The 112747-nt window shown below is 31.1% G+C and overlaps 6 protein-coding genes, 2 long non-coding RNA genes and 1 pseudogene across 16 annotated transcripts; 5 read left to right on the plus strand and 4 right to left on the minus strand.

Moving 5' to 3' along the window:
* Positions 1-614: 614 nt before the first annotated feature.
* LOC109791138 (uncharacterized) lies at positions 615-1490 on the minus strand (annotated as a pseudogene).
* Positions 1491-5127: 3637 nt separating this feature from the next.
* LOC109791141 (uncharacterized) lies at positions 5128-14872 on the plus strand. The gene is made up of 13 exons (XM_020350406.3): positions 5128-5435; positions 6775-6884; positions 6973-7083; positions 10033-10090; positions 10705-10794; positions 11361-11455; positions 11662-11715; positions 11977-12114; positions 12366-12423; positions 12543-12657; positions 13758-13827; positions 14243-14314; positions 14440-14872. Exons 1-13 carry the CDS (start codon positions 5270-5272, stop codon positions 14554-14556), a joined length of 1254 nt encoding a protein of 417 aa, XP_020205995.1. The 5' UTR covers positions 5128-5269; the 3' UTR covers positions 14557-14872.
* A 3735-nt stretch (positions 14873-18607) lies between these two features.
* LOC145949634 (uncharacterized) lies at positions 18608-21522 on the minus strand. Its single transcript, XR_014428021.1, has 3 exons — positions 21242-21522; positions 20331-21156; positions 18608-18825 (listed from the first exon to the last, which is right to left on the minus strand). It is a non-coding gene; the product is annotated as an uncharacterized LOC145949634 (long non-coding RNA).
* A 5-nt stretch (positions 21523-21527) lies between these two features.
* Positions 21528-30662, plus strand: LOC145949633 (uncharacterized). Of its 2 annotated transcripts, none has more exons than XR_014428019.1 (3): positions 21528-21976; positions 22261-22340; positions 26980-30662. It is a non-coding gene; the product is annotated as an uncharacterized LOC145949633 (long non-coding RNA). The 2 variants fall into 2 exon arrangements; XR_014428020.1 differs by having other exon boundaries at positions 26984-30662.
* A 4235-nt stretch (positions 30663-34897) lies between these two features.
* Positions 34898-39225, plus strand: LOC145949632 (UPF0481 protein At3g47200-like). 2 transcript variants are annotated; one of them, XM_083060219.1, is made up of 2 exons: positions 34898-35048; positions 37533-39225. In XM_083060219.1, the coding sequence occupies exon 2, from the start codon at positions 37597-37599 to the stop codon at positions 38959-38961; it is 1365 nt and encodes a 454-aa protein (XP_082916345.1). In that variant the 5' UTR covers positions 34898-35048; positions 37533-37596; the 3' UTR covers positions 38962-39225. The 2 variants fall into 2 exon arrangements, with proteins under 2 accessions (XP_082916345.1, XP_082916346.1); XM_083060220.1 differs by having other exon boundaries at positions 34919-35048; positions 37537-39225.
* A 2880-nt stretch (positions 39226-42105) lies between these two features.
* LOC145949635 (vacuolar-sorting protein BRO1-like) lies at positions 42106-52259 on the minus strand. 3 transcript variants are annotated; one of them, XM_083060223.1, is made up of 7 exons: positions 52080-52259; positions 51224-51292; positions 44977-45117; positions 44507-44555; positions 44102-44170; positions 43129-43232; positions 42106-42944 (listed from the first exon to the last, which is right to left on the minus strand). In XM_083060223.1, exons 1-7 carry the CDS (start codon positions 52104-52106, stop codon positions 42420-42422), a joined length of 984 nt encoding a protein of 327 aa, XP_082916349.1. In that variant the 5' UTR covers positions 52107-52259; the 3' UTR covers positions 42106-42419. The 3 variants fall into 3 exon arrangements, with proteins under 3 accessions (XP_082916349.1, XP_082916347.1, XP_082916348.1); XM_083060221.1 differs by having other exon boundaries at positions 51847-52241; XM_083060222.1 differs by lacking the exon at positions 44102-44170 and having other exon boundaries at positions 51847-52239.
* Positions 52260-55149: 2890 nt separating this feature from the next.
* LOC145949636 (UPF0481 protein At3g47200-like) lies at positions 55150-64384 on the plus strand. 4 transcript variants are annotated; one of them, XM_083060226.1, is made up of 9 exons: positions 55158-55293; positions 55592-55675; positions 59403-60764; positions 61495-61632; positions 61883-61940; positions 62058-62172; positions 63270-63339; positions 63755-63826; positions 63952-64384. In XM_083060226.1, exons 3-9 carry the CDS (start codon positions 59466-59468, stop codon positions 64066-64068), a joined length of 1869 nt encoding a protein of 622 aa, XP_082916352.1. In that variant the 5' UTR covers positions 55158-55293; positions 55592-55675; positions 59403-59465; the 3' UTR covers positions 64069-64384. The 4 variants fall into 4 exon arrangements, with proteins under 4 accessions (XP_082916350.1, XP_082916351.1, XP_082916352.1 ...); XM_083060227.1 differs by having other exon boundaries at positions 59407-60764; XM_083060224.1 differs by lacking the exon at positions 55592-55675 and having other exon boundaries at positions 55150-55293.
* A 34946-nt stretch (positions 64385-99330) lies between these two features.
* LOC145949637 (UPF0481 protein At3g47200-like) lies at positions 99331-106604 on the plus strand. 2 transcript variants are annotated; one of them, XM_083060229.1, is made up of 2 exons: positions 99331-99511; positions 104916-106604. In XM_083060229.1, the coding sequence occupies exon 2, from the start codon at positions 104976-104978 to the stop codon at positions 106338-106340; it is 1365 nt and encodes a 454-aa protein (XP_082916355.1). In that variant the 5' UTR covers positions 99331-99511; positions 104916-104975; the 3' UTR covers positions 106341-106604. The 2 variants fall into 2 exon arrangements, with proteins under 2 accessions (XP_082916355.1, XP_082916354.1); XM_083060228.1 differs by having other exon boundaries at positions 99332-99511; positions 104912-106604.
* Positions 106605-109484: 2880 nt separating this feature from the next.
* On the minus strand, positions 109485-111565 carry LOC145949638 (vacuolar-sorting protein BRO1-like). Its single transcript, XM_083060230.1, has 3 exons — positions 111481-111565; positions 110508-110611; positions 109485-110323 (listed from the first exon to the last, which is right to left on the minus strand). Exons 1-3 carry the CDS (start codon positions 111548-111550, stop codon positions 109799-109801), a joined length of 699 nt encoding a protein of 232 aa, XP_082916356.1. The 5' UTR covers positions 111551-111565; the 3' UTR covers positions 109485-109798.
* Between the last annotated feature and the right edge of the window lie 1182 nt (positions 111566-112747).

Genomic DNA, 112747 nt, shown 5'->3' on the forward strand with positions numbered 1-112747 from the left:
TATAGTCTCTACTTCCATGTAAGCTAATTTTTTATATATATATTTTTGGTGAATCAAGATATTTCTAACTAATTTCTTGAAGTGCTAAGTCCATTTAAAAGATTGACATCTTTCAAAAAATATTTCTTAATATACTCCGACTAAAGATTAAATTCCTGAACACGAATTTAATGGATAAAGTCATATATCAAAGTCAAACATGTTATAACTTATTCTACGGCTTAAGCTACTAACCCGGCCCATTGTGCTTTAGCCCACCAAAATTGGCTCAAGTCCAACAAACCGACCAATTACAAATGAATCTACATCAAATTCCAGCCATGAGTGGAACCATAGTTTATACTCAGAGTCAGAAACCGTAGTCATTTTGAATTTGGCCACTTTTCAAACAGCCTAACATTAATTCCATTCAATTGTTACGCGCTTCATTCCATTCACAGCCCAACCTGATCACACGTTAGTCAATGTTTAAGTCGATTATCACAGCTCACAACCGGTTGTACGATCCACAGTTTCACACAATATATTTCACTCGTTTAATTTTTTTAAAGAAAAAACAGCATTCAAATAAAGAATTACCAAATATCAGTCCTAATCAAATTAATCTCCACTCATTCTATGTATATCACACGCAAATTTGTTCTTTGTATAAATGAATTTTGTACAAGTTTGATGCTAGGGATCTCCCACCTCAGCTATTTTTTTTATAATTGAAGTGTTGTATTATATAAATCTACCAATTAAATAGTATTCCCTTAACCAAACAAATTTCTTATTCATAAACTAGCTTCACCTAATCTAAATATCTAATCACCTTGACCTAACTCTAACAGGTTCCTCGTTTATGGTCTCCAAAACAGGCTTCCTTGACCTGCAATAATTCAACCTATACTGAAACCCTGACTCCACTCCTTCCAAACTCAACCTCGGAATCTCAAAACCACTTTCACCTCTTGAACTTTGTTCTTCCTGGCATGCTCCGTCGTTACAGCAGTTGTCCGGCAGAACACGTGTATTTCCGCCGGATAACCGCTTAGCGGCAGAGTTAGCTGCCAGAAGAGCACCGCCATGTCAGCGGGGGTGACGAGAGAGTTGACTCTCCTCATGGGAAAGAAGATGTAGACGTTTCCAAACTCCAAGTCTTCATCAGCAGCGAGAGGAGAGAACCTTCGACCGATGTGGAGAGAACGAGAGTTGACCAAGAAGTAATTGGGGTGCTCCAGCATGAGCTCCGCAGCCTTAACGATCTCTCTGAATTGCTTCACTTCGCCGGTGGGGATGATCACCCTCGTGGCCTTGGCGTTCTTCATCAAAGGTGGCGCCAAGGTGCATGAAACGTAGTTACCCATTACGTGGAATTAATCGAAAGTTTTGTTGGAGAGAAGAATGTTGTGTTGTGTTGTGTTGTGTTGTGGTGTGTGTATGAGTTTTGAAGGTGTGTGGTGGGTATATATATAGGTGGGGAGAAAAGTCAATGTGGGAATGTAAGAATTTGATTAGGGAATAATATTATGGAAGGTGCACGTTGTTGTGAATTATATCATGTGCGCGTGTGCCACTGTGAGATGTTTTGACCAGTGTGGCGTTGGCTGGACCAGACTTGAGAATGCGCGTTGGGCTTAAAAGTTGCCACAAATGCAGCGTTTGGTGTTTCAGCAAATTGGCAGATAATTTTAACTTTGTGCCTGTAATATGCAAACGCGCGTGGGACCCACTCATAGCTTCATGTTTCAACTTTCAAGCACCTCCACACATGAACCAAAAAAAAATGCCCATCCTCCAAGTGGAAGTTTTCTTGCAAGTAGCCAATAATCATTTTCCTTTTCTTTTCTGATTTCTATTTTTATTTTCTGAGTGAAACTTCCACTCTCGTAAGTGTTTTTTTTTTCTTCCTTCAAGTAAAATACTTTTATGACGTTTTTCTAGTCAACAAACAACTATGTAAGTATATGAATGGCGTTTATTAAATTTGATATAATGTGAATTAATCAGGTTAATGTATGTATATTATGCATATGATAAAAAGATAAAGAAGTTTTTTTTTCTTTTTGTTAAAATGGTGTATGATAGAAAATAAATGAACTCAAGGGGGAAACAAAATCACAAAATGTGGAATTCAGAGTATCGTTTTCTTCTTTGCCGTTAATGTTTTGTTTTGTACAACTGCGGCAGCTCTATAAGTAGTTAATTAAGTACTATTAGAGGTCACATTGGGTCTTCAAGTTCTTAGGCTCTGGTTGAGGTATATGGGCCTTGATGGGCTTGAACTATGTCAGGTTTGAAACAGCAGTCCCCAAATTGATAGAATGAGGTGTTGATTAGTGTATCCAACTTCAAGTTTGAGTTGACTAGGCTGTAAACACTCTCTTCTCCCTTTTTAATCTTCATTTTGATTTTGTGAAATAGTTTAAGCCATTAAAATTATTGAATAATTGTTCTTTTTTTCTTTTTTTACTTTGTGGATAATGAACTATTGTTTAGTTGACATGATAATTTACTTTTAAATGTTTTTGTTGTAATTATGATTTTGTATTGTATTTAAATTTCATTAGAAATGTCTGAATTTATTTTCATATTTTCTTTTCATTATTGTTTAGTGGGTTAATTCAACTCAATCAATTCATTGTTTTAACTATCTTGGAAATTCACTACTTAACAAGGTGGGTTCAGATTGACAATTCATTTTTATTGTTGTGAATTAACCCATGTCATTTATTTAAAATGGATTAATAATTAAATGGATTAAATTGACCTATTTTGTCTCACTCGCAATAAGGATAATAATAAGTTCAACGACCTGCCAAGAAAAGTCAATAAAAAAATTAACTAAAAGAAATAAACTTTAAGTTTCTTTTTTAAAAAAAAAATTAGACATGATAGATCAACTTGTTTAAATATATAATAGTGTAAAATCCTATTTTGGTCCCTTATAATCTTTTTTTGTTTCAATGTAGTCTCACTTTTATTTTTGGTCTAAATTTGGTCCCAAATTAATTAATTGGTTTCAATTTAGTCCCAAATTAATTAATTGGTTTCAATGTGGGACTTGCGTCTAAATTATTTAAACGGAGTTAACTTTTTGACACGTGGATGCATACGTGGATGCCACGTGGATGACATTTTTTTTAAAACACCTGGACCCAGAACGACCCGTTCTGAAACCAGAACGGGTCGTTCTGGTTGCACTCTTCGTGTGTTAATTTTTCAACTGAAACAGGCCGTTCCAGATGCGAAAATTAACACACCACCAGTGCAACAGAACGGGCTGTTCTAAAAACAGAACGGGACGTTCTGGTTTCAGAATGGGCCGTTTTGCGTTCCAAAACTGAGAATAAAATATTTTTTGCTTAATTGTGTTTTTGATCGCTCAAGTATTATAATTATGCAATTTTGATCCCTAAGATTTTAATTGAGTAATTTCAGTCCTTAAAAAATTTTAGTTGTGTAATTTTAGTCTTTCTCATTAAAAATTTAATATGTTTAAAATTTTAATATATATATATATATATATATATATATATATAATGTTTTAAAACTATATAATTGTTTGCTTATTTAAATTACCGTATATTATAAATTTTTTTAATGTATCAAATGATATGTATTTATTATTAATTTTTAATGGGAGAAACTAAAATCGTACTATTATGATATTCGAGGGACTAAAATTGTTCAATTAAAAATTGAAGGACCAAAATCGCGAATTGCAATTCTTTAATGACTAAAATTACCTAATTAAAATCTTGTGGATCAAAACTGTACAATTGTAATACTTGAGGGATAAAAAATGCAATTAAACCAATATTCTTTATTAATTTTATTAAAAAATATAATAATTTTGAAAAATATTTTTTTATAGTAAAAATTTTAAATTACTTATTTTTGTAAAATACAGTTGTCTTATAAATAGAGTAATAATTTTTCTTTCTCTTTCTGTTTGAAGAAATATTTAAGTATCACTTTATAATTTTTTGTAACTTATTTAAAATTAGAGGAATAAAATGATAAAAATTAATAAGATAAACATAATAAAATAAAATAGAAAAAAATATTAATATATTTATTTTATTAGATATAACAACATAATTAAAATATAATTAATAATATATATTTTATAAAATTATTAACATTTTATATATAAAAAAAATGAAATCGGAACGACCCGTTCTGAAACCGGAACAGGCCGTTCTAGTTGCACTTGTTGTGTTAATTTTGCACCTGGAACGGGCCGTTCCGGATGCAAAATTAACACACCAAAAGTGCAACCAGAACAGCCCGTTCCGGTTTCAGAACGGGCCGTTCTGGGTCCAGGTGTTTTAAAAAAAAGTCATCCATGTGGCATCCACGTATGCATCTACGTGGCATCCACGTGCCCAAAAGTTAACTCCGTTTAAATAATTTGGACGGAAAGTCCCACATTGAAGTCAATTAATTAATTTGGGACTAAATTGAAACCAATTAATTAGTTTGGGACCTTGAGACCAAAAATAAAAGTGGAACTACATTAAAACAAAAAAAAATTATAAGGAACCAAAATAGGTATTTAACCTAATAATATGTATTATATATTGATTTATAATTAATATTTTTATTTAACATATATAATTAATAATATTATTATATATAATATTTAGGCCAACATACGCCCATTGGCCTATATATAAATCTTGTATAAAATAAATTACTTAAACTTTAACGTCAGACAAAGTTAGATTTTTTTTTTATAAAAAAAACTTATAACAACATTTTTTTTAGAGAAACAAACAATGCTCAAATTTCTTAACATATTAGTCACAATGGCTATTTACAATTCAACATTAAAACAATCTTCTATTATTTAAACATTTTTTTTAGATGTTCTCAAAATAAAAATTAGCAAAACCCTATATTTTTTATTTTAAATTATTTTATAAATGATGTTTTTTTTTCCCTTTCAATTAGATGACTTCTTTAGAGGTTACCCAAAGAAAAAGTCAAAAAGATATCATCTTTAGATTTTAAATTCACATTCTATTATGTTTAAAATAATTCGCAATGCACACTAAGTTAATTAAAATCAAAATCTAATAATTACTCAAATTGTTAGGGCAAAGGGGAAGAGAGCCGATGTTTTGTTTTGGAAAATTACATTTTTTTTTTTAAAGTTAGTGAAATTGTTGTGTTAGTTTTGTACTAGTGCACGGGACATGAGTTAGGAATAGTAGTTTTGCAATTGCAATTGCATCCATCACTATCTTCTTCTTCTTCTTCTCCAGTGAGTGTGAGTGAGATGAGCAATCCCAACGAAGAAGAACCATTAACTAAAGCTGCAAGAGCAGCAGAAGATCTTTACCATCTTCGAGACACTTATTTCCCACCCAACCCTGATGACAGAATCGCCAAGTTGCAACACCAATCCGATCTCGCTCTTAAACTCCTCGATTCCATTCCCCCAGGTCACTTTCTCTCCAATCCCCGCATAAAAATACTTTCTTTTACCCCCTTTCAATATAGGCTATCGTTCTCTCATGCTCCTTAAGCAACCTGTTTGTTTTTTATACTTTTTACTGAACTGTTATCGACGCGGGACCTTTTATTATTTTTTTTATTTTTTTTCCTGGGGTTTTGATTGAAGATTTGAAGTTCATGTTTTTTCATGAGGTTTAATTTGCTTTTCTTAGCTGGGGTTTAAATACTTATATTGTGATGCTTTAAAACAACAACCATGTCTTTTCCCTTTTAGTCGGTTGGGTTGGCTGTATGGATCATATAAGACGCCATAAATTTCTGTCTTGTATTATTGCGTAGATAAATTATTTACCTATGAATCCTTCTTAATTGTTTGGCCTATGGTTTCTTTTTGGTCTCCCTCTACCTATAACTGTTGAACTATCTTTAATCTAGTCAAACCACCTTACGGGTAAATTTTACTTTTAGAGTGGTATTTTTCTATCACATATCCCCCTGTGAAGCATTCCTCCGTTTCATCCACCCTGCTTGGATTCTGTGATAGATGTCACTCTCTGTCTCCCCGTCATTGTGTATGATGGACTAAGGTACTTAAAACATGCTACTTGTGTTGTGGTATTGTATGTTCTGCAACATTTACCTCTAAGCTAGAGTTATTGTGTCTCTTGCTAAATTCCTTATACTTTTTCTTACATGTACTTGGGAAAAAGCCATGTGTTTCCATACAATGCTTGTGTCGAATCTTCATATCTCTAACTTTCCATTTTTTCCTTGTCTCAACTCTCCATTAAGACTTTATCATCTTCAATAAGCATGTAATGCTGTGTCGACTCTTGAATATGTTCTGTAAGATTGTCTGAAACCAAGATGAGAATATAAGGGCTCAAAGTATATCCTTGGTGCACAACTATAGTTATAGGGAAATCTTCTGTGTCTCGAGTCTACACCTTATGTTCTTAGTTCTTACACTAGTTGTAATCCCCTCATAGATATCTTTGATTGCTCAAATGTTGGCAATCTTGATGCCTTTCTTTTCTAACACGTTCCGTAGAACCTCTCTAGGTACTCTATCATATATATATAATTTCCAAATCAATGAAAACCATTTGTAGGTCTTTTTTGTTCCTCCCAAATTTTTCCATCAGTCTATGTAATATTGCGGTTGCTTTAGTTTATGAAAAAATATGCTTGCAGAAAAACTGCTATATTATTCACATTGAACTATACTTAGAATGGCATTTTCCACTGTTTTACTTTTGAACAATACTTCTGCTGATTCCCGATAAAGTTCGTTAATAAAATTTTGTTGCTTGTGCGTTGTGCCAGAACAAAGAAAATCACCTATGCAACGTGCAACATTTGAATATCTTAGAGGAAAGATGTTGGATGTATTTCCAGACTATAGGAAAGAAGCTGAAGATCATCTATCAAAAGCTGTAAGCAGATTGGATTGTTAGTTTCTTTGATTATTTATGTCTTTCTATTGAAGTTTAAATTATTGTAATTGGCTCTTCCATGAACCAGGTTAAGTTAAACCCATCTCTTGCAGATGCTTGGCTTTGTTTAGGAAATTGCATTTGGAAGAAAGGAGATTTAACTGCTGCAAAGAACTGCCTCAGTCTTGCATTGGACAAGGTTAGCATCGAGAGTAGATTCAATAACTTATGTTACATGATTTATACTAAAGTATTTTTTTAGAATATTTACAATCAGTTGTAGAGCTAGATATCATTTCATAACCCCTCCCCCTCCCCCCCAAAGTAATGGGTTGGGAACTTGCATTAGACAAGGTTAGTATCAAGAGTATATTTCAATGACTTACATTACATGATTGACACCAAAACCAAAGTAGCCTTTTTAGAATTTTTACAACCAGTTATCAGTTGCAGAGCTACCATTTCATAACCCCTAGCCCCACCCCCCAATAAGTGATGGGTTAGAAACTTGTTCAACAGAACATATAAATTCAAATCATTATGTTTGCATAAGAAAGGAATTCTTATCTGAACTTAGCTTCTTGGATTTTCAAGCATAAATCTTAGCCATTTAAATTTGTTGTAACATAGGATTGTTTTTATGGATTCTCCTTCAAGCTGTCTTTACTCTTTAATGTCTTCTAATTTCAATAAAATTTATTGTTTATAAGAAATTAAAATAATGAAATTCCATCTTTCCTTTCCTTTATTGTGAAATATGGGAAATAAAAAGTGAGGGAAACACTTCTTTTTTACCATTATCAAATTGGTGGCAAAAAAATCACAGGTGAATCCGAGTATTGAGCTATTTCAAGGAATATATTCCAACTCCACTCTTCCTGTCAGAAATGTGCAAAGAATAGTCTTTTCATTTTATTTCTTGATCGATCGTTTCCTATAAAGTTTTGTCGGGGATAGCAAGCATGTATTCATTTGCAGGGGCAGCAATTATACAGAATATAAGTTTTAAACATTATATAAATCTATTGTTGGTTTGAAAAGTTGTATAGAAAAACTGAAGAATAAGCTACTAAGAATTATACTGATGAGGAATTTGGAGGTTGTTTGTGACTAAAGAAACACGATGGCAGATTATTATCTTTCCACTAAATGCTATTTAATTTACTTTTGGGACTGTGCATAATCTGGTCAACTTCCAAGGCAAGTTTATGCATATATTACTAGAATGCTTTACCTAATGCATGCTAATAAAGCTTATGGAATGGAGCAACTAACTGACTAACTGGGTATGCTTGTGTTAAACAGGGTTTCAATTACATGTATCTAGATTGGTTTGTATTTGTTTATCAGAGGTTTCTTTTGCATAATTTGGCAGTTTTTATTAACAGAAATTATGAACGTTTTAACAACGTTACATGATTTCAAATTTTTAATATAGTTGGAGCTTCAGTGATACTAAGTTATATTTGTTTTTTGTCAGAATGATTTGAATAATGGTTTAGTAACATATTGAATTGTTTTCTCTTCCTTTCTTTTTTTAGTAAATTACAATCTTTTTTTTCTTCTAAAAGAGGTGAATATTACAAATTTACAATGCTCTCCCCTCTTATGTTAAAACATACGGTCCTCTCCTTTGAGACTCTAATATATGACACTTTACCCATTTTTAAAATTTTTCGTTACAGTTCCGTTAACTTCTATTACAAAAAAAATTATTATCAAAATATCTTTTATACTAACATCTCATAGATGTAAATATTACATTGTCCTCTCTTGTGTTAAAATAAACAATTTCCGCCCTCAACAAATACAAATTTTACACTTTAACAATTTATCTTTCGGTACAATAAAAAATTATCTCTTGATTTACATATTTAGTTATTATTTTAAAAATTATTATGAATTTTCTAACAATAATTATATATTTAAAATAAATATTTATTTATTAACATATTGTTAAAGTTATTAACATAAAAACTATATATAATATATATAATAAAATTAAACACATGTATTAAGATAGTATTTAATTAATTCAGTTAATGTGATATTTTTATAAATACTTAAATAAAATAATATTTTTATTATATAGTATTAATTATATATATTAAATTAAGGTATTATATAAGTTTTTTAAGATATTATTTAATTGATGTCGTTAATAAAATATTTTAAGAAATATCTAAATAAACGGGTGTTTTTTGATAAAATATTATTCATCATATTTAAAAAAATATAATGTTAAAATATGTATATTAAATATACATGAATATATTTATATTACAAATGTATTATTAAATAAAATATGATTATTACTTATATATATATAAATAAATAAACGAATATATAAAAAATGTGTACATATATAATTTATTTTATAAATTTTGTTTATTTATTAATTTAATAAATTACTTTAAATTTAATTATATATTTTATATTTTTTTTATCAAGTGAATAAATGATAATAAACTAAAAGTGTATTTTAAAATTTTACAATGAATATTTTTTATAGAATGTTAAGTCAAATACATTCAATGGTATATTTTAATATAATAGGAGAGTGACAATATTAATGTTTAAGGGGAGTGTAATTAACTTTAATGGCATTAAGTTAAATGGACTAAATTGTATATTTTAACCTAAGAGGGGAGATTAGTGTAATACTCTTATTTCTCGGGAGAGGGTAGTGTAATACTCTTATTTCTCAAGAGAGGGTAGTGTAATACTCTTATTTCTTAGGAGAAGGTCGTGTAATACTCTTATTTCTTAGGGGAAGGTAATGTAATTTACTATTTTTTTAATGCTTTTTAATCATTTCACATTTGCGCCTAATCTGTTTCTTAAGAGTTCAAGTTATGTTTTCCTTCCAAATGATGGTGATTTCTTGACACATAAGTTTGGTTCTTGATGTCATGGTATCAGGTGTGCAGCTGTAGATGATATGCTTTTTGGGAAAGATATATATATATATATATATATATATATATTTTAACTTTGAATTTGTTCAATATTTGATACACACAAGGGAAATTTACTGGAGACCTATAGGCTGTAGCCATTTTATCCTAAGTTTCATTTTTAATTTTTTCTGGTTGAGATTCCATTCAGTGAAATGATGAGTGACGATAGGTATTTGTTGTTTCTGCAGGGTCCTAACAAAAAGATTCTTTGTCAGTTATCAATGCTTAAAAGAAAAATGTCTCAAGGTAAGGGATCTGTTTGGATTCTTTTTGTTTTTGAAGATCATTTTCAATTGTGATAACTCCTAATTAATTTAGTCATGATAACTAGATTTTGAGCACTTGTGCATATGAAAACAAGAGCCTTATATTTACACATTTATCCTTTCTATGTTGAATTAGTCATTTTTATACTGATCGGTCATTGTTTTCAAGAGTTTTTGATGGAGTCCAATGCATCATGTGATCCATATAGCCAACCTCACTTAATGGGACAAGGCTATTGTTTTTGTGGTAGTGGTGGTCATCCTGTCATGATTTTCAAGAGTTGTTAATTTTTAATGCATTCTTTATGACGTTGTATCTGGAGAAAATATCTCTTACCTAAAATATAGGCTAGTTCACAGCTAGCTTGTGTGGGTGCCTAGACTTCAGAGTAAGGTGGGATGTTAGGATCCAATTGCAAGATATAGAACTTGAGTTGAGTCCCACATTAGAGGTATGAGATTCTAGTGTTGACCTTATAAGGCTTTGGAATTTCCAATTACGATGGCATGCTTTTGTGGTATTGGTTCTCCCAAGGTTCTTATCTGAAAATGCATAAAATTAGATATTTATTATTGTGCTTTCTATGAACTCAGGTGCGGAGAATCAAGCCGAACTGGTTGACGAAAGCATTCAACATGCCAAGGAAGCAATCACTTTGGATGTCAAGGATGGGAACTCTTGGTGTAAGTTCTTAAATAAGCTATTGCTATGACATATTTTTAAAAAATGTCTTGCTTTGCTATTGAAAGTATTTAGTATATCCCCTGGTAGATTTACCGCAAGGCGCAAACATATGGTCAACTTAAATTAGGATGATTGCTGTAAACTAGCTAGTGATTAAGCTTTAAGTTAATTACTGATTAACCCCTTGATTTTTCCTTGATATCTTTTAGGATATTTGCTGTATAGGATAATAGCTTAATCTTTTTCTTATCTTATTTTTCCTTATCTTCAGCCTATCTTATATCTATATATTTGTGTACCCATTTTACAGCATGAATCAATCAGAAAACAGTCTTTCATATATCTTTCTCTGATCTCAAGTATAAGAAACCTATTTTCTTTTTTCTTGTCTGTCCTAAGAATATTATCGATGCTTGTCCTTAAAAATGGTTTGTAATTGAATAGTAGATGAGAAAAACGAAGCAACTTTAAAGTTTTCATTCTCATTTTTTTGTCCTAGTCTTGTTTGTTCTGAACTAAGATGCAATGTCTGTGCTCTTTTAACATCATTTAATCTTCTTGACAGATAATCTTGGAAATGCATGCCTTACAAGTTTTTTTGTCACCGGAGCTTGGGATCATACAAAGCTTTTACATTCTTTAAAAGCATATCAGAATGCTGTGAGTATGAAGAGTATGGATTTATAATATGCATATGATAGAAATGTATAATGTACATATGATAGAAATGTATTTTTCTGTTAGTCACATTCATTGTACTCATTTCTATCTTCATGGGGATTATTATTGTATCTAATATTTATTGGCGAATATGAGGATTATCATTTACAAATTGGAAGACCTAATGTTGGGTTGATATATACCAGGAGAAAGATGAAAGAATGAAGTCCAATCCAGACTTATATTTTAATAGTGCTACTGTAAGTTGCGTTTTTTATCCTTTTATTGTGTTTCAATGTGTTCCGGTATTTGTTAGAGAAGAGTTGGATATTGAATATGCTAACTTACTTTTCTCCTGTATTTTTGCTGGCATATTTATCAGTTCTCACGTTCCTGAATAGAAAAAGAATATTATTTAAACCTCCAAGTCATATGATAGAAATAGTGGCTGCTACACTTAATATGCATAAATATTGTATTGAAGGATGTTTTTGCTTGTTTGTCTAAATAATTTGTTACAGGTTAACAAATATCTAGAGAACTACCAGAGGGCCCTTAGTGGATTTGAGGCTGCTGCTTTAAAGGATCCAGGTCTCAATGCTGCAGAGGAGGTTCAGAAGATAGTCAATTTACTTGACAAGGTGGACAATCTTTTGAAGGTAATGAAATGAAATTTTCCTTTGGCTATGTAGTAGTAATTTAAGCTAGTAATTTGCTGAAGGTCATTCATAGGTTTTTTCTATGGCTTGATATTCTTGCATGGAGGATTCTTTTCATGATAGAAGCTGGTAACTTCAAGAAACATTAAAGTCTATTCTACCCTCTCCCCCAAGTACCAGCAAATTTTTTTTAAAGGGTTGTAATCAACATTTTAGAGGATGCTGGTTTATGTACTGTTTATTATGTACAGGGACATGTAAGAGCTAGGCGAATGGCGTCTTTGGCATCATCACTGGTTTCTGTTGATTGTAAGCACTTTCCCGAGCTATAGGCTTCAATTCATATGCTCTATTTTGAATTCTACCGAGTTAGATCTTTATTTTTTTCTTATATACTGACATGATTCATGCCTAACTTTTGGTGCAAGTGAAATCGTCATACAGAAGAGTTACCATAGACCTTCTGTCAGAGGGTCCGAATAGAACTCTTGCAGTAGAGGGGAAAGTGTTTTTCTTTGTTAGGAGTGAGAGTGTTGCTCCACTGTAAGTCCTCTACTACTGAAAATATTTAACTATATATAATATTTTGCATAAACAGATTCCTTTGCATTTGTAATCCTCATTTTAGAGTTATGAAATTTGATTAGACGTAGTGGAAAGAGTTTATTATGAACTAAAGAAATATTTTATTGAATGAGCAGAAAATAGGAGAAAGAAAAGAGCAAATGATTTGCATTTTAAACCGTAAATGTCAAATATCACTTGTTTATGGATCAAATGTCTTTTTTTTTTTCTTCTTTATTCTTGTTTGCCGTTTACTTTTCTGTGTGCATTTAGTTGGGAGGAGGGAGAGTAGGGGTGGTTTGGAAAGGGAGTTTTTCAATTTTCAGTGGTGGGCAAAAGGGTGCCAGGAATATTGTTTCATGAGACAACAATGAAAAATAAATTTACATAAAAATGATACATATTAATCAAAATAAATCAAAATGCAAACTTGTATTTATAGTTTGTGTTTCATCTAATGCAATAAAATAGAGAAACTATAGTTTTTAAATTACTTTTTTCCTCTTTTGAATAGTTCTGTTCCTTTAACTTCACCAAAGAATGTTTATAATAAAATGTTAAAATTTTAACTGACACTGACAATTCAGTCCCTATTAGATATTTTAGAGTAAAAAAAGCATCTAAATAAACACTGGACATGAAAAGAGAGGTAAGTAGAGAAGCACCTATTGAACAACGAAACAGAGTTAACCATGGAAGTGTTATGGTGGCAGGTATTATTTTGAAAAACATTTGTAAGTATAAGGATTGATTTTAAAAGAGAAAATAGTGTAGGGTCTTAATTGAAAATTAATTGAAATTATGGCACCAAATTATAGTTTGACTAAAATAAACCTTTTCCTTTTTCTTCCTGAAGTTATTTGTTTAAATTTATTTTCCCTAATAATATAGGATTAGTAATATTTATTTGGTCTCGTGATTTAAAAAGAATATAAAATTTCACTGTTGAAGATGTCATGTATACATTGTAGTCTGGAGTGCTGTATTTTTCAGAAAAGAATGGTTTTCCATGCCATTCATGTTAATGTCTTGAGAATTGTTGATCGGAGCTAGATAATCTTGTCCTTGTCGTTATGCAGATACTATTTGCTTTGTGATTCAAATCAATCTTGCTTTGTTCTCTCAGTTTATGGTGTACGTACTGATGTGGTAAGAACTGCTAAAATTTTATGTCATCTTCTATTGTATTTTCCCGATGTGGAAATACATTTCTCTATCTTGCATAAATATCAAGGGTGGCGAACTAGTTGCACGTTTCCTTCTTTCTCAACTCATTAAATGTCATCTTTACATAAAAATTGGCCTATGCTTAAGCATATGGACTTTTGTGCCATTAAGGGATAAAAGAAATGACTAAATGTGATCATTTGCAATAGAATCTGCAGCTTTTCTAGTGCTGATATAGATCTCTTCCAATTATATTAATAACTTCTTTCTTCTCTCTTCTCCATTTGAGTGAGTACCTATTTACTGAAAAAGAGTTTGGTCTAGTTGATTATTTTATTCTTTCCTACTGCTATGGTTCATCAATTGAATAGTTAATTGTCGAGCCTTTATCATCCAGATTAAAGAAGGAGATCAGCTAACACTGCTTGACCCTTATTTTCGTGATGTTGATTTGTCCTGGAATGAGAAGGTACGCTGTCCTCAAAGATATTCTTGATTTAATGCCATGTTTTGCTAATTCCTTAATGACTTTGCAATAGAACTGATCATTCTGATTAAGGGTTTACCTTGTGTTTTATATACATTTAAAAATAGCATTACCAGTTCAAATCTATACGCCTGGATTTCTATGAACAAGTGCTTGTAAATGGAAAAGCTTTGACTCCTCAACAAGCTGTTTGTACGTCAATATATGCACAACATAAACCCTGAAATGAAATGGCCACTGCTGAATTAGATATGAGCTCTACTTGTCGTCTGGCTGTTGGTATTGGATGTTGTATTCTACATTTAGTAAATAGATTAGTTGATACATGATGTACACAGGTGAGTTTCTTGCCCTAGTCATGGGTCGCAATTAGAAAATAGAAAAAGTTTAGATGAAAGTTTTACATTTGGTTTTCTTTTTATTCCATCAAGTTTTGCATTTGTTGATGTGATTGTTTGAAGGTTCTCCTGTTACCTTTTCCATGCTTATGTACAAATCTTGTTTGTTCTTGTACCAAAGAAATTTAGTTTATTTAATCGAGTATCGTGAGTTATTTTACGGGATTTAATGTTGATGGATAAAAAATAAAAAAAAAACACCCTAGTCTTGCTCGTACCTCAATTTTTTAAATTCCTTTATATTCGTGGAGAAAAATAAATGGGCATAAAAAAAAAACATAGTTTTCAAGGGTTGGAAACTTTTGAAGTTTACTCAATATGCGAACAATCTTGTGTGCGTTCATTAGCATACTTCTGATGAGGGGTACCAAATGTTAGTTTCTCATTCTTTAGCAAAATGCTTAAAATAAAATAAACCACCCCATATCCATGAATTTTGGATTGCCGTTATTTCTGTGTATTTTTTAGATGAGATAAATTTCGAACACCAGCTTCTGGAATACCAAGTAAAATAGAGTAAGGATAGTTGAATATGCATTAAGAAAGACACCACAGGATTCTGAAGAAAAAACGAAGAAAAAAAAGCAAAAGTAGCACAGCCTCGGGATTTCTTTGTCTAAATAAGAACCTTAATGCCTCTTGTCGGTATTCACGTTTTGCTTTTACCTTTTAAATACCCATCTTTATTCTTTAAAGACGCTCTTGCTGACTGACTAGCACCGGTCACGTTTAATGTTATTCAGACCCAGATTGCCTGCCTCTACTTTTCCTACACTACAAGAAAAATGATCTATACCTACACACAATTTTACCTACACACGAGTTAACGTAAGTAAAAACTCAAAAATACTTTTACCTACGCATGTTTAATGTATGTAAATCACAAAAACATATACCTATAGTCACTTAATGTAGGTAAAATTTGAAAAATTATTAATAAATATTTTATTGATAGCCAATATTTTATTTAGTTACTAATAATTATTTAAGTAAGTTACTGAGTTTATTAATAATTATTGATTTATAAATATTAAACAATTATGGTGTAAAAAAATATTAAGTAATTATAAATTATTTATAACTACTTTAATCTATTTTATTTCAATTTGACTAGTCACGTGTTTTTTTTCTTAATTTTAGTTAGTGTAATTTGAAAAGAGAGATTTGCGTGGAAATTGAAATCGAAATAGCCACAGTAGTAAGAGTGAGATTCACTTTTACTTTACATAAGGGTTTTTTTATCACTTCTAACATAAAAAATCTAAAGGTATGATTTCAAATTCTTCCTTTCTCTCTATTTCCTACCGTAACCACTAATATTCACAACTCATTAAGCAGCGAAGATCGAAATCATCATAACTTGCATTGGAGATCGAAATCAAAATAGCTCGCAGCGGAGAGAATGAAGATCACTTTTACTTTTCATAGGGTTTGTTCATCGCTTCAAACTTAAACAATCTTAAGGTCTGATTTCATATTCTTCTTTTCATGCCTTTGTTTCACACATTATTTATTCAATCTAAAGGATTGGTTCCAAATTTGTAGATCTCGTAACACTTGTGTTCTTCTAATCTAGGTTTTTTTCTAGAATCCTTTATTTCATTGCGATTTGCTTTTTGAGTTGTTCTTTTGCTCAATCTTCTCTTATATTGAATTTTTGTTGCTTGATTGAGAGATAGTGAAAATGTTCTTCATTGGAAATGATATTTTGTGTGGTGTCTTTGTTCTGATTCTTTTTTTTTGTTAATATTATTTAGAAAGTCCTTTTAAAGCTTGAATTCAGAAGATAAAAGTAACCACAACTCTTAATAGCAATATTATTTTTTATAGTTTTGGACTTTCTTTTTACATAATGTTGTAGATGTAATCTCTGTCTCTGTTTTTCATCAACTTCGCGTTCCCTATGTAGCTGAGTTGTTCTGTTGTGTCGGAATTGGTGTCTCCGTGGTTGCAATTTAGGAACTTTGCATGCAAGTATTAGACGCGTTTTATATTTTCAAGACATTAATGCATTGCATTTTCATTTAATACTTTTTTAATAAGTTCGTAGCAGGATTTGAAGGAAGATATAACCTAGTGATTACTCATATATCGCATAAATCTAAAGTTGGGAATTAGTTTTCTATAGTTGGTTTATGAAGGAAGATATAACCTTAGAAAATTTGTCATGATTTCAGAATGTGCATGGTGAAATACATGATTTAAAACTGAGAATATATAGAGCTTCAAGCCTTCAACCAACCCCAAAAAAATATAGTTACTGTACTTGACAGCGACAAAAATATGAAAAACAGGTTGATTCCCACAAGAATATAAGAAGTTATTGTCATAATACAATAAGTTATGTATTTTAGTACCAATTGATTGAATTTAGCTTTACTTTTTGCTTCTAGAGCTTAATGCTGTTTATTGAAATTTATATTGATTGAATTCATGTACATAGAGAACACATTAATCTTATTAAGAGACGAAATCGTCGACTATCTCCGTATGAAATTGACAAAATTCATAGTCAAACATTTTCATATTGGTTTCGTGAACGAGTAAGTGTTTAGAAACATCCATTAATAATATTGAATTTTAGAATCATTTGAAATTTGTGATTAAATGTTATTAAAATTGTGGTAGGTTGCACGTTTGGAGGAGCAAGGTAGTGTTATTGTCACAGATGATGGCTAGCACGTGGTCCACTAGAAATTGTGAGGAAATATAGTGGTTATATTGTTAATGGAGTTAGATTTCATACAAAGAAACGTGAAAGATGCTTAAAGACTCAAAATAGTGGCATTGTTGTTACTGTTAAGGCAAGAAGTTATGCTAGCACAAGAGATAAGCAACCTAAGGAAGGGGAAATAAACTACTATGGTGCATTGACAGATATAATTCAATTGGATTACTTGGGAAGATATAAGGTTGTACTTTTTAGGTGCGATTGGGTTGACATAAATAGGGGTTGCAAAATTGGCAATTTAGGCATGTCATTAGTAAATTTCAATTATTTGCAACATACTGGGAATGATATTTGTGATGACCCATTTATTTTTGCATCTCAAGCCAAGAAAGTATTCTATGTGGTTTTGAATTCAATAAAATAAAAGAGAAGATTTTAGTATAGAGATAATATTTCTTTTAGAGCAAACTATGAGCTCATTATCGCTATCCAATATATCTGAATGTTTGAAGAATTATAAAGCTACATCCATGAATATATAAATAGAATATTATACATAATTGAATATTGCAAATAAAGTCATGGTTAAGTGTTTATATATTTTTGTCCATGCAAAGTTTGATATAGTACATTTTACAATTGTTTCTAATAATATATCTATAAATTTAATTATATTAAATTTTGTTAAAAATCAAATTTATTAATAATTAATATTGAAAAATTATAAGTAATATTAAAAATAATTAAATTAGTTAAATAATAGTAAATGATAAATAGAGATTGTAGGTATAAAATAATCTTTTAAAATAATAAACAAATTACCTACAACTAGGAATTGTAAGTACATATCAACAACTTTTACCTACAGGCTACAGGCAATGAACCAAATACAATAAATTAAAATTAAGGCTATAGTGACAGCTAAAAATTCTATAGAGACAAACAATAATTGTTGTTATAGGACTCTCATAATGGACAGATAAAATGTCTGTGAGTCAATGTATAAATCAGTTATACCAACACTTTTTTAACTTTTAGTGACAGTTTTTGTCCATCTCTAGAAGTCAAGTTTTTTGTAGTGCTAATTATGTTTTACACAATTTTTGGGTCAAAATTAGTGTTTTATTTTGGTAATTTATGTTAGATGTGTTCAAACTTCAAACAATGTAAGTAATGTTTGAAAATTACTCGTACAATTTTATAAGATTAAATAAAACTTGTAATTCACATTTTTTTATAGAATGGGACAACATCCAATGACCGACTATAGCAAGTTAGAGACAAGTAATGTCTTATTAGTCTTACAAGTTACATCATAAGCCACGTCGCGCGGAAGCTCAAGTTAAGCAAGAAACAGTTAAATAAAAGACACATTATTCTCTCATCCAATACCAGAACACAACTTCAGGGGGCATTTAATTTCTCTGTTCAAAGCAAACATAAAACAAAAGTTAGTTAGTCTGAAATGAATGATGGTAGTTGAAGAAAACGTGAAAACTAACTACTCCCATAAAGCCCTAGCTAGCTACGTGGAAGACTCGTATCCAACCATGCATGCATGAATTGGCTCACTTTCAAATAATCTCGACCGTGGAGAGAAAACACAATCCCAGAGGATCCACCTCATTGGCTGGTATCTGACCCCTTTTTTGTGATTCTCACGATTTTGGACAAGTTTCAGTAACACGACACACTCTCTTATTAATTCAAATTTATTAAAAATCATAAGAGAGAATTATTAAATAGAATGAGATTTAAAAGAGAGTATACTTAATATTTCTTTTCCCTTTATATGTATCCACTTTCGTCGTCTTACTATTTTGCCATGCTTAGATTTCGAAGGTCTTATTATTATATTACTTGCTGCACCCTTCAAAATCTCACTCCTAGAGGAGGTTTTCTCTTACTTTCACTTCCTCAGGTGCGTCACTTTCGTTTATTTCTGCACGTCTATCATATACGTTTTAATTTCCCAAACGAGCAACTAATATCATACTTGGATATTCTAATTTTGAGGAATGCATGTCATGGTTTGTTTTTCTTTAAAATTTAGATCTCAAAGTTACAATGACTACAGCTAGCCTATAAATTAATATATTATATATAAGGAACTAGTGTGCCTCTATTCAAAAACGAAAAATAAAAATAAAAAATGACTAGTAACTTATAGAATTACATATTTGGAAACAGAATGTCACGTTAAGGTGAAAAAAAGAGAATAAATAAATAAAAAAGAAAGTGATTTAAAGACATAGAGATAAATTAGTCGTAGATTTATGTAAAAAAAATTCTTTCTTTCTTAATAGTATAGAACCACAGATGGCATTGCCTGTATTGATGTATCTTTTACGTTTTTTAATTCTTTAAGTCAATCGTATTAGAAAATTGGGATGAAAGAAAAGAAAAAGAGAAGGTAAGCATAACATGGTGAGTATTTTCCATTTTATTTTGTTTTTATGTTTTGCCTCTAATTTTTAACTTCTGTATTCGAATTAGATAGTTCTGGAATAAACAAAAGGAATCCTAGCAAAAATTTTGAAGACTAGCTAACTCTTCAATAATGAGCACGAAATTAGATGTAAGGCTTACCCAACTGAAAAAGGCTAAACAAAGATTTGATAAGAACAAAATTTCAACTCCCAAGATCCAAAGTCTATCTGTTATATTTTGTGACATAATGATAGATTTGTGAAGTATTGTACACCAAAGATGATATCATTTGGTCCCATCCATCATGGTAGAAATTCTAAAGCAAGGAGAGCATTATAAACTTCTATGGACATCAAAATTTGTGGCAAAATACAATGAAAATCAAGATTCTGATGAAACAAGTCAAATTTTGTTTAAAACAATAGAAGATAACATGGAAGAATTGAAAATGGAGTTTGACGATGATGTAATATTGGAAGGGAAGTATGATGATAATTACCTTGCTTAGGTATTGTTTGTGGATGAATGTTCTTTGCTTCATTTTATGGAAAATGTTGATGAGGAGTGTCCAGAAGTACTAAACCTCAAGTTTGACCAACTAATGTACATTTGGAGAGATACACTTTTGTTGGAGAACCAACTTCCAAGGAGATTACTTGAGATGCTAAGCAAAAAGGGAGGACCCAAATTGGAATATTTATTTTCCAATCATCTTGACTTTGGTAAATACAAATGAAACGGAGCAATAAATGTCTTTGTCCAAAATCCTAAACCAATTCATATACTCTACTATCATCGTTCAGCTTGCATGTTACCCCTTAAGTAGATCACCATCGGCACGTACGATCAAGTGGAGATAAATACAGCTCCAAACCAACAAGAAGAACAAGATAATATTCAAATAGATCCGGATGCTTGGCTTACAAGAACGTTCGAGATCTAAAAAGAGCAAGAATTTGAGTGATACCAAATCCCTCATCCAAAAATTCATTTTTATGGAATGACATTAATTTCACCTCTAAGTGGTTTAGTGGGGAATTGAGACTCCCATTATTTTATTACAACGAAGTCACGACCTATTTTTTTGGAAACATTATAGCGTATGAGATGTGTCGAGATGTTCGTTGTGAATATGAATTTTGCTCATACATTTCCTTCATGGATTCATTGATTGACAATGTTAAAGATGTGAAGGAGCTCACATTGAGTGGTGTAGTTCAAAACTTGCTCGGAAGTGACCAAGACTTGGCCAATCTCTTCAATGAATTGGGTGAGGATTTGCCAACTAAAATGTATTCTGGCTTCAGCAGAACTGATTCATTGGGCTTCAACAAGAAATATATTTTGGTTAAGCAGCAAATTGAAAAGCATTACACAACTAAATGGAGGACATGGTTGGCTGAAGCTTACAATACTTATTTCAATACCCCGTGGGCTGTCATAGCCTTTTTGGCTGCATCACTAGTATTAATTCTCACTTTTATCCAAACTTTGTTCACCATACATTCATAATGCAGGAGTAGTCTCAAGTATGCTAGTATATATAACCAGCTCTTCATGTTCCCTGCAAATAATAATCTATATAGGATTGGAACCTATCAAATTGTGTGTTAATATAATTAGTTAATATAATCCCTTTCTTCCTTGGTTACAAATGATTCGTTACTTTTAATTTGAGACAAATTTCATTCCTTCCTAACTTCCTTGGTTAAATATTTGCTTCGAAGCTATCCTGATACTTGAAAACAAAGAGTCACTAACTGATAGCAACCCAAGATATCAGTTAATAACTCTTAACAAATATCTCTAAATATTCCTTGGTTAAATATGATTCTCTTGGGCTGGGCTGGGGTGGCACTAAGGGTCGGGTTAAATATTCTCTTGGTTAAAGAGTCACCTAAGAGGGCAGCCAAATATCTCTAAATATGATTCACTCAAAGTCATTTAGATAAATATCTCTAAACAAATTCCTCTTAGGTGTCACTGTCAGTTACTATTGCAGGAATTTATTAAGAGTGACGTCCACTATCACTACTTTTGCTTTTTGGCTAGTGGATTCCATTTTCCATTGCCGACATTTGCGGAGAGCCAATAATTCACAATTGTAATCATAGTACGGTACAAAGCAGACGCAATAGCTTCTTTGTAAGTTTAATATTTTTTATTTATTTGCTCATGCTTGTGATTTTCAATATCTATTTGAATGATGAAATGGACCAAAATCATAATTTTACTTTACTAGTTTTTTTTTTCTTCTGTCTCTCCGATGAACATGTAACATCCAACTAGAAGATTTTAACAAACAAGAGAGATTATTAGATTATATACATATATATATATATATATATATATATATATATATATATATATATATATATATATATATACTTGTTTACTTTTTTCTTTTGGTGTATGTCGATCATTTTCAGAAGTTCGGGATCTAAGAAAATACAAACGGTGGAGTTTTCATGACTTCAAAGTCTCACTAAATTGAGAACAATTTATGGTGGTGAGTTTAATTTTCTATAGGGTAAAAGTTGGGTTTAATTTCTCTAGAAAAAAAATTAAAATTCGCATTTGGTTTTTAATTTTTTTTATTAAATTAGTTTCTCTAAAAAAAATTATAGTTCCATCAATAATGATGTTATGCATGATAGATAAAAATACATGTGACTAGTGATAAATCTAGAAATTTTAGATAATGAGGGCAATATTTATTCGTATATTTATAGTCAATGATAGATCCAGAAATTTTAGATAGTTGGGACAATATTTATTCATATATTTGTAGTATTAAAAATTTTACATATAATTTTTAAAAATATAAATATATCATAATTATTTTTTACAAGATTTTATATCTACGATTATAATTAAAAATAAAAATAATTAGGTCCGACTAAATTATATTATAATTTATCTACCGTAAATATTTTTTCAAATATTTGGTTAGAATTATAATCCTAAAGACCTACTTTAAAATAATTTAACACTAATAAAAATATAAAAATAGATGTTAAATTTTATAAAAACCAAGTTTAATTTATTTATGATATAAACATGTTTTTAATATCTAATATATATTTTTAGATGATAATTTATTTTAAAATATAATTTATAATAAAAATTCTAAATAGAACATAAATCTTCCGATCTTTCTTATTTTTTTTTTTTTAATCAACATATATAATCTTACTATTTTGATTTTTTTAATTGCCATATATAATAAATAGAAATCGCAATAGGTAAACATACATCTACAAATTTTATTTTATCAAAATTTTTTTTTTTTAACATATTGCATTATATATGTGAGTATTAATATATATATATATATATATATATATATTATAATTAAACTTTTAAAAAAATTATTCGTTATTGAGGAATATTCTTTATTACATAAGAGAATTATTCTTTTTTCAAAAGTTTGACAGACATCAAATAAATGAATATCTCCTCAAAATTTATATTTTATACAAACTATAATTTAAACATTTATGTTTATTTTATTAAAATATAATTTTTTTAAAAATATTTTTTTTAAATAAAAAATATGTGTGTATCAAATGGTAGTAGGGGCAAGTGCCCCCACTATACATAACTTAGATCCGTTCCTGCATGTGACAAATATAAAACATTTTTAGTCTTTCTAAAAAAATTTAAATTCCTTTTTGGTCATCTATTTCTTTTTAAATTAAATTAGTCCCTGTAAATGTAAAAGTAAAACAAAATAAATTTGGTCATTAAGAGGTTCTGTTTTTATTTTATTTAACTTTTTTTCTAAAAGATTGGATAACATATATAATTAGATCATTTTAATACTCTGTCAAAAATAACATTTTCACCAACCAAAAATATGTTCTATTAGTAAACATAACTAAAATTAATAGCTCCATTAGTAAATGGTTTTCACTATAATTATAACACACAAATAGAACTATTACAATAATAAATAAAATTATCTGCTTATATCTATTGTTGGACCTCAACAAGATGGAAGTAATATTTTTCAAGAATTAGAGTCAATTCGTTCTAATTTTATATTGACTAATTTAATATAACAAAAAATTAGATAACAAAAATGAATTTGAAATTTTTTAGTAAATTAAAAGAAAACTTTTCGTTTGTTAGGATTTTTTTTTTTTCCATATAAGACACAATTACTAACAAAGTTAAAAAATGTATATCAAACTTAATATATTATAATTTTAGAGGGACTAATTTAATATAAAAGATTTTGGAGGATAAAAACAAAATTTAAAAAATTTTAGAGGTTACCATTTTTCTATTTTACTTTATAGTAGGGATCTGCCATTAGTATTTTATGTTCTACCTATGTTATGTATGATTTATATAATTTCATACATGAATTAAAAAAACTAAGTTTAGGTTATTAAATTATAATTAAACATATGAGTATTTTTTAATTCCCATGAAGATGATAAATTTTAATTTTAATCTTTCAATTACTTGTATTTTGGTTCATATGAATTTTAAAACTTATTAAAATAATCCTATAATGAATGTGATGTATCTCAATATGTCATATAACATGGCAAAATATATAAATTGTTAATAAGTTGCATCACTAAAAAATGATAGAGGTTATTTAAAAATTAACAATTTTTTAGTCTTTATAAAATTAATAAGTTATGATTTTAGTTCTTATAATTTATTTTTAAAAATTTAAATTATTATTTAATCTTAATTATTGTGTAATCATTGTTAATTACTTATTTGTTTTATTTATTGTAAATACTATTTGTTCATTAAAAGGTTAAGTGATCATATCAAGTACTACCCACAACTATTAATGATACCATGTTAGTGTGTGATTACATTTTAAAAAAAATTATAAATCATTAAAATAAAAATTATTTATATACCTTAAAATTATTCATTGAGACCAAAAATAATTATGTTAGATTTTAGATAGATAAAAATTAAAATAAAAATTACAGAGACTAAAACCAAAATTTACTTATTTTATAAAGATAAAAATATATTTTATAAGGATTGCAAATAATATTTACAAACTTTAGAAGAATATAAACAATAAAAAGTTTTTACAAAATCCAAAATTAAAACTCAACCATTTTATAAGTACTTTAAAATATATTTAAATAAGGGGAGAAAAAAAAGCAACAACACAACTCTTCATTTTTTTTTTAATTTCTCACATTTAAAAACGCCACTCAACTTTTTTTTTTTTCTCTTATCAACTATAAAATATTTTAAAAACGGGTGCTATTTATTCATGTCATGGTTTGTAATTGTATATTGCTTTATAATTTAGAATTGAAAATTACAAAAAAAAAAAAAAAACTTATAAGCTTCTAAATAAAATTGTATATAAGAAATTTCATTACCTTTTATTGATGCATCTTTTATTTTTATTTTTTTGGCTTGAATAAAATTTAATTTCTTGCAAATATTATTTCGTCTTATTTTAATTTTTCTAAAATAATTAGTCATTTTTAGATCTTTGACGTTTCTTTTGTTGCTTTGTAATCCTTATTAATAATTCTAGTTAGTTTTGTGTTAAAAGGAGAATCAAAATTACCACATAAAAATTGAGACAAAATATAAAATATCAATTAAGATAATAACGTTAATAAATAATATTTTAGATTGAAATAATCAAATTACTTTGACATGCATGATCTAATTAATATATTTATTATTTTATAAATTAATATAATTATATATAATTTAATTTTGTAATTAATTTTTAATTTTAATATATTACAAATAATGATATTTATTATATTTAATTTATTCCTTTTTTCATAATTTAATTTTTATTGTATTTAATTTTATTCTTACATTTAATTTTTTTTAATATTTTAGTTTTAAAAAAAAAAATTATAATTTACTCTTAATGTATTTTAATACCTAACTTTTAATGATACTTTAAATATCAATTTATTAATTTTAATTAACTGTAATATAATTATTTATTTTTATATTAACAAGTAGTAATTTTGTCATAAAAGTAATATATTGAAAAAAAATTATTTGCGTTTCATTAAATTATATTTTTAAAATATAGTGTTATAAATAAATTGGTATATTGAATTTAAGAATAATATTAAAAAACATATTTTTCATAATATATTAAAAATAAAATAAAATATAAAATTACATGTAATTTTCTTACTTATATTAAACAATAAATATATTACTTAATTAAATTATGCACAAAAATAATTTAGTTATCTTAATTTAAAATATTATCTGTTATCTAAATTAATATTCTATATTTTTTATTTATTTTAGCAATAAATTAATTAGATTTAATAATACAGACTAAAAGATAACACTAAGAAAATCGTAAGAATCTAAAATTAACAAAAAAATTACAGAGAATAAAAAAAGACAGAATGATATTGATCATAGAGATGAAAACATATTTAAGCTTAAATTTTTTACTTATTATTTTATCCATCATTATGATTTATGATTAATTTGCAACTTTATTATTTTCTTTTTCATGTATTGATGTATATTTTACTTTTTTTTCTTTTGCATTTTTTTATCCCTCATTCTCTGGAATTCTTGAATCATTTTCTTTTACATACGACCATATATTTTTTTTGATGTTAGAATCGAATAACAAGAAGTATAATACGATGAATTTGAGATAGAAAATTATTAAAATGGTTCAAAATGGAGAAAATAAAATAATGATATTTAAAGATTTTGTGAGGTGAAAGATTGAAGTTTTAAAGAAAGAAAAATATAAGTCTAATTTTTATTTTTAGATGAAATGTGTGATATTTTGATTAGTGAGTTTTAAGTAGAAAATGATTTAATATAAGTTCAATTTATAGAGATTTTCAACAACAACCAAAAAATGATATAAAGATTTTGGGATTAAAAAAAATTGAAGGGAGGATTGTAAAAATTGAGAAATTCATGAATTAATTTTGAAAGAAAAAATATCAAGATAATAAAATTACATAGTGATGTTAGTAAAAAACAATCAATAGTAGAATTTATTCTTAGTGAATCATATACAAAAAAATATAAAAAATTGGGAATAAAGAAAGGAAAAAGAGAAGGTAAGACTAATGGTGAGTATTTTCCCTTTTATTTGATTTTTATGTTGTGCCTCTAATTTATAACATTTGTATTTGTATTAGATAGTTCTGGAAAAAACACAAGAAATTTTAGCAAAAATTTTGGAGACCAGCCAACTCTTCAATAATGAGCAGGAAATTAGATGGGAAGCTTGCCCAACTAAGAAAGACTGAACAAAGATTTAATAAGAACATAATTTCAACTCCCAAGATCCAAAGGGTACCTCTTTTGTTACGACGTAATGACAGGTTTGTAAAGTATTGTACGTCAAAGATGATATCTATTGGTCCCATCCATCATGGTAGCGAAATTCTAAAGGAAGGAGAGCATTATAAACTTCTGTGTGTGGATATCAAAGTTTGTTGCAAAATACAATGAAAATGAAGATTCTGATGAAGTGACACACATTTTGCTTAAAAGAGTAGAAAATAACATGGAAGAATTGAAGAAAGAGTTTGCTGATGACGTAATATTTTGAAAGCAGGGAAGTATGATGACAATGTCCTTGCTTGGATGCTGTTTTTGGATGAATGTTCTTTGCTTCATTGAAAATCTTGATGAGCAGCGTCCAGAAGCACTAAACCTTAAGTTTCACCAACTGTAACACCCCAGTTTTCAAAAAAGTTATTATTATTATTATTATTATATGATATTTGGTCATAATTATTTTAATAATTATAGAAGAATATTATTTTGTGCGTTTTAAATAATTATTATTTTGGACAATTATTTTGTACATATTAAATAAGTATTTTTATTAGTATTTTTAAATAAATATTTATATGTTTTAAGAGAATGTTAATTTTATATGATATTTTGGGTCAAAAATATATTATTATTATAGAGGAAAAATATTTTATAATATACATGTATTTATTATATATATATATATTTAGAGGAAAAAGAGAAGTGGGTTAGAAGAGAAGGAAAATGGGTTGGGTTGACCCAGCCCAATGAATTAATTTTAAGAAAGAAGTCAAGTAGCGTTAATCCTATCTGCCTCGTTTGCCTTCTGAAGGGTTAGGAAAAAAAAGAGGAGATACAAAGAGGTCTAAGGAAAAGTACTCAGGAACGATCTTAAATTACACCAAGACCATTCGTCTTCTGCTCATCCAGGTAAGGGAGGAGTGAGAAATGTATGTTGGGTAGTGGGATTGGCCTCCAATCTTGTGTTTGTTGTATGCTCATGTATGAGAGATTTTTTTCAATTGTATCTGTTTCATCTATTGTTCCTCTTGTATGTAATTAATTGTATAAATTGCTTGAATGGATGATTAATTTTAGTTTTAAAATTATAGTTGTATGATTTGAGATTTCTGTGGGTCCCTACGGGAAATCCCGTGAAAAAACGGGCAAAATATGAATGTTTTATGTTTTGCCTTCTAATTGCTTTGTTGTGTTCCTTGTTGGATGTGATGCATGAATATGTGGTTAATTTTGAAAATGAATATGTTTTTATATGAATTAGAGTATTCCGTGGGTTCCTAGTTCCTACGGGAAACCTTATGAGAAAACGGGCAAAATACGAATATTTTCTGTTTTGCTTCTGATTGCTTTATTGTATTCCTTAATGTTTGCAGAGTGTAAATATGTGTTTAATTTCAAAATAGATGAGTTTTAATATAGATTAAAGTGCTCTGTGAGAATTGTGAATATAATGTGATAATGTGAATATGATGATGGAATGAAATGTGATGATGAAATGTGATGCTGAGATGTGATGATAATAATGTGATATGAGAATGCATAGAGTCTTGATTGACATGCATCATGTGCATAAATAATTTTAAGGGTACGATATGAAATATATTGCCAGAAAAGGCCTTCTAGTGTAAAAGTTTTGGGGATTAGTCCTTGGGGATAGCTCGGTTTGGAAGTTCCAGTCTCGCCCATTGTGTGCATGGGATGTATCTTGCGCGACTTAGCTATCCCGACGAGACTCTGGTAGTATGTCCTTCTAGTGAGAGTGCGCAGAGGGTGTGACCCGACATATACTCCTAGACTACTCTTCGTATATTGCTAGCGACAATATGCCATGTAATGTTTTACTAGTGCTACATGCATGATAAAATGTAGTCCATGTCCATCCATGTGAATTTTAATGTTATATGATAAATTGATGTTTTTATGTCTTGAATGAGTGAGATGTGATATTATTACTAATTTATCTGTGTTATATATGTTTTGTTTGTATTTGGCTATCCAGTGTATATTCCTACACTGTGAGCCAGAGTGAGATGTTTCTCACCCCCTTTTCTTATGTTATTTTTTCTTGACTGTTTTACAAGTGATTATCAGCATGAGACTGAGGATATTGGTGATGAAGCTTAGGCTTCTATGTTGAGATTTGCTCTGATAGGACATGTGACATCGGGACGTAGATAAGATTAGATTAGTATGTTGTTTCTTTTAAATTATTTTGAAAATCTTATTCTTATTTCTTTTGTGATTATGTTATTTGTTTAAGTTATGAATGTGGTGCTCTTTATCTGAACATGTTTAATATTTAAAAAAAATGAAAAATTGTGTTATTTAAATTTTATTATTTGTACTATGATATGTGGAGTAGAGAGTGTGTCATACCAACTATTGCAAATTCGGAGAGATACAATTTTGTTGGAAAACCAACTTCCAAGGAGATTACTTGAGATGCTAAGCAAAGAGGAAGGACCCAAGTTGGAATTTTTATTTTCCAATCATGCTGACTTTGGTCAATCCAAATATAGGGACACAATGAATGTCTCTGTCCAAAATCCTAATCCAATTCATTTACTTGATTATTATCGCTCACATTACCTGTCACCCAAAAGAGAGATCAATATTCAAATGGGGATAAATACACTCCAAAACCAGCAAGATGATGGTAATGAAGACAACAATTTTCAAATAGATCCAAAAACGGGCAATTGGTTTACTTATAAGAACGTATGAGATCTAAAAAGAGCAGGGATTTGGATGATACCAAATTCCTCAGCCAAAAGTCCATATGCATGGAATGAGATTCATTTCAAATCTAAGTGGTTTAGTATGTGTTTGGGTATGCGGTTTTGTAAACGTAACCATAGTTTTTCACTTTCTGATGCAAGAATTGAGAAGCAACAAAGTTGTTGCTTTGAGTTGAACGAACGTTTACACAATTTAAACGCCATATCAAACACACTTTTAGTGGGGAATTGAGACTTCCAATATTTAATTTCTATGATAACACTCTCTATTTTTTTCAAAACCTCATAGCGTATGAGATGTGTCCAGATGTTCTTAGCAAATATGAATGTTGCTCGTTCATTTCCTTCATGGATTCATTGATTGAAAATGGTGAAGATGTGAAGGAGTTGAGATTAAGTGGTGTATTTAGAAATTTGCTCGGAAGCGACGAAGACTTGGCCAATCTCTTCAATGAATTAGGTGCTGATCTGCCAACTAAAATATATTCTGACTGCTGGTGTCTCGATAATGTTGTGGCCTTCAGCAAGAAATATGTTGCTGTTAAGCAGCAAATTGAAAAACATTACACAACTAAGTGGAAGACATGGTTGACTGAAGCTTACAATACTCATTTCAGTACCCCGTGGACTATAATTGCCTTTTTGCTGCTACTAATTATAATTCTTACTTTTATCCAAACCTTTTTCATCATAGATCCCAGATGATTCATGATGCATCTCATGTATTTGTTGGTATAATAAGCTTTTCATGTGCCCTGCAAATAATAAATGATTGAAAATGCAGGAGCAAGAATTGTCTCGTACCCGTCTGTGTTTGTTATGTATGTAGTATATAGTAAGCTCCATGTGTGACCCGCAAATAATAATCTTTTTAGTTTGGAGTGAGCTGTAATTTTTCAGAAAAATAATGCGTTTACATGTTCTTTATGATGAATTGTTGATTGGATCCATATAATTTTGTTCTCGTCATCTGCAGATACTATTTGCCTTATGCGTTGGAAAAAGTGGACTGTGTAAATTTAAGATGATAGGTTTAAGACAATAAACAACGACCATGTAAATTTGGTCAACTAAAAAATGGTTATAGATATACTATATTTTTATTACATTAAACATTTAATATATTAAACCTTAAATTAAAAAATAACATGTTTTATTATATTAAAGAAATAATAATAATAATAATAATAATAAATCTAAAATAGATATATTATATTTTTATTTAATTTATTTTTATATTATTGAGTTTTATAAAATATTATACGAATAACTTTAAGGATCAAAAGTAATGTGTCTCCAAATTAAGAAACAAAAATAAATTGAGAATTTAGAACAAAATTTTGAAAAAATTTTAAAAAATCAAAAATATATTTTCCCCTTTTATGAGTATAATGCATAAAAAATTAATAATAAGAATAACAAAACAATGATATTTAAAGATTTTGTTATTCTTAATAATAATAATAATGATGGTCGTATCACTTTCTTTTACATACGACCATCATTTTTTTAATGTTGAATCGAATAATAAGAAGTATAATACGATGAATTTGAGATAGAAAATTATTAAAATGGTTCAAAAGGAGAAAATAAAATAATGATATTTAAAGATTTTGTGAGGTGAAAGATTGAAGTTTTAAACAAGGAAAAATATAAGTCTAATATTTATTTTTAGGTGAAATGTGTGATGTTTTGATTAGTGAGTTTTAAGTAGAAAATGATTCGATATAGGTTCAATTTATAGAGATTTTCAATAACAACCAAAAAATGATATAAAGATTTTGGGATTAAAAAAATTTGAAGGGAGATTGTAATAATTGAGAAATTCATGAATTAATTTTGAAAGAAAATTTATCATTAAGACAATAAAATTACATAGTGACCATAGTAAAAAATAATCAATAGTAGAATTCATTCTTAGTGATTCATATATAAAAAAAAATTGGGAATAAAGAAAGGAAAAAGAGAAGGTAAGACTAATGGTGAGTATTTTCCCTTTTATTTGATTTTTATGTTGTGCCCTAATTTATAACATTTGTATTTGTATTAGATAGTTCTGGAATAAACACAAGGAATCTTAGCAAAAATTTTGGAGGCCAGCCAACTCTTCAATAATGAGCAGGAAATTAGATGAGAAGCTTGCCCAACTAAAAAATGTTAAACAAAGATTTGATAAGAACAGAATTTCAACTTTCAAGATCCAAAGGGTACCACTTTTGTTGCGAGATAATGACAGGTTTGTGAAGTATTGTACATCAAAGATGATATCATTTGGTCTCATCCATCACGGTAGTGAAATTATAAAGGAAGGAGAGCATTATAAACTTCTGTGGACATCAGAGTTTGTTGCAAAATACAATGAAAATCTAGATTCTGATGAAGTGACACAAGTTTTGCTTAAAGGAATAGAAGATAACATGGAAGAATTGAAGAAAGAGTTTGCTGATGACGTGATATTGGAAGGGAAGTATAATGACAATGACCTTGCTTGGATGTTGTTTGTGGATGGATGTTCTTTGCTTCATTTCATGGAAAATCTTGATATAGAGTGTCCAGAAACACTAAACCTTATGCTTCACCAACTATTGCAAATTTTGAGAGATGCAATTTTGTTGGAAAACCAACTTCCAAGGAGATTACTTGAGATGCTAAGCAAAGAGGAAGGACCCAAGTTGGAATTTTTATTTTTCAATCTTTGTGTCTTTGGTCAACTCAAACAAAACGGCATAATAGGAGTCTCTATCCAAAATCCTAAACCAATTCATATACTCGATTTTCATCGCTTATTATTTCTGTCACACATAAAGGTGATCCACAATCAAATGGAGATAAATATAAACCCAAACTAGCAAGATGATGGTGATCAAGATGATGGTGATGAAGACAATAATTTTCAAATAGGCCCAAATGCTAACAATTTTTTTACTTATAAGAATGTACGAGATCTAAAAAAAAAGCAAGCATTCGGATGATACCAAATTTGTTAGGAGGAAGTTCATTGGCATTGAATGAGATTCATTTCAAATCTAAGTGATTTAGCGAGGAATTGACACTTCCAATATTTTATTTCAATGATAACACGCTCTTTATTTTTCGAAACCTCATAGCGTATGAGATGTGTCCAAATGTTCTTAGCAAAAATGAATTTTGCTCGTTCATTTCATTCATGGATTCATTGATTGACAATGCTGAAGATGTGAAGGAGCTGAGATTAAGTGGTGTATTTAGAAACTTGCTCGGAAGCGACGAAAACTTGGCTAATCTCTTCAATGAATTGGGTGTTGATCTGCCAACTAAAGTATTTTCTGACTCTTTGCACCTCGATAATGTTGTGGCCCCCAGCAAGAAATATATTGCTGTTAAGCAGCAAATTCAAAAACATTACACAACTTAGTGGAAGACATGGCTGGCTGAAGCTTACAATACTCATTTCAGTACCCCGTGGACTATAATTGCCTTTTTTGCTGCATTACAAATTTTAATTCTTACTTTTATCCAAACCCTTTTCACCATACATCCCAGATGATTCATGAAGCATCTCATGTATTTGTTGGTATAATAAGCTTCTCATGTGCCCTGCAAATAATAAATGATTGAAAATGCAGAGCAAGAGTTGTCTCGTACCCGTCTGTGTTTATTATGTATGTAGTATAGTAAGCTCCACGTGTGACCCACAAATAATAATCTTTTAGTTTGGAGTGAGCTGTAATTTTTCAGAAAAATCATGTGTTTACATGTTCTTTATGATGAATTGTTGATTGGATCCATATGATTTCGTTCTTGTCATCTGCAGATACTATTTGCGTTATGCATTGAAAAAAGTGGACTGTGTAAATTTCAGACGATAGGTTTAAGACAATAAACAACGACCATGTAAATTTGGTCAACTAAAAAATGGTTATAGATATACTATATTTTTATTACATTGAACATTTAACATATTAAACCTTAAATTAAAAAATAACATGTTTTATTATATTAAAGAAATAATAATAATAATAATAATAATAATAAATCTAAAATAGATATATTATATTTTTATTTAATTTATTTTTATATTATCGAGTTTTGTAAAATATTATATGAATAAATCAAAAGTAACGTATCTCCAAATTAAGAAAACAAAAATAAATTAAAAATTTAGAACAAAATTTTGAAAAATTTTAAAAAAAATCAAAAATATATTTTTCCCTTTTGTAAGTATAATGCATAAAAAAATTAATAATAAGAATAACAAAACATTATAATCGTATCATTTTATATTTAAATAAAAATTTATATAAAAAATGATAATTTTAATTTATTTTTAAAAATAAAATAAAAATGATATTGTATAATTAAAAAAAAAAAATTGACGTGCCTGATTACAGCAAACGACTTTTGAGCCTAGTAAATGTGAAGCTTGACATAACAGAATAAAGATAAAGTTATTATTGACAGTGAAAGGACAACAACCAATGACTGTTCAAACCAGAAAACAAAACCTAATTTAATTAATGATGCTATACCTATGATTAGTTAAATGAATTTATAAGGCTTCAGGTTATAAAGAAAACATCAAAATCAAATTAAATCATCCAGCGAAACCTAAATAAAGCTATAATTACAAGTTACAACTCAATGTTTTCGCATGTTATACAATGAACAAATTTCAAAAACAAGTGTGAAATTAAAATAACTATTTATACAGCAAGAAAAGGAAAACGCATTAATTAGAGGATTATATTTATCTATTTGCCCATGTACTGTAATTGTTACTTGCAAGTTGAATATTTACCTTTGTCCTCGTCTTGCGATTTGCAAGTTTAATATGTGGATGTTTATGTACTTTTGAAAAATGAAGTCAGGATGATAATGTTATCAAAAGCAGATAGTTGCTTCCATGTGCAAGTTTAAAAGTATTTTTGGGTTTACCTATGTATGTGATTGCAACTTGCAAGTTTAATTAATATTTATCTTTGTCTGTGTCTTGCAATTTGCAAGTTCAATATTTTTATTTTTATTAATTTTGACATGTGCAACTTGTAAGTTTAATATTTCCATTGTTCGCGTCTTGATGTTGGCAAAGGTAAACGTTGATCTCCACTTCCAAGGCCTCTTCAAGCTCTTATTATATAATACAGTACTTGGTGTAGCTTTGAATCTCACTCCGATCTTCGCCATAGGCACTGCAGAGTTTTTCTCAGGTGCGTCACTTTGATTCTGTCTATCGTACTTTTTAATTTTCTAAACGATTAATCATACTTGGATATTCTAATTTTGATTTTGAGGTGTAGTGTTGTATAGCTGAAATTCCTTTGCATGCATGTCATGGTTTGTTTTGCTTTAAAGTTTATATTTCAAAATTACCGTAATTGCTGTAAGCTTATGACTATATTATCTATTTATCTATTTATATATATATATATATATATATATATATATATATATATATATAAAAGTAATTTCTTTTCTTGATAGATATATTATTTATTATTATTTTAATTCTTTATAAAAATGTATGAATTCTATGATAATAATTAATAAAAGACAAAAAAAAAATTATAAAAGTTTTGTTCTTAAAATTGTTGGTAATTGCACACTTTCCCTAGGCCAACAAAGTTATAAAGGTTTTTTTTATACTGTGATCTAATTAATCGGTAGTTGTTATGCATTTAGACGACTGCTACAGTTTCTTTATGCTTCAGCAGCATATACGCAGTTATCTCCATTTTTTTTTCTCGGCATTAATAAGGAAATAACTTAACAATATAAATATCATATGTAGAAAAAATGCCCTCTGCAATGTATTTTTTCTATTTTATTAATTAACTATATATTATGTTCATTTAATGTCATAAATAAAATTGTATATAAGAAATGTCATTACCTTTTATTGATGCATCTTTTTTTTCCCGCTTAAATAAAATTTAATTTCTTGCAAATATTATTTTTTCTTATTTTAATTTCTCTAAAATAATTATTCATTTTTAGTTCTTTAACGTTTCTTTGTGTTGCTTTATAATCCTTATTAATAATTCTAGTTAGTTTTGTGCTAAAAGGAGAAAGAAAATTGCCACACAAAAATTGAGACCAAATATAAAATATCAATTAAGATAATAAAGGTAATAAATAATATTTTAGATTGAAATAATTAAATTATATTTACATGCATGATTTAATTAATATATTTATTATTATATAAAATAATACAATTATATATAATTTAATTTTGCAATTAAATTTTAATTTTAATATATTACAAATAATCATATTTATTACATTTAATTTATTCCTTTTATCATAATTTAATTTTTATTGTATTTAATTTTATTCTTACATTTAATTTTGTTAATTTTTTAATATTTTATTTTTTTTAAAAATATATTATAATTTACTTATAATGTATTTTAATACCTAACTTTTAATTCTACTTTTTAATATCAATTTATTAATTTTAATTAATTGTAATATATTTATTTATTTTTATGTGTAACAAGTAGTAATTTTGTCATAAAAGTAATATATTGAACAAAAAAAAATTATGAGCGTTTCATTAAATTATATTTTTAAAATATATAAATAAATTGGTTAACTGAAAAGTAAGAATAATATTAAAAAATATATTTTTCATAATATATTAAAAATAAAATAAAATATAAAATTACATGTAATTTTCCTTACTTATAATAAACAATAAATATATTACTTAATTAAATTATGCACAAAAATAATTTAATTATCTTAATTTAAAATATTATCTGTTATTTTAATTAATATTCTATTTTTTATTTGTTTTAGCAATAAATTAATTAGAGCTAATAATAAAGACTAAAAGATAGCACTAAGAAAATTGCAAGAATCTAAAATTAACAAAAAAATTTACACAGAATAAAAAAAGACAGAATGATATTGATCATAGAGATGTAAACATATTTAAGCTTAATTAAATTTTTTTACTTATTATTTTATCCGTCATTATGATTTATGATTAATTTGCTATACTTTATTATTTTCTTTTTCATGTGTTGTTGTATATTTTACTCTTTTTTTTCTTTTGCATTTTTTATCCCTCATTCTCTGGAATTATTAGTTCGACTTTGGTTTGAGTTCCCCTATCACTTTCTTTTACATACGACCATCATTTTTTTAATGTTGAATCGAATAATAAGAAGTATAATACGATGAATTTGAGATAGAAAATTATTAAAATGGTTCAAAAGGAGAAAATAAAATAATGATATTCAAAGATTTTGTGAGGTGAAAGATTGAAGTTTTAAACAAGGAAAAATATAAGTCTAATATTTATTTTTAGGTGAAATGTGTGATGTTTTGATTAGTTAGTTTTAAGTAGAAAATGATTCAATATAGGTTTAATTTATAGAGATTTTCAACAACAACCAAAAAATGATATAAATATTTTGGGATTAAAAAAATTTGAAGGGAGGATTGTAAAAATTGAGAAATTCATGAATTAATTTTGAAAGAAAATTTATCAAGACAATAAAATTACATAGTGACCGGCCGTAGTGAAAAACAATCAATAGTAGAATTTATTCTTAGTGATTCATATATAAAAAAAAATAGGAATAAAGAAAGGAAAAAGAGAAGGTAAGACTAATGATGAGTGTTTTCTCTTTTATTTGATTTTTATGTTGTGCCCTAATTTATAATATTTGTATTTGTATTAGATAGTTTTGGAATAAACACAAGGAATCTTAGCAAAAATTTTGGAGACCAGCTAACTCTTCAATAATGAGCAAGAAATTAGATGAGAAGCTTGCCCAACTAAAAATAGTAGAACAAAGATTTGAAAAGAACAGAATTTCAACTCCCAAGATCCAAAGGGTACCTTTTATGTTGCGACGTAATGACATGTTTGTGAAGTATTGTACACCAAAGATGATATCATTTGGTCCTATCCATCACGGTTGTGAAATTCTAAAGGAAGGAGAGCATTATAAACTTCTGTGGACATCAAAGTTTATTGCAAAATACAATGAAAATCAAGATTATGGTGAAGTGACACAAGTTTTGCTTAAAAGAATAGAAGATAACATGGAAGAATTGAAGAATGAGTTTGCTGATGACGTGATATTAGAAGGGAAGTATGATGACAATGACCTTGCTTGGATGTTGTTTGTGGATGGATGTTCTTTGCTTCATTTCATGGAAAATATTGATGAGCAGTGTCCAGAAGCATTAAACCTTAAGCTACACCAACTATTGCAAATTCGGAGAGATACAATGTTGTTGGAAAACCAACTTCCAAGGAGATTACTTGAGATGCTAAGCAAAAAGGAAGGTCCCAATTTGGACTTTTTATTTTCCAATCATTCTGACTTTGGTGAATCCAAACATATGGGCACAATACGTGTCTATGTCCAAAATCCTAAACCAATTCATATACTCGATTATAATCACTCAGCATATCTGTCACCCGAAAGGGTGATCCACGCTCAGCAAGATGATGGTGATGAACACAACAATTCTCAAATTGACCCAAATGGTAACAGTTGGTATACTTATAAGAACGTACGAGATCTAAAAAGAGCAGGTATTAGAGTGATACCAAATTCCTTAGCAAGCAATCCATATGCATGGAATGACATTCATTTCAAATCTAAGTGGTTTAGTGGGGAATTGAGACTTCCAATATTTTATTTCTATGATAACACGCTTTATTTTTTTCGAAACCTGATAGCTTATGAGATGTGTCCAGATTCTCGTAGCAAATATGAATTTTGCTCGTTCATTTCCTTCATGGATTCATTGATTGACAATGGTGAAGATGTGAAGGAGCTGAGATTAAGTGGTGTATTTTCAAACTTGCTCGGAAGCGACGAAGACTTGGCCAATCTCTTCAATGAATTGGGTCATGATCTGCCAACTAATAATTATTCTGACTGGTGCCGCAATGATGCTGTGGCCTTCAGCGAGAAATATGTTGCTGTTAAGCAGCAAATTCAAAAGCATTACACAACTAAGTGGAAGACATGGTTGGCTGAAGCTTACAATACTCATTTCAATACCCCCTGGACTATAATTGCCTTTTTTGCTGCATTACTAATTGTAATTCTTACTTTTATCCAAACCTTTTTCACCATAGATCCCAGATGATTCATGATGCATCTCATGTATTTGTTGTATAATAAGCTTCTCATGTGCCCTGCAAATAATAAATGATTGAAAATGCAGAGCAAGAGTTGTCTCGTACCCGTCTGTGTCTCGTACCCGTGTGTGTTTGTTATGTATGTATAGTTTAGTGAGCTCCATGTGTGACCCGCAAATAATAACATTTTAGTTTGGACTGAGCAGTGATTTTTCAGAAAAATAATGCGTTTACATGTCCTTTATGATGAATTGCGGATTGAATCCATATAATTTTGTTCTCGTCGTTTGTAGATACTATTTGTGTTATCCATTGGAAAAAGTGGACTGTGTAAATTTCAGACGAAAGGTTTAGGACAATAAACAACGACCATGTAAATATGGTAAACCAAAAAATGGTTATAGATTTTAAGTTAAATTGAATATAGTTTTTTATCTTTTAAAAAATAGATAAAATAAGTTGATTAAAGCAATTTCACATTTATTTAATCACAAATTAATATTTATGATAAATTATTGATTTTTATAATAAATAAGTAAAATTTTAGTAATGATATTTAATTCGTCGACTGTATGATCATTATACTCTTTAAAAAATTTAATCTTTTATGATTATAATATGATTTAAAGTGATTTTTTTAAAATCTCTAACAATCAACATTAAAAAGATTGAGTTGACCTTATTAGCATGACTTCTCATATAATAATAGATTAAATTGAACCTATTTAAAATTATAAAAGGTTAAATTAAATCTAAATACAATTATTAGCATCAATTTAAATTCATTCGCATGTACTAAGTCAAATACAACTAATTATAATCAAGAAAGAGAGTCAAAATTGACTAATTTCATTTTCACCCTTTAACTCAACAAATATAATCAAATTGTCAAGTTTGTCAACATTATCAAATATATTTATCAATATCATTATATAAATATGATACTTATTTTAATAATTGCTCTAAGTTTCCACTTTAATAGAAATATCTTTACCCCTTAATTAAATCAAATTGTCTGATATTTGATATTTTTTTTTTACTTTTCATAAGGCGTATATAGATGAGAATTTTTACTAATTGGAGGTTGAGAAAATTTCCTGACGGGGGAGAAAAAATCATGAAGCAATTAATAAATAAATGAAGATGTGAAAGACTGGTATGTTGTTTTGCAAGTTGAAAGCATTTATTTAAAAAATAAAAAGAAGAAAAAGAATGAGATTGTTGCAGTAAGACACTGCTGTCAAGACATAATTGTAGCTAGAGCTGACGCATCCAAGTAAGAAACTAATATTTATGTTGAAGTTTACATGCATGCATGACTTCTCTTCTTTGGTATTTGGTTCTACACGAGTGATTTGTTGGGAAGAAGATGTCTGTTTATGATCTTTCTCCAACTCAAGCTTCGGCTTTTCTTCAACTTTATCAAAAAGATTGACCCAAACGGGTATCTTGTCAGTCCCGTCTTCGGATACCACAAACACAAATAACGGAGGTAGCGTGTCTATAGTAAATCCCAATCATATGTCATAAATCAGAGAAATGCTAAATATATAATAAGAGACAAAAACAATAGACCGTCGTGGGACTGCTTCCGAGAAACCACTCGAACGAAAGTAGTATAAAAGACGATAACTTGATCATCAACAACATTCCCCGTCATCTCATGTATCTTTAGTTTCAGTTCTTTAAATGTTTCACCAAAACCCAGTTTAATATTCGTTTTCCCAGCAATTCCCTGGTTCACAGTCACTTCCAAGCCCAAACTAGAGTCATCCGTTGACGTTACTGCATAATTAAAAACCTATGACGTATCAGAATAGTTTCTTGAAAAACTATTATAGAATCATCAAACAAGGCGGTTATTGACAGATTTGGAAATTTTCATGAAAAAACAATATTTTAGAAGCAAAGTATGTGTTACTATTAACGGATCTGAAGAACTTTATTAAGACACATTAAACCTAATCTACAATTATAAAACCAACAACGAAGTTGTTAACGAATTTGACGATTTTAGGAAAACACTCGTTAAACCTAACTAATCTGCAATTATAAAATCAACAATTAATTAAGAGAATACTTGAATTGAGAATTTAAATGGAATAATTTAGTTTTTGAAAAAAAAAATGATTTAAAGTGAAATATTTTATTTAAATGAAAATTTTTCAAAAAAAAATTAATAATAAAATATAATGTAGATCGATTAAACTATTTTTATAAATAGATATTTTAAAATATCTAAATTATATATATATATATTTACATCAACATATAAATTATATAAATAATTCATATTATAGCATAATCTTTTTTTATTTATTAATAATTTAATTTAAAATATTAATATAAAATTTATAAATAATTATGATAAAAAAAAATTAAATTAAATAAGAAATTAAAAAAATTACACACAAAAAAAATTCAACAGTAGAATGAATTTTTTTGTCAATTGTATAAATAAGAACATATGAGATCTAAAAAGAGCGGGGATTCGAGTGATACCGAATTCCTCAACCAAAAATCCATATTCATAGAATAACATTCATTTCGCCTCTAGGTGGTTTAGTGAGGAATTGAGACTCCCAATATTTTGTTTCAACGATATCACGCCCTGGTTTTTCGTAACCTTATAGCGCATGAAATGTGTTCAGATTTTCGTGTGTGTGTTAGTATAATAAGGTCTTCATGTGTCCTGCAAATAACAATTTATAGGATCGGGATCGGGACCTATCAGATTGTGTGTTAATATAACTAGTAATCAACCCATGCTTGGTACGGGATCATAAACATCTGTGAGTAATATTCAGTCAAGTGGTTTACGACGTTATTGAATTTGTTGAAATATCGATCTGTTACAAAAACGTTATTGAATTTGATTCCTGAAATAGTTAACAAAAACAATACGAAGTGAAAGTGTTGTATAGTCCTCACCTACATTAACTTCAAACCTTAAAATAGTTTACAAGAACCATTTTCCTTCCTTGACTATATGCGTCAAGCCAAATTAATGCAACAAAAAATATAATTTGAACCCATCTTCATAAATGTCATTAACTTCAAATTAAGAGAATATCTTTCGTCAAAGTACCAGAATCTGAAAGAGTTTCACACGACCCATTCAAAGGAGAAATGAACATAGAAGGCAACGAAAATTCTGATAATAAATATGATACTATGGATCACGTGAGCTTTATATTTCCTCTAGTAGTGCTCTATATTTCCTTTTCAAATAGAGCTTTATAGGTGGGAGAATCCCCCTCGTAAAGTACGAGTCAAACAATCTATACATACAACGTTTTATAAGCTTAAATATGCACAATCCAATGATAATGCAAACCAACACAAGCCAAAAAGAAAAAACAGAATATTCATTCACGCTATACAAATGCTTTAAGATAAAGGGCTGAATCTCATTTATTGAAGAGAAAGAATATGATCTTTATCCTACAAGATGTATGGATGAACACTATTGCTGCTTATAATAGCCACTTTGGTGAGGCGGAGGGTATGGAGATGGAATGGTATAAGGAGGCCGGGGAACAGAACCAGGTTGCTGTGCTTGCGCGTTGTAGTACGGACCACGCCATCCAGGATATGCTGGTTGGCCATACTCATGGTTTGCCGGTGGTTGCTGATGAACCTGAGGTGGGTATGGAGCAGTTGATGCCGGTGGAATATGGTATGGAGGTGGAGGTGCATGATGTGCAGGACCACCATATGGGGAAGGGGGGTGATGGGGATAGGGAGGAACTGGTGGCTGCTCAACTGGCTGATAATATGGTGTTTGGGGACGAGGATCTGTTTGTGTAGTGGATCTTTGATTTTGGCTTCCCACTGAAGGGTAGTTGTTGTTAAAAGCACCTGTGTTTTTGTTATCCTGGAAACTCAGACCAGCCACTTGTCTCTGAACATCTTCAATCATTTCTCTGCACTGAATGTTCCTTGTCATCACAAAGTCCGTGCTCTGCTGCTTTACATTTGTGATTGCATCCTATTAAACAAAGAATATACATATTAGTATTGCTCGATAAATATTTATTTTAAACAAGACTGGCCAACCATATTTTTGAATAATATTGGGCACGATTTAAATTAGAATGATGATAAAATTTATTCAATTAATAGATCGGTACCTTCATAGTAAAATTAAAACCATATATTTGATAAGTTCTTACCTGCAGAGTAACAGAGAATTTTAAACCTTCATTAATGTTGTCCTTTATTTCTCGAAATTTTGATATGGCAGCTTCAATCTGCTTATAGACTTTTTCACGTAAAGCTGAAATAAATAAAAGAAATCATCAGAAGATCAACTATGATACAGGAAACGTGCAATCAAAATGTAGCATTATGTACAAAATAAATGTAAAAATCAAAAACTGAAATCTTATGGAATTTAATTGAACTGCACGGATAAGGTACGTAAAATGTTTTTAACATTGTTATCTAATGATTATTATTTATGATAAGTTTGTTTACTTTTATAAAAACTACTTTAAAAGTAATCCAAAGATGATTCCTGCTTAATTGACATCGTAAATTTTTTACATAGGAAGTGTATCACAATTAAACTCAATTTTATGCACGTTAATAAACATAATGCGAAAACAGACTTAACCTTGTGATTTGAAACAGACTTATCACAATTAATTTTTTACAATGACTGCAGCTAGCCTATAAATTAACATATTATATATAAGGAACTAGGGTACCTCTATTCAAAAATGAAAAATAAAAATAAAAAATGACTAGTAACTTATAGAATTACGTATTTGGAAACAAAATGTCACGTTAAGGTGAAAAAAAGAGAAGAAATGAAAGTGATTTAAATCCATAACATAAGGAATTCTTTAAGTCAATCCTATTAAAAAATTGGGATGAAAGAAAGGAAAAACAGAAGGTAAGGATTACATGGTGAGTATTTTCTCTTTTATTTTGTTTTTATGTTTTGCCTCTAATTTTTAACTTCTGTATTTGAATTAGATAGTTCTGGAATAAACACAAGGAATCCTAGCAAAAATTTTAGAGATCGACCAGCTAACTCTTCAATAATGAGCACGAAATTAGATGTAAGACTTGCCCAACTGAAAAAGGTTGAACAAAGATTTAATAACAACAAAATTTCAACTTCCAAGATCCAAAGGCTACCTGTTATTTTGCGACATAATGACAAGTTTGTGAAGTATTGTACACCAAAATTTAATTGAATGTAGCATTCTGTACAAAATGAATGTAAAAATAAAAAACTGAAATCTTATGGAATTTAATTGAACTGCACTGATAAGGTAAAATGTTTTTAACATTGTCATCTAATGATTATTATTTATGATAAGTTTGTTTACTCTTATAAAAACTACTTTAAAAGTAATCCAAAGATGATTCCTGCTTAAATGACATCGTAAATTTTTTACATAGAAAGTGTATCACAATTTAACTCAATTTTATGCACGTTAATAAACATAATGCGAAAACAGACTTAACCTTGTGATTTGAAAAAATGAAGGTAAAGTATAAAAACAAGTTTAATATAGAAAACAACAAAATGGGACCTACCTTTGTAATCTTCAAGATTGAAGATAACAAAGAACTCATCATTTTGAGCCTGTGAACAAAGGCAAACAATTATCAGAATCACATCATTAAAATTTCTCACTTGCTCCACCATCTATTGGACACAACCACCAACACTCTACAAAGGGTTGTCCCTCATACCCTTGTTTTTATAGAAAAACGGCATCATGACATAATCTGCCATTTTTGCCTTCACAGGCAAGGGTCCATCTGTCTTGAGAACATGAAATATTAAGAAAAAGTAGTTTGTATCTGCTGCTAAAGTAGTTACTTAGGAATTAGTTAGTGGTGGTAATACAGAATCTCAAGTATAGTCCCATACTCCCATGTGAATAGCCACTGCTTGGTAAAAGATGGTCCCAGAAAATGAGAAACGAATACAAGGGAATAATATTTGTTTCTTTACATGCATTAGCATTAATTCTTTTTAGTAGGGTGTAAAAGATAAATACCTGGATCTGCAGCAACAATTGCTCTTGCGCCTCAATATTTTGAGCTATTTCTTCACAAATATGGTCAAATTTTGCTATTTCCTTCTTGAAGAGATCATCATAAGAACCGGTGGATGTCATCAACTTTGGTAATATATCATCCTGAACATATATTTACAGCAGTATAAGCAAAGTAATAGAACCCAAATGAACAAACAAAATCCAAACGGCTAATTCATATAGCACAATAAGCTAACAGAAATGCAAGTTCAAAACAGAAAAATACTATAAAATTTTGTTGATCATTTTTAATAACAGCTCAGCACATTTTCACATCACATGTAGGGAATCTTTGTTGACTGAGTCAGAAGATTTTTAGTTTAAGAAATCTATTTTGAAATTTTATATTTATGTTTTTATGTGTTTCAGTTAATCTGTTTTCCCACAACTAGGAATATGCTGTTAGACGTGGGTTATTTGGCTATTTTCTAGGAATCCAGTTGTAGAGCTAAGTCTAAAAACTTGGCTGTTTTTCATTTGTGAATATGACGTGCTCTTAGAGATGTTTCTATCCTTTTGCACTCTATACAATTTGATCTGAGTTAACATCTGGTATCAGAGCCAAGTTCACTATAGCAAGAAGCAGCAGACTTCAATCATGGCTACGGATGGCAATTTTGTGCAACCTGCAATTCCAAAATTGAATGAGCATTATGATCATTGGGCAATGCTCATGGAGAACTTCTTAAGGTCAAAAGAATATTGGAATCTTATAGATCCAGGGATTTCCAAACATGCAGCAGAAGCTGAATTAACAGAGAACGAGAAGAAGACTGTGGAGGAGCTCAAGTTAAAAGATTTAAAAGTAAAAAATTATTTATTTCAAGCAATTGATCGAGCTGTGCTTGAAAGATCTTGAAGAAGGAGACATCGAAGGAGATTTGGGATTCTTTAAAACAAAAATACCAGGGCACTGCTAGAGTAAAGCGAGCATAACTTCAAGCCCTCCGACGTGAATGGGAGATTTTGCAGATGAAGAACGGAGAATCAGTTAATGACTATTTTGCTCGAACTCTCACAATTGCAAATAAGATGAGAATGTATGGTGAACGGGTGTCTGATCTTAATGTCATTGAGAAGATTCTCCGCTCAATGACCCCAAGGTACGATTATGTAGTGTGTTCCATTGAAGAATCTCATGATTTGGACACCATGACTGTAGATGAACTCTAAAGCAGCTTGTTAGTTCACGAGCAACGGCTAAATGGCCACAATGCGCAAGACGAGCAAGTGTTAAAGGTTGCGCAAGATGAGACAGGTGCTAGATGTGGACGTGGAAGAGGAGTTTTTCGAGGTGGAAATGTTCAAGGAAGAAGGCAGAGGAGGCAGATATGTGGACAAGACGATGATAGAATGCTATCACTGCCATGATTTTGGACATTTTCAATATGAATGCCCAAAGAAACCACAAGACAACAAAGCAAATTATGTTGAGGTCGATGAGGAAGCGGTGCTACTGATGGCACAACTCTCATCAGATGGAAAATCAAATCCACAAGACATGTGGTTTATTGACTCAGGTTGTAGTAACCACATGACAGGTAGAAAAGATTGGTTCTCCTCCTTTGATTTTTCTTTTTCTGATGAAGTGAAATTAGGGAATAATTATTCTCTAAAAGTGGCTGGGAAGGGTACTGTTAAACTTTTAATTAATGGAGTTGTGCATTTGGTTAGAGATGTATTTTATGTGCCTGAACTGAAAAATAATTTATTTAGTGTGGGGCAACTTCAAGAGAAAGGATTGACTGTTGAGATGAAGCAAAATAAGTGTAGAGTGTTTCAAGAAAAGGGGATTATTTTTGAAACTTCTATGACTACCAATCGTATGTTTGCTGTCTATGCTAAATCTGGAGTTTCTCAGCCTTGCTTTCAGGTTAGTTCAGTGCCACCTGCAGAAGTTTGGCACTCTCGGTATGGGCACTTGAGCTACAGCGGGCTGAAAAATTTATTGGAGTTTAATATGGTAAAAGGACTGCCCTCCTTAACGCCACCAACTCATCTATGTGAACATTGTCGCAAAGGAAAACATCAAAGAGACCCTTTTCCACGACAGAGTAATTGGCGCGCTTCTCAATTGCTGCAATTAATTCACTCTGACATTTGTGGTCCCATTAGTCCTACCTCTAATGGAAATAAAAGGTACATACTCACTTTTACTGATGATTTAAGCAGAAAAGTTTGGGTATATTTTCTTTTTGAGAAAAGTGAAACATTTGGTGTATTTAAGAAGTTTAAAGCACTAGTTGAAAAACAAGCTGGTGTTCCTATTCAAATGTTGAGAACTGACAGAGGGGGAGAGTACCTCTCCAAGGAGTTTGTTGAATTTTGCAATGAACAGGGAATTCAAAGACAACTCATAGTTTCATATACACCACAACAGAACGGTGTGGCGGAAAGGAAAAATCAAACTATTATCAAATATGGTTCGGAGTGTTTTGGGAGAAAAAGGAGTTCCAAAAGCTTTTTGGCCAGAAGCTGTAATGTGGGCAGTCCATGTTCTGAACAGAAGCCCCACTCTTGTTGTAAAAGACATCACACCCGAGGAGGCATGGAGCGGAATCAAGCCGTCTGTTTCTTACTTCAGGATCTTTGGCTGCATTGGATATGTTTACGTACATAACCAGCAAAGGAGCAAACTTGATGACAAAAGTACCAAATGTGTGTTGTTGGGTGTAAGCGAGGAATCTAAGGCCTACAAGCTTTATGATCCCGTCAAAAAGAAAATTTTGATTAGTAGAGATGTTAAATTTCAGGAGGATGCTGCTTGGGATTGGAGTGAAGCTAAAAACAGTAGTATACTTGATACAGGTGAGTTGAATCCTTTGGAAGAGCCTTCACAAGTAGCTAAGGAGAAAACTCAAGACAAATCTAATGATATAGCTGGACTTCCAGTGCAACAACAACAAACTCATCCTCAAATGTGCTTGATTATTCTGTTCCAGCAGCTTCAGAATCTCATGATCAAGGGAGGACTAGAAGACCACTAACATGGATGAGAGATTATGTCACAGGTGATGCTCTAACTGAGGAAGATGTATGAATTTTGCCATGTTTGCTGGTGTAGATCCAGTAACATACAATCAAGCGTCAAAAAGTCAGCATTGGAGGAATGCAATGGATGCTGAAATTCAAGCTATTTAAAGAAATGATACTTGGCAGCTGGTTGATCCACCATCAAATTGCAAAGTCATAGGTGTCAAGTGGATTTTCAAGACTAAATTGAAGGAAACAGGGGAGATTGACAAATTCAAGGCTAGACTTGTAGCAAAAGGCTACACTCAAGAGGAAGGCATAGATTACGGGGAGATTTTTGCACCGGTAGCTCATCTTGAAACTATCAGGACTGTTATTGCAATTGCAGCAACAAAAAGATGGAGTATTTATCAGCTTGATATTAAATCAGCCTTCCTGCATGGAGAAATCAATGAAGATGTCTATTTAGAACAACCACCGGGGTATGTATGTCAAGGACGTGAACATCAAGTATACAAGCTCAAAAAGGCTTTGTATGGACTTAAGCAGGCTCCGAGAGCCTGGTACAGTAAGTTGGAGTCTCATCTTGTAACTAACGGTTTTCTAAAATGTCCTCATGAGCACACTTTATTTTTGAAGAAGGAGGGAAGTGAAATTTTAATTGTGTGTTTTTATGTAGATGATCTTATATATACTGGTAGTGATGAGTTGATGTTTCAAGAGTTTAAGACTATAATGATGAATGAATTTGCAATGACTGATTTGGGCAAGATGAGATATTTTCTAGGCATTGAAGTTTTGTAGAGCTGTACTGGAATTTACATTGGGCAGAAAAAATACATTAAGGATATGTTGAACAGATTTGATATGTCTGATTGCAATTCAGTGAAGAATCCTATTGCTCCAGGTACTAGGTTGCTGAAAGAAGATAAAGGAACAGAGGTTGACAGTACTATATATAAACAACTTGTAGGAAGCCTTATGTATCTTACAGCTACAAGGCCGGATATTGCACATTCTGTTAGTTTGATTAGTCGTTTTATGGAGCATCCAAAGGAGAGTCACTTCATAGCAGCAAAGCGAATTTTGAGATATTTACAAGGCACTCAAAATCTGGGAATTTTCTACAAGGCTGGAATAAATGAAGAATTATTTGCTTACACTGATAGTGATTATGCAAGAGATCTTGAAGATAGGAAAAGCACATCTGGTTATACTTTCCTTTTGGCTGGTGGTGTGATTTCATGGGTTTCAAAGAAACAACCGGTGGTTAGCCTATCCACAACAGAAGCAGAATTTATAGCAGCTGCATTATGTGCTTGTCAATGTGTTTGGCTGAGAAGAATTTTGGAGCATCTTGATCACTATCAGGTTGGAGCTACTGTGATGTTTTGTGATAATGCTTCTACAATTAAATTATCCAAAAACCCAGTTTTGCATGGAAGAAGTAAACATATTGATGTTAGATTTCACTTCTTGAGAAATTTATGCAATGATGGTGTTATTGAGCTGAATTTCTGTAGTACCAAAAATCAGTTAGCAAATATTATGACGAAGCCTCTGAAGGTTGAAGATTTCTAGCGCCTACGAAGTGCTCTAGGCATGCTTGAAGATTCTGAAATAAACTGCTGCAAGGAGCATGCATTTTAAGGGAGGAATTGTTGACTGAGTCAGAAGATTTTTAGTTTAAGAAATCTATTTTGAAATTTTATATTTCTGTTTTTATGTGTTTCAGTTAATCTGTTTTCCCACAACTAGGAATATGCTGTTAGACGTGGGTTATTTGGCTATTTTCTAGGAATTCAGTTGTAGAGCTAAGTCTATAAACTTGGCTGTTTTTCATTTGTGAATATGACGTGCTCTTAGAGATGTTTCTATCCTTTTGCACTCTATACAATTTGATCTGAGTTAACAATCTTTAATTCAAATGATAGAACACTGATAACAAGGACAGAGGGGAATCCCACGTTTCTCATTAGATATAAAAACTATATTTGAATTACCCGGTATAAGAAGAAAGAAGGAATTTATTAACGTTGACTCCTGTATGCAGGAATAAAAATGTGGAAAGTAAATGCTAACCGGTGCCCTAAAATCAAAAGTGGAAAGCTTTTATTAGAAAGTGATACTAATGCATTCCCACCATGATCCCCAATGCACCCCAAGCGTGATTTATAACAAAAACTTTCTATTTATTATTTCCTTAACCAAGTCACTGCTTAACAAGATCCAAAGTGAAAATAGAGCCTTTTTACACAGGGCAGCTGTGATTCACAGATTCATGCCAAATTTGGTGCTGTATTTGATTATCAATATCATGCATATCTGATGCTGAGATGTGGCATAGTGGGGGAGGCACTGGGCAAGAGCAGGAGAGGGCAGAATAGAAGGGAGAATGCAAAGGACTTAAGGTGGAGTGGTCACAAGTGGAAAAATTTTATATATTTTTTTTTTTACATTTTTAAATATCAATTTTATTTGATATTTTAATACAATGGATGCCAGCATCTTAATTTACAAAAAAAAAATAAAATAATGTATCATATCATTTCAAATACTAGTATCTATTCCATGCAACATAGCTTCAGATGCATAAGCTTAAAAACTAAAATCATTAAAGCATTCAGTTCTCTGACATACAAAATGATTATACACTTTATTTCATATATTTTCCTTCTGCACTCAACACCTGAATATATTTTAATTTAGCTACACCATTGAATCCCATGTTGCCCGCAATATCATCACAAAAACAAAATCACTTGGACAAATAAAATAATGCTTCTTTCACAGAAAGAATTAAACTACACATAAATCTAGGTTTTAATAATCGTACAGGTACTAATGCTGTCGATATACATTGACAGTCATTTTTTTTTTTTTTACATTTTAATACCATTTGCAGCTTTAAATCAACCTTATAAGGTTATGCTTCATATGGTCGTCAATGAACAATATATTTCAACAAAAGCAAAAGCACAATCACAATTTATAAATAAACCCAACTATTGCATGCTTCAGAGTTTCAAATAAAGCTTACCATAATGAAAATAGTGACACACCCATCAATTGTAATGACTCTCATAAGCCTCAAGCACATGATTGAGCATAAATGGTGCATATAACTTGAAGGAAAGGCAGAAGGCATATTCCATATCTTTAGATAATAAGACAGGAAAACCTAGCTTCTACAGGAATAACTGAAAAACTAATTAAGTGAATCATACTAGCATACCTTTCTTTTCATCTCTTTAAGCATATCTTCTAGACCAGCCCTTTGAGCTCCTAGAGTTTCTAGTTGCCTCTGCATTAGTTAGCAAAAAATTTTAACATTAATCACAAACACAGCAAATCACAATATATAGGGAGTGAAGACGAAAGTTAGGATCGTTAAAAATGCTATAATTTCAAAAGGTATAAACTATGAAATGAAAGGATCATTTAACCAGCCATTGTAACACAACATCTGTCATAAAGTCCTGGAGAAATTTTCAAAGCGCAAGAGTGCATTGCTACACAGAATTTTAGAATTGCAAGCTCACATATCTAATTTACAGTATTAAATACACAAGCCTGCTCAAATTTGTCTTTTGCATAATATATTTATAAAACACCTGCGAATATTTGTTGATGCAAAAAAAATCTAATTCCAGGCATAACATGTTTCAAATGCTTGTGCTAAAATTATGATAATTGTTAACCACTAAGATAAATTTGACAACTTAATCAGATCTTCACCACACAGTTTTGAAATATTAATTCAAAATATTCCAAAATACAATTATCCTTGACCAGATCCGCATCTGGATAAATTAACACACTGCATATTATGAATAGTTGTGAATAGCAGGATTGTACCACAGAGCATCTCCCGGACACTGCAGAACTCAAGTGGCATCGTGGTTTTGAATAGCAGTGATCACAACCACAATAGCAGGAGAAATTGTGGAACGTGACAACTGACAAGGGTGGGTGCAAAACCCAAATTTGGAAATTTGGCAATTTTTCCACCCCATGCATTGAATCAGAGAATTCAAATGAAACCCAAATTTCCCACTCACTTATCTGCTTTCTCTCTAACTAACACCCACCCTTTTCAGGCAACAGTTTCCAGCCATCCCTGACCTCTGCAGCAGTTCATCTCTGTTCTATACTTCTGTTCTCTGTAGTTACAAGCCACCATTGACCTCTACGCTCTACAGCAAATTTTCAGCCATTGCTGTTCTTAATATCTAACTGTTTTCTTTTTCCTTCTATTTTGTTCTCTACTCTGTGCCCTTATGATTTTTTATTATAAATAATGAATATCTTTAATTTTGGGGGGAAAAAAAATATATTTGAGCATGTATATATGTATAGTGAATAAATTATTTAACTTTATCTAAAATTTCACGATGGTGATCATCCCATTATCCACTATCATATTATAGCAATTTCAGATCAGCCACTATCCAAAATTGATAACTAGGCTTAAAACAATACACAAAAGCTATATAAATTTGAACTAAAGAAATGGTTTAAGATTTTAAGATTTTAATTATTTTAGGATTTGTTTTATTATTTTTAGAATAAAATTATATTAATATTTAATTTTGTATCACAAATTTTTTTTATAAATAAAAATCTCATAAATAAAATTTGATTATATTCCTCTGATAAAAATTATATATCTTTATAAAATATAAATACCGTAAAATAATTCTATAAATATAATATATATATATATATATATATATATATATATTCGCTTTATATATACTACTGGGTAAAAGAAACTCTTTCCTTGAATACATATACATTAGTGAAGGTAATAAGTAATTATGAAAATATTTAAATAAAAAATTTACATATTAAGAGACTTTTTCTTTACTTTCATTAATCATTATTTTGAAACTTTTTAAAGGGTTACAAGTGTAAAAAAAATAATAGTAATGTATACACGAAAAGAAATAATCATCTTTATATATAACTAGCAAGTAAAAGACATTCCATGCTTTTCTTTGAATACTTATGTTAGTAAAAAATAGTGAGCAATTATTAAGAGATTAAAAAGGAATCTTATATTAAAAGACTTTTTTTTACTATTATTAATTAAAAAAATGAAGGGTGGGATGTAAAAATTAAAAAATTCATGAATTAATTTTGAATGAGAAAACTATTTAGAGAATAAAATCGCATATTGACCGTAATAAAAAAAATCTACAATAGATTTAATTCTTTAAGTCAATCGTATTAAAAAAATTGGGATGAAAGAAAGGAAAACATCGACCAGCTAACTTTTCAATAATGAGCACGAAATTAGATGTAAGGCTTGCTCAACTGAAAAAAGCTGAACAAAGATTTGATAAGAACAGAATTTCAACTCCCAAGATCCAAAGGCTACCTGTTATTTTGCGACATAATGACAGGTTTGTGAAGTATTGCACACCAAAGATGATATTATTTGGTCCCATCTATCATGGTAGTGAAATTCTAAAGCATGGAGAGCATTATAAACTTCTATGGACATCAAAATTTGTGGCAAAATACAATAAAAATCAAGATTCTGATGAAACAAGTCAAATTTTGTTTATAACAATAGAAAATAACATGAAAGAATTGAAAAAGGAGTTTGATGATGATGTAATATTGGAAGGAAAGTATGATGACAATTACCTTGCTTGGTATTGTTTGTGGATGGATGTTCTTTGCTTCATTTCATGGAAAATGTTGATGACGAGTGTCCAGAAGCACTAAACCTCAAGTTTGACCAACTAATGTACATTTGGAGAGATACACTTTTGTTGGAGAACCAACTTCCAAGGAGATTACTTGAGATGCTAAGCAAAAAGGAAGGACCCAAATTGGAATATTTATTTCCAATCATCTTGACTTTGGTAAATACAAACGAAATGGAACAATAAATATCTTTGTCCAAAATCCTAAACCACTTCATATACTCGATTATCATTGTTCAACTTGCATGTTACCCCTCAAGTCGATCACCATTGGCACATACGATCAAGTGGAGATAAATACAGTTCCAAACCAACAAGAAGAACAAGATAATATTCAAATAGATCCGGATGCTTGGCTTACTTACAAGAACGTTCGAGATCTAAAAAGAGCAGGAATTCGAGTGATACCAAATCCCTCATCCGAAAATTCATTTTTATGGAATGACATTAATTTCACCTCTAAGTGGTTTAGTGGGGAATTGAGACTCCCATTATCTTATTACAACGAAGTCACGACCTATTTATTTGGAAACATTATGCGTATGAGATGTGTACAGATGTTCGTTGTGAATATGAATTTTGCTCATACATTTCCTTCATGGATTCATTGATTGACAATGCTGAAGATGTGAAGGAGCTCAGATTGAGTGGTGTAGTTCAAAACCTGCTCGGAAGTGACCAAGACTTGGCCAATCTCTTCAATGAATTGGGTGAGGATTTGCCAACTAAAATGTATTCTGGCTTCAACAGAACTGATTCATTGGCCTTCACCAAGAAATATATTTTGGTTAAGCAGAAAATTGAAAAGCATTACACAACTAAATGGAGGACATGGTTGGCTGAAGCTTACAATACTTATTTCAATACCCCGTGGGCTATAATAGCCTTTTTGGCTGCATCACTAGTATTAATTCTCACTTTTATCCAAACTTTGTTCACCATACATTCGTAATGCAGGAGTAGTCTCAAGTATGCTAGTATATATAACCAGCTCTTCATGTTCCCTGCAAATAATAATCTATATAGGATTGGAACCTATCATATTTGTGTGTTAATATAATTAGTTAATATAATCCCTTTCTTCCTTGGTTACAAATGATTTGTTACTTTTAATTTGAGACAAATTTCATTCCTTCCTAAATTCCTTGGTTAAATATTTGCTTCGAAGCTATCCTCATACTTGAAAACAAAGAGTCACTAACTGATAGCAACCCAATCCGTATAGTGCCACCCCAGCTCAAGAGAAACACAAGGAAGCCTAATTATCTAAATGACTTTGAGTGAATCATATTTAGAGATACTTGGCTGCCCTCTTAGGTGTCATTGAGAGTGACGTCCACTATCACTACTTTTGCTTTTTGGCTATTCCATTTTCCGTTGCCGACATTTGCGGAGAGCCAATAATTCACAATTGTAATCCCTATAAATACTATTACAAATAATAAGAAGAGCAGATTTCAGATCATAATTCTTTTCTTAGTAGTAAAATAGCATCCTAGTTCTATCACTAACTTCCATATATATATATATATATATCAAGATAGCTAGGGATATCAAGTACGGTACAAAGCAGACGCAATAGTTCTTTGTAAGTTTAATATTTTTTATTTATTTGCTCATGCTTGTCATTTTCAATATCTATTTGAATGATGAAATGGACCAAAATCATAATTTTACTTCACTAGTTTTTTTTTTTCGTCTGTCTCTCCGATGAACATGTATCATCCAACAAGAAGATTTTAATAAACAAGAGAGATTATTAGATTTTATAGATATATATATATGTATATATATATATATATATATATATATATATATATATATATATATATATATCTTATATACTTGTTTACTTTTTTCTTTTGGTGTATGTCGATCATTTTCAGAAGTTCGGGATCTAATTAAGAAAATACAAACGGTGGAGTTTCCATGACTTCAAACTCTCACTAAATTGAGAACAATTTATGGTGGTGAGTTTAATTTTCTATAGGGTAAAAGTTGGGTTTAATTTCCCTATAAAAGAAATTAAAATTCGCATTTGGTTTTTAATTTTTTTTTTATTAAATTAGTTTCTCTAAAAAAAATTATAGTTCCATCAATAATGATGTTCTGCATGATAAATAAAAATAAATGTGACAAATATAAAACATTTTTAGTCTTTCTAAAAAAATTTAAATTCCTTTTTGGTCATCTATTTCTTTTTAAATTAAATTAGTCCCTGTAAATGTAAAAATAGAACAAAATAAATCTGGTCATTAAGAGGTTCTGTTTTTATTTTATTTAACATTTTTTCTAAAAGATTGGATAACATATATAATTAGATCATTTTAATACTCTGTCAAAAATAACATTTTCACCAACCAAAAATATGTTCTATTAGTAAACATAACTAAAATTAATAGCTCCATTAGTAAATGGTTTTCACTATAATTATAACACACAAATACAACTATTACAATAATAAATAAAATTATCTGCTTATATCTATTGTTGGACCTCAACAAGATGGAAGTAATATTTTTCAAGAATTAGAGTCAATTTGTTCTAATTTTATATTGACTAATTTAATATAACAAAAAATTAGAGGACTAAAATGAATTTGAAATTTTTTAGTAAATTAAAAGAAAACTTTTCGTTTGTTTTGATTTTTTTTTCTTCCATATAAGACACAATTACTAACAAAGTTAAAAAATATATCAAACTTAATATATTATAATTTTAGAGGGAGTAATTTAATATAAAATATTTTGGAGGATAAAAACAAATTTTAAAATTTTTTAGAGGTTACCATTTTACTTTTAGTAGGGATCTTGCCATTAGTATTTTATGTTCTACCTATGTTATGTATGATTTATATAATTTCATACATGAATTAAAAAAAACTAAGTTTAGGTTATTAAATTATAATTAAACATATGAGTATTTTTTAATTCCCATGAAGATGATAAATTTTAATTTTAATCTTTCAATTACTTTTATTTTGGTTCATATGAATTTTAAAACATATTAAAACAATCCTATAATGAATGTGATGTATCTCAATATGTCATATAACATGGCAAAATATATAAATTGTTAATAAGTTGCATCACTAAAAAATGATAGAGGTTATTTAAAAATTAATGATTTTTTAGTCTTTATAAAATTAATAAGTCTTGATTTTAGTTCTTATAATTTATTTTTAAAATTTTAAATTATTATTTAATCTTAATTATTGTGTAATCATTGTTAATTACTTGTTTGTTTTTTTTTATTGTAAATACTACTTATTTGTTCATTAAAAGGTTAAGTGATCATATCAAGTACTACCCACAACTATTAATGATACCATGTTAGTGAGTGATTACATTTTTAAAAAAATTATAGATCATTAAAATAAAAATTATTTATATACCTTAAAATCATTCATTGAGACTAAAAATAATTATGTTAGATTTTAGATAGATAAAAATTTAAAAAAAAAATTACAGAGAGACTAAAACCAAAATTTACTTATTTTATAAAGATAACAATATATTTTTATAAGGATTGCAAATAATATTTACAAATTTTAGAAAAATATAAACAATTAAAAGTTTTTACAAAAACCAAAATTAAAACTCAATCATTATATAACTACTTAAAAATATATTTAAATAAGGAAAAAAAAAAAGCAACAACACAACTCTTCATTTTTTTTTTAATTTCTCACATTTAAAAACGCCACTCAACTTTTTTTTTTTCTCTTCTCAACTATAAAATATTTTAAACACGGGTGCTATTTATTCATGTCATGGTTTGTAATTGTATATTGCTTTATAATTTAGAATTGAAAATTACAAAAAAAAAAAGCAGAAGAAGAAAGAAATCGTATAAGCTTATAAATAAAATTGTATATAAGAAATTTGATAACCTTTTATTGATGCATCTTTATTTTTATTTTTTTGGCTTGAATAAAATTTAATTTCTTGCAAATATTATTTCATCTTATTTTAATTTCTCTAAAATAATTAGTCATTTTAAGATCTTTGACGTTTCTTTCTGTTGCTTTCTAATCCTTATTAATAATTCTGGTTAGTTTTGTGCTAAAATGAGAATCAAAATTGCCACACAAAAATTGAGACAAAATATAAAATATCAATTAAGATAATAACGGTAATAAATAATATTTTAGATTGAAATAATTAAATTAATTTTACCTGTATAATCTAATTCATGAATTTATTATTCTATAAAATAATATAATTATATATAATTTAATTTTGTAATTAATTTTTAATTTTAATATATTACAAATAACGATATTTATTACATTTAATTTATTCCTTTTTTCATAATTTAATTTTTATCGTATTTAATTTTATTCTTACATTTAATTTTTTTAATTTTTTAATATTTTAGTTTACAAAAATATATTATAATTTACTTATAATGTATTTTAATACCTAAATTTTAATGATACTTTAAATATCAATTTATTAATTTTAATTAACTGTAATATAATTATTTGTTTTTATGTGTAACAAGTAGTAATTTTGTCATAAAAGTAATATATTGAAAAAAAATTAAAAGCGTTTCATTAAATTATATTTTTAAAATATAATGTTATAAATAAATTGGTATATTGAATTTAAGAATAATATTAAAAAATATATTTTTCATAACATAATAAAAATAAAATAAAGTATAAAATTACATGTAATTTTCTTACTTATATTAAACAATAAATATATTACTTAATTAAATTATGCACAAAAATAATTTAGTTATCTTAATTTAAAATATTATCTGTTATCTAAATTAATATTCTATATATATATTTATTTATTTTAGCAATAAATTAATTAGATCTAATAATACAGAGTACAGACTAAAAGATAACACTAAGAAAATCGTAAGAATCTAAAATTAACAAAAAATTTACAGAGAATAAAAAAAGACAGATTGATATTGATCATAGAGATGAAAACATATTTAAGCTTAAATTTTTTACTTATTATTTTATCCGTCATTATGATTTATGATTAATTTGCTACTTTAATATTTTCTTTTTCATGTATTGATGTATATTTTACTTTTTTTTCTTTTGCATTTTTTATCCCTCATTCTCTGGAATTATTAGTTCGAATTTGGTTGAGTTCCCCTATCACTTTCTTTTAGATACGACCATCATTTTTTTTAATGTTGAATCGAATAATAAGAAGTATAATACGATGAATTTGAGATAGAAAATTATTAAAATGGTTCAAAATGGAGAAAATAAAATAATGATATTTAAAGATTTTGTGAGGTGAAAGATTGAAGTTTTAAACAAGGAAAAATATAAGTCTAATTTTTATTTTTAGATGAAATGTGTGATGTTTTGATTAGTGAGTTTTAAGTAGAAAATGATTCAATATAGGTTCAATTTATAGAGATTTTCAACAACAACCAAAAAATGATATAAAGATTTTGGGATTAAAAAAATTGAAGGGAGGATTGTAAAAATTGAGAAATTCATGAATTAATTTTGAAAGAAAAAATATCAAGACAATAAAATTACATAGTGACCGTAGTAAAAAACAATCAATAGTAGAATTTATTCTTAGTGATTCATATATAAAAAAAAAATTGGGAATAAAGAAAGGAAAAAGAGAAGGTAAGACTAATGGTGAGTGTTTTCCCTTTTATTTGATTTTTATGTTGTGCCCTAATTTATAACATTTGTATTTGTATTAGATAGTTCTGGAATAAACACAAGGAATCTTAGCAAAAGTTTTGGAGACCAGCCAACTCTCAATAATGAGCAGGAAATTACATGAGAAGCTTGCCCAACTAAAACATGCTGAACAAAGATTTGATAAGAACAAAATTTCAACTCCCAAGATCCAAAGGGTACCTCTTATGTTGCGACGTAATGACAGGTTTATGAAGTATTGTACACCAAAAATGATATCATTTGGTCCCATCCATCATGGTAGTGAAATTCTAAAGGAAGGAGAGCATTATAAACTTCTGTGGACATCAAAGTTTGTTACAAAATACAATGAAAATCAAGATTCTGATGGAGTGACACAAGTTTTGCATAAAAGAATAGAAGATAACATGGAAGAATTGAAGAAAGAGTTTGCTGATGAAGTAATATTGGAAGCAGGAAAGTATGATGGTAATGACCTTGCTTGGATGCTGTTTGTGGATGGATGTTCTTTGCTTCATTTCATGGAAAATATTGATATCCAGTGTCCAGAAGCACTAAACCTTATGCTTCACCAACTATTGCAAATTTGGAGAGATACAATTTTGTTGGAAAACCAACTTCCAAGGAGATTACTTGAGATGCTAAGCAAAAAGGAAGGTCCCAAGTTGGAATTTTTATTTTCGAATCATTCTGATTGGGGTGAATCCAAACGTTGTGGCACAATAGATGTCATTGTCCAAAATCCTAAACCAATTCATATACTCGATTATATTCGCTCATTTTACCTAAACCAGCAAGATGATGGTGATGAAGACAACAATTTTCAAATAGACCCAAATGGTCGCAATTGGTTTACTTATAAGAACGTACGAGATCTAAAAAGAGCAGGGATTCGGATGATACCAAATTTGTCAGCAGGAAATCCATATGCATGGAATGACATTCATTTCAAATCTAAGTGGTTTAGTGGGGAATTGAGACTTCCAATATTTAATTTCAATGATAACACGCTCTATTTTTTTCGAAACCTCATAGCGTATGAGATGTGTCCAGATGCTCGTAGCAAATATGAATTTTGCTCGTTCATTTCATTCATGGATTCATTGATTGACAATGCTGAAGATGTGAAGGAGCTGAGATTAAGTGGTGTATTTTCAAACTTGCTCGGAAGCGACGAAGACTTGGCCAATCTCTTCAATGAATTGGGTGATGATCTGCCAACTAATAATTTTTCTGCCTGGTGCCTCAGTAATGCTGTGGCCTTGAGCGAGAAATATATTGCTGTTAAGCAGCAAATTGAAAAGCATTACACAACTAAGTGGAAGACATGGTTGGCTGAAGCTTACAATACTCATTTCAGTACCCCGTGGACTATAATTGCCTTTTTTGCTGCATTACTAATTGTAATTCTTACTTTTATCCAAACCTTTTTCACCATTGATTCCAGATGATTCATGATGCATCTCATGTATTTGTTGGTATAATAAGTTGTTCATGTGCCCTGCAAATAATCAATGATTGAAAATGCAGGAGCAAGAGTTGTCTCATACCCGTGTGTGTTTGTTATGTATGTAGTATAGTAAGCTCCATGTGTGACCCGCAAGTAATAACATTTTAGTTTGGAGTGTGCTGTAATTTTTTAGAAAAATAATGCGTTTACATGTCCTTTATGATGAATTGTTGATTGATCCATATAATTTTGTTCTCGTCATCTGTAGATACTATATGCATTGGAAAAAGTGGACTCTGTAAATTTCAGACGATAGGTTTAAGACAATAAACAACGACTATGTAAATTTGGTCAACTAAAAAATGGTTACAGATATACTATATTTTTATTACATTATACATTTAATATATTAAACCATAAATTAAAAAATAACATGTTTTATTATATTAAAGAAATAATAATAATAATAATAATAATAATAACAAATCTAAAATAGATATATTAAATTTTTATTTAATTTATTTTTTGCTGTCATATTTATCAGTTCTCACCTTCCTTAATAGAAAAGGAATAATATTTAAACCTCTAAGTCATATGATAGAAATAGTGGCTGCTACACTTAATATGCATAAATAGTGTATTGAGTGATGTTTTTTCTTGTTTGTCTAAATAATTTGTTACAGGTTAACAAATATCTAGAAAACTACCAGATGGCCCTTAGTGGATTTGAGGCTGCTGCTTTAAAGGATCCAGGTCTCAATGCTGCAGAGGAGGTTCAGAAGATAGTCAATTTACTTGACAAGGTGGACAATCTTTTGAAGGTAATGAAATGAAAATTTCCTTTGGCTATGTAGTAGTAGTTTAAGCTAGTAATTTGCTGAAGGTCATTCATAGGTTTTTTCTATGGCTTGATATTCTTGCATGGAGGATTCTTTTCATGATAGAAGCTGGTAACTTCAAGAAACATTAAAGTCTATTCTACCCTCTCCCCCAAGTACCAGCAAATTTTTTTAAAGGGTTGTAATCAACATTTTAGAGGATGCTGGTTTATGTACAGTTTATTATGTACAGGGACATGTAAGAGCTAGGCGAATGGCGTCTTTGGCATCATCATTGGTTTCTGTTGATTGTAAGCACTTTCCCGAGCTATAGGCATCAATTCATGCTCTATTTTGAATTCTACCGAGTTAGATCTTTATTTTTTTCTTATATACTGACATGATTCATGCCTACCTTTTGGTGCAAGTGAAATCGTCATACAGAAGAGTTACCATAGACCATCTGCCAGAGGGTCCGAATAGAACTCTTGCAGTAGAGGGGAAAGTGTTTTTCTTTGTTAGGAGTGAGAGTGTTGCTCCACTGTAAGTCCTCTACTACTGAAAACATTTAGCTATATATAATATTTTCCACAAACAGATTCATTTGCATTGGTAATCCTCATTTTAGAGTTATGAAATTTGATTAGAAGCAGTGGAAAGAGTTTATTATGAACTAAAGAAATATTTTATTGAATGAGCAGAAAATAGGAGAAAGAAAAGAGCAAATGATTTGCTTTTTAAACCGTAAATGTCAAATATCACTTGTTTATGGATCAAATGTCTTTTTTTTTCTTTATTCTTGTTTGCCGTTTACTTTCTGTGTGCATTTAGTTGGGAGGAGGGAGAGTAGGGGTGGTTTGGAAAGGGAGTTTTTCAATTTTCAGTGGTGGGCAAAAGGGTGCCAGGAATATTGTTTCATGAAACGACAATGAAAAATAAATTTCTATAAAAATGATACATATTAATCAAAATAAATTAAAATGCAAACTTGTATTTATAGTTTGTGCTTCATCTAATGCAATAAAATAGAGAAACTATAGTTTTTAAATTACTTTTTTCCTCTTTTGAATAGTTCTGTTCCTTTAACTTCACCAAAGAATGTTTATAATAAAATGTTAAAATTTTAATTGACAGTGGCATTTCAGTCCCTATTAGATATTTTAGAGTAAAAAAAGCATCTAAATAGACACTGGACATGAAAAGAGAGGTAAGTAGAGAAGCACCTATTGAACAACGAAACAGAGTTAACCATGGAAGTGTTATGGTGGCAGGTATTATTTTGAAAAACATTTGTAAGTATAAGGATTGATTTTAAAAGAGAAAATAGTGTAGGGTCTTAATCGAAAATTAATTGAAATTATGGGACCAAAATTTTAGTTTGACTAAAATAAATCTTTTCCTTTTTCTTCTTGTAGTTATTTGTTTAAATTTATTTTCCCTAATAATATTGCATTAGTAATATTTATTTGGTCTCGTGATTTAAAAAGAATATAAAATTTCACTGTTGAAGATGTGATGTATACATTGTAGTCTGGAGTGTGCTGTATTTTTCAGAAAAGAATGGTTTTCCATGCCATTCATGTTAATGTCTTGAGAATTGTTGATCGGAGCTAGATAATCTTGTCCTTGTCTTTATGCAGATACTATTTGCTTTGTGATTCAAATCAATCTTGCTTTGTTCTCTCAGTTCATGGTGTACGTACTGATTTGGTAAGAACTGCTAAAATTTTATGTCATCTTCTATTGTATTTTCCCGATGTGGAAATACATTTCTCTATCTTGCATAAATATCAAGGGTGGCGAACTAGTTGAACGTTTCCTTCTTTCTCAACTCATTAAATGTCATCTTTACATAAAAATTGGCCTATGCTTAAGCATATGGACTTTTGTGCCATTAAGGGATAAAAGAAATGACTAAATGTGATCATTTGCAATAGAATCTGCAGCTTTTCTAGTGCTGATATAGATCTCTTCCAATTATATTAATAACTTCTTTCTTCTCGCTTCTCCATTTGAGTGAGTACCTATTTACTGAAAAAGAGTTTGGTCTAGTTGATTATTTTATTCTTTCCTACTGCTATGGTTCATCAATTGAATAGTTAATTGTCGAGCCTTTATCATCCAGATTAAAGAAGGAGATCAGCTAATACTGCTTGACCCTTACTTTCGTGATGTTGATTTGTCCTGGAATGAGAAGGTACGCTGTCTTTAAAGATATTCTTGATTTAATGCGGTGATTTGCCAATTCCTTAATGTCTTAGCAATAGAACTGGTCATTCTGATTAAGGGTTTACCTTGTGTTTTTTATACATTTAAAAATAGCATTACCAGTTCAAATCTATACGCCTGGATTTCTATGAACAAGTGCTTGTAAATGGAAAAGCTTTGACTCCTCAACAAGCTGTTTGTACGTCAATATATGCACAACATAAACCCTGAAATGAAATGGCCACCGCTGAATTAGATATGAGCTCTACTTGTCGTCTGGCTGTTGGTATTGGTTGTTGTATTCTACATTTAGTAAATAGATTAGTTGATACATGATGTACACAGGTGAATTTCTTGCACAAGTCATGGGTCGCAATCTGAAAATAGAAAAAGTTTAGAGGAAAGTTATACATTTGGTTTTCTTTTTATTCCATCAAGTTTTGCATTTGTTGATGTGATTGTTTGAAGGTTCTCCTGTTACCTTTTCCATGCTTATGTACAAATCTTGTTTGTTCTTGTACCAAAGAAATTTAGTTTATTTAATCGAGTATCGTGTGAGTTATTTTACGGGATTTAATGTTGATGGATAAAAAAAAAAAAACACCCTAGTCTTACTCGTACTTCAATTTTTTAAATTCCTTTATTTTCGTGGAGAAAAATAAATGGGCATAAAAAAAAATAGTTTTCAAGGGTTGGAAACTTTTGAAGTTTACTCAATATGCGAACAATCTTGTGTGCGTTCATTAGCATAGTTCTGATGAGGGGCACCAAATGTTAGTTTCTCATTCTTTAGCAAAATGCTTAAAATAAAATAAACCTCCCCATATCTATGAATTTTGGATTGCCGTTATTTCTGTGTATTTTTTAGATGAGAGAAATTTCGATCACCAGCTTCTGTAATACCAAGTAAAATAGAGTAAGAATAGTTGAATATGCATTAAGAAAAGACACCACAGGATTCTGAAGAAAAAAAGAAAAAAAGAAAAAAGCAAAAGTAGCACAGCCTCGGGATTTCTTTGTCTAAATAAGACCTTTATGCCTCTTGTCGGTATTCACGTTTTGCTTTTACCTTTTAAATACCCATCTTTATTTAAAGACGCTCTTGGTGACTGGCTACCACCGGTCACGTTTAATGTTATTCAGACCCCGATTGCCTGCCTCTACTTTTCCTAATTATGTTTTACACCATTTTTGGGTCAAAATTAGTGTTTTATTTTGGTAATTTATGTTAGATGTGTTCAGACTTCAAATAATGTAAGTAATGTTTGAAAATTACTCGTACAATTTTATAAAATTAAATTAAACTTGTAATTCACATTTTTTTATAGAATGAGACAACATCCAATGACCAACTATAGCAAGTTAGAGACAAGTAATGTCTTATTAGTCTTACAAGTTACATCATAAGCCACGCCGCGCGGAAGCTCAAGTTTTGCTTGAAAGAATAAAAGATAACATAGAAGAATTGAAGAAGAAATTTGCTAATGATGTATTATTGGAAGGGAAGTATGATGACAATTACCTTGCTTGGATGTTGTTTGTGGATGGATGTTTTTTGCTTCATTTCATGAAAAATATTGATAAGCAGTGTCAAGATGCACTAAACCTTAAGTTTGACCAACTAATGTATTTTTGGAGAGATAGACGTTTGTTGGAAAACCAACTTCCAAGGAGATTACTTGAGATGCTAAACGAAGGACCCAAGTTGGAATTTTAATTTTCCAATCTTTATGATGTTGGTCGATCCAAACGAAATAGAACAATATCTATCTTTGTCCAAAATCCTAAACCAATTCATATACTCGATTATTATCGCTCAGCATACCTGAAAAGTTGATCAGCATTGACATCTACCATGAAATGGGGATAAATACAATCTTAAAGCAACAAGATGATGGTGATGAACACAAAATTTTTTAAATACATCCAAATATTTGGCCTACTTATAAGCACGTGCGAGATCTAAAAAGAGTAGGGATTCGAGTGATACCAAATTCCTCAGCCGAAGACGCATATGCATATGGAATGGCATTCATTTCACGTCTAAGTTGTTTAGTGGGGAATTGAGACTCCCAATACATAGTTACACTGATATGGCGCCGTATTTTTTTTCAAAACCTCATAGCGTATGAGATGTGTCCAGATGTACGTTGCAAATATGAATGTTGCTCATTCATTTCATTCATGGATTCATTGATTGACAATGCTGAAGATGTTAAGGAGCTCAGATTAAATGGTGTATTTGAAAACTTGCTCGGAAGCGACGAAGACTTGGCCAATCTCTTCAATGAATTGGGTCATGATTTGCCAACTAAAATGTATTGTGACAATTTCCCCACTGATGTTGTGGCCTTCAGCAAGAAATATATTTTTGTTAAGCAGCAAATTCAAAAGCATTACATCAATAAATGGAAGACGTGGTTGGCTAAAGCTTACAACACTCATTTCAATACCCTATGGGCTATAATTGCCTTTTTAGCTACGTTACTAATATTAATTCTCGCTTTTATCCAAACCTTGTTCACCATACATCCTAATAATGATTCATAATGCATGCAGGATGAGTAGTCTCAACTCTCAAGTGTGTTAGTATAATAAAGTCTCCAAGTCCATTTGTTTTGCAAATAATCATTTTTAGGATTGGGACCTATCAGATTTTGTGTTGTCAACCCATGCTTAGTGTTAGAATAGTGGATTAAGCATAACTCAACCCTACAAAATCGGCTTGTAAGGTGAGGATTGCTATCCACTTATATACTAGTCGATGTGGGACTTGGGTTTTTCCCAATACACCCCCTCACGTCCAGCACTATTGGGCTTGGTACGGGGATAAATGGTGAGTGACCCTTTTTAATGGTGAGTGACCCTTACGTTGCAAATATGAATGTTGCTCATTCATTTCATTCATGGATTCATTGATTGACAATGCTGAAGATGTTAAGGAGCTCAGATTAAATGGTGTATTTGAAAACTTGCTCAGAAGCGACGAAGACTTGGCCAATCTCTTCAATGAATTGGGTCATGATTTGCCAACTAAAATGTATTGTGACTGTTTCCCCACTGATGTTGTGGCCTTCAGCAAGAAATATATTTTTGTTAAGCAGCAAATTCAAAAGCATTACATCAATAAATGGAAGACGTGGTTGGCTAAAGCTGACAACACTCATTTCAATACCCCTATGGGCTATAATTGTCTTTTTGGCTACGTTACTAATATTAATTCTCGCTTTTATCCAAACCTTGTTCACCATACATCCTAATAATGATTCATAATGCATGCAGGATGAGTAGTCTCAACTCTCAAGTGTGTTAGTATAATAAAGTCTCCAAGTCCATTTGCTTTGCAAATAATCATTTTTAGGATTGGGACCTATCAGATTTTGTGTTGTCAACCCATGCTTAGTGTTAGAATAGTGGATTAAGCATAACTCAACCCTACAAAATCAGCTTGTAAGGTGAGGATTGCTATCCACTTATATACTAGTCGATGTGGGACTTGGGTTTTTCCCAATACACCCCCTCACGTCCAGCACTATTAGGCTTGGTACGTGGATAAATGGTGAGTGACCCTTTTTAATGGTGAGTGACCCTTACGTTGCAAATATGAATGTTGCTCATTCATTTCATTCATGGATTCATTGATTGACAATGCTGAAGATGTTAAGGAGCTCAGATTAAATGGTGCATTTGAAAACTTGCTCAGAAGCGACGAAGACTTGGCCAATCTCTTCAATGAATTGGGTCATGATTTGCCAACTAAAATGTATTGTGACAATTTCCCCACTGATGTTGTGGCCTTCAGCAAGAAATATATTTTTGTTAAGCAGCAAATTCAAAAGCATTACATCAATAAATGGAAGACGTGGTTGGCTAAAGCTTACAACACTCATTTCAATACCCTATGGGCTATAATTGCCTTTTTGGCTACGTTACTAATATTAATTCTCGCTTTTATCCAAACCTTGTTCACCATACATCCTAATAATGATTCATAATGCATGCAGGATGAGTAGTCTCAACTCTCAAGTGTGTTAGTATAATAAAGTCTCCAAGTCCATTTGCTTTGCAAATAATCATTTTTAGGATTGGGACCTATCAGATTTTGTGTTGTCAACCCATGCTTAGTGTTAGAATAGTGGATTAAGCATAACTCAACCCTACAAAATCGGCTTGTAAGGTGAGGATTGCTTTCCACTTATATACTAGTCGATATGGGACTTGGGTTTTTCCCAATACACCCCGTCACGTCCAGCACTATTGGGCTTGCTACGTGGATAAATGGTGAGTGACCCTTTTTAATAATCAAGGATTAGCGGGACTTGGGTTTTTCCCAATACACCCCCTCACACCTATGAGGCATGCATCAATGGTGGGTGGCCCATTTTTAAAGTGGATCTAAATGGCTCTGATACCATGTTAGAATAGTGAATTAAATCTAACTCAACCCTACAAAATCGGCTTGTAAGGTGAGGATTGCTTTCCACTTATATACTATTCAATTGTCTAATCTCTAGTCGATGTGAGACTTGGGCTTTTTCCAATACTTAGTACGAGATCATGAACATTTGTATGACGCTATTGAATTTGTTGTGTATCTATTAAACTGATTGCAAATATCGAGTTATGTTACAAAACCGTTATTGAATTTGATTCCTGAAATCGTTTACAAAAATAATACTTATAGTGTTGGAGTCCCTCATCTACATTAACTATTTCAAAATTTAATAAAGCTCGAGTTCCAAACTATTGAGAAAAAATAAAAATTACTTAGAGAAATATGTCAATGAAAAAGCACAAAAAGGCTCCTCCCTGTATATGTTAAGTTTATATACATACGATTATCTCTATTGATACAAAGATTTTTTGGGTGGTATCCAAAAGAAAAATTGTGAGGGCTGGACACAAAACGGACAATATCTTATCAATATGAAAATGTGAAAACATGTGTATGTATATGATAATCTCCGATACACAACAAGTAGTATCAGAGTTGATTGTCTGATCAGGTGACCGACTCAATAGGCACGTGGATCCAAGTAACATGCAAGGTTAGGAGACATATTTCATTTATGATAAAGCGACGATCCAAGTACTTAGAGCGTAACTCAGTTCTATGAACCACATCATTCAAGCCATTGTATTTCAACTAAACTCTAAATAAATATATTTGATAAGTAACTCGCCAATCACCACCTTTCTACTGGTTGTTATACTACTAGCTAGCTATCTTATTTTTATTGAATATGTCAAAGCTAACAACAAAATACAAATGATTAAGCAACATGTTTATTCGAGAGTTGCGGAATAGATCCATAGCTTAATCATGTTGGGTTGTTTTAGTTACAATCTAGGGTTTACGGATTTGCCATGCCTTTGTATAATTTTTACAATCTACTAGTAAAGATCGATGCTTTAGGAATATATTTACCTCTCAACGCTAGACAATTTCACTGTTAACAATTTGCTAAGTTAATATATGGAGCATCTCTTTGGAGGGGTGAAATCTGAGGTCTTAGAGGATTGTTTCCGGATACACTACAACAAAATTTAGTATTACTGACAATTATTTAATGACAATAAATTAATTACCTCTATTTTATTATTTAATAAAAATATTAATGACTATTATATAATGGTTACTAAAAATGTATTTACATCACATCAAAATTTACTATTAGCGACAATTATTTGTTAGAAAAAGCTTAAGTCCCACATCGACTAGAAATAAAATAATTAAAGTGTATATAAGTGAATGATAATTCTTACCTTACAAGTATATTTTATAAGGTTGAGTTAGGCCTATAATTTACTATTCTAAGCAAAATATATACTTAGAAGATAACTTGTATTTGTACTCATCTTACAAATCCTACATCGACTAGAAATAAGATACTGGCAATTTTAAATGCTAATAACAAATAACATAAAAAGTTATATTTTCTCAACCATTATGAGGGTCTTTACTAGCATATAGAATAATTGCCGGTAAATATTTTATTTACCGACATCATATACAATGGTTAATGTGTGAAATGCCAATAAAAAATTTTGTAACAATTTTTATTGTCATTAAAAATCATATTAAATACCAAGTCATATTAAATGGGCTTTTTGACCAAAGTAGGGCTGTATGGAAACTTAAATACGTAAATGGGGCTGTTTAGAAATTATTTACGCCTTTGGGGCTGTTTACAACAGTGTCGCTATGGCTCATAGCGACACCACTGCCACGTGGCTTTTTTTAAACTCCAGAGAAGCCATGAAAGCCATATTAACGAAGTTGGTGTAGCCTATAGCGACACTGGTAGCTTCAATGAAGTCGCTGTAGTCCATAGCGACTCATATTTGAAATTTTAAAAAAATAAAAATCCAAAAAATATAATTTATTTAAAAAAAAAGTTTATAAAATAGTTATTACAATTTATATGATAATGTAAAATAAAAAAATTACAAAAAAAATATACTACATAATTTAAAATATTAAAACGTAAAATACAGGTGGTGTCGCTATGGGCTATAGCGCTACTGTGTCGCTATAGCCCACAGCGACACTATTATATATAGATAAAAATAAATATATTTATATATTAAATAAAGAAAATAATGGAAAAAAAAAGTTTATAAATAGTGATTTTAATTTATATGATAATATAAAATACAGAAATATTTAAAAAAAATAAGATAATAATTATAAAAAAAAAAAAAGTGGTGTCGCTATGGGCTATAGCGTCACTGTGTCGTTATAGCCCACAGCGACACTGGTGTTGTTTTTTAAAGTGATCACATGTACGCGTTCGGTGGTTTTGCAATGCCATTTACATTAGCTTTTAATGCTGAAAAGTGGCCTTACAATACTTGCAATTTTTTTTTTATATACCAATGTTTTTCAGATGCAACTTTACTCGAACTATCTAAAAGGAAAAAAAAAACGTATTTAAATTACTATTTAAATAATTTTAATGACAAAAATATATATAGAAAATAAAAGAAATTACAGAAAAATTAAGTTTATAATTCATATTTAATAATTAACTGTATAAAATAAACGAATTTTAAAACATAATAACATAATATTAATAAAAAAAACTAAATAGTGGCTCTGTGGGCCACAGCAACACTAGTGTCGCTATAGGCCATAGCTCCACTTACATAAAATAGTTAAATTTGTTTTATAAAATTACGTTTTTAAATAATTATTTTTTATTTTTATAAATATATAATAAGTAAACTCAGTTAATTATTTTTAAGTTATATTTAAATTATTTTAATTTTTTTTTTCTTAGGTGGTGTCGCTATGGGCTACACCATCTTTGTTGGTCCAGAAATTGTGGTGGTCCAGCCCATAGCGACACTTGTATGGCTCATTCTAGCCATTACTTGTCCAAAAAAAAAAAAAGTCACGTGGCAGTAGTGTCGTTATGGGCTATAGCGATACCGTTGTAAACAGCCCTAAAGGCGTAAATAATTTCTAAACAGCCTCATTTACGTAAATAAGTTTCCATACAACCCTACTTTGGTCAAAAAGCCTATTAAATGTCGCTAAAAGTTTACACATTTCTTCGCTCGAATGCTCACACGATAATTTATTTTTACCACATTAATGCGCGTTCATTATTGGAGAATGGCTCGAATGCTATCATATATAGTTCTTATGGTGAAACTATTACCAGGGTTGAATCTGGTATTTGGATATAAAATAGGTACGTTGAAAAATAAAGATCCAGTTTGTGTACGTGCTTACAAAAAATAATTAGTCACTGCAAGATTGAATTAATATGTAACATAACACTAATTTTATTTATGATGTGAATAAATGTTCTTATATATTAACGGACATTCCATAGGCCCATTAATATATGTTGAAAATATGTATAGATATTTTCAAGAAAATAAATTAATTTTCATAGGAATCTTTTATTTGTTTTAAATATTTAAATTTAATCTGTTTTAATTATTTTAGGATTTGTTTCCTTATTTTTAGAATAAAATTGTATTAATATTTGATTTTGTATCGCAAATTTTTTCTATAAATAAAAATATCATGAATAAAATTTGATTATATTCCTCTGATAAAAATTATATCTTTATAAAATATAAATACCGTAAAATAATTTTATCAATAAATATATTCGCTTTATATATACTAGTGGGTAAAAGAAACTCTTTCCTTGAATACATACACATTAGTGAAGGTAATGAGTAATTATGAAAATATTTAAATTAAAAATTTATATATTAAGAGACTTTTTTTTTTTACTTTCATTAATCATTATTTTTAAAATTTTTAAAGGGTTACAAGTGTAAAAAAATAATAATACACGAAAAGAAATAATCGTCTTTATATATAACTAGTAAGTAAAAGACATTCCATGCTTTTCTTTGAATACTTATGTTAGTAAAAAATAGTGAGCAATTATTAAGAGATTAAAAAGAAATCTTATATTAAAAAACTTTTTTTTTACTATTATTAATTAAAAAAAAATGAAGGGTGGAATGTAAAAATTAAAAAATTCATGAATTAATTTTGAATGAGAAAACTATTTAGATAATAAAATCGCATATTGACCGTAATAAAAAAAAAAATCTACAGTAGATTTAATTCTTTAAGTCAATTGTATTAAAAAAAATTGGAATGAAAGAAAGGAAAAACAGAAGGTAAGGATAACACGGTGAGTATTTTTCCTTTTATTTTATTTTTATGTTTTGTCTCTAATTTTTAACTTTTGTATTTTTATTAGATAGTTCTCGAATAAACAAAAGGAATCCTAGCAAAAATTTTGGAGATCAGCCAACTCTTCAATAATGAGCATGAAATTAGATGTAAGGCTTGCCCAACTGAAAAAGGCTGAACAAAGATTTAATAAGAACATAATTTCAACTCTCAAGATCCAAAGGTTACCTATTATTTTGTGACATAATGACAGGTTTGTGAAGTATTGTACACTAAAGATGATATCATTTGATCTCATCCATCATGGTAGTGAAATTCTAAAGCAAGGAGAGCATTATAAACTTCTATGGACATCAAAATTTGTGACAAAATACAATGAAAATCAAGATTCAGATTAAATAAGTCAAATTTTGTTTAAAACAATAGAAGATAACATGGAAGAATTGAAAAAAGAGTTTGATGATGATGTAATATTGGAAGGGAAGTATGATGACAATTACCTTGCTTAGGTATTGTTTGTGGATGGATGTTCTTTGCTTCATTTCATGGAAAATGTTGATGACGAGTGTCCAGAAGCACTAAACCTCAAGTTTGACCAACTAATTAATATACATTTGGAGAGATACACTTTTGTTGGAGAACCAACTTCCAAGGAGATTACTTGAGATGCTAAGCAAAAAAGGATGACCCAAATTGGAATATTTATTTTCCAATCACCTTGACTTTGGTAAATACAAACGAAATGGTACAATAAATGTCTTTGTCCAAAATCCTAAACCAATTCATATACTCGATTATCATCGTTCAGCTTGCATGTTACCCCTTAAGTCGATCACCATTGGCACGTACGATCAAGTGGAGATAAATACAGCTTCAAACCAACAAGAAGAACAAGATAATATTCAAATAGATCCAGATGCTTGGCTTACTTACAAGAACGTTCGAGATCTAAAAAGAGCAGGAATTCGAGTGATACCAAATCCTTCATCCGAAAATTCATTTTTATGGGATGACATTAATTTCACCTCTAAGTGGTTTAGTGGGGAATTGAGACTCCCATTATCTTATTACAACGAAGTCACGACCTATTTATTTAGAAACATTATAGCGTATGAGATGTGTCCAGATGTTCGTTGTGAATATGAATTTTGCTCATACTTTTCCTTCATGGATTCATTGATTGACAATGCTGAAGATGTGAAGGAGTTCACATTGAGTGGTGTAGTTCAAAACTTGCTTGGAAGTGACCAAGACTTGGCCAATCTCTTCAATGAATTAGGTGAGGATTTGCCAACTAAAATGTATTCTGGCTTCAGCAGAACTGATTCATTGGCCTTCAACAAGAAATATATTTTGGTTAAGCAGCAAATTGAAAAGCATTACACAACTAAATGGAGGACATGGTTGGCTGAAGCTTACAATACTTATTTCAATACCCCGTGGGCTGTCATAGCCTTTTTGGCTGCATCACTAGTATTAATTCTCACTTTTATCCAAACTTTGTTCACCATACATTCATAATGCAGGAGGAGTAGTCTCAAGTATGCTAGTGTATATAACCAGCTCTTCATGTTCCCTGCAAATAATAATCTATATAGGATTGGAACCTATCAAATTGTGTTAATATAATTAGTTAATATAATCCCTTTCTTCCTTGGTTACAAATGATTCGTTACTTTTAATTTGAGACAAATTTCATTCCTTCCTAACTTCTTTGGTTAAATATTTGCTTCGAAGCTATCCTGATACTTGAAAACAAAGAGTCACTAACTGATAGCAACCCAAGATATCAGTTAATAACTCTTAACAAATATCTCTAAATATTCCTTGGTTAAATATGATTCTCTTGGGCTGGGCTGGGGTGGCACTAAGGGTCGGGTTAAATATTCTCTTGGTTAAAGAGTCACCTAAGAGGGCAGCCAAATATCTCTAAATATGATTCACTCAAAGTCATTTAGATAAATATCTCTAAACAAATTCCTCTTAGGTGTCATTGTCAGTTACTATTGCAGGAATTTGTTAAGAGTGACGTCCACTATTACTACTTTTGCTTTTTGCTAGTGGAATTTGTTAAGAGTGACGTCCACTATCACTACTTTTGCTTTTTGGCTAGTGGATTCCATTTTTCGTTGCCGACATTTGCGGAGAGCCAATAATTCACAATTGTAATCATAGTACGGTACAAAGCAGACGCAATAGCTTCTTTGTAAGTTTAATATTTTTTATTTATTTGCTCATGCTTGTGATTTTCAATATCTATTTGAATGATGAAATGGACCAAAATCATAATTTTACTTTACTAGTTTTTTTTTTCTTCTGTCTCTCCGATGAACATGTAACATCCAACTAGAAGATTTTAACAAACAAGAGAGATTATTAGATTATATACATATATATATATATATATATATATATATATATATACTTGTTTACTTTTTTCTTTTGGTGTATGTCAATCATTTTCAGAAGTTCGGGATCTAAGAAAATACAAACGGTGGAGTTTTCATGACTTCAAAGTCTCACTAAATAGAGAACAATTTATGGTGGTGAGTTTAATTTTCTATAGGGTAAAAGTTGGGTTTAATTTCTCTAGAAAAAAAAAAAAAAATTCGCATTTGGTTTTTAATTTTTTTATTAAATTAGTTTCTCTAAAAAAAATTATAGTTCCATCAATAATGATGTTATGCATGATAAATAAAAAAACACGTGACCAGTGATAAATCTAGAAATTTTAGATAGTGAGGGCAATATTTATTCGTATATTTGTAGTCAGTGATGGATCCAGAAATTTTAGATAGTTGGGACAATATTTATTCATATATTTGTAGTATTAAAAATTTTACTATAATTTTTAAAAATATAAATATATCATAATTATTTTTTACAAGGTTTTATATCTACGATTATAATTAAAAATAAAAATAATTAGGTCCGACTAGATTATATTATAATTTATCTACCGTAGACATTTTTTCAAATATTTGATTAGAATTATAATCCTAAAGACCTACTTTAAAATAATTTAACACTAATAAAAATATAAAAATAGATGTTAAATTTTATAAAAACTAAGTTTAATTTATTTATGATATAAACATGTTTTTAATATCTAATATATATTTTTAGATGATAATTTATTTTAAAATATAATTTATAATAAAAATTCTAAATAGAACATAAATCTTCCGATCTTTCGTATTTTGTTTTTTTTAATCAACATATATAATCTTACTATTTTGATTTTTTTAATCGCCATATATAATAAATAGAAAACACAATAGGTAAACATACATGCTACAAATTTTATTTTATCAAAAATTAATTTTTTTAACATATTGCATTATATATGTGAGTATTAATATATATATATATATATATATATATATATATATTATAATTAAACTTTTAAAAAAAATTATTCGTTATTGAGGAATATTCTTTATTACATAAGAGAAATATTCTTTTTCAAAAGTTTGACAAACATCAAATAAATGAATATCTCCTCAAAATTTATATTTTATACAAACTATAATTTAAACATATATATTTATTTTATTAATATAATTTTTATTTTTTAAAATATATTATTTTAAAAAAAAAAATATGTGTGTATCAAATGGTAGTGGGGCAAGTGCCCCCACTATACATAACGTAGATCCGTCCCTGCATGTGACAAATATAAAACATTTTTAGTCTTTCTAAAAAAATTTAAATTCCTTTTTGGTCATCTATTTCTTTTTAAATTAAATTAGTCCCTGTAAATGTAAAAGTAAAACAAAATAAATTTGGTCATTAAGAGGTTCTGTTTTTATTTTATTTAACTTTTTTTCTAAAAGATTGGATAACATATATAATTAGATCATTTTAATACTCTGTCAAAAATAACATTTTCACCGACCAAAAATATGTTCTATTAGTAAACATAACTAAAATTAATAGCTCCATTAGTAAATGGTTTTCACTATAATTATAACACACAAATAGAACTATTACAATAATAAATAAAATTATTCCCTCAAAAAAAAATAATAAATAAAATTATCTGCTTATATCTATTGTTGGACCTCAACAAGATGGAAGTAATATTTTTCAAGAATTAGAGTCAATTCGTTCTAATTTTATATTGACTAATTTAATATAACAAAAAATTAGAGAACAAAAATGAATTTGAAATTTTTTAGTAAATTAAAAGAAAACTTTTCGTTTGTTAGGATTTTTTTTCCATATAAGACAAAATTACTAACAAAGTTAAAAAATGTATATCAAACTTAATATATTATAATTTTAGAGGGACTAATTTAATATAAAAGATTTTGGAGGATAAAAACAAATTTTAAAAAATTTTAGAGGTTACCATTTTTCTATTTTACTTTATAGTAGGGATCTTGCCATTAGTATTTTATGTTCTACCTATGTTATGTATGATTTATATAATTTCATACATGAATTAAAAAAACTAAGTTTAGGTTATTAAATTATAATTAAACATATGAGTATTTTTTAATTCCCATGAAGATGATAAATTTTAATTTTAATCTTTCAATTACTTGTATTTTGGTTCATATGAATTTTAAAACTTATTAAAATAATCCTATAATGAATGTGATGTATCTCAATATGTCATATAACATGGCAAAATATATAAATTGTTAATAAGTTGCATCACTAAAAAATGATAGAGGCTATTTAAAAATTAACGAATTTTTAGTCTTTATAAAATTAATAAGTTATGATTTTAGTTCTTATAATTTATTTTTAAAAATTTAAATTATTATTTAATCTTAATTATTGTGTAATCATTGTTAATTACTTATTTGTTTTTTTTATTGTAAATACTATTTGTTCATTAAAAGGTTAAGTGATCATATCAAGTACTACCCACAACTATTAATGATACCATGTTAGTGTGTGATTACATTTTAAAAAAAATTATAGATCATTAAAATAAAAATTATTTATATACCTTAAAATTATTCATTGAGACCAAAAATAATTATGTTAGATTTTAGATAGATAAAAATTAAAATAAAAATTACAGAGACTAAAACCAAAATTTACTTATTTTATAAAGATAAAAATATATTTTATAAGGATTGCAAATAATATTTACAAACTTTAGAAAAATATAAACAATTAAAAGTTTTTACAAAATCCAAAATTAAAACTCAACCATTTTATAAGTACTTAAAAATATATTTAAATAAGGGGAAAAAAAAAGCAACAACACAACTCTTCATTTTTTTTTTAATTTCTCACATTTAAAAACGCCACTCAACTTTTTTTTTTTTCTCTTATCAACTATAAAATATTTTAAAAACGGGTGCTATTTATTCATGTCATGGTTTGTAATTGTATATTGCTTTATAATTTACATTTGAAAATTACAAAAAAAAAACTTATAAGCTTCTAAATAAAATTGTATATAAGAAATTTCATTACCTTTTATTGATGCATCTTTTATTTTTATTTTTTTGGCTTGAATAAAATTTAATTTCTTGCAAATATTATTTCGTCTTATTTTAATTTTTCTAAAATAATTAGTCATTTTTAGATCTTTGACGTTTCTTTGTGTTGCTTTGTGTTCTTACCAGAATTTGGTCGTGGAGGTGATCCGTCCAGTAAGATCGGTGAGCCTCCTTTGCTGATACGCTGGTGCTCCAAGATCGGGGAGGTACCTGCAAAAGAGACTCCGATGCCAAAGTTAGTGTTTGTGGGAGTATGAATCTCGTATAAGTAATGCACGTACCTTAGTGTGAATTAGGGTTTCTTTGGGCCTTGGGCCTGAGATAAGATATGATAAGATCTTGAGATAAGATATGATAAGATCTTGAGGTAAGATATGATAAGATCTTGAGATAAGATATGATAAGATTAGATAAGGGATCTCGTCTGGAGCGAGATCCCTTAAGATCAGTTATGATCTACTTGAATGTCGAGCTGCCGTCGTGTAGCGCGTGCTCGAGGTCATCTTGCGTTGTGATGCCGAGGTCGGAGCTCGGCTTCGCAGTACGGTCAGTACACTAATCCAGGCTTGAAGTCCGGGTGCGAAGTACGGTTAGTACACTAGCCCCCCCAGCTCCGAAGACCGTAGGTTGAGGAGTTAAGACCGAGCTCGCTGGAGGGGAGTGACCTTTCGCGCATGTTTGCCTGTCAAGATGCCATGTGTTGCAACTGTCGCCTCGTTCTCAAGAACGTGCAGGCAGCGTGGTAACGAGATTGTATTTTTATCTATTTGATGATGTGGCCTCTTTGGGCCGATGTGGTATTCCGATGTCCATGTTTCATGACCGAGCTGAGGAACTCGGCAATGATGAGTTTACTGCTTGGTCAGGCTGGTAAACCTTTGATTGAGTCAATGGATTGGTGAGGGACAAGTCGGCAACTTGGCTGGCCAGTACACTTGCCCCCCAAGTACCGAGTGATGTAAGAGCGAAGGGGCTTCTGGGGAGCTCCCAAATTTGTTGTTTGAAGGTTCGAGCTCGACCTTGGTTAAGAAAATATGATCTCAAGGTTCGGACTCGACCTTGGCATATCAAGGTTCGAAATGGACCTTGGTTAAGAAAATATGATCTCAAGGTTCGGACTCGACCTTGGCATATCAAGGTTCGAACTCGACCTTGGTTAAGAAAATATGATCTCAAGGTTCGGACTCGACCTTGGCATATCAAGGTTCAAACTCGACTTTGGTTAAGAAAATGTAGTCTCAAGGTTCGAACTCGACCTTAGGTGAAAGTATCGAGGTTCGTATTCGACCTCGGATTTTAGAACAATTTAATTAAGGTTCGATCTCGACCCTAGGTGAGAATATCGAGGTTTGTATTCGACCTTGGATAAGCGTACTTAAGGTTCGTATTCGACCTCAAATTTGAGTAGAACGATTTAATTAAGGTTCAATCTTGACATTAGGTGAGAATATCGAGGTTCGTATTCGACCTCGAATAAGCGTACTTAAGGTTCGTATTCGACCTCGGATAAGCGTACTTAAGGTTCGTATTCGACCTCAAATTTGAGTAGAACGATTTAATTAAGGTTCAATCTCGACATTAGGTGAGAATATCGAGGTTCGTATTTGACCCCGGATAAGCGTACTTAAGGTTCGTATTCGACCTCAAATTTGAGTGGAACGATTTAATTAAGGTTCAATCTCGACATTAGGTGAGAATATCGAGGTTTGTATTCGACCCTGGATAAGCGTACTTAAGGTTCGTATTCGACCTCAAATTTGAGTGGAACGATTTAATTCAGGTTCGAACTCGACCTCAGATTTGAGGAGAACGATTTAGTTAAGGTTCGTACTCGACCTTTGATGGCGAGGTTCGTACTCGACCTCGAATGATGAGGTTCGGACTCGACCTCAGATTTGAGGAGAACGATTTAGTTAAGGTTCGGACTCGACCTTGGCGAGAATATCGAGGTTCGTACTTGACCTCATAATTTTAGGGAGGTTCGGACTCGACCTCGGATTTGAGTGAAATGAATGTATGAAGGTTCGAACTCGACCTTATATAAATGTATTGAGGTTCATACTCGACCTCGTATAAATGTATTGAGGTTTGAACTCGACCTCATATAAGCGTGTTGAGGTTCGAACTCGACCTCATATAGACGCGTTAAGGTTCGAACTCGACCTTATGCGGGAACACCCAGGTTCGTATTCGACCTCGGATGAGCATGTTAGGGTTCGTATTCGACCTGAAATTGGGGTAGAGCGATTATATGAAAATAATAAGAACATGGATTGAGACATATGAGTCGTTTTATTGATTGTGTCTGTATGCCTCGTTAAAAACCCTTCCAGTCGAAGACTGAGGCGGGAAAAGAGTGCACGACTTATTCATACAAAATTGACTGGAACGAAATTTAAGAGAGACTATGGAGGTTGGCCCTTAGGCCGGGATCAGTGACTTCCCTGCGGGTGGTGCGAGTTGCGGTGGGGGAATCCCCCTTGCCTTACTTGCTGGACGAGGAGACCTTTAGGCTTTCGGCGTAGCACTGCCGAGCCGACTTTTGATTAGCTTTGACGGAGATGATTTTACTGTCCTGTCCTCAAATAAACGTATTGAGGTTCGTACTCGACCTTATGTGAGAAGTCCAAGGTCATATTTGACCTCGGTTTTGGTTTGTATTCGTCTTCGGGTTTGAAATAGATTATTTAATTAAGGTTTGAACGCGACTTTTAACGAAAGTGTCGAGGTTCAAGTTCAACCTCGGAATTTTAACGAGGTTCGTTCTCGACCTCGGGTAGGAATGTTTAAGGTTCGTACTTGACCTCATGATTTTAACGAGATTCGTTCCCAACCTCGGGTAAGAGTGTTTAAGGTTCGTACTCGACATCAAATTTGGGATAAATTATTTAATTAAGGTTCGAACTCGACCTTTAACGAGGACGTCAAGGTTCGTACTCGACCTCGGAATGTCGAGGTTCAGACTCGACTTAAAATTTGAAATAGATTATTTAATTAAGGTTCGAACTCGACCTTTAACAAGAGCGTCGAGGTTCGTAATCGACCTCGGAATGTCGAGGTTCAGACTCGACCTCAAATTTGGGATAAATTGTTTAATTAAGGTTCGAACTTGACCTTTAACGAGAGCGTCGTGGTTCGTAATCGACCTCGAAATGTCGAGGTTCGGACTCGACCTCAAATTTGAAATAGATTATTTAATTAAGGTTCGAACGCGACCTTTAGGTTCAAGTTCGACCTCGCAATTTTAACGAGGTTCGTTCTTGACCTCGGGTAGGAATGTTTAAGGTTCGTACTTGACCTCATGATTTTAACGAGGTTCGTTCCTGACCTCGGGTAAGAGTGTTTAAGGTTCATACTCGACCTCATAATTTTTAACGAGGTTCGTTCTCGACCTCGGGTAGGAATGTTTAAGGTTCGTACTAGACCTCATGATTTTAACGAGGTTCGTTCTCAACCTCGGGTAGGAATGTTTAAGGTTCTTACTCGACCTCGTGATTTTAACGAGGTTCGGACTCGACCTCGGGTAAGAATACTTAAGGTTCGTACTCGACCTCAGAATTTTAACGAGGTTCATTCTCGACCTCGGGTAAGGGCGTTTAAGGTTCGTACTCGACCTCAGAATTTTAACGAGGTTCATTCTCGACCTCGAATAAGAATGTTTAAGGTTCGTACTCGACCTCAGAATTTTAACGAGGTTCGTTCTCGACCTCGGTCTAAGAATACTTAAGGTTCGTACTCGACCTCAGAATTTTAACGAGGTTCATTCTCGACCTCGGGTAAGGGCGTTTAAGGTTCGTACTCGACCTCAGAATTTTAACGAGGTTCGTTCTCGACCTCGGATAAGAATGTTTAAGGTTCATACTCGACCTCAGAATTTTAACGAGGTTCGTTCTCGACCTCGGGTAAGAATACTTAAGGTTCGTACTCGACCTCAGAATTTTAACGAGGTTCGTTCTCGACCTCGGATAAGAATGTTTAAGGTTCGTACTCGACCTCAAAATTTTGACGAGGTTCGTTCTCGACCTCGAGTAAGAATACTTAAGGTTCGTACTTGACCTCAGAATTTTAACGAGGTTCGTTCTTGACCTCGGGTAAGGGCGTTTAAGGTTCGTACTCGACCTCATAATTTTAACGAGGTTCGTTCTCGACCTCGAGTAAGAGTGTTTAAGGTTCGTACTCGACCTCGGAATTTTAACGAGGTTCGTTCTCGACCTTGGGTAGGAATGTTTAAGGTTCGTACTAGACCTCATGACTTTAACGAGGTTCGTTCTCGACCTCGGGTAGGAATGTTTAAGGTTCGTACTCGACCTCGTGATTTTAACGAGGTTCGTACTCGACCTCGGGTAAGAATACTTAAGGTTCGTACTCGACCTCAGAATTTTAACGAGGTTCATTCTCGACCTCGAATAAGAATGTTTAAGGTTCGTACTCGACCTCAGAATTTTAACGAGGTTCGTTCTCGACCTCGGTCTAAGAATACTTAAGGTTCGTACTCGACCTCAGAATTTTAACGAGGTTCATTCTCGACCTCGGGTAAGGGCGTTTAAGGTTCGTACTCGACCTCAGAATTTTAACGAGGTTCGTTCTCGACCTCGGATAAGAATGTTTAAGGTTCATACTCGACCTCAGAATTTTAACGAGGTTCGTTCTCAACCTTGGGTAAGAATACTTAAGGTTCGTACTCGACCTCAGAATTTTAACGAGGTTCGTTCTCGACCTCGGATAAGAATGTTTAAGGTTCGTACTCGACCTCAAAATTTTGACGAGGTTCGTTCTCGACCTCGAGTAAGAATACTTAAGGTTCGTACTTGACCTCAGAATTTTAACGAGGTTCGTTCTCGACCTCGGGTAAGGGCGTTTAAGGTTCGTACTCGACCTCATAATTTTAACGAGGTTCGTTCTCGACCTCGAGTAAGAGTGTTTAAGGTTTGTACTCGACCTCGGAATTTTAACGAGGTTCGTTCTCGACCTTGGGTAGGAATGTTTAAGGTTCGTACTAGACCTCATGATTTTAACGAGGTTCGTTCTCGACCTCGGGTAGGAATGTTTAAGGTTCGTACTCGACCTCGTGATTTTAACGAGGTTCGTACTCGACCTCGGGTAAGAATACTTAAGGTTCGTACTCGACCTCAGAATTTTAACGAGGTTCATTCTCGACCTCGGGTAAAGGCGTTTAAGGTTCGTATCATATCTTATCTCAAGATCTTATCATATCTTACCTCAAGATCTTATCATATCTTATCTCAAGATCTTATCATATCTTATCTCAGGCCCAAGGCCCAAAGAAATCCTAATTCACACTAAGGTATGTGCATTACTTATACGAGATTCATACTCCCACAAACACTAACTTTGACATCGGAGTCTCTTTTGCAGGTACCTCCCCCATCTTGGAGCACCAGCGTATCAGCAAAGGAGGCTCACCGATCTTACTGGACGGATCACCTCCACGACCAAATTCTGGTAAGAACACTTTGTAATCCTTATTAATAATTCTAGTTAGTTTTGTGCGAAAAGGAGAATCAAAATTGCCACACAAAAATTGAGACAAAATATAAAATATCAATTAAGATAATAACGTTAATAAATAATATTTTAGATTGAAATAATCAAATTACTTTGACATGCATGATCTAATTAATATATTTATTATTTTATAAAATAATATAATTATATATAATTTAATTTTGTAATTAATTTTTTAATTTTAATATATTACAAATAATGATATTTATTACAAATTTTTTACTTATTATTTTATCCGTCATTATGATTTATGATTAATTTGCAACTTTATTATTTTATTTTTCATGTATTGATGTATATTTTACTTTTTTTTCTTTTGCATTATTTTATCCCTCATTCTCTGGAATTCTTGAATCATTTTCTTTTACATACGACCATATATATTTTTTTGATGTTAGAATCGAATAATAAGAAGTATAATACGATGAATTTGAGATAGAAAATTATTAAAATGGTTCATGTACGGGTAGGGGCATTCGGCTACTTCCTGGTCAGTGTTCGAATGGCAGATTCAGGTGGCCGATTGACAATCGGCCACCAGGATCGGCTTATCTGTATTAATTATCTTTAATTCATGATTTAGGGTTAATTAGCTGATTAAGAAGTATTACCCAAAACGGTAAATATGTCGCAGGGCCCATAAGGTCCAGGGCCCACAAATGTCAGTATAAATAGCTCAGGTCAAAAGATAACGTCACTGTTCATTAATTACTCTAGATTTCTGTGCCTGTGCTGACTTGAGCGTCGGAGTGCCTTTTGCAGGTACAAACCCTTTTACTCACATCGGGTCGGAGCACTAATTCAGAGCACTCGTTTGGCCTTTAGAATACGAGAAGATTATTGGTATATCCTATTTACAGGTACATTTGGCGCCCACCATGGGGCCGAACGCAGTTGGTAAGAAGTATCGAAGAACAATGTCGATAACTAGGAGAACAAACACTCAAGATCGTCCTAATGAAGAGCATGTTGAAGTTGTGGATGAAACTGATCTTTCTGAAACGGTACGATTGTTGAAACAAGAGATGGAGTTGATGAAGCAACAAAGAGAGAGGGATGCAAGGGAGCTTTCGGCCTTAAGGGCTGAGAATGAGGCGTTGAAAAGTCAGGATACTTCGTGGAAACCTACTCATGTCACTAACACTCAAACTCAAGGGTCGTATCAATCTCATGTGATACACACCTCGGCTCCTCACGCTTCGGCAGCGGCCCCTGAGAAGTTCCCTTCAGCTTTACCTACTATGGGTCGTCCTGCAGATATGACAACTGTCGGATCACACCGACACCCTTTTACTCCCTCCATTATGCAGCTCTCCTTAATGGATAATTGGAAAGCTTTGCCTATTGATAAGTATGATGGCACGATTGATCGTGATGAACATTTGGATGTTTTTCTGACACAGGTGACTTTGAGTACGACAGATGATGCTGCGTTGTATAGGATTTTTCCCACGTCTCTTAAAGGCAGAGCTCTCAGTTGGTTCACTCGTCTTCCACCGAACTCCATTGACTCGTTCAACACATTGTCTTCACAATTTGCTATTCAATTTGCAACAAGTTGTCCTCATAGTCTAACGTCTTTGTCTTTGGTTGGTATTAGGCAGGACAAGAAGGAGTCTTTGCGGGCATTTATGGATCGGTTTAACAAGGCTGCGTTGGAAATTCGAGATCTTAATCTTGCGGTTGCATTGCATCATCTCACAACAGCTTTAAAACCAGGGCCATTTGTTAATAGTATCTGTAAAAAGCCTCCTTTGGACATGAATGATTTAAGGAGAAGGGCTGATAAGTACATGCAAATGGAGGAATTGGCAGAATTTCATAACCAGGCCCGAGCTGAATCTTCAAGCAAGATAGAAAAGCAGGCAGAACAATCATACAGAGGGCGAGGCAAGGAAATATCTCTTCGGGATCGGCCTAGTCGGGGTCCAAAGTATACTCAATATACTCCACTCAATACCAACCGTGCCGCGGTACTTGAGCAAGCTTTAGCTTCAGAAGTATTGATAATTCCAAAAAGAGCAGCTACACCACCACGTGCGGATACTAGTAAATCTTGTCGATATCACTGCAATCGTGGACATTCTACAGATGAATGTGCAGCCCTTAGGGACAGAATTGAAGACTTGATTAAGCAGGGCAAGTTGTAGAATTTTGTGGACCGGACAGGGTCGTCTCAAACTCATTCATATCAACCTAGGTATCAAGATCGGCGCAGGCAGGACCGGTCCGATAGAGCCCCTAATGAAAGAAGCAGGTCACGAGAAAGAAGTAGGTCACGAGAAAGAAAGGATACCTTGGCACCATCACAGAGGAGGGTGATCAATACTATTGCAGGAGGTTTTGCTGGTGGAGGCTCAACTTCCTCGGCTCAAAAGAGGCATCTTAGAGCGGTTCGATCGGTTAACATTGTTCATAGACAGTCTTCGCAGAGATTACCAGCAATAACCTTCACTGATGGTGATTTCAAGGGTATTGACCCAGAGCAAGACGACCCGATGGTTATCAGTGTGGAAATCCACAATTGAATTGTCAAGAAAACGTTGATTGATCAGGGCAGTTCGGCAGATATATTATATTGGAACACTTTCAAATAGTTAGGCATTTCTGAAAAAGAATTGCTCCCTTATGATGACCCGTTGGTCGGTTTTGCAGGAGAAAGGGTCAGTACCCGAGGTTATATTAAACTCTTTACACGTTTTTGCTTTGACAAACAGGAAAGCCGAGAAATTCAAGTGAAGTATATTGTGGTTGAGGCTAGCACTTCATATAATATCCTCCTCGGCAGGCCGTCCTTGAATGCATTAGGGGTCATCGTTTCAACACCACATTTAGCGATGAAGTTTCCATCTGATCAAGGGAAAATAATCACGATTCATGCCGATCAAAAGGCTGCTAGGGAGTGTTATTATGCTAGTTTACGAGTCGCGCCATTGGAGGAGAAAAAGTCAAAATCAAGAAGAGTTCATGTTGTTAATGCTTCGGCACTAATTGAGGAACCTGTTTGGGATTTGGATCCAAGAATGAATAATGAGGAGCGTGTGGAGCCAGTTGAATCTAAAGTGCACCTCCAGATCGGTGTACATTCTGTTCAGGTTACATACATTGGTGCTGATATGTCTAAAGAAGAGCGTTCTGCCCTATGCAAGGTTATATTTGAGAATAAAGATCTTTTTGCATGGACACCTTCTGACATGCCTGGTGTGGATCCTAAAGTTATGTGTCATAGGTTGTCAATTTGTGCCGAAGCGAGACCGGTTGCACAACGTAAAAGAAAAATGGGGACAGAGAGAAAAATTGCAGTTGAAGCGGAGGTTGCCAAGTTGCTTGATGCTGGATTCATTCGGGAGGTTCATTACACCACTTGGTTGGCAAATGTGGTGATGGTAAAAAAGTCGAACGGGAAGTGGAGAATGTGCATTGATTACACGAGCCTTAACAAGGCATGCCCTAAGGATGCTTATCCACTTCCAAGCATAGATCGGTTAGTTGATGGCGCCTCGGGTCATGGAATTTTAACTTTTCTTGATGCTTACTCGGGATATAATCAAATTCCCATGCATCCGCAAGATGAAGAGAAGACAACTTTCATAACTGATTCGGCCAATTATTGCTATCAGGTAATGCCTTTTGGATTGAAAAATGCAGGAGCAACGTACCAGAGATTGATGAACAAAGTTTTTCAACACCAAATAGGCAGGAACATGGAGGTATATGTGGACGATATGGTTGTAAAATCCAGAGATGTTGATCGACATGTAATGGACCTGTCGGAGGCATTCCAATAGTTGCGCAAATACGACATGAGACTCAACCCGGAGAAATGCGTATTTGGAGTATCCGGGGGAAAATTCTTGGGCTTCATGCTGTCGACAAGGGGTATTGAAGCAAATCTTGACAAGTGTATGACAATCGTTAACATGGTAAGCCCTCAGAATCTTAAACAAGTTCAACAGTTAGCAGGTCGGCTCACAGCGTTGTCACGATTCCTTCCGTGTTTGACCGAAATAACAAAGCCTATTGTGGGATTGATGAGAAAAGTGAAAAAGTTTGAATGGTCTGTTGAGTGTGAAGAGGCTTTTTGGGCTTTAAAGGAGCGTCTCAGTTCACCATCTGTACTCTCCAAGCCTGATCCAGAGTTACCGATTGTGGTCTATTTGTGTGTATCAAGTGATACAATAAGTGCAGTTCTAGTTCAAGAAAAGGAAGGACAACAACCCATTTACTTTGTCAGTCGCATGCTACACGAGGCTGAGACAAGGTACCAGCTTTTGGAAAAGGTGGCACTAGGACTTGTCTACACCGCTCGGTGACTCCGGCAGTATTTTTAGAGTCACCAAGTCGTCGTTCAAACTGATTGCCCGATAGCTAAAGTGTTACGTAAACCTGAGTTGGCAGGAAGGATGATGGCTTGCTCTATTGAGTTATCGGAGTTCGACATTAGTTTTCAGCCTCGAGGGCCGATCAAGTCCCAGTACTTGGTAGATTTTGTCAATGAGTTGCAGCCAAGGGGTTGTTTTGTGAACGATTTGTGGACGATGCATGTAGATGGTTCCTCAAACAACCGGGGTAGTGGAGCTGGTATAATTTTAGAAGGACCAACAGGATTGATTCTAGAACAATCATTACGGTTTGCGTTTAAAACTTCAAATAATCAAGCCGAGTATGAAGCGTTGTTGGCAGGATTAAGGCTTGCACGAGAGATTGGAGTTGGCCGACTGGAATGCTAGACCGATTCAAAAGTTGTAGCCGAGCAGGTGAATGATAATTTTCAAGTAAAAGATGCAAACTTGTTAAAATATTATCATTTGTTTCAGAAAATGCGTGATATGTTTGAAGAAGTTCAAGTGAAGCATACACCAAGAGAACACAATGAAAGGGCCGACCAGTTGGCTCGTTTGGCAAGCAGTACTCGAAAACCTGGTCAGCTGAGAACCACGCTTCACTTGGACCTTGAAGCTCCAAGTGTGGTCACTACCGAATGTTTGGCAGTCGAGGAGTCTAGTCGAACATGGATTACTGATATGGTGGATCATCTTGAACATGGTAAAGTGCCGACTGACCCAACGGCTGCTAGAAAGCTCCGGACACAAGCTGCTAGGTATACCATGGTTGGAGGAGAGCTATATAGAAGAGGATTCTCGGTCCCATTGTTAAAATGTGTTGATACAGAGCAAGCTGATTATATTTTGAGAGAAATGCATGAGGGCATATGCGGTTTCCACTCTGGAGGACGAACCTTGGCTACCAAGGTGCTTCGTGCCGGATATTATTGGCCTACTCTTCGGGATGATTGTTTGAAGTTTGTTAAGCATTGTGCATCTTGCCAACGACATGGTAACCTCATTCATGCGTCTGCTGAAGAACTTCATGGTATCAGTTCACCGTGGCCGTTTGCAATGTGGGATATGGATATTCTTGGACCCTTCCCGGTCGCCAAAGGTCAATGCAAGTTTTTGCTAGTAGTTGTAGATTATTTCACCAAATCGGTAGAGGCCGAGCCACTTGCCAGTATTACAGCTGCTAATGTTCAAAAGTTTTTGTGGAAGAATATCATTACTCGTTTCGGCATTCCATATGCACTCGTAACTGATAATGGTTTGCAGTTTACTGATCAAAAACTCAACCGATTTATTCAAGATCTTGGCATCAAACACAGGTTTACATCGGTAGAACATCCGCAAGCAAATGGACAAGCCGAGGCAGCAAATAAGGTGATACTTAATGAATTGAAGAAACGATTGGGAGATGCTAAGGGAGCTTGGGCTGAAGAGTTATTAGATGTTCTATGGGCTTATCGGTGCACGCCTCAGTCCACAACTAGGGAGACACCCTTTCGGCTTACATATGGCACCGATGCCATGATTCCTGTTGAAGTGGGAGAACCATCATTTCGGCGGCAATATTTTAATGAAACCTCCAATGATACATTTATCCGAGCCGAGGTCGATATGGTTGATGAATTGCGTAATAAGGCAGAAATCATAGCTGAAGCTTGCAAACAGAGGATGGCTCGAAGATTTAATTCTAATCTCATTAGAAGAAGTTTCAAGGAAGGCGACTTGGTGTGGAGAGTGCAAGGATCAGCAAGGCGTAACCCAAAAGAAGGCAAGTTGGCTCCTAATTGGGATGGCCCATTTTGGGTCCGACATAGTTTGGAAAACGGTGCATATAAGTTGGAAGAACTCTCAGGCAAGGTCATTCCAAGGACTTGGAACGCGTCCCATTTGAAGACATATTATAGCTAATATCTGTTGTAAAGAGACCTTGTGTAAATATATGGTGTACTATTTTCCTTGATCGGTCTTTTCTCCCCTTATAAAAAAGTGAAAAGGGGTTTTGGCCGACAAAGTTTTTAATGAGGCACCCATTAATAAAATCACTTCAGTTCTTCCATCATGCTTTATCGGTTCGATTATTTCTAATTACTGCTCGTAACAGGCTTCCCTCCCGAGTTGATCAACTCGGCTAAGGATGTGCCTTAAAAATCTCGTAACAGGCTTCCCTCCCGAGTTGATCAACTCGGCTAAGGATGTGCCTTAAAAATCTCGCAACAGGCTTCCCTCCCGAGTTGATCAACTCGGCTAAGGATGTGCTTTAAAAATCTCGTAACAGGCTTCCCTCCCGAGTTGATCAACTCGGCTAAGGATGTGCCTTAAAAATCTCGCAACAGGCTTCCCTCCCGAGTTGATCAACTTGGCTAAGGATGTGCCTTAAAAATCTCGTAAAAGGCTTCCCTCCCGAGTAGATCAACTCGGCTAAGGATGTGCCTTAAAAATCGCACAACAGGCTTCCCTCCTGAGTTTTTCAACTCGGCTAAAGGATGTGCCTTAAAAAATGAAAATCCTAAGTATATCAGTTCGGTTTTATCAAAAAAGAGTGTAAATCCGAAGTATATCAGTTCGGTTTTATCAAAAAAGAACGTAAATCCGAAGCAAATCATTTTGGTTTTATAAAAAAAGAGTGTAAATCTGAAGTATATCGGTTCGGTTTTATCAAAAAAGAGTGTAAATCCGAAGTATATCAGTTCGGTTTTACCAAAAAAGAATGCAAATCCGAAACAAATCATTTCGGTTTTATCAAAAAAGAGTAAATCCGAAGCAAATCAGTTCGGTTTTATCAAAAAGAATGCAAATCCGAAGCAAATCAGTTCGATTTTATTAGAAAAGTGCAATTATGAGGCAAGTATTGGAAGTACAAGTGGTTTGATTAATACTATCTCGGAATTAATTCGTTCTGTGTTATATAAGAGTGCAAGTGGTTTATTTTTTTGGCAATTTTAATACTTGAAGTTCTTTTAATAGAGATTAAGTGTTCAAGGCAAAATGTAGAGGGAAACATCATTTCATTCAAAAGAATGAGGCTCTATCGGCCTCCGATTTACAAAGTGAAATTGAAATTACATCAAGCAAAAAACAAAAAAGGAACTAGGTTACTCTTCAGGAGTGTGGGTCGAGTCAGCCTGGATGACAGTTTTGGGATTTCCCTCAGGGTTTTCTTCACCTATTGTGTTCTCTTCAGAGGTTTCAGCATCATCCTCTGCTTGGGGGCAGTGTCGAGGTCGGCATCGTCAGGCTCGGCTCCCTCAGGCATATCGGTGAAAGACATAAGAGACCCTTGATAGAAGTCTTGAGTCATGTCAAACTCAAATCCATCTTCAAATTGGCCGAAGTGTTTAGCCTGCCGAACGGCCTGTTGAAACCCAACCTCATGTTGAGCCATGATTTTCTCTTTAGCTTGCTCTTTGAGGGTATCATATGCCGCTTCAGCCTCTTCCAATCGGCGGCGCCCTTCATTAGTTACCTTCTGGAGATCCAAGCGCAAAGTATCATTGTCTCCCGAACGGCAGCTAGTTCAGCAGCTAGATCCCTGTTCTTAGCAGTTATCTCTTCGTTTACCGAAATCGCTTCGACAGTAGTTTTCTCGGCTTCCTCGAGACTTTGCTTCAAACTCATAACCTCGTCGTCAGGCTCCATGGCGAGGTGATGAGCTAAAGCCAACGAGCGAGTTTGTACCTCGCAGAATAGCCTCCATTTGTCCCTCACATCTAAAGTGGCTAAAAATTATTGCCCAAATGGAGAAACAAGATCTGGCCGAATCACCGATTCCGCCGGGGCGTCGTCACTAAGAAAGGCCTGAGACATCAGTTGAGGAGGCACGACAATAATGGTGCGATTAGGCGATGACTCAGGCACCGATTTAGCTTTCTTTGATTGCTCCGGTTGATCGTCAGAGCTCTTTCTTTTGGTGTGCTCACGGTTCGTTTCTTTTCCTTTCTTGCTTCTCTTTTTGCGTTCTGGAGGAGGGGGCAGACGGTTATCAGTGTTGGGACGGGGGGAGGATGCAACAACCGAAGTACCTATTCCCCTCGATTGCCGAGCCTCCTTCACTCTTGCAGCAAGAAGACTGCGAATATTCAGGTCATCAGCACCACTCTTAACCATGATTCCTGTAAAAAGAGTTAAGTAAACATCAATAGGAATTAAGTTGGTAAAGGATATAGGATAGACAACATACCTATTAGGTCGGCCCACCAACGAGGAGACACTATCAAATTGATTAGAGATCTAGTTGGTAAATGCCGAGGAAGGCGCATTAATAATTTTAAATCTGTTCATTCTTCGGCTGTAAGCATCTTCTTCGGTACTACGTCGTAGGGCCGAGGGGTACGGGTCCAGTATAAGGGGAATAGGCTCTTCCCATCTTTATCAAAAAAGAAGCGTCGCCCATTCGGCCGTATAGTCACTCGGAAGAATCCGGCCTCGAAGTTCTTGTATGATGAAGTAAAACTATCTAGCAGTAGCCGATCGCTTATTCGGCTTAGTGAGTGCCATTTTGCTAAAATGGTGGGCCGAGATGAATAGAAATACAGAAAAAGAAGTGGAGAAGGCTTAATATGAAGACATTTGCACAAGTGTTTGAAGCCTTGTAATTACGCCCAGCTGTTCGGGTGCAATTGAGTAAGGGCTACGTTCAACACTCTTAGCACTCCTACGGTAAATTCATCAAATGGTAATTTGACTCTGAGATCCCGAAGAAGGCAGTCATACATGTAGAATGAATCCATCTTCCCACCACTTTGATCGAGGCAGACTATGTCAGGATTCAGAAAGGCATTGTTTCGGCATGACCGAATCCCAATCGGGTAGGGATTCTCCTGGGTGTCAAAGCTCAAGCAGTTGGTGTAGTCCATAAGATTAGTAATCATCTTTGTATCCTGATAACGTGAATAGTAGGAAGTGACTTCCCCGTTCACCCACTCGTACCCAGGCACATCAGAGGGACCGTATCGTTGCGGGTAGGGGCTCGCTTTGTCTCCTCTTGGACTTCTTCGCTTCCACTAGTAGAGGTTTCTTCTGAAGAATCATTATCCTCATCCGGCCTTTCGGCATTAATAGGGGACTGAGACAACTTAGAGCGACTTGATATACTGGACGAGAACCCCTCGGAGGACGAAGACCGAGAGCTATCAGCCGAAGAATTGGAAGAAGTATCAACCATGGTAGTAGAAACTTACCAATTTTTTCACAAAAGCACAATGAATAAACGGATCGGCTTGTAAGAGCTCGGTCTAGGAGAATTCGGATTAGAAGAATACGTGCGAATGACCTACCACCTATCCTATTTATAGAAGTGAAAAGGAGCGGGAAAATTTAAAGTGCTCAGAAGTTCTAACCGTTGGATTTCCAGAATCCAACGGTTATAAGCGTGCGTCTCTTCATCTTACCCTAACCGCCATCTCCAATTTACCCTTAAAGAAAGTCTCGTCTTTCTTCAAGGCTGGGGGGCAGTGTACGGGTAGGGGCGTTCGGTTACTTCCTAGTCGGTGTTCGAATGGCAGATTCAGGTGGCCGATTGACAATCGGCCACCAGGATCGGCTTATCTGTATTAATTATCTTTAATTCATGATTTAGGGTTAATTAGCTGATTAAGAAGTATTACCCAAAACGGTAAATATGTCGCAGGGCCCATAAGGTCCAGGGCCCATAAATGTCAGTATAAATAGCTCAGGTCAAAAGGTAACGTCACTGTTCATTAATTACTCTAGATTTCTGTGCATGTGCTGACTTGAGCGTCGGAGTGCCTTTTGCAGGTACAAACCTCTTTACTCACATCGGGTCGGAGCACTAATTCGGAGCACTCGTTCGGCCTTCAGAATACGAGAAGATTATTGGCGTATCCTATTTACAAGTACAGTTCAAAATGGAGAAAATAAAATAATGATATTTAAAGATTTTGTGAGGTGAAAGATTGAAGTTTTAAAGAAAGAAAAATATAAGTCTAATTTTTATTTTTAGATGAAATGTGTGATGTTTTGATTAGTGAGTTTTAAGTAGAAAATGATTTAATATAAGTTCAATTTATAGAGATTTTCAACAACAACCAAAAAATGATATAAAGATTTTGGGATTAAAAAAAATTGAAGGGAGGATTGTAAAAATTGAGAAATTCATGAATTAATTTTGAAAGAAAAAATATCAAGACAATAAAATTACATAGTGATGTTAGTAATAAAAAACAATCAATAGTAGAATTTATTCTTAGTGAATCATATACAAAAAAATAAAAAAATTGGGAATAAAGAAAGGAAAAAGAGAAGGTAAGACTAATGGTGAGTATTTTCCCTTTTATTTGATTTTTATGTTGTGCCTCTAATTTATAACATTTGTATTTGTATTAGATAGTTCTGGAAAAAACACAAGAAATCTTAGCAAAAATTTTGGAGACCAGGCAACTCTTCAATAATGAGCAGGAAATTAGATGGGAAGCTTGCCCAACTAAAAAAGACTGAACAAAGATTTAATAAGAACATAATTTCAACTCTCAAGATCCAGAAAGTACCTCTTTTGTTGCGACGTAATGACAGGTTTGTAAATTCTAAAGGAAGGAGAGCATTATAAACTTCTGTGGACATCAAAGTTTGTTGCAAAATACAATGAAAATCAAGATTCTGATGAAGTGACACACGTTTTGCTTAAAAGAATAAAAGATAACATGGAAGAATTGAAGAAAGAGTTTGCTGATGACGTAATATTGGAAGCAGAGAAGTATGATGACAATGTCTTTGCTTAGATGCTGTTTTTGGATGGATGTTCTTTGCTTCATTGAAAATCTTGATGAGGTCCAGAAGCACTAAACCTTAAGTTTCACCAACTGTAACACTCTAGTTTTCAAAAAAGTTATTATTATTATTATTATTATTATATGGTATTTGGTCATAATTATTTTAATAATTATAGAGAAATATTATTTTGTACGTTTTAAATAATTATTATTTTGGACAATTATTTTGTACGTATTAAATAAGTATTTTTATTAGTATTTTTAAATAAATATTTATATGTTTTAAGAGAATGTTGATTTTATATGATATTTTGGGTCAGAAATATATTATTATTATAGAGGAAAAATATTTTATAATATACATGTATTTATTTTATATATATATTTAGAGGAAAAAGAGAAGTGGGTTAGAAGAGAAGGAAAATGGGTTGGGTTGACCCAGCCCAATGAATTAATTTTAAGAAAGGAGTCAAGTAGTGTTAATCCTATCTACCTCATTTGCCGGGTTAGGAAAAAAAAGAGGAGATACAAAGAGGTCTAAGGAAAAGTCCTCAGGAACGATCTTAAATTACACCAAGATCATTCGTCTTCTGCTCATCCAGGTAAGGGAGGAGTGAGAAACCTTACTCTGGGTGTGGGAATGTATGTTGGGTAGTGGGATTGACCTCCAATCCTGTGTTTGTTGTATGCTCATGTATGAGAAAATTTTCTCAATTGTATCTGTTTCATCTATTGTTCCTCTTGTATGTAATTAATTGTATAAATTGCTTGAATGAATGATTAATTTTAGTTGTAATTGTATGATTTGAGATTTTTGTGGGTTCCTACGGGAAATTCTGTGAGAAAACGGGTAAAATATAAATGTATTCTGTTTTGCCTTCTGATTGTTTTGTTATATTCCTTGTTGGATGTGATGCATGACTATGTCATTAATTTTGAAAATGAATATGTTTTTATATGAATGAAAAAACGGGCAAAATACAAATGTTTTCTATTTTGCTTCTGATTGGTTTATTGTATTCCTTAATGTTTGCAGAGTGTAAATATGTGTTTAATTTCACAAATAGATGAGTTTTAATATGGATTAAAGTGCTCTGTGAGAATTGTGAATATAATGTGATAATATGAATATGATGATGAAATGTGATGATAATAATTTGATATGAGAATGCATACAGTTGATTGACATGCATCATGTGCATAAATGTTTTTAAGGGTACGATATGAAATACATCACCAGAAAATGTCTTCTAGTGTAAAAGTTTTAGGGATTAGTCCTTGGGGATAGCTCGGTTTGAAAGTTTCAGTCTCGCCCATTATGTGCATGGGATGTATCTTGCGCGACTTAGCTATCCCGACGAGACTCTGGTAATATATCCTTCTAGTGAGAGTGCGTAGAGGGTGTGACCCGACATGTACTCGTAGACTACTCTTCGTGTATTGCTAGCGGCAATATGTCATGTGATGTTTTACTAGCGCTACATGCATGATAAAATGTAGTCCATGTCCATCCATGTGAATTTTAATGTTATATGTTAAATTGATATTTTTATGTCTTGAATGAGTGAGATGTGATATTATTACTAATTTATTTGTGTTATATATGTTTTGTTTGTATTTGGTTATCCGGTGTATATTCCTACACTGTGAGACAGAGTGAGATGTTTCTCACCCCCTTTTCTTGTGTTATTTTTTCTTGACTGTCTTACAGGTGATTATCAACATGAGACTGAGGATATTGGTGAGGAAACTTAGGCTTCTATGTTAAGATTTGCTCTAATAGGACATGTGACATCGGGACGTAGATAGGATTAGATTAGTATGTTGTTTCTTTTAAATTATTTTGAAAATCTTATTCTTATTTCTTTCGTTATAATGTTATATTTGTTTAAGTTATGAATGTGGTGCTCTTTATCTGAACATGTTTAGTATTTAAAAAAAATAAAAAATTATGTTATTTAAATTTTATTATTTGTATTATGATATGCGAGGTAGAGGGTGTCATACCAACTATTCCAAATTCGCAGAGATACAATTTTGTTGGAAAACCAACTTCCGAGGAGATTACTTGAGATGCTAAGCAAAGAGAAAGGACCCAAGTTGGAATTTTTATTTTCCAATCATGCTGACTTTGGTCAATCCAAATATAGGGACACAATGAATGTCTCTGTCCAAAATCCTAATCCAATTCATTTACTTGATTATTATCGCTCACATTACCTGTCACCCGAAAGAGAGATCAATATTCAAATGGGGATAAATACACTCCAAAACCAGCAAGATGATGGTAATGAAGACAACAATTTTCAAATAGACCCAAAAACTGGCAATTGGTTTACTTATAAGAACGTACGAGATCTAAAAAGAGCAGGGATTCGGATGATACCGAATTCCTCAGCCAAAAGTCCATATACATGGAATGAGATTCATTTCAAATCTAAGTGGTTTAGTATGTGTTTGGGTATGCGTTTTTGTAAACGTAACCATAGTTTTTCACTTTCTGATGCAAGAATTGAGAAGCAACAAAGTTGTTGCTTTGAGTTGAACGGACGTTTACATAATTTAAACGCTAAATCAAACACACTCTTAGTGGGGAATTGAGACTTCCAATATTTAATTTCTATGATAACACTATTTTTTTTGAAACCTCATAGCGTATGAGATGTGTCCAGATGTTCTTAGCAAATATGAATGTTGCTCGTTCATTTCCTTCATGGATTCATTGATTGAAAATGGTGAAGATGTGAAGGAGTTGAGATTAAGTGGTGTATTTAGAAATTTGCTCGGAATACTCATTACAGAACTAAGTGCAAGACATGGCTGAAGCTTACAATACTCATTTTAGTACCCCGTGGACTATAATTGCCTTTTTTGCTGCATTACTAATTGTAATTCTTACTTTTATCCAAACCTTTTTCACCATAGATCCCAGATGATTCATGAAGCATCTCGTGTATTTGTTGGTATAATAAGCTTTTCATGTACCCTGCAAATAATAAATGATTGAAAATGCAGGAGCAAGAGTTCTCTCATACCCGTCTATGTTTGTTATGTATGTAGTATAGTAAGCTCCTTGTGTGACCCGCAAGTAATAACATTTTAGTTTGGAGTGAGCTGTAATTTTTTAGAAAAATAATGCGTCTACATGTCCTTTATGATGAATTGTTGATTGATCCATATAATTTTGTTCTCGTCGTCTGCAGATACTATTTGTGTTATGCGTTGGAAAAAGTGGACTGTGTAAATTTAAGATGATAGGTTTAAGACAATAAACAACGACCATGTAAATTTGGTCAACTAAAAAATAGTTATAAATATACTATATTTTTATTACATTAAACATTTAATATATTAAACCTTAAATTAAAAAATAACATGTTTTATTATATTAAAGAAATAATAATAATAATAATAATAATAATAATAATAATAAATCTAAAATAGATATATTATATTTTTATTTAATTTATTTTTATATTATTGAGTTTTATAAAATATTATACGAATAACTTTAAGGATCAAAAGTAATGTCTCCAAATTAAGAAACAAAAATAAATTGAGAATTTAGAACAAAATTTTGAAAAAATTTTAAAAAATCAAAAATATATTTTCCCCTTTTATGAGTATCATGCATAAAAAATTAATAATAAGAATAACAAAACATTATAATCTTATCATTTTATATTTAAATAAAAATACATATAAAAAATGATAATTTTAATTTATTTTTAAAAATAAAATAAAAATTCTATTGTATAATTAAAAAAAAAATATATTGACGTGCCTGATTACAGCAAACGACTTTTGAGCCGAGTAAATGTGTAGAAGCTTGACATAACAGAATAAAGATAAAGATAAAGTTATTATTGACAGTGAAAGGACAACAACCAATGACTGTTCAAATCAGAAAACAAAACCTAATTTAATTAATGATGCTATACCTATGATTAGTTAAATGAATTTATAAGGCTTAAGGTTATAAAGAAAACATCAAAATCAAATTAAATCATCCAGTGAAACCTAAATAAAGCTATAATTACAAGTTACAACTCAATGTTTTCGCATGTTATACAATGAACAAATTTCAAAAACAAGTGTGGAATTAAAATAACTATTTATACAGCAAGAAAAGGAAAACGCATTAATTAGAGGATTATATTTATATATTTGGCCATGTACTGTAATTATTACTTGCAAGTTGAATATTTACCTTTGTCCTCGTCTTGCGATTTGCAAGTTTAATATGTGGATGTTTATGGACTTTTGAAAAATCAAGTCAAGATGATAATGTTATCAAAAGCAGATAGTTGCTTCCATGTGCAAGTTTAATAGTATTTTTGGGTTTACCTATGTATGTGTTAGGATTTATCCCAAGTCCCACGTCTGTAAAATGAAAGAACATTGGCTAGTTTATAAGGGTGTCCACCATTTCATATAGTATGAGGCCTTTTGGAAAGGAGCCCAAAAACAAAATCATGCGGGCCTAGCTCAAAGCGAACAATATCATACTATGGTAGAGAAACAGGTAGACTACCGGGCACTACAAGTGGTATCAGAGTCAACGGTTCAGCTGGATTTGATGCGGGTATGAAACTTTTTGGGAAGGAGTCCTAAAACAAAACCGTGCGAGCCTAGCCTAAAGCGGACAATATCATACTATGATGGAGAAACGGGCACTACATGTAATTGCAACTTGCAAGTTTAATTAGTATTTATCTTTGTCTGTGTCTTGCAATTTGCAAGTTCAATATTTTTATTTTTATTAATTTTGACATGTGCAAGTTGCTAGTTTAATATTTCCAGTTGTCCGCATCTTGATGTTGGCAAAGGTAAACGTTGATCTCCACTTCCAAGGCCTCTTCAAGCTCTTATAACACAGTACTTGGCGTAGCTTTCAAACTCTCACTCCGATCTCCGCCATAGAGGACACTGCAGAGTTTTTCTCAGGTGCGACACTTTGATTCTGTCTATCGTACTTTTTAATTTACTAAATGATTAATCATACTTGGATATTCTAATTTTGAGGTGTAGTGTTCCTTTGCATGCATGTCATGGTTTGTTTTGCTTTAAAGTTTATATTTCAAAATTACCGTTACTGCTGTAAGCCTATGACTATATTATCTATATATATATATATATATATATCTATATATAAAAGTAATTTCTTGTTCTTGATAGATATATTATTTGTTATTATTTTAATTCTTTATAAAAATGTATGATTTCTATGATAATAATTAATAAAAGACAAAAAAAAATTATAAAAGTTTTGTTCTTAAAATTGTTGGTAATTACATACTTTCCCTACGCCAACAAAGTTATAAAGGTTTTTTTTATACTGTGATCTAATTAATCGGTAGTTGTTATGCATATAGACGACTGCCACAGTCCCTTTATGCTTCAGCAGCATAATACGCAGTTATTTCCATTTTTTTTCTCGGCATTAATAAGAAAAGAGTTAGAAACTAAAGAGCTCTCAAAAATGTAAATATCATATCTAGAAAAAATGCCCTGCAATGTATTTTTTCTATTTTATTAATTAACTATATATTATGTTCATTTAATGTCATAAATAAAATTGTATATAAGAAATGTCATTACCTTTTATTGATGCATCTTTTTTTTTTTGCTTAAATAAAATTTAATTTCTTGCAAATATTATTTTGTCTTATTTTAATTTCTCTGAAATAATTATTCATTTTTAGATCTTTGACGTTTCTTTGGTTAGCTTTATAATCCTTATTAATAATTCTAGTTAGTTTTGTGCTAAAAGGAAAAAGAAAATTGCCACACAAAAATTGAGACAAAATATAAAATATCAATTAAGATAATAAAGGTAATAAATAATATTTTAGATTGAAATAATTAAATTACATTTACATGCATGATCTAATTAATATATTTATTATTATATAAAATAATATAATTATATATAATTTAATTTGCAATTAATTTTTAATTTTAATATATTACAAATAATCATATTTATTACATTTATTTATTCCTTTTATCATAATTTAATTTTTATTTTATTTAATTTTATTCTTACATTTTATTTTGTTAATTTTTTTAATATTGTATTTTTTAAAAAATATATTATAATTTACTTATAATGTATTTTAATACCTAACTTTCAATGCTACTTTTAAATATGAATTTATTAATTTTAATTAATTGTAATATAATTATTTATTTTTATGTGTAACAAGTAGTAATTTTGTCATAAAAGTAATATATTGAAGAAGAAAAATAATAAGCGTTTCATTAAATTATATTTTTAAAATATAATGTTATAAATAAATTGGTTAACTGAAAAGTAAGAATAAAATTAAAAAATATATTTTTCATATTATATTAAAATTAAAATAAAATATAAAATTACATGTAATTTTTCTTACTTATAATAAACAATAAATATATTACTTAATTAAATTATGCACAAAAATAATTTAATTATTTTTTATTTATTTTAGAAATAAATTGTTAGAGCTAATAATAAAGATAAAAGATAGCACTAAGAAAATTGTAAGAATCTAAAATTAACAAGAGAATAAAAAAAGACAGAATGATATTGATCATAGAGATGTAAACATATTTAAGCTTAATTAAAATTTTTTACTTATTATTTTATCCGTCATTATGATTTATGATTAATTTGCTATACTTTATTATTTTCTTTTTCATGTGTTGATGTATATTTTACTCTCTTTTTTCTTTTGCATTTTTATCCCTCATTCTCTGGAATTATTAGCTCGACTTAGTTCACTAGTGGAAAAAAGACTTTTAAAACCAGTTCCGTAACTGATTTTAAAAGAGTTGATTTTAAAAGTTAAACTTTTAAAATCGGTTAAATAACCGATTTTAAAAGTTAACTTTTAAGATCGGTTATTTTATAACTGATTTTAAAAGTTTTTAAGATCAGTTATTTTATAATAGATCTTAAAAGTGCTAGTCCTGAAAAAAAAAATTAAACTGGAACGGGCCATTCCAGATTGTTAAAAAGACTACTTGAAGAACAGACATCAGAACGGCCCGTTCTCCTTGCAGTACGGGTCGTTCTGCTCCTTGAAGAACGGGTCGTTCTACATGCAGCAAGGGTCGTTCTCCTTGTAGAACGGACCGTTCCAGATTCGAAATTTACCCAAAATGAACCTACAACGAAAATAGAGACAAGAGAAGAGCATAAGAAAACGAAAAGAGACACAAGAAGAGAATGCGAATGGAGGGAAATATTAAAAGGTTTCTGACGATACTTTTAAAATTAGTTATTTAAGAACCGATTTTGTATACTACATACAAAATCAATTCTGAAATAACCGATTTTAAAAGTAACACTTTTAAAATCATTCATAAAATAACTGATCTTAAAAGTACTTTTAAGATCGGTTAAATTTTAACCGATCTTAAAAGTGTTCATATTATTTACAAAATTGTCACCGCGTCACTTTTAAAATTGGTTACCTTGTAATTGATCTTAAAACTTCAATTTTAAATCTAATTTTTGCACTAGTGGTTTGAGTTCCCCTATCACTTTCTTTTACATACGACCATCATTTTTTTAATGTTGAATCGAATAATAAGAAGTATAATACGATGAATTTGAGATAAAAAGATTATTAAAATGGTTCAAAAGGAGAAAATAAAATAATGATATTTAAAGATTTTGTGAGGTGAAAGATTGAAGTTTTAAACAAGGAAAAATATAAGTCTAATATTTATTTTTAGGTGAAATGTGTGATGTTCTGATTAGTGAGTTTTAAGTAGAAAATGATTCAATATAGGTTCAATTTATAGCGATTTTCAACAACAACCAAAAAATGATATAAAGATTTTGGGATTAAAAAAATTTGAAGGGAGGATTGTAAAAATTGAGAAATTCATGAATTAATTTTGAAAGAAAATTTATCAAGACAATAAAATTACATAGTAACCATAGTAAAAAACAATCAATAGTAGAATTTATTCTTAGTGATTCATATATATATAAAAAATTAGGAATAAAGAAAGAGAAAAGAGAAGGTAAGAATAATGGTGAGTGTTTTTCCTTTTATTTGATTTTTATGTTGTGCCCTAATTTATAACATTTGTATTTGTATTAGATAGTTATGGAATAAACACAAGGAATTTTAGCAAAAATTTTGGAGACCAGCCAACTCTTCAATAATGAGCAAGAAATTAGATGAGAAGCTTGCCCAACTAAAAAATGCTAAACAAAGATTTGATAAGAACAGAATTTCAACTCCCAAAATTCAAAGGCTACCTCTTTTGTTGCGAGGTAATGACAGGTTTGTGAAGTATTGTACACCAAAGATGATATCATTTGGTCCCATCCATCACAATAGTGAAATTCTAAAGGAAGGAGAGCATTATAAACTTCTGTGGACATCAGAGTTTGTTGCAAAATACAATGAAAATCTAGATTCTGATGAAGTGACACAAGTTTTGCTTAAAAGAATAGAAGATAACATGGAAGAATTGAAGAAAGAGTTTGCTGATGACGTGATATTGGAAGCACGGAAGTATGATGGCAATGACCTTGCTGATGACGTGATATTGGAAGCACGGAAGTATGATGGCAATGACCTTGCTTGGTTGTTATTTGTGGATGGATGTTCTTTGCTTCATTTCATGGAAAATATGGATATGCAGTGTCCAGAAGCACTAAACCTTACGCTTTATAATCCTTATTAATAATTCTAGTTAGTTTTGTGCTAAAAGGAGAAAGAAAATTGCCACACAAAAATTGAGACCAAATATAAAATATCAATTAAGATAATAAAGGTAATAAATAATATTTTAGATTGAAATAATTAAATTATATTTACATGCATGATTTAATTAATATATTTATTATTATATAAAATAATACAATTATATATAATTTAATTTTGCAATTAAATTTTAATTTTAATATATTACAAATAATCATATTTATTACATTTAATTTATTCCTTTTATCATAATTTAATTTTTATTGTATTTAATTTTATTCTTACATTTAATTTTGTTAATTTTTTAATATTTTATTTTTTTTAAAAATATATTATAATTTACTTATAATGTATTTTAATACCTAACTTTTAATTCTACTTTTTAATATCAATTTATTAATTTTAATTAATTGTAATATATTTATTTATTTTTATGTGTAACAAGTAGTAATTTTGTCATAAAAGTAATATATTGAACAAAAAAAAATTATGAGCGTTTCATTAAATTATATTTTTAAAATATATAAATAAATTGGTTAACTGAAAAGTAAGAATAATATTAAAAAATATATTTTTCATAATATATTAAAAATAAAATAAAATATAAAATTACATGTAATTTTCCTTACTTATAATAAACAATAAATATATTACTTAATTAAATTATGCACAAAAATAATTTAATTATCTTAATTTAAAATATTATCTGTTATTTTAATTAATATTCTATTTTTTATTTGTTTTAGCAATAAATTAATTAGAGCTAATAATAAAGACTAAAAGATAGCACTAAGAAAATTGCAAGAATCTAAAATTAACAAAAAAATTTACACAGAATAAAAAAAGACAGAATGATATTGATCATAGAGATGTAAACATATTTAAGCTTAATTAAATTTTTTTACTTATTATTTTATCCGTCATTATGATTTATGATTAATTTGCTATACTTTATTATTTTCTTTTTCATGTGTTGTTGTATATTTTACTCTTTTTTTTCTTTTGCATTTTTTATCCCTCATTCTCTGGAATTATTAGTTCGACTTTGGTTTGAGTTCCCCTATCACTTTCTTTTACATACGACCATCATTTTTTTAATGTTGAATCGAATAATAAGAAGTATAATACGATGAATTTGAGATAGAAAATTATTAAAATGGTTCAAAAGGAGAAAATAAAATAATGATATTCAAAGATTTTGTGAGGTGAAAGATTGAAGTTTTAAACAAGGAAAAATATAAGTCTAATATTTATTTTTAGGTGAAATGTGTGATGTTTTGATTAGTTAGTTTTAAGTAGAAAATGATTCAATATAGGTTTAATTTATAGAGATTTTCAACAACAACCAAAAAATGATATAAATATTTTGGGATTAAAAAAATTTGAAGGGAGGATTGTAAAAATTGAGAAATTCATGAATTAATTTTGAAAGAAAATTTATCAAGACAATAAAATTACATAGTGACCGGCCGTAGTGAAAAACAATCAATAGTAGAATTTATTCTTAGTGATTCATATATAAAAAAAAATAGGAATAAAGAAAGGAAAAAGAGAAGGTAAGACTAATGATGAGTGTTTTCTCTTTTATTTGATTTTTATGTTGTGCCCTAATTTATAATATTTGTATTTGTATTAGATAGTTTTGGAATAAACACAAGGAATCTTAGCAAAAATTTTGGAGACCAGCTAACTCTTCAATAATGAGCAAGAAATTAGATGAGAAGCTTGCCCAACTAAAAATAGTAGAACAAAGATTTGAAAAGAACAGAATTTCAACTCCCAAGATCCAAAGGGTACCTTTTATGTTGCGACGTAATGACATGTTTGTGAAGTATTGTACACCAAAGATGATATCATTTGGTCCTATCCATCACGGTTGTGAAATTCTAAAGGAAGGAGAGCATTATAAACTTCTGTGGACATCAAAGTTTATTGCAAAATACAATGAAAATCAAGATTATGGTGAAGTGACACAAGTTTTGCTTAAAAGAATAGAAGATAACATGGAAGAATTGAAGAATGAGTTTGCTGATGACGTGATATTAGAAGGGAAGTATGATGACAATGACCTTGCTTGGATGTTGTTTGTGGATGGATGTTCTTTGCTTCATTTCATGGAAAATATTGATGAGCAGTGTCCAGAAGCATTAAACCTTAAGCTACACCAACTATTGCAAATTCGGAGAGATACAATGTTGTTGGAAAACCAACTTCCAAGGAGATTACTTGAGATGCTAAGCAAAAAGGAAGGTCCCAATTTGGACTTTTTATTTTCCAATCATTCTGACTTTGGTGAATCCAAACATATGGGCACAATACGTGTCTATGTCCAAAATCCTAAACCAATTCATATACTCGATTATAATCACTCAGCATATCTGTCACCCGAAAGGGTGATCCACGCTCAGCAAGATGATGGTGATGAACACAACAATTCTCAAATTGACCCAAATGGTAACAGTTGGTATACTTATAAGAACGTACGAGATCTAAAAAGAGCAGGTATTAGAGTGATACCAAATTCCTTAGCAAGCAATCCATATGCATGGAATGACATTCATTTCAAATCTAAGTGGTTTAGTGGGGAATTGAGACTTCCAATATTTTATTTCTATGATAACACGCTTTATTTTTTTCGAAACCTGATAGCTTATGAGATGTGTCCAGATTCTCGTAGCAAATATGAATTTTGCTCGTTCATTTCCTTCATGGATTCATTGATTGACAATGGTGAAGATGTGAAGGAGCTGAGATTAAGTGGTGTATTTTCAAACTTGCTCGGAAGCGACGAAGACTTGGCCAATCTCTTCAATGAATTGGGTCATGATCTGCCAACTAATAATTATTCTGACTGGTGCCGCAATGATGCTGTGGCCTTCAGCGAGAAATATGTTGCTGTTAAGCAGCAAATTCAAAAGCATTACACAACTAAGTGGAAGACATGGTTGGCTGAAGCTTACAATACTCATTTCAATACCCCCTGGACTATAATTGCCTTTTTTGCTGCATTACTAATTGTAATTCTTACTTTTATCCAAACCTTTTTCACCATAGATCCCAGATGATTCATGATGCATCTCATGTATTTGTTGTATAATAAGCTTCTCATGTGCCCTGCAAATAATAAATGATTGAAAATGCAGAGCAAGAGTTGTCTCGTACCCGTCTGTGTCTCGTACCCGTGTGTGTTTGTTATGTATGTATAGTTTAGTGAGCTCCATGTGTGACCCGCAAATAATAACATTTTAGTTTGGACTGAGCAGTGATTTTTCAGAAAAATAATGCGTTTACATGTCCTTTATGATGAATTGCGGATTGAATCCATATAATTTTGTTCTCGTCGTTTGTAGATACTATTTGTGTTATCCATTGGAAAAAGTGGACTGTGTAAATTTCAGACGAAAGGTTTAGGACAATAAACAACGACCATGTAAATATGGTAAACCAAAAAATGGTTATAGATTTTAAGTTAAATTGAATATAGTTTTTTATCTTTTAAAAAATAGATAAAATAAGTTGATTAAAGCAATTTCACATTTATTTAATCACAAATTAATATTTATGATAAATTATTGATTTTTATAATAAATAAGTAAAATTTTAGTAATGATATTTAATTCGTCGACTGTATGATCATTATACTCTTTAAAAAATTTAATCTTTTATGATTATAATATGATTTAAAGTGATTTTTTTAAAATCTCTAACAATCAACATTAAAAAGATTGAGTTGACCTTATTAGCATGACTTCTCATATAATAATAGATTAAATTGAACCTATTTAAAATTATAAAAGGTTAAATTAAATCTAAATACAATTATTAGCATCAATTTAAATTCATTCGCATGTACTAAGTCAAATACAACTAATTATAATCAAGAAAGAGAGTCAAAATTGACTAATTTCATTTTCACCCTTTAACTCAACAAATATAATCAAATTGTCAAGTTTGTCAACATTATCAAATATATTTATCAATATCATTATATAAATATGATACTTATTTTAATAATTGCTCTAAGTTTCCACTTTAATAGAAATATCTTTACCCCTTAATTAAATCAAATTGTCTGATATTTGATATTTTTTTTTTACTTTTCATAAGGCGTATATAGATGAGAATTTTTACTAATTGGAGGTTGAGAAAATTTCCTGACGGGGGAGAAAAAATCATGAAGCAATTAATAAATAAATGAAGATGTGAAAGACTGGTATGTTGTTTTGCAAGTTGAAAGCATTTATTTAAAAAATAAAAAGAAGAAAAAGAATGAGATTGTTGCAGTAAGACACTGCTGTCAAGACATAATTGTAGCTAGAGCTGACGCATCCAAGTAAGAAACTAATATTTATGTTGAAGTTTACATGCATGCATGACTTCTCTTCTTTGGTATTTGGTTCTACACGAGTGATTTGTTGGGAAGAAGATGTCTGTTTATGATCTTTCTCCAACTCAAGCTTCGGCTTTTCTTCAACTTTATCAAAAAGATTGACCCAAACGGGTATCTTGTCAGTCCCGTCTTCGGATACCACAAACACAAATAACGGAGGTAGCGTGTCTATAGTAAATCCCAATCATATGTCATAAATCAGAGAAATGCTAAATATATAATAAGAGACAAAAACAATAGACCGTCGTGGGACTGCTTCCGAGAAACCACTCGAACGAAAGTAGTATAAAAGACGATAACTTGATCATCAACAACATTCCCCGTCATCTCATGTATCTTTAGTTTCAGTTCTTTAAATGTTTCACCAAAACCCAGTTTAATATTCGTTTTCCCAGCAATTCCCTGGTTCACAGTCACTTCCAAGCCCAAACTAGAGTCATCCGTTGACGTTACTGCATAATTAAAAACCTATGACGTATCAGAATAGTTTCTTGAAAAACTATTATAGAATCATCAAACAAGGCGGTTATTGACAGATTTGGAAATTTTCATGAAAAAACAATATTTTAGAAGCAAAGTATGTGTTACTATTAACGGATCTGAAGAACTTTATTAAGACACATTAAACCTAATCTACAATTATAAAACCAACAACGAAGTTGTTAACGAATTTGACGATTTTAGGAAAACACTCGTTAAACCTAACTAATCTGCAATTATAAAATCAACAATTAATTAAGAGAATACTTGAATTGAGAATTTAAATGGAATAATTTAGTTTTTGAAAAAAAAAATGATTTAAAGTGAAATATTTTATTTAAATGAAAATTTTTCAAAAAAAAATTAATAATAAAATATAATGTAGATCGATTAAACTATTTTTATAAATAGATATTTTAAAATATCTAAATTATATATATATATATTTACATCAACATATAAATTATATAAATAATTCATATTATAGCATAATCTTTTTTTATTTATTAATAATTTAATTTAAAATATTAATATAAAATTTATAAATAATTATGATAAAAAAAAATTAAATTAAATAAGAAATTAAAAAAATTACACACAAAAAAAATTCAACAGTAGAATGAATTTTTTTGTCAATTGTATAAATAAGAACATATGAGATCTAAAAAGAGCGGGGATTCGAGTGATACCGAATTCCTCAACCAAAAATCCATATTCATAGAATAACATTCATTTCGCCTCTAGGTGGTTTAGTGAGGAATTGAGACTCCCAATATTTTGTTTCAACGATATCACGCCCTGGTTTTTCGTAACCTTATAGCGCATGAAATGTGTTCAGATTTTCGTGTGTGTGTTAGTATAATAAGGTCTTCATGTGTCCTGCAAATAACAATTTATAGGATCGGGATCGGGACCTATCAGATTGTGTGTTAATATAACTAGTAATCAACCCATGCTTGGTACGGGATCATAAACATCTGTGAGTAATATTCAGTCAAGTGGTTTACGACGTTATTGAATTTGTTGAAATATCGATCTGTTACAAAAACGTTATTGAATTTGATTCCTGAAATAGTTAACAAAAACAATACGAAGTGAAAGTGTTGTATAGTCCTCACCTACATTAACTTCAAACCTTAAAATAGTTTACAAGAACCATTTTCCTTCCTTGACTATATGCGTCAAGCCAAATTAATGCAACAAAAAATATAATTTGAACCCATCTTCATAAATGTCATTAACTTCAAATTAAGAGAATATCTTTCGTCAAAGTACCAGAATCTGAAAGAGTTTCACACGACCCATTCAAAGGAGAAATGAACATAGAAGGCAACGAAAATTCTGATAATAAATATGATACTATGGATCACGTGAGCTTTATATTTCCTCTAGTAGTGCTCTATATTTCCTTTTCAAATAGAGCTTTATAGGTGGGAGAATCCCCCTCGTAAAGTACGAGTCAAACAATCTATACATACAACGTTTTATAAGCTTAAATATGCACAATCCAATGATAATGCAAACCAACACAAGCCAAAAAGAAAAAACAGAATATTCATTCACGCTATACAAATGCTTTAAGATAAAGGGCTGAATCTCATTTATTGAAGAGAAAGAATATGATCTTTATCCTACAAGATGTATGGATGAACACTATTGCTGCTTATAATAGCCACTTTGGTGAGGCGGAGGGTATGGAGATGGAATGGTATAAGGAGGCCGGGGAACAGAACCAGGTTGCTGTGCTTGCGCGTTGTAGTACGGACCACGCCATCCAGGATATGCTGGTTGGCCATACTCATGGTTTGCCGGTGGTTGCTGATGAACCTGAGGTGGGTATGGAGCAGTTGATGCCGGTGGAATATGGTATGGAGGTGGAGGTGCATGATGTGCAGGACCACCATATGGGGAAGGGGGGTGATGGGGATAGGGAGGAACTGGTGGCTGCTCAACTGGCTGATAATATGGTGTTTGGGGACGAGGATCTGTTTGTGTAGTGGATCTTTGATTTTGGCTTCCCACTGAAGGGTAGTTGTTGTTAAAAGCACCTGTGTTTTTGTTATCCTGGAAACTCAGACCAGCCACTTGTCTCTGAACATCTTCAATCATTTCTCTGCACTGAATGTTCCTTGTCATCACAAAGTCCGTGCTCTGCTGCTTTACATTTGTGATTGCATCCTATTAAACAAAGAATATACATATTAGTATTGCTCGATAAATATTTATTTTAAACAAGACTGGCCAACCATATTTTTGAATAATATTGGGCACGATTTAAATTAGAATGATGATAAAATTTATTCAATTAATAGATCGGTACCTTCATAGTAAAATTAAAACCATATATTTGATAAGTTCTTACCTGCAGAGTAACAGAGAATTTTAAACCTTCATTAATGTTGTCCTTTATTTCTCGAAATTTTGATATGGCAGCTTCAATCTGCTTATAGACTTTTTCACGTAAAGCTGAAATAAATAAAAGAAATCATCAGAAGATCAACTATGATACAGGAAACGTGCAATCAAAATGTAGCATTATGTACAAAATAAATGTAAAAATCAAAAACTGAAATCTTATGGAATTTAATTGAACTGCACGGATAAGGTACGTAAAATGTTTTTAACATTGTTATCTAATGATTATTATTTATGATAAGTTTGTTTACTTTTATAAAAACTACTTTAAAAGTAATCCAAAGATGATTCCTGCTTAATTGACATCGTAAATTTTTTACATAGGAAGTGTATCACAATTAAACTCAATTTTATGCACGTTAATAAACATAATGCGAAAACAGACTTAACCTTGTGATTTGAAACAGACTTATCACAATTAATTTTTTACAATGACTGCAGCTAGCCTATAAATTAACATATTATATATAAGGAACTAGGGTACCTCTATTCAAAAATGAAAAATAAAAATAAAAAATGACTAGTAACTTATAGAATTACGTATTTGGAAACAAAATGTCACGTTAAGGTGAAAAAAAGAGAAGAAATGAAAGTGATTTAAATCCATAACATAAGGAATTCTTTAAGTCAATCCTATTAAAAAATTGGGATGAAAGAAAGGAAAAACAGAAGGTAAGGATTACATGGTGAGTATTTTCTCTTTTATTTTGTTTTTATGTTTTGCCTCTAATTTTTAACTTCTGTATTTGAATTAGATAGTTCTGGAATAAACACAAGGAATCCTAGCAAAAATTTTAGAGATCGACCAGCTAACTCTTCAATAATGAGCACGAAATTAGATGTAAGACTTGCCCAACTGAAAAAGGTTGAACAAAGATTTAATAACAACAAAATTTCAACTTCCAAGATCCAAAGGCTACCTGTTATTTTGCGACATAATGACAAGTTTGTGAAGTATTGTACACCAAAGATGATATCATTTGGTCTCATTCATCATGGTAGTGAATTCTAAAATAAGGAGAGCATTATAAACTTCTATGGACATCAAAATTTGTGGCAAAATACAATGAAAATTAAGATTCTGATGAAACAAGTCAAATTTTGTTTAAAACCATAGAAGATAACATGGAAGAATTGAAAAAGGAGTTTGATGATGATGTAATATTGGAAGGGAAGTATAATGACAATTACCTTGCTTGGGTATTGTTTATGAATGGATGTTCTTTACTTCATTTCATGAAAAATGTTGATGACAATTACCTAAACCTCAAGTTTGACCAACTAATGTATATTTGGAGAGATACACTTTTGTTGGAGAACCAACTTCCAAGGAGATTACTTGAGATGCTAAGCAAAAAGGGAGGACCCAAATTGGAATATTTATTTTCCAATCATCTTGACTTTGGTAAATACAAACGAAATGGAACAATAAATGTCTTTGTCCAAAATCCTAAACCAATTCATAAAATTACATGTAATTTTCTTACTTATATTAAACAATAAATATATTACTTAATTAAATTATGCACAAAAATAATTTAATTATCTTAATTTAAAATATTATCTGTTATCTTAATTAATATTCTATATTTTTTTATTTATTTTAGAAATAATTTAATTAGAGCTAGTAATAAAGACTAAAAGATAACAATAAGAAAATCGTAAGAATCTAAAATTAAAAAAAAAATTACAGAGAATAAAAAAAGACAGAATGATATTGATCATAGAGATGAAAACATATTTGAGCTTAAATTTTTTTACTTATTATTTTATCCGTCATTATGATTTATGATTAATTTGCTACTTTATTATTTTCTTTTTCATGTATTGATGTATATTTTACTCTTTTTTGTCTTTTGCAATTTGTATCCCCCTTTCTCTGGAATTATTAGCTCGAATTTGGTTAAGTTCCCCTATCACTTTCTTTTACATATGACCATCATTTTTTTTAATGTTGAATCGAATAATAAGAAGTATAATACGATGAATTTGATATAGAAAATTATTAAAATGGTTCAAAAAGGAGAAAATAAAATAATGATATTTAAAGATTTTGTGAGGTGAAAGATTGAAGTTTTAAACAAGGAAAAATATAAGTCTAATTTTTATTTTTAGATGAAATGTGTGATGTTTTGATTAGTGAGTTTTAAGTAGAAAATGATTCGATATAGGTTCAATTTATAGATA

The sequence above is a fragment of the Cajanus cajan genome, chromosome 7 (genome assembly GCF_000230855.2).
Source record: "Cajanus cajan strain Asha chromosome 7, NIPB_CcT2T_4, whole genome shotgun sequence".
Lineage (NCBI taxonomy): Eukaryota > Viridiplantae > Streptophyta > Magnoliopsida > Fabales > Fabaceae > Cajanus > Cajanus cajan.

Coding starts and splice junctions, on each gene's coding strand:
- LOC145949632 (XM_083060219.1), top strand. CDS start 37,597: ATGAGCAAGAAATTAGATGAGAAGCTTGCCCAACTAAAAATAGTAGAA.
- LOC145949635 (XM_083060221.1), bottom strand. CDS start 52,008: ATGCATGGGGTGGAAAAATTGCCAAATTTCCAAATTTGGGTTTTGCAC. Junction 43,233..44,101: donor ATTATGTCGCAAAATAACAG/GTAGCCTTTGGA, acceptor TATTTATTTCAG/CTTTACGTGAAAAAGTCTAT. Junction 42,945..43,128: donor AATTCTCTGTTACTCTGCAG/GTAAGAACTTAT, acceptor TTTGTTTAATAG/GATGCAATCACAAATGTAAA.
- LOC145949636 (XM_083060224.1), top strand. CDS start 59,466: ATGAGCAGGAAATTACATGAGAAGCTTGCCCAACTAAAACATGCTGAA. Junction 63,340..63,754: donor ATGGTGTACGTACTGATTTG/GTAAGAACTGCT, acceptor TTTATCATCCAG/ATTAAAGAAGGAGATCAGCT. Junction 63,827..63,951: donor ATTTGTCCTGGAATGAGAAG/GTACGCTGTCTT, acceptor ATTTAAAAATAG/CATTACCAGTTCAAATCTAT.
- LOC145949638 (XM_083060230.1), bottom strand. CDS start 111,550: ATGAGACCAAATGATATCATCTTTGGTGTACAATACTTCACAAACTTG. Junction 110,612..111,480: donor ATTATGTCGCAAAATAACAG/GTAGCCTTTGGA, acceptor TATTTATTTCAG/CTTTACGTGAAAAAGTCTAT. Junction 110,324..110,507: donor AATTCTCTGTTACTCTGCAG/GTAAGAACTTAT, acceptor TTTGTTTAATAG/GATGCAATCACAAATGTAAA.
- LOC109791141 (XM_020350406.3), top strand. CDS start 5,270: ATGAGCAATCCCAACGAAGAAGAACCATTAACTAAAGCTGCAAGAGCA. Junction 5,436..6,774: donor CCTCGATTCCATTCCCCCAG/GTCACTTTCTCT, acceptor GCGTTGTGCCAG/AACAAAGAAAATCACCTATG. Junction 10,091..10,704: donor TAAAAGAAAAATGTCTCAAG/GTAAGGGATCTG, acceptor CTATGAACTCAG/GTGCGGAGAATCAAGCCGAA.
- LOC145949637 (XM_083060229.1), top strand. CDS start 104,976: ATGAGCAAGAAATTAGATGAGAAGCTTGCCCAACTAAAAATAGTAGAA.